The sequence below is a fragment of the Selaginella moellendorffii genome, unplaced genomic scaffold, assembly GCF_000143415.4.
Source record: "Selaginella moellendorffii unplaced genomic scaffold, v1.0 SELMOscaffold_11, whole genome shotgun sequence".
In the NCBI taxonomy this organism is placed as follows: Eukaryota; Viridiplantae; Streptophyta; class Lycopodiopsida; order Selaginellales; family Selaginellaceae; genus Selaginella; species Selaginella moellendorffii.
In genome coordinates, this window is record NW_003314272.1 from 2,537,668 (window position 1) to 2,669,006 (window position 131,339).

A 131,339-nucleotide genomic window follows, 5' to 3' on the forward strand; every position below is an offset into this window, starting at 1 on the left:
TAATCTATAACACTCTTCTATGGGCAAGGTGCTCCATTATCACAAGTGATTGCTTTGTCACCATTTCTAAGCAATTTCAAAATAGAGATCACTGCTGAAATGGGAGGTATCTAATTTTTATTTTACTTTTTTTTTTTGTTCTCATTGATATTTGCGGGTGAGGTTGTGATGCAGGCTCAAGTAAGAGCTTTTGGATATTGAAGAACCAATTAGCCACTGGTCAGGATACATCATTTTCCTCATACATGAAATTTTTTTTTTTTTTCCGTTACTCAGGTGCTTGAATACTGTCATGCCTTTCAGATTGAATCACTTGAAGATCTCAGCTACCTTGAAAACACTTCCAATCCAGTTGTACATCTCAACGAGTGTTTCTCTGGAACGCAATGATCATGACATATGCCATGTATAGCAAGCAAGTGCTAACTCTTCCAGGGTAAGCAAAGTAAGTCTTGACTTGTGAGATTTCTAACAACTGCAACCTATAGTTTCTTGCGGCAGAGAATATGATAAGAGTGGTCTCACGCAAGACGTGTTGGGAAAACTTTTATAAAAAGCCCGGCAGTGTGGATGACTTACGAGCAGTGACAGGTCACAGGATGAAATGGTAACCTGGAACATGAAAATCACTGGCTTGTTTTTGTCTAGAGAAATGACAAAGATCAAAGCAGCATGCAAAAGGTATGGTCCTTTTCTCTTTCTTTTATAAAACAACACCACAGAGAGAAATAGAGAGAAATAAACACAACACTCACACAAGGCCTCCACAATGCAATATTTTCAGAGCAAAGGCCTCTGCCATATGCTGAGATAGCAAGAGGCAAAGTCTTTCTGAGCAAGGATGAGTGTCCTAGATGGCCAAGGTTTTCTCTCATCCGATTTTAGGTATGGAAGGAACTTCATTTTAGGGCATTGTAAACGACATATGCAATAGGTGGTAGAGATTGTGAAATCTTCAGATCTTAGCATGCCAGGTTAGAGGCTTTCACAACCCAAGGTAGAATTGCTTCTGCCAACTATATTGCTCTTTATCTTGTTTAATCTGCCCTCTATATTTACTCTTCTTTAAGCATCGTATCCACATTGCTCCAGCCAGACGAAGATGGGCAAGGGAATGCTGGTGGTGCTGTTGCAGTAGCTATTACTTGTGGTTGCCATGGGATAATGTGCAGAGCTTGGATAGCATTATTTTATTTTCAATTTTAGTATAATTTTTAGATATGTTAATATTAATCATAAAATGCCAATCGATTATTATTTGACTTTTAGAAACATTTTCCAATAGTTTTAAAACTTTTTTGAACTAATTAATTGACATAAGTATGATATAAATAGTTATTCTTTAGTTAAATTATGGCCACCAATATATGATTGCATATGGGAGCATTATATATTTACATATGTGTGGATTTAATTTTTTCTTTTGAGTTGTATGCAAAAATATTATGCACATAATCACTTTTAGATTGCTATATAAACAATTTAAACTTCATTGTGTGTGTAATATTTTTGTCATGGGGTATGCCATGTATGCATAGGTCATGACATTTTATATTGTCACATAAGACTGATGCTGCATCATCTTAAAGAAAATGGCATCATCACAAATTTAATGTTAATCATGTGCTATGAAATTTTTAATATTGTAATGGTTATTTGTGCAAAGTGATTTTCATTACCCTCACCAAGCAAACATCCCTGAGCACACAGTGATTGAATTTAACTTATAGTATTTAAAATATGCTTAAAATCTAATTTGTGTATTGGAAAATATTACATCCACAAGCTTGAAATCTAAACTTTACTAATGTGTCAAACTATATATATATATATCAAACTTCCATAATTTTTTTTATGTCAAATTGCTTACCTTAAGTATACCTCAGGTACAAGGGAGATATACCCCAAATTTTATAATAAAATAGGTAAAATTAACTTTATTATCAATAATAAAGTACAAGCAAAGGTTTGGATTTTAAATTTTTATAAAAAATTAATAAATAAATGAAGAAATAAATTATACACTGTCATGGTATACTAATCCTTGATTTAAATTAAATTTAAAATCTACAATCTACTAGATAAAATTATGTTAAATACAAATTTTTAATGCAGCCCTAAGAACTGGGGAAGATGATCCTGATGCAGCCTCAGGCGCGGGCAGTGCTCCAGATTCTTGTCAATCGATCCCGAGTGTAAGATGATATGAGTCTCCCTTTTCTGTCCTTATCTTTTCGACATTTCTTTCAGGATTTCTAGCAAGCAGGAGAAGCCTCTGGAGATTGATTTCCATCTGGTGGAGTTCAACGATGTCCGCTACCACATCCTGGTGAGAAAGAAGCTGTAGAAGGACTTCTCAGTCTAGTTTGGTTTCTTTCTTCTTAGTCCGTTGCCAAGGAGCCACATTACATGACGCTCTCGCTCGGACTTCCACTTCCAGCTCCCGAGACTGTTTTCTCTGGTGATCTTCCACTAGGTGCCGTGGAAGCTGTGCGGGGTGCTTATGGATCTCTCGCACAAGTCAAGGAACCACCGGAGATGGGCTACAACTTAACTCTCCGGATCGATCTTTCGCAACTTCCAGCAGACGAGGGTATTGCTTGTCTTTCTCCAGCTTTTTGAAGAAACTCACTGTGATCAAGTGCTAGAGGATTGCTTGCAGGTTTTGACGAAGTTTGCTTCGGTTCGCTCGGTCGTGCTTGGAGCTCCACTTCGAGAGATTTTGAAGCACCTAGCGATGAACACCGTGTCGCCTGACGCCGACCGCTTGACTGCTCTAATGCACCGTCCCAGAGAATCCTTCTTCCTCGTTCCACAGGTTTTGCACTTCCTTCTTCTTTTGCTTTTCGGAGAATTACAAGCCCGAACTCCAGGCTGACAAAGTGACCGTGATTTTTCCTATGCGTTTCAAGGATGCCAATGACGCTGTTCTCGCCACGTCTTTTCTCCAGGTTTCTCCATTCTGACAATACTGGGTTAAGTCTAGTCTCGGTGTGTTACAGGAGTTTATGGAAGCTAGACGAACCGGGGGTTTAAACACAGCTCCTCCATGCCTGTGGTCTTCAAATCCTCCAGCAGAACTTCAGGGAGTTTCCGGTCTCGCCCTCGATGCGAACTGCGGCTTTGTTTCATTTGGTATGTAACTCGAGCTTTCCTGGTGATTAAATTCCACCCCGTGTGTAACCAGTTATCTTTGCGAGGCATGTCGAGGGCGACAAATTAGAACGAACAGTGTGGAACCTGTCGACGTTCCATGCCTACGTGAGCTACCATGTCAAGGTCCGTGTTTTGTTTTCCATTTTTTCTCCATTTCTCTCTCTCTCTCTCTCTCTCTCTCTCTCTCTCTCTCTCTCTCTCTCTCTCTCTCTCTCTCTCTCTCTCTCTCTCTCTCTCTCTCTCTCTCTCTCTCAATCTTTTGCTGTATACTCCTTGCAGTGTGCCAAGGCTTTCATGCACACGCGGATGAGAAGACGAGTGGAGAGCCTTATTCGGTGAGCTCTCTTTTTTCCTTTTCACCATTGCTCCTAACTTTGTGGAGTTCTCTCTTACGTCCACGCCAGGTTCTCAACAGAGCCAAACCCGACTTAGAGAAGGATAAGAAGACCGCTCAAGGCCGATCTTTCAAGAGATCAGTGTAAAAGTAGCACAAAATCGGAGTGTACTAGATCCTTACGTGCCAAGGAAACACGTTCGTCCCATTGTAATCATAGCTCTAGATAGAGCCAAGATCTCTGATAGATAGATCGCGAAGAAGAAAGTCCTCGCGGAGCTCTCGCTCGAGCGCCTCACATTTCCAAGTCATCGTCACGTCCCTTCTGGAGCCCATTAATCTCGTGCACAAGCGCTAAAGGTAAGAACGGCCCGGACCATCCCGTACAAGTCTCGTGCGCGTCACCGTGTTACTTTGAGCCGAATGGAAGGTAGAGCAAGAGGCTCCTCGAGGCAGCAGCAAGATCGCACTCTCTTGGCTGTGGCGTGAATTCTAAATCCTGGCTGGTTGAATCGGCCGGCGGTCTATTGCAGTGTGACGCATTTGTGGAATTCCCGCTCCAGTGAAGATCATTATGGTGTTCTTCCTAGCGAGGAGCTTGTAGTGATCCATCTGGCTGTGGTAACAGTGAATTGTCCCGGCCTGGGCTGCGATCTAACGAGGATTATCTTCGAATTCTCGTATGTGGAGGTGGGGAAGAAGACCATCAACTCTATTTTGAGCTTTTTGCATTCAGCAGCATCCTTAGGAGATTATTTGAAGAACTGGAAGCCAAAAGTTTTACCATGAATGAGAAGCGTATCACCGCAGCTATCATCCAAGGTTTGAAGCCAGTTTTCCAGCGGAAGGTGGCAAAGTGGAAATATGTTATTTGCTAACCTCTTTTTGAGTAGGTTGAGCGGGACATGTTACCAGAGCTTGGCATGACTAGTCCAACCATCATTCTGGATTGCCTATGAATAGAGTGTAAGCGCCAAAGACAGAGGATAAGTTTGCCTTTGGTGCTAGACAATGACGGAGTTAGTGTAGTATTGAGAGCTTGTCCAGCCGCAGATGCACCTCAAGGAGCTAAAAGCCTTACACTCACAAGATGCTAAGCCATCCTGTCACCACATATTTTGCACTCAATCAGATGAGGTGCTGGATTCTCCACCCTGAGCAGCAGCCAGCGCACCCGCAACAGCAAGTGTTACAGGAGCAAGTCCTACAGCAGCCTCTAGCCAACAACTTTAGCCAACAATATTTCCAGAAAGTTGGCTGGTCCCTTACAAGAAAAAAGTGACTTAAAAAGTCAGTGTGCAATGATTTTTCTCATGCAACAATTTTCTCCTCTAGAGGAGTTACTTGATTTTGGTTAACATTTAAAACTTTTTTCCACGTCTCAAGATAAATCCTCTTCCACAGAGCCAATCCGACATCTAATCTTCTCTAGATCCCAGTGCATTTACAGCAAAGGTGTTTCCTGACAGCAAGCTTGAGAGGCTCTTTTGGACTCAGGTTCTGGGAGCATCCACATAGAAAATCATTGATCATTTGGAGCTTTCTAGCACGCCATGACATTTGCCTAGTAACTAGTCCGCTAGAAGATGTTGTGGCAAGCAATTCTGAGAATGAAGTCTGCAACAACTAACTCACACCGTCCACGCATGCAGGTTTTAGGGCCTCATTCTGCCATTCAAGATGACCATCGAGACGATCTATAACGTTTGGTTCAAGGAACTCCGCATAGTCGATTGACCTCACTGCCCGCGTCCTGGAGGTAAAATCCGATTTGCAAACACAGATGAGACTCAACAACGCGCAGTGGCAGGATGGGGCCGTCCCTTGGGAGAAATAAGGGAGGTTAATTTTTTATCTTCAACCTCCAGTACACAGTTCCGGAGCATTAGTTTGACGGCGGCGCTAAACAACTGAGAGACAATGAATCGGTGGAGGATGCAAAAAGCTTTCTCAAACTCGTCAAGCAACTTTTGTGCAATCTGTACGAGCTGGAGCATGCCGAGAGATGGCCGAACATTCCTAAGATTTTGCCAGAAATTATATGGTGTCAATGTCCCGCTGGGTCCCATGATCGTGTACATTCTTTGGTTTTCTTCGTTCTCATTTTTTTCCCCCTTTTGTCTTTTGTGTTGTTTTGCACAGCTGATATTTGAGGATCTCTTGGCTCTAGAAATTGATAGACGACTTGAATTATCTTTGCTTGGTGTTTCTGTAGGCAAGATGGCTCTAAATAGTCACCCAAATCTTGATACAAATTGGAACGGACTACAAAGGCCAAGGCGAATACGCGATGTTATGGCCTAGGCGATTGCAGCAGGTGGTACACATTATGATGTGGAACTCAAAAAAATTGGTAAACTATTCAAAATGGCATATGCAATTTTCAAAAAGAATAAGACTTTTGACGCATACTCTGTTATCCAGTGCTCTTAATAAATTTGTGGGTTTCTCTCTTAAGTCCATGCCAGGTTCTTACTAGAGCCAAATCAAAGCTGATTTCTTAAAAATACTAGCTCAAAAGTGTACTAGGAGATCCTCCAGAAGGAGCTATTCCGCCAAGGAAACGCAGCAAGTGTAAATCAAAGCTCTAGATATAGAACACTTTGCACCAAGGAAATGCAATCTCTAAGTTGATAGATAGATTGCGAAGAAAAAAGTCCTCGCGGAGATTTTAACGAGCTCGCGCGCGCTTGAGCGCCTCACATTTCTAAAGTCCCTTTTGGAGCCCATCAATATCGTGCACAAGTTAAAAGTACGGACGGTCTCGATCATTTCCGTACAAGTCTCGTGCGCGGCATCCGACGGCCATCCTCGTGCCACGGCTCCTCTTTTTCTTACGAGCGCGCTAGGGCTTTAGCGCCTTTGCTGGTAATGGAAGGTAGAGCAGCATGGGCAGGGGAGGAACCAGCGGCAGCGCTGGCCAAGGCGCTGGTTAGATCCTCGAGGCAGCAGCAAGATCGTGCGCTCTGGTGGCTGCTGTGGCGTGAATTCCACATCCTGGCTGGTTGAATCGGCGATTCCCGCGAGGTAGGCCGGCGGAGTAGCTTGTTCTATCGCAATGTGACTCATTTCTGTGGAATTTCCGCTCCAGTGAAGATCTAGAGCGATATTATGGGTGTTCTTCCGAGCGAGGAACTTGTAGTGATCCATCCTGCAGATCCGACTGTGATAACAGTGAATTGCCCCGACAAGAGAGGCCTCGGCTGCGATCTAACGAGGATTATCTTTGAATTTGGCCTGAGTCTCGTCCGTGGAGGTGGGGAAGAGCGTCCTTCTTCTTTCAGTGTTCTTACTTCTTTTGTTGACATTCTACCTTGCACAGATGTCCAAACCGATGGACGGTGGTGCTTGCTGGTGTTCTGGGCGGTGCCAAGAATCACCACCGCGAAGCCCATCCAATGGGGACTGCTAAGAAAACGAATGATAGCAGCGTGCCCGCCCGAGAACCAGGTTTTCGTGCCGGTTGATCCGGATTTCGTGACGAGTCCTCTCAAGCTATTTCTTCTCCAAGTTTACTCGGCAGATCGAGCGGGACTTCTTCATGGTACGATTCAGTCGTAAAGCTGCCAGGATTGTCAATTTATTCTTTTTTTTTTGCTCCTACCCGCAGACATGTCCAGGATCTTGTGGGAACTGGAGCTCACTGTTCACAAGGTCAAGGCTTCTACGTGTCCAGATGGAAAGGTCATCGACTTCTTTATAATCTCTGACAATAAGTGAGTGAGCAATTATTTGAAACATGGTGACCCTCTTTTTCTTATACCTTTTTTGTTTGCCCAGGTTGCTACTTCCATCGAGGGAACGGACACTAGAAGTTTGTGAACGCATAAAGAACTTGATGGGAGGCTTGCAGTCGAAATGTGAACTGAAGGAAGCGGGGCCGGAATATGGAGGTTTGATGTGCACTCCCGCATTAAATCTGCCGCCTTCGGTGTCGGAGCTACTGTCCTCCGGTGTGAATTCCCAGCAAAACGGTGACACTCCCAGAGTCACTATCGACGACCTTCTAAGTCCGGCGCACACACTCCTGCAGATATCTTGCAGAGACAGAAAGGGCTTGCTTTACGACTGCTTAAGAGTTCTTAAGGACTTCAACTATCAGGCAAGGCAAAAACTTCGTCGGTTCTAAACTAGCAACTCTCTGTTCCACAGGTTGCTTACGGTCGTTTGTCGATGTCTACTATCGACAAAGGGAGAGGCGAGATCGATCTTTTCATAACTCAAGCTGATGGAAGAAAGCTCGTGGATCCGGAGAAGCAAAAAGCTTTGTGTGAGCGGGTTGTAAGAGACGTGGCTAATCCTCTCTGGGTGACGGTATTGCCTCGAGGACCAGACTCGGAGCTCTTCGTAGCCACACCGATCGAGCTCAGCGGAAAAGGCCGTCCTCGGGTTCTATACGACGTAACTCTGGCATTGAAAATGCTCGACGTCTGTATTTTCCAGGTAAATCTTCCAAAAGTTTCATGGTGTAAACTTGTTTTAAGTTCTGCGATTGATTCAGGCTGACATTGGTCGCCACACCATCGGTGACATGCAATGGGAGATCTACCGTGTCTTGCTCATTGACTCGGGTGACCTCTCCCAGCGAATGCACGAACTCATTGGCGAGCGAGTGAGAAATGTTTTAATGGGATAGAGACAAAAAGAGGCTGGGGAGTGTGTGGCAACCATAACTTCACGATTTAAATCAATCTGTACAGAAAAACACATGGAAAAACCACAATTATATAAGAAACCACCATTATATAAGAAATGTTTTAAATACCATGGTAATTTTTCTAAACATTGGAGTTATAGTTGAGAGAAGAAAAGTTGAAAGAAATAAATTTCCATTATAAAGCACATAGAGTTGTTAAAAAATTTCGACCACCCTACACTCTCTTGAGATTAATCACTTAACCCTAGAGCAATCTTATAACTTTGACTTGTAATGTTTAATCGAAACCCTTTAGCATCTTGACAGTGGCATATCATATTTCTTGTTTTACTATTAAATATCCTAGAATATACTTAGATATTTCTAGATATTCAAGGTATATATTTTACACCTATAAACCAAATCAAATTTTTCTATAACATTTATAAACTTAAATAAACTACTTGATATTTATAAAAACTTTAATATAATATTTACCTTTTTTATTTTAAAATTTATAAGCTGAAATTTACTTTGCAATTCATACTTTAAAACTAAAACATAATGATAAAATTTTAAATAGCTAGTAAAATTTTCAAATCATAATTTTCTGTAATAAATTCTATTTTAAAAGAATAAAATCAGAATATACTTACTATAATTTATTAATGTAATATTCAAGTACCCTTGTTATCTATAAAATAAACCTTTGAATGGAAGGAAGTAGTTTGTCATGGATGCGGGATGGACTCAGGCAGAGGAAATGACTCCGCGTGGGTCTGATCGTGGCCGATTGGTTCCAAAGCAGCATAGGTACCAGATTGCTGGGAGTGGTGGCAGGGGCATTCCAGCGCTTTGGGCTGGAGCTGGATTATTCACCAGGGGCATCGTGGTTCTACGCTGTGGATGAGTCAAGTGTGTCGGAGCTCAAGTGGAAGATCTGGACTGTGGCAGTCGCCCACGTCCTCCGGGTTCCCGTCCCGGAGGTTTTCTTGCACCTCTTCATCGCGGCCGACTATTTCACGCGCCAGCGAGGTTGCTCCAACCAGCAACGTTACGGTGGCCCCGGGAACTACTGTCCTTCGTGCTCCCTTGCCACTACGCTGTACAGAAGCTTGAAGAGGTGAGTTCTCGAGATTTCTTGTGGCAAATCGGTAAAAGAGCTTGTTTTTTTTTGTCTTTTTGTCGCAGCTCAAGGCGAGAGACATTCAGACGCCAGCCACGGAAGCGATGTCTTCAGCGGAAGGAATTACATGTATGGCTTGTCTCTTTTCCTTTTCACTTCTAACCAGTCGTCTGTGCAGATCTTGTGTCGCTCATGTCCAGGAACTTTGCGTGCTCTTCTTCGCGTGGCTGCAGCTCCAGATCCAAGCAAACAAGCAGCCGTTCGAATGGCTCGACGCCTTCGAAGCTCAAGCCAAAGCCGGCGGCGGGGGGCACCTGGGCAACCTCTTGCTCTTCTTCCTAGAGACAGTGCACGCATACAGGTTTAAGGATTTCTATCTGCCACCCAGGGAGAACATCGACAGGGTCTATAACGTTTGCTTCAAGGAACTCCCGATGGTAGAGTGGCAGTCGATCGATCTCACCGCCGGCGTCCGTCATGTGTTGGAGGTAACATCCTTAGCTCGACTTGCAAAACACAGATGAGACTCAACAGGCTTCTTATTCTTTTCTTTTTTCTGTTTTTCTGGCAGGAGGTGGTGGCAGGAGTGACTCCCACATTCGAGTGGGACAAAAGCCTTCTTGTAACGGGTTCAAAGGAGGTCGCTCGTTTACCAGCACAGGCCTCGCGAGGTTCCATACGTTATGGACTTTACGGATGCAAGCTTGCAGATTGGCCGTCTGATCTACACTTGGACACTGACGAAGAAGGGGCAGCGCGACCATGCCGAGCTCCAGACGCTGTGCTCGACGGGCAACTCGATCGTGGAGCACGCACAGTCGGTGCCAGTGGGAAGCAGCGACGAGCGCCAGCTCTACCGTGCCGCCGCTGCCGTTTTCGGCAAGGATTTTAGCGGCCATTTCGTGCAGCTGTGCAGGAACGCGCAGTGGTCCCTTGCTCGCAATCCGAGCTGGGGGAAATAAGGGAGCTGGCATGGTCTTCAACTTCGAGTACAGAGTTCCGGAGCATTACTTTGACGGCGGCCCTAAGCAACTGAGAAACGAGGTGCCGTTCGGTGCCATGATAGTCTACATTGTTCACGTACGCACACTCTCTTTGGTTTTTTCGTTGGAATGTGTTTCTGATTTGTTTCCTTTTCTCTTGTGTGTTGTTTTGCGCAGCTGATATTTGAGGATCACTTGACTCTAGACATTGATCGCAAAACGTGGACAGAAGAGTGTGAGTGACATGAATTATATTTGCTTGCTGGAAGTGTTTACTAAAGCTGTTTTTGCAGGCACCTTAGCTCTAAATAGTCACGGAAATCGTGATACATATCGGAACAAGAGAGGCATTTTTATTGCATCAGATGGGACGAGGAAGAGATGTCTAGCTCTTGAGAAGCTGATAAACTCTCCCAACGTACAGAGGGCCTTGGGAGCCAGCGCTGATGAAATAGGCGATGCTGTGGTCAAGGCGATTGCAGCAGGTGGTATATATTATGATCAGGAACACAGAGATTTATGGTTTAAAATGGGCAAAATATTCAGAGGGGATTATGAGAGACTCTCAGCATATAGTATAGCATATGCAATTTTCAAAGGATTAATTTAAACAAATATAGATATCTCATCTCAAATGTGAGGGAGCGTTCAAGAGTTGAGCTCAATGGAAGTCACACCAGTTTTTGTTTGAGCTTTGTTGACTTTGGATTGGTTACGTTGACTTTTCATTGACTTTCTTTGACTTTTGAGCTACGAGCATTACATGGATATTTCCAGTGATCAAACACTGGTTTTCATGGTTCTTCTGGCTTACAGCTTTGCATATTCCAGGTGTTGCTTCCCGTTGAGCGCATTGCCCATATACGCGGTGATAAACTCCCGGAAAGTAAGCTCCCTGAAGAGAGGCTTTTCGTCCGGCACCAAGGGCTTGAGAACCGCTTCAAAGCCGGGTGAAAAGAAGAAAGCCGCCGACATTCGTGCATTTCCGGAGCTTACAGTGGCTCGGTGTTCCACACTCTTATATATTCCATTGCTCATCACCTGCGACACCACGGCAACTTCAAAGATGGAAAGGCAAGGTACTCTCTAAGTTACCTCTAATATATCTCCAATGTTGACGACGAATGCATCCGGCATGGATTTCACAGGCTTCCACTCGCCATTCTTTCTTATCTGGAGGCCCTCTACCTCGTCCTGGAGCAGTATGGTGATTCCCACGCCATCGGAGTGAGGACTTAATCCCAGCACAAGATCCGGCTCCGGACAAGGTGGATAGTAATTCATCCTCAGCGATGAATGAGCGTCTGGCCCGAAGGCGTCACCGAAAAGCTCCGGGGGCTGGCCGAGGGCTCTCGACAGTGCAGCGAGGAGCTTCAATGCGAGAGAGCGGACTTGAGCTCCATAAGCTTGGATGGTTTCTCTGGAAACGAATTTTGAAGAACACACAGGTGATTTTTTTTTTCTAGAGAGAGTTTGTTTATCTTACTTGTACTCTGCTGGATGAACAGGCCATGGGAGTGCTACAGGCGGGAGAGCGTGGAAGAAAACATCGCCCCAGTCGAGCACGGTGTCTTTGGAAGGTAAGAAATACCGTCCATATCCTTCCCTCCGCAGCTTTGTGGATGAAGCCGTGTACGACTCCTTCTCCTCTTGTGGCAGCCTGAAAAACTCGCGAATTACGCCCCTGGCGCTTTGCATCAGCGCCGGTGGAATTCCATGGTCAGTGAGCTACAAGGGCGCGGCATCTCAGACTTTTAGTCTCAACTCTCAAGAGAAAAAGAGAGAGAGATCGATCCAAGAACGAAAGATTCGAGAAAAAAGCGGGAGGAATGCTTATCAAAGCTTACCTGGAAGAACCCCCATTCTCGGCAAGCTTTATCCAGCTTCTGGAGCTCGATCTTGTCACTCAGCTGCGAGGCGTTGATCACTGGGATGTCATCGAGATCTGGCGAGGAAAACTTGGATGGGCGATCGTGAATCGGCCGCACGAAACGCTGTGGCACATGAGCGGTGCCATTTTCGACGAGGGATTGGACTGCAGGAACTCCGGAATCCATACCTTTGAATTGGCTGGTTGTTGAGGTAATAACAAGAGAATCGTTCCAAGCGTTAAGAGGCCTTTAAACTATAGCGAAGGGTTAGGGTTTTGGCAGGGACTCTGTTTTGTCCTCTCCATGGCGGACGAGCGCGCGGCCATCGCCGCGGCGCTCAATCGATTGCTGGAGATATGCCGCGGCTCGCAAGAGGTACTTCGTCTATGAATGTTTTCCTTTGCTTATGCTGGATCATGGATCGTGGATCAGGGCGTGGGAGCGAATGTGATTGAGAGTAAAATGAGCGATGTATCGGTGGACATTCGCGTCAAAGCAATCAACATTCTTCTCCAAAAAGTGAGGATTCTTTTCTTGAAGCGATGATTTTTCTCGGATTTATTCGCCTTTCATCCGCAGGGCCAGTGGCAATTGTTGAATAAGGATGGGCAGCTTTTCTACAGGGAACAATCTCGCGAAGAGGCCACCAAGTATGATCTCTGTTCCTTTGAGGCGTCTAAACTTTTGAGTGTGATACAGGCTGAAAGGCTTACAAACGGAAGATTTGCTGGTGTATCAGGCGATCCAAGCTGCGAAGAACGACGGTATCGATGGAAAAATTGTGGATTCCTAAAGCTTGGTTGCTCTTGTGATGGCCAGGAATATGGACGAAAGAGATAAAGCTCTCGACGAACTTACAGCAGCCTCAAGTGACAAAAGCCATAAAAAATCTGGAAGTTCGAAAGCTCATCAAACCTGTGCCTACTACGCAAGTAAGTCGCGGGAGCTTCGTTTTCAAGAAATCTTGCTAGCTGAATTGAAGTTCTCCCTTGAGTAGAAAGGCAAGAAGGTTTACATTCTCGCCGAATTGGAGCCCTCGGCAAAGCTGACTGGTGGAAGCTTTTACAAAAACCAAGAGTTTGATGCGGAGTTCGTCAATCTTCTCAAGCAGCAGTGCCACCAGTTCATCGCCAAGCAAGTAAGCTATGAATTTCTTTCGATTTCTTTCTTCTTACACGAATGTTCTTTCAAGGCTGGCGGTGCCAATGTAGATCAAGTAGCAAACTTCACAAGGAAGTCGGGGCTTTCGAACGATCTGAGCCTTAAAGATATCAAACAGGTGAAACAAATTCCAAGCTTTCGTCGCTGTCGCTCATTGTGACTGGTAGATTTTGGATATGTTGGTGCTCGATGGAGAAGTCGATGAAGTTGGAGCTGGAGTAAGTCTTACAAAACGTAGTAAGATCTGGATTCATTTCTTGCTACTTTTTCTTTTCACGCAGGCCTACCGTGCCTCACAATCTAGAATTTCCGACTCGTCTGCGATGACAAATGTGCCTTGCGGTGTTTGTCCCGTAAGTTCTTGCGGAAACTCTTGTTTTTTTCTCTCTCTTTGTTTCCATTGTTTTCATTCTCTCAATGCTCGTGATTTTGTCACAGGTGATCCACGAGTGCTCGCCCAATGGAATCATTTCTCCAAAGACGTGCGCGTACTACCAAGAATGGCTCAAGTTCTAGTAACGAAGAAGAGTAAGTTCGTGTAAGACAATGCGAGGGTTTAGGGTTCTTATGATAGGTCTTGGCAGGGCGCCGCGAGGAGGAGCGAATGCTGCGACGCCGCCGGGCGCTGGAGCTCCTGCTGCTCCATCCGCGCGGCACGGTATCATGCTGGCAGCTCGCCCACAACAAGATGCCGCCGTGGGCGGCATTGGTCCCGCCGGGCGCCAAGATGTCGCGGCACCAGGGCCGCGTCGTCAATCAGCTCTTCCCGGTCGTCAATCTCCGCCTCGCGGTGAAGCGCTGCCCCGATGGAGCCCTGCCGGTGGAGGAAGGGTTCGTGGTCCAGCAGGGCACCAGGGCGGAGTCCTACTACATTACTCGTTCCAGGAATCAGGCCAAGGGCGTGGTGAGGAGGCTGCTCGAGGCGACGGAGGCGGCGTCGCCGGTGCTCACAGTCGCCGGGAAGAAGGTGAGCATCGTCAATCGCCAGGTTGATCCGGCGGCCGTGGTGAGGGAGCTGGATCGAGCCTGGAAGCCGCTGGAGCGGCCGCTCAAGCAGAAGATCGTGCTCGGGGTGTTGGGGGCTGTCCGGAACTGCTCGGCCGGGCTGCATTTCTTCCACTGGGCTCTCCAGCAGCCGGGGCTGGAGGTGGACACCGTGCTCTACAATGGTCTCGTGGAAATGCTTGTCAAGAGGGGCTACTTGGATCAAGCTCTGCGGCTCTACGAGAAGATGAAGAGGCCCGAGTTTGCGAGAGGGGGGTGTGCACCGGATGGAGAGACGCTGGCGCTGCTCGTCCGGCCCCTTTGCCGGTCGAACTTCGAGACGGCTCTCTCGCTCGTGAACGAGGCTCTGGACGGGAGGATGGAAGTTGGCGATGATCTCCTCCACGCGGTGATAGTTTGCCTTTGCAAGATGCAAGGAAGGCTGCCACTGTCGCTCAGGTACTTTCACAGAATGAAGAGCCCCGGTGATGAGACTTACCAGCTCTTGGTGAGGACCATGTCCAAGGAGCAATATGTCTACGAGGCCTACGATCTCATTGTCTCGATGGAGGTTGGCAAGGGGTTTCCCACGGACGACGTGACTTACCACTTGCTCATCGCCGAGTTTTGCCGGAGGAAGGAACTGAGCCACGCTCATGTCCTGCTGCACGACTTCATGGACCGGGGAAGGATCCCGTCGGTGCTGAGCTTCAACGCGGTGCTGGAGCTGCTGTGCAACAAAGGCGACCGGGACGCGGCCGAGAAATCGTGGAACCTGTTCCAGTCCATGAAGAGAATGAGCGTGGCTCCCAACACGGTGACGTACTCCATCCTCTTGCAGGCGCTCTCGAATGGCAACCGTGTGGACCAGGCCATGATCCTCCTCGACGAGATGCTGCGGAGCGGCTGTATGCCGGGCTCCATCACTGGCAGCGCGCTCGTCTCGGCTCTGGCCAGGGCCGACCGGGTGACCGACGCTCTCGACTTGGTACTGAGGATGCACAGGGAGTTTCACACTCGGGTGGAGTTCCAGGCCACCTCCAACACAGTCTACGGCTTCCTCCGGCTCAAGCCGATGAAGACGTGCGTCAGCGCCCTCAAGAAGCTCCAGGAAGTGAACTTCACCCCGGACTTGGCCATGTACGACGTGGTGATCGAGATGCTGTGCGAGCGAGACATGATCAAGGCGGCCATGCTCTACTTCAGCGACCTCAACCGGAGGAGCGTCCCGGACGTGAAGTCGTACGAGCCCCTGGTCCTGGCGTTTTGTCGAAACGGGAAGCTACCGGTGGCATACAAGCTCTTTCGGCACATGATCGTGAGGGGGTGCGATCCGAGCCTGACGATCTACAAGGCGCTCATCACGTCCTTCTGCCGCGGGGACAAGCTGGACGACGCGTGCAAGCTGCTCGAGTTTATGTTCAACAAGGACGTGTACCCGGACGAGGAGCTGTACAGGACGGTGCTGGAGGGGCTGGAGAGGACGGGCAATGGACAGGCTTTCGACGTGCTGAAGAACGCGCTCAAGGAGTCGGCGGATGGGAGCCCGGGCGAGGTGATGTTTAAGGCCGTGTTCAAGCTTCGAGGATGCGTGAGGCCGGCCAAGGACTCCAAGGTGAAGAAGGCTCGCTCGCCCGGCAAGAAGCAGCCAGTGGCGCCAGCGGGAGGAGGAGCAAGGATGGAGAACGAGACCGAGGCTGCCGAAGTGGTGGACGTGGTGTCCGGGCCTCCTCCGGACGATACACCGGTGAAGGTGGTGCGCTTCCCAATGAGGTTTAGCGACTCGGACCCGGAGAGCACGTCCGGGGACGAGAGCGACTGAGTTTTTTGCTCGTCTCGCCCGGCTGGAGCCCCATATGTTTTTCGGGTATCTGGATCACAGGGAGCAAGGACCGACTTATACTCCCTACACTCTTGGACTTGGGAGTTGGAAGTCGAGAGTGTTCATGGAGTTTAGAAATGAATCTTGGAAGCTCAGCAGTTGCGTTAAACCATCACAAACTCCGAAGACAAGAAAGATTTGTTTGACCGAGATATTAGCCGCCAACGACAAAGACGACACCTTGTACAAAGCAACAAACGTACTGAGAGATGCCCAACTTGGGCATATGCTCTAATGCAGTGGGTGAGGAGATTCCATCCTATCTCAAACCATTTGCTTTCATGGAATTGAATTTAGAAATGAAAGAAAAAGTCTGTGAGCTCAAGCCAGTAATGAGTTGGGATCTGTGTGGGGTAGAACCATTTTCAAATATTTATTTGCCCAGAAAGCATCCTCACTTGCATATTCATCTCCCAGGTCTTTGCTTGGAGAAAAAGTAAAAAATTTATTGCATAAAGTTCCATTTGTTTTCATGGAATTGAGCTTAGAAATGAATGAAGTAAAACTCTGTGAGCTTAAGCTAGTAATGAGTTGGCGTTAAACCATCATGGGAAGGCAAAGATTGAATTGCCCGAGACATGGCCAAAGACAAGGATGACACACAGAAAACAACAAACATCCAAGCAAAGGCCTGGGAGATGCCGATTTTGGGCAGGCGGTGAGGATATTCGCTGGATAAGTCCATCGCATCTCAAACAAATGTATATGAAAGTGGTTATTAAGCACCATGACACAATCCCATCGTTTTATGATGCTTCTTAGCTCCTTCTCAGTGCTCGTCTTTGCTAATATAATATTCTAGATCCAAATCTTGGCAAGGCTGATCTTATCATCTTTGTAGCGTCACTCTCTCTTTTGTTTTTCTTATGATAAAACAAAAACAAACTCTACGATTTCCACACCGAGCAGAAGGTAACCGGCCGGTGCTTCCACAGCAAAACCAAGCAATTATCCTCGTTCCGAAGCTCCCAGTTCACGTCGTTCTTCTTCACCAGCATCCGGGCGGTCTCGACGATCTCGTCGTGCGGAGCCTCGGCCTCGAATCCGGCACTCCTCATCCTCGCGTTCCAGCTCTCGCGGCTCTCGCTCAGCTCCATGCCGCTGGCCAGCCTCGCCACCACGGACGTGGAGAACAAGTGCTCCATGATCTGCCGCTCCTCGCACTCGTGTCCTTTGAAAGCCCCGCTCATCGAGTCGAGGAAGCTCCAAAAGTGGCCAATCACCTCGCCAGCAACAGTGGAGAAGTCGGCGGACGTGTTGTCCGAGTCGTTCTCGCCAACGATCACCAGGTCGGGCTCCAGCTCCACGCGGACAAAGTTTAGAAACTCTTGTCTCTGGCTGCTGTCGATGTGGTTGAGCCGGAAGTGAGCACAAACCGCCAGGGCGTCGGGCTTGGCGATCGCGAACGCGTCCCGAGTGAGAGAATGCAGCGGTGTAGCGAGCATCCGCAGCTCCATGTTGAGTCCCATCACCTTCGCGAACCTTTCCAGCCTGCTTTTCACCTCGGAGCCAGAGCCGAGCCCCGAGCAAGGATCTTCGACGACGGTGAGCTTGAAAACGCTCGGAGGCCCCGACGGTCTCGTCGCAAGACCTTCGATCAATGTAGGCCACTGAGTCCCCTGAGAGTGTCCGATGTCGATGACATGTATCGCGTCCTTCCCTTCGAATGCATCCAGTAGCACTCCACTTGTCGCCGTGTAGACCACCTGGTACCACGGACTTAGATCGTGGAACTTGAGCAGAGCGTTGTGGAAGTTCTTGGCAGTGGCACTTGCGTCCAAGTTGTGATGATATGCTTGAGCGGCGGTTGGAGTCCCTGCGATTTTCCCGAACAGAGCCTTGAGACCGTAAGCTGCCAGCCTCTGGTTCGCGTCACCAGTGAGACATCCCAGATCGTTGAGCACCCACATCAAATGCTGTGTCCGTTGTACGTTGTTGGTTGCAATTGCCTGAACACAATTGTTGAGCAGCTGCAAAGCCCATTTGGACTCTTTCGCGGGCGCTTTGTCCTTAGATGACAGCTTCCCTGGAACTTTGAGTTCTTGACTGCGGTCTCGCTTGCCCAACGAGCTCCAATTCGGAGAGCATACTGGAGTAAGATGTCTGCGTTCGTCCTTGATATTTGAGGTCTGTAAAAGAAAGAACTATTAGATCGATCAATGGAAAAGCCGAACAGCTTACATCGATGGTTTTAAGAGTGTTGTCCACTTGGGTACCAGACCAAAGTTTGCTGTCGGCGAATTCAGTGCTGCTGGATGAAGCTTCTTCCGAGAAATCTAGAAGACCATCATCATTAATGTCGGAGTCTTCCATTTCCTCCAACCGAAACTGAGGTCCCATATCACTTTCCTGCATCAGCGACCATAGCTCGTCCTGGAACAACTTTGGACTATCCATTGTACTTGCGCTCTGTATGCATCTACAATATATGTCGAGGTCGGCTCTACATATGCCACTGTCCCGGCTGCAAAAGTTGACTTCACACTGCTGTCACTTGATACATCCCCGGAATTTATAAAACTCGAGAATATCCTGTTGACAGCCTGCTAATGTCAAAATAATTCGGTACTTAACGTGGCTGAGAGGGAGTTGGCCCCGGCAGATTCTCCAGAAAACCAATAACAATCCCCGAGGCGCACGGGCAACAGTATCCTGATGGAGCCAGCAGCTGAAAAATACTCGCATTCTCTCCGCCGGGCATCTCGGGAGTTGTCCGTCCGTCCTCGGACACTGCCAGGGGAGATGCATCACGAGAGAATACCAAGCAGTCTCCCCTCAAAGGAGCGAGTCAATTGCTCAGTTCCAACGCGCAGACACACTCGACGTGTGGCGTATGGGGAAACATATCTATAGGCTGGACGCTTAGAAGCCGGTAGCCACCAGCTAAATCGGAGCCATCCTGCAGAAGCGGAACAATAAGCGGAGATAGTTCTCACGGCATCTTGTACCTTGGAGTGACATAGCACGTCAAGGTCCCGAGCACATGTTGCCGGATTGCAGGAAACATACACTACTCTTGCAGCGCCGGACTTCAGGATGAATTGTAGTAACTTCGGATGCATGCCAGGTCGATTCGGATCTGCGGAGAAATGTATCTCTTTTCATCAGGAACATTCCAAACAGCACTACAATGAGAAAAAACCCAACCAGCAATAATGATATCGGGCCGAGGAAAATTTGCTCCGAATCCGGAAGTAAGTTTGTTCAGGTCTCCCTGAATAAATGTCGCGTTTAAAATGTTGTTTCTGTTCGCATTGCGCCGGGCGTTCGCAACAGCCTCCTGCACAAGTTCGTAGCCATAAACATGGTTGACCCTACACATGGAGGTTGATTCAACAAAAAACAGCCACAGTTTATATCTTACTTATTTGCCATTGAGAGGCCAATAGTGCCCGTGCCGCAAAACAAGTCCAGCATATTCATTTCGCTAGAGGCCTCCGTCAAGTTGCATGCTTTTTCCACAACTTCATATAGAACTTCTGCCTACAGAAGAATATTGAGTTAGATTGCGCAACAAAATCTAAGACTAGATTTTACCTGTGATGTGTTCGTCTGAAAAAAAGAGTTGGCAGAAATCTCAAAAACGAGGCCACGCAAACGTTCCGTAATGGCTGGAGCTCCATACAGAAGATACTGTTTTTCACCAACCCCTGTGTTGGCCATTGAGGATGTCACATTATTAACAATGCTAGTCTGCAAGTTGGACATCAGGAACAAAATATAAAAGCATGTAAAAGAAATGTACCCACCACTTCAGAGTAAGTTACAAGCTTCTCTATCAATGGTTTTATCACACGGGGATGGTGCACCGAAGTTACGATATTAACCATCACTTGCAGCTTCCCTGTGTGTTCGTCACTAGGTGAAAACGTATTAGGCAAGACCGAGAGGTATCACTCACAGACTTACTGGCCGGATCTCAGTGTGAGATGACGAAGAAACCCGCTATGCGTCTTTGTATCATATGCTGAAAGATCATTCCGATGAGTTTCGCAAAACGTATGCACGTCTAAGAGTATCTTGAGAAGAAAAAAAAGGAAAAAGCGATAAGAAAGTAGAACAGCATCTTGGCAGTCCCGCTCACCTGGTTCGCAACGTCATGTTGCAGAAGGCATTCTCTAATGTCCAGGATTTTGTCGTAGCTCCCAGGTACGTGGAGCCCAAGCGCAAAGTCCTCCTTAATATCTGGTGACTGGTTCTTCACAAACTCGTTGGGTGGCAGCCATCGAGTTCCAAATGAGAACTCCATCTAAGGGAAGTGCACGTCAGAACTCTTGAATGGAAACAACCGGGACTGCGTACCTGTGTCAGGAAAACGTTCAGCGTTTTAAGCCTCTATGCTAGAGGAGAATTTCACCTTGTTCCTGTAGTGGTACTGATTTGCACAAGGCAAAATCGGTTTCAAGTAGCTGCCACTGCCCGACTCCTCACTCCTCCCAAACCTCCCGACTCGTGAAATGAGCTGATGGACTTGGTCTTCCTTTGCAGCAAGCTGGGCCTCATAAGATAAGTTTTGTGTTCTACAGCCACCGCAGCTTTCAGCGTACTTGCACGGTGGAGTTACTGCATTGTCGTGTGTGACGATCGTCCGCAATTTTAGAGCCTAGAAAACAAAACCATCCAGCGTAAGACGATCCCACATTGCCAGAGAATTTTTCTTCTTTCTCTTATACCTCTGCATAGCTTCCCTTTCGCTTGGTGATGCGCGCTATCAAGCGTTCTCCCGGCAATGCCCTATCACACATGACCACATACCCGGTTTCCAAAACTTTGCACACGCCCTGTCCCTTGAATGCCAGGCTCTCGCAGACGAGCTCCAGCTCCTGGCCTCGCTTGGGGAAGAACGGTACCTTCTTAGCCGGCTGTTCCTCAGATTCCGCTGCTACTGCTGCCCGATTTGCCTCGGATGAATCCTCTATCTGGAGCAGCGTCGCCGACGAGAAAGCACAAGAATGCGAGATTTCGCGCATTCGAGGGCGTGGCCAAGAGAATGGGAATGCGCGCCATGGCGCCGCGACGACCATCTCTCCCAAAACCCTTGGAAAATATTTCGAGCTTTGAATCTCAACGGTTGCGATGTGTACAAGAGACCTGGACGGCTGAGATTTGCTCCCGGTAGCCAAAGGCGAAGAAATGGCCTTTGCTCTGTGTGGAATTTCTAGGTTATGGCAGCGGCGTCACGAGCGCTATCTCCAGGTACGCGCTCGATCCGGGCACTCGCTTTTGTGTGGAATTTCCTCGCGCTGCGTGGATCTCCCAGCAATTGGGGCCGAAAGGCCGCCAATGCGAGTGATCTTGCCTCGCTTCGCGTTTTCTCGCTGGATCTGGCGAAGTCTCCTCTCTCACACACATTCTTGTGGGATGATCTCGTGCAGAAGAACAGAAGGTATTGGAACTGACGCAGCTCGCGGGCCTGGAAATTCGAGAGGACGTCTTTCTCACGGTACTGTCTCGAGCATTGCGATTTTTTTAGGGTATGGAAGCTTATAGATTGGAATGCAGCTGTGGGAGCTAATGCAGCTAGAAGCGTCACCTGTGTTGATACTCCAGCTTCTCAAGGAATTGGTTGGCACTGGTAGCGGGCTCGATGGATCCACAAACTCCGAGGCAAGTAGGAGCAGGAACTGATAGAGGAAAATCATAGGGACATAGTCGAGGAGGAAGAGAGCAAGAGATTAAACAGGAGGCGATGGCGGGTGCTGCCTCAGCACTCTTTCTTTTAGATATGAAGGGTCGGGTTTTAGTATGGAGAGACTATCGCGGAGATGTATCAGCAGCGCAGGCTGAACGCTTTTTTGCCAAGATACAAGAAGGAGAGGTACGTCCAGATTCTATTTTGTTGTTTGGTTGCTCTAGGATGTGCTCTTTTTTTTCTAGAGTGATTCAAGCTCCCAAGATCCTGTTGTTTTCGACGATGGAGTGACTTATCTTTTCGTCCAGCACAACAACGTGTACGTAATGACGGCATCCAGACAAAATTGCAATGCTGCGAGTCTCCTTTTGTTTCTGCATCGAGTTATCGATGTAAAGTATCCTCATACTCTTTGGAGCTCTTAAGTTACGAGTGCTGGTTGAAATCGATATTAACCTGTGTTCTTTGTTTCTGTTTCAGGTTTTTAAGCATTACTTTGAAGAGCTGGAGGAAGAGTCGTTGAGAGATAATTTTGTTGTAGTGGTAAATTTGTTTTTTCTCCGTGACTCTCCGGTGTTTGTTCTGTTTTCTCATATTTTTCTAATTGCATTTGCAGTACGAACTTTTGGACGAGATGATGGACTTCGGATATCCTCAGTTCACGGAAGCAAATATTTTGAGCGAGTTCATCAAAACAGATGCCTACAAGATTGAAATCACTCAACGTCCTCCCATGGCAGTGACAAATGCAGTATCCTGGCGTAGTGAAGGCATTCGCTACAAAAAGAACGAGGTACAAAAACTACGGTTTTAATTGTCTCGCTTTTATCGTGGATTGCAGGTTTTTCTCGATGTTGTCGAAAGCGTCAACATTCTTGTTAATAGCAACGGTCAGCTGGTTCGCTCAGATGTTGTCGGTGCTTTGAAAATGCGAACATACTTGACGTATGTTTTTTTTTTTTTTTTTTTTTTTTTGCCTTTGATTCTTGCAGTTCTAAGCGGATAATCTTTTGTTTTCAGGGGTATGCCGGAATGCAAGCTCGGTCTCAACGACAGGGTTCTTCTAGAGGCACAAGGGCGCTCGACCAAGGGCAAAGCCATCGACTTGGATGATATCAAATTTCACCAGTAAGTCATTACACCTATTGTGCTACATTGCAGTCACCACGTTTTTGAGAATAGGTGTGTTCGGCTGGCTCGCTTCGAGAACGACAGGACAATATCCTTCATTCCTCCGGATGGTGCTTTTGATCTCATGACATATAGGCTAAGTACACAGGTTGTTACACGCCCTCGATGTTTGAGTTGATTTTCTGACCATTCCTTTGATCAGGTGAGACCTTTGATATGGGTGGAAGCTCAGGTCGAGAGACATTCTCGGAGTCGCGTGGAGTACGCAGTGAAAGCCCGCAGCCAGTTCAAAGAACGCAGGTATTTGAATAGTTCGCATTTCCAGTCTCATATGTTTTCTCTACTCTTTGCAGCACGGCAACCAATGTCGAAATTGAGCTGCCGCTTCCTGCAGATGCCACCACACCCAACGTGAGAACATCCATGGGCTCATCAGTCTATGCTCCCGAGAAAGAAGCCTTGGTATGGAAGATCAAGTCATTCCCCGGCGGCAAGGTACTTCAATCGCTTCTTCTTTCAAACTCTCACGACTTTTTCGCTCAGGAGTACATGTTGAGAGCTCAATTTGGCCTGCCAAGCATTGTGAGTGAGGAGAGTGTGCCAGAGAAGCGTGCGCCAATTCGAGTAAAGTTTGAGATACCTTACTTCACTGTTTCAGGAATCCAGGTGAGTTCTTCGAGCTAAAAGCTCCAAGGTTTTCGTTTGAGTTTGCGTTTGTTTCGCTTGCTTCCAGGTTCGCTATTTGAAGATCATAGAGAAGAGTGGCTACCAAGCATTGCCATGGGTGCGTTACATCACAACAGCGGGCGAGTACGAGCTAAGAATGATCCAATACTAGACCTTCGTCTAGTTGTGGTCCTTTTTTCTGTCAAATAAGTTTTTGGGTTTTCCCGCCAAAATTTGAGTGCCTAGGTTTAGGGTTTTTGAGCTGGGGCATGGCGCGATAGCTACGCCATGGAGCAGTCGCAGGAGCTCTACCAAGCGCACAGGCGGGCGTTCGTCGATTTCCTTGACCACGATGTGAGTTCTTTTTGCTGCGAGGGAGAGAATGTGAGCTCCATTCTGTGATTTCCAGGCCGGGCATGGCGCTTATGTGGAGAAAATCCGGAGTATGATGTCCCAGGGAAGGCACAGGCTGCTCGTCGATCTTAGCGACCTCCGGAACTTTGACAATGATCTTGCTCGAAGGTCTGTTCTCCCGAAATTGGAATTTTGAGCTGTTTTAATCGGTGATTTTGGGAGTGGCAGGGTCATACGAGCTCCCAACGAGTACATACAGCCTTTTACTGACGCTGCTAACGAGCTAACAAAGAATGTGGATCCCAAGTACTTGCTGGAAGGAGAGGAGATTCATGTTGGATTCGAGGGCTACTTTGGCTTTCACAAAGTCACACCCCGCGAGCTTCTTTCGCCATTTCTCGGGAGCATGGTTCGGGTGGAAGGGATCATCACGAAGTGTAAGGCTTTGCTGTAGTGCTTTTTTTTTTTTTTTTTTTTTTTTTTGCTTCGTTTCGTTTTTTCTTTTCTTTTTTATAGCTTCGTTTCATTTTTTTTTTACCAGGCTCGCTTGTGAGGCCCAAGGTGGTCAAGAGCGTTCACTACTGCCCGACTACTGGAGATTTTACAACTCGAGAGTATCGGGACATCACTTCCTTTGTTGGTCTTCCCACAGGATCTGTGTATCCAACTAGAGTAAGTTATCATATTTTTTTACCAGATTTTCACTCGTTTATTTTGCTAGGATGACCATGGGAATCTTCTGGTGACTGAGTTTGGCCTGTGCAAGTATAGGGACCATCAAGTCTTGTCTATTCAAGAAATGCCCGAAAACTCAGCACCAGGACAGCTTCCCCGCTCTGTGGATGTTATAGTGGAGGATGATCTGGTCGATGTGTGCAAGCCTGGTGACCGTGTTTCTATCGTCGGCGTATACAAAGCGATTCCTGGCAAATCCAAAGGGAGCATCAACGGTGTTTTCAGGTGAATCTCTCCTATCAACTTTCGTGAAACCGCTCATGAGAAGTTTACTGTTGCAGAACCATCGTTATAGCAAATAACATTGCTCAGCTGAACAAAGATGCTTATGCTCCAATTTTCACAAATGAAGATCTCAAAAATATTCGGACCATTGGAAACAGGGAGGATTCGTTTAATTTACTTGCTGAGTCGCTTGCACCTTCAATATGTGGTCATTCCCTGATCAAGAAAGCCGTGCTTCTTTTGCTTATCGGTGGACTGGAGAAAAATCTAGCAAATGGCACGCACATACGTGGGTGAGCACCTCGTACAGAGCGCTATGTAGTTTCTTAACATTCTTTTGTTGCAGTGACATCAATGTCCTCCTGGTTGGGGACCCTTCCGTTGCAAAGTCGCAGTTGCTACGAGCGATTATGAGCATTGCACCGCTTGCAATATCTACTACTGGCCGAGGATCGTCTGGAGTAGGACTCACAGCTGCTGTAACATCTGATCAAGAGACTGGTAGGCCTTTTCAATGTATTTTCATAACTTCTGGATTGACTCTTTTCTTCCTCAGGTGAAAGACGTCTTGAAGCAGGGGCAATGGTGCTGGCAGACAGGGGCGTGGTCTGTATAGACGAGTTTGACAAAATGAGCGACATAGATCGTGTTGCCATTCACGAAGTTATGGAACAACAAACAGTCACGATAGCTAAGGCTGGCATACATGCGTCACTCAATGCCCGTTGCAGTGTCGTGGCTGCAGCAAATCCTATCTATGGAACTGTAAGTCTTGACGCAATGCTGGGTGACTAATCAATCATGGATGTTTGTTCCAGTATGATCGATCACTTACTCCTACAAAAAATATCGGGCTTCCGGACTCTCTACTGTCACGATTTGACCTGTTGTTTATTGTTCTTGATCAAATGGATGCAGATACCGACCGCAAAATTTCTGAGCATGTGCTGCGAATGCACCGTTTTCGAGCACCCGGCGAAGACGGAGGTAAATAGCGTGCCTAGTATTGTTTTGAATGATGACAATGGCCTTTCAGGTCTTCCCGCCGTAGGTGGGACTGCAAGAAATGTCGAGGACGATGAACATGAATTAGGAACTACGATATTTGTGAAGTATAATCGTTTCTTGCACGGGGAGAAAAGAAAACGTCAAACAAGAAATGCGCGCGAAAAATCTGCAAAGCGTGAAACATTAACGATCAAGTTTTTGAAGAAGTTCATAAATTATGCCAAGAGTAGGAATGAACCAAAGCTAACTGAAGAGGTAACTTTGTCCTTCTTGCATTTAGTGCGTTATTAGTGTTTTAACTCGCATCCTTTACAGGCATCAACCAAAATCATCAAGGCCTACGCAAATATGCGAATCCGTAGTTCTGACAATAAGGTACGTAAAGAACTGGGTTCATTTTCACATGTTTTCTCCCACAGACAGGAGGCACTTTGCCAATCACTGCTCGCACCCTCGAGACTATGATACGTCTTTCAACCGCGCACGCAAAGCTCAAGTTGCGAGGCCAAGTACGGAGTTTCTTCCCCAGGAATGACGATAACTTCATGTCTCTCATTTTGCAGGTGCTGAAGGAGGACGTGAAAGCAGCTCTAAGAGTAATGAGATTTGCTATATATCACGAAGAGCTAAACGAGATGGAAAAGCGAGAGAAGGAAAGACAACAAGATGCGGAACAGGAAACCCCGGATACAGAGAGGTATGTTCGATCAATCCTTTTCTTTGCGCAGCTCATGCTGATCTTTGTCTGCAGGCGAAAACGGCGTAGAAGTCGCGGTGAGACACCCGAGGAGCCTCCAATAACAAGGTGAATTTCATTCACATCTTGGAGTATTATCAATGCTAAACTTTCTTTTCTCAGTAATACTCAACAGGAGGGAGACGCTCCCGACGCTTCTCAAAGCGTTCCAGTTCCAGAAGATGCCGTGGATGAAACGGTTCTCGAAGATGGGGACCATGAAGTTCATGTTTCGTCCGAAAGGTTCTTGCTTATTTCTCCCTCTCCCATTCTTCGTGCTTGCCTCAAACTTCCATTTCCAGGACCGACGAGTTTAATCTAAAACTAGGACAACATCTCCAATCCAATCGACTGGAGTACATCTCAAAGGATGGGATTGCGGCAGCAGTGAATGCCGACAACCCGGCACCATTCTCACGCGAGGAGATCGATTCTTTGCTCAAGGTAAGCTAGGAAAAAATACCAATCCACTGGAACTAACGAAGCAATCAATGTGTGCTCTCCAGAAAATGCAAGATAACAACCGGGTAATGGTTGTGGACGATTTGGTTCATGTCATCTAAAACAATGTAACATATCAAAACGAAAAATGTAAAACTAGTTAACTTAAGATTCAAACTAAAACCTTTATAACTCTTTTGTAACTGAAACCATAGGGTTAGGGTTTTCCCTTTAGGGCTTCTTGTCAACTCGAGAATGTCGGCATTCAAGAACTTCTTGAACAGCCCAGTCGGTCCCAAGACGACGCATTTTTGGGGCCCCGTTGCCAATTGGGGATTCGTCGTTGCTGTGAGATCGATTCTTTTGCGAAATTTTAGCTCTAATCGATGTTTCTTGTGAATTTCTTGCTCGCAGGGGCTTGTGGATCTCAACAAGCCGCCGGACATGATGTCGAGCAACATGACGAGTGGTACATTCTCTTGGGAAATCATTTGAAACTAAGCGCATTTTTTCTAGTGTATGAATTCTTCTTCTTCTTCCTATCGATTTTCCTCTTTAAATCGTTTTATCTTTTTTCTTACAGTGATGTGTATCTACTCGATCTTGTTTATGAGATTTGCGTGGATGGTCCAGCCTCGGAACTATTTGCTCTTCTCGTGCCATGCCGCCAACGAGTCGGTCCAGCTCTATCACTTGGCGAGGATCTACAATCACCACCAGTTAAGTTTCTCGCTTAGTTTTCTCGCTGGTTCCAACGTACGATCTTCGTTCTTGGGCAGATCGAAAGGCTCTGCTGCGAAGAGCTGATGGAAGAGATGGAAGTTTTCATATACTATACTATACTCTCATCTTCGTGGGAAGTTTTGGATCTACTGCTATTGCAATCTCTTTTTCCTAACTATTACATCAACAAAATTATTAGAAGCATTCTTTCAAGTTTTCCTTCTGTACATGGAAGGCAATCCATTAGATGGATAAAATTCAGGTTAAACTTACTTGAAACATTCAGGCATTCAAGATCTCTTGAAACATACAGTAGTGAAGGCAGTAGCTTCTCAAACATCTAAGAAGTTTGTTCAAAGTAGTTAAAAGTACAAATTAAGCTAGCATTCAAGTGATTTCACCTTTTTATTTATGTGGATTTAATGTGATCTTTGGAATGTTCCCTTGGGACAGAGGCCCAAGATCTAACTAATTAGGTCTTATGTAAATCTGGTAGACCAACTCATTAAAGGAACATGTTTGTGAGAGGCAAAATGGGTGTTACACTGTTTCTGAGATACCATGCATGTGGAACTTCTGACAAAATTACCACTTGCTATAGAACATGAAATTGGGTATATAGAGGGAGTGAAGGTAGTGGCATATTGGTTGGACAAAAGGGAATTACAGGAATTCAAGTGGCAGTTTGATGAGTTAGTCAATAAGGGGTATATCATGAGGTTTTAGTGTTCGTAAAGAAGAAAGACAAGTAGATATGCATGTACATAAATTATCAATTGCTGAACAAATACACAAAAGAAGAACAAGTACATATTACCAACAATTAAGGACTTCTTGATAAGTTGGAAAAAGTAAAATAGTTTTCCCAACATGGTCAAGTTACCATGTTGGGATCATGGTAACTTGAAAAGATGTTGATTGTTAGAGACATGAAATACATTTAACTTGATCCATGCGATATAATTTGTGGACAATGGTGATGCCATTGCTCAACTTGGAGCCGATGTGCTCCACACCAGTAAGTTGCCAATGTCCTTCTGTTAGGAAGTCCCACCTGTTCCATTTCCACCACCCCATCCTAGTCATTTTGTCCGAGCCGCTACACTGTATTGGACAATGCATCTTTCGGCAGTCTCTGCCTCGTTTTCCATTCTTGCTCCTCTTCCGCGCCACTGGCTGCTTCTTGCCAGGCGAGCGAGCCTTCTTCACTTTCGAGTCCTTGGCTGGCCTAACATATCACCTCGCTGGGGCTCCCATCCGCTGATTCCTTGAGAGCGCTCTTCAGCGCATAAAGCTTTGAGGTTGCTGAAGTAGAGCATGGCCACCTTGACCATGCCTCACTCGTTGAACTTCCAAAAATTTTATGGCTTTTGTCATTTCAAGCTGCCAGAGTTTTATCTTGGCCATCAAAAAGGCAATTAAGTTATACCCTTTGATTACTATAGTTCAATTCTATTCCTTTATTACTTACTTTTGGCCTCACATGTTTTTTTCAGTTAAGAAATCTAAAACATTTCTATGAACACCATCATCTTTCGCAGCTTGGATTCTTGTAACAATTTCAAAATTTTATACTTGTTCTAAAGAGATCATACTTGGCCTCTCTATGAGATTGTTCTTCGGCATATTTTCCAGCAATCGATTCAGAACAAAGTCTTGCTATTCTCTTGTTGATCATAGTGGAATACAGCCTTAAGCTATGGATTCTTGAGTTCCTGCCGTCCTAACCCCTGTCCAAAATGACACCGCTCATGCTGGATTTGGAGATGCTCTTCCCATTGAACGCAATGATGAACTTTGAGCACTTACTGGACAAGGTATTTTGGAGGCCAGGCGGTGGCACTCATTCGTTGCAACTCAAGTCAAAAAGCTGTCTAGTAAGTGCATACTCTTGGCATGCTGGCACGACAAATCCATGTTATCACCTATAGTTGGGAAGAGCTCTAACCCATATATTCTTAAATTGTTCTTTTGAAAATTGCGTATGCTACAATATATGCAGTAAGCCTCTCATAAAAATATTTTGGCCATTTTAAACCATAACTCTTTGTGTTCCTGATCATAATATGTACCCATAGCATCGCCTATTTCATCAGCGCTGGCTCCCAGGGCCCTCTGTATTTTGGGAGATTTTATCAACTTCTCACGAGCTGGACATCTCTTCTTAGTCGCATCTGATGCAATAAAAATGCCTCTCTTGATCCAGATTGTATCAAGATTTGGGTGACTATTTAGAGACACCGTGCCTACAGAAACAGCTTTAGTAAATACTTCCACTAAGCAAAGATAATTCATGTCACTCACATTCTTGTGACGTTTTGCAATCAATGTCTAGAGCCAAGTGATCCTCAAATATCAGCTGCGCAAAACAACACACAAGAAAAAAGGAAACAAATAGAAACACATTCCAACGAAAAAAACAAAGAGAGTGTGCGTACGTGAACAATGTAGACGATCATGGCCGAACGGCACAATGTTTCTCATTTGTTTATGGCCGTCGTCAAAGTAATGCTCCGGAACTCTGCTAGACTAAGATCAGCCCTCTCCATGCCAGCTCCCTTATTTCTCCCAGCTTGGATTGCGAGCAAGGGACCCCATCCGGCTCCCACTGCGAGTTCCTGCACAGCTGCACGAAATGGCCGCTAAAATCCTTGCCGAAAACGGCAGCGGCGGCACGGTAGAGCTGGCGCTCGTCGCTGCTTCCCACTGGCACCGACTGTGCGTGCTCCACGATCGAGTTGCCCGTCGAGCACAGAATCTGGAGCTCGGCATGGTCCCGCTGCCCCTTCTTCGTCAGTGTCCAAGTGTACATCAGACGGCCAATTTGCAAGCTTGCATCCGTAAAGTCCATAAAGTATGAAACCTCGCGAGACCTGTACTGGTAAACAAGCGAGCTTCTTCGAACCCAGCGCTCCAGAGGCACAAGAAGGCTTTGGTCCCAGTCGAATGTGTGAGTCACTGCTGCCACCACCTCCTGCCCAAAAAAAAGAAAAAACAAACAAAACAAAAGAATAACGAGCTAAGGACTTTACCACCAACAGGTGAGGTCGATAGATTGCCACTCTACCATCGGGAGTTCCTTGAACCAAACGTTATAGACGTTGTCGATGTTCTCCCTGGTTGGCAGAAAGAATTTCTGAAACCTGTATGTGTGCACAGTGTCTAGGAAGCAGAGCAAGAGTTTGCCCAGGTCCCCCCCGCTGCCAGCTTTTGCTTGAGCTACGAAAGTGTCGAGCCATTCGCGCGGATGCTTGTTTGCCTGGACCTGGAGCTGCAGCCACGCGAAGAAGAGCACGCGGAGTTGCTCACTCACATCAAACAGGAGAAGGGCATCCAGAAGAGATGAGAAAGTACAAGGAACTCTAGACATGAGCTCTGCCGACGATCCTGGAAATGACTTTGATTGCAGCATGGCACTCGGAGCAGACATGTAAGTTCTTGACGATTTGAAGCGGGGTGCAAGGATCAGTTGTCAACAAACCAAAAGCTAAAGCAACTCTTTCGCTGTGATAGCCGAAATGCTCCACATTTCTTCCATCGTCTCGACATCCCTCAGCACCTCGTTCATATCAGGTACATAGCCAGCTTCTTGCATTTGCCGGTCCAGCCTTTCCAACTCGGCTTTAAGTTTATCAGTTTGTGGGTGCAGCTTGCCGGTCGTGCCAAACTCATGCAACCTATTCTTAATCTCGATATAACTTTGTCCTGGGAGCTTCTTCCAACCTCTCTCTTGCATCGCTCGTCAAATTCTCCGGACGTCATCCCACCTCCCAACTCGGCCATAGATACTGGAGAGGAGCACAAACGCAGCGGTATTCGCCGGATCCAATTCCAGAACTCGATCGGCAACGAGCTCGGCTCTCTCCACGCGGCCGTGCATCTTGTAACAACCGAGTAGCGTCACCCAGATAACACTCATCCGCTGGAAAGGCATCTCGTCCACCACCTCCTCGGCTTGAGTGACCCATCCAGCCCGGCCGAGGACGTCAATCAAGCGCACGAAGTGGTCGACCTCGTGGGAAATGCCGTGATCCATCGTCATTGACACGAAGTAACTCCTGGCCAGTTCCACAAGTCCGGTGTGGCTGCAAGCGTGCAAGATACTGTTAAAGGTAACTCGGTTCATTTCGCACGACTCCATGATCATCTCTTGGAATAATTGCAGGGCGTCGTTGCTATGCCCGTGCTGGGCATATCCGGTGAGCAGCGTGTTCCAGCATACGAGATCTTTCTTTTTGACTGTGTCGAATGCGATCCTGGCTTCGTGCATTCTCCCGCATCGTGAGTACATGGTGACGATCGCGGTGGCCACCACCAGGTGCTTTTCCAATCCAAGAGTGATGATCCGGCTGTGGAAGGCTATGCCCTCGGAGAGAGCTCCCAACCTCGAGCAAGCGTCCAGCACTCCAGAGTAAGCGTACATGTTTGCTTTGGTTCCTTCCAGCTCCATCTTTCGAAACATTTCCAGGGTGGTCTTTCCATCTCCGTGCTCCGAGTAGGCCGTGATGATAGCTCCCCAGGCAACGATATCTTTGCACTCCATCACGTCGAAGGCTTTACGAGCATCCTCAACGCTGCCACACTTCGCATACATGTCCAGCAAGCCAGTTGTGACGATGCTGCTCTTGCCGAAAGATGGTGGCTTTGCTTGTCCGCCGCTGGAAGACGCAACGATCAAGTGCGAGTGAATCGCCCGTCCCTCCTCGAGGGCGTCAGTTCCGAGCGCTCCACAGGCACCCAGGGCGATGGAGAAGATGAAGTCGTCCGGCTCCACTCCATCTCCTGATAGGCATCGAGAGCGTCCCGGAAGAGCCCCGTTCTGCAAGTAGGCGAGGATGAGGATTGTCCAAGAGAAGACGTTCCTGGTGACTATCCGGTCGAAGGCACTTCGCGCTTGATCCAGCTCGCCGCATTTACCATACATCTGGACGAGCAAATTCCCGAGAAACGTATCGCCGTCGTAGCCGCGGGACTTGAGGAGGAAGTGGAGCCTCTTGCCTTCCCAGAGGTTCTGGCTGCTCCCGCATCTTCGCAACGCCTCGGCGTAGCATTTGGTGGTGTCGCTGCTGCAGCGCAAACTTGGACTAGAACCCACTACTGCTACATCGCTGGTGGGCCGCGGAGAAGAGCTGGAACTCCAGACAGCGTTCATTCATTCCATCACAAAGCTCTCCGCAAGGGTAAGGTTATTTTGTGATTTATGTATTCTTTCTTTCTCTTGACACGATCGGAGACTTATATTTTGAAAGTAAGGAGTCCAGAGGAAAATCTGCAAGCTCTCAGCCAGGCAAGAAACCTTTCAAACTTTCATTTAAGAGAAACGCTTTGAAAGAGCTAACTTCGCAATTCTAGCGAATCTCACGACGAATACAGTCGCCAGGGATGAATAGAGTTTATCTCGCTAGCTCTCTCAGCCTGCTCTCGTCGCGGCCATGGCCACAACGAAGGGTTCGTGGACAGCAGGACGCTTACTTGCAGTAATCTGCGGCCAACTTGGTCATACAGGACGAGATGAGCGATGTGCGTGGTGGTGGTGATAAGAACTCCAAACTCGATCACGGCAGGAGGTCGCTCGTCTTGGAAACTGGATCGAACTTCAGATCCATCTTTCCTCGTAAGAGTTGCCAGTTCTCTGTCTGCGCAGAGACTGAAACAAGTAAAGTTGAACGCAAGTACAACCATTATAAGTTACGCTTGACTCGGTTATGCGGTTCACTTGTTGGTGGGTGAGATCAATGCAAGCTCACACTTTTGTCCTTTTTGTATTTGCTTGGAGATGTTTGAGGAGTACCATGTACACCTCGGCTCTTTTGGCAAACCGTTATTGAGGGAGGCTATGTCGCTGACGGCAATAGCGACGCGGAGGGAGCCCGTGGAGAATCATCGCAGCAAGTAGCCTGGCAAGTGGCGTTGTATAGTTGATCGATCGGTGAAGTCGGACTGGGGAAATAGCAAGTACGATTTGATTCAAACAACAACAGTAGCCTCCCAAAATCTGTTGATCCCGTGCATTGACGTTCAAACGGATGAAATGGCTTTTTCTCCAGTCAAGGCAGATCAGTTAGCACATAAAAAATATTTCGAGTATCTTTTAAGCAAGAAAGTATAAATATATTTCATTCTTCTACATATTTCTTGCAGAAAAAACAAGGAATTCATCCCACAAAATAAACAAGTTTGTTTATTTTACAACACTTCTATGATTTTCTTTATGAATTCCTTGGCTAAGAGCGTATACGTGTGTTCAGTTGGGTGTATTATATCCCAAAAGACGTAATCGCTTGGATTCTTGCACAGCCCACTCAATGTATTCTTTTGTGAAAGGCAATTGGGACAACAACCCCCGGCATTCTTAAATCCAAACCTCTTTGGGTTCTCCACGTATGATTTAATCGAAGAGTAGCCATCCACAAATGTTCCTTTCATCCCTGGAAATCTCTTTGCCACCCCTGAAACAATCTCCCGAGCTTGCACATTGAATTCTTCCACCAGATTGTTAATCTCGCTCACACATTTTCCTCCAGAGGTCACAATAGGTGAACACCCTAGTGCCCCGACACTTGAGTAGACGATCTTTCGAAATCCATACTTGTATAGCTGTTCCAATCCTTTCTCTAATGACATTAACATTGCTTTCAAGTCAACATCAGCAATGTTTTGAAGATTCGCCGCAATATCATTCCCAGCAGAAGATATCACAACCACAAAATCATTGAGATTGAGATTTTTCTTGGAGAGCTGCGCGAGCTGCTTTAGCTGCTCGTTAAACGACACAACGCCCCAGTCCGAGTGAGTGGAGTCAAGTAAGCCACTGCCGTCTGACGCAAAATTAATGCTTGGTGGAAGTTGACTCCCAGCTTTCAAGCTCAGGAATGGTCTTGAAAAGGGCAAACCTATCGCCTTGTTTATCAGATCTGGAATTATAAACCCATCGCTACACCTCCCGGATGGCTTGCTAAACCTCGTCTCCCCATATGGCACAAAATCGCAACGCGAAACTGAATCCTTCACATATTTGTTTGTGCCCACGTCGAAGATTGAATCTCCCATGTAGATAGTCCTGAGTTGAGGAATCGACCTCCCATACACGCACACGCAGAGAGCCAAGATTGCAAAGATCCTCGACCACTTCGTCATCTCGCCAAAACCTTAATATGGCAAAACCTAATGCACAAGCTAATTTATATAGAGTTAGGGAAAAGGAAAAGGTTACTTCATCTAATAAAAGTACCTTTAAATACTTAACGAAAACTAAAATTTTAGCAAACATTGTCTACACGATATCAGACAATAATAAACTGAGGCAAGATGGCAGCATTACACCACAAGCTCATCAAAGTTGAGGATCCCTCCCACTTCACCAGACTAGCCATCCGGTGGAACAACCAACTCGGCCTGTCCTTGGTCACCTTGAACACTATCCCGGCCAGAACCTTACACACGAGCATGGCATGGTGCTTGGAACCCGAGGAGCTGCTGTAGACCTTGACATAGTAGTTTTCCTTGCTGCTGGTTGCCATCGCCCCAAACCGGAGGAATCCATCCACCTTTGCTTTCTTCTTCCTGAATCCGGCCAGGATGATGTTGTCAATTGAGAAGGTTGACTCACTTTGCATTTTTCCCTTGTTTCCAGAGATTTGTGTGGTTTGGGAGTTGGAGGAAGTGCAAAAGGAAGTGAAGTAGCGTGCTAGAGCCCCAGAGGGGAGATGCAGCTGAAGTTGGTGAAGTACAAGTGGTTTTGGAGCCGAGAAGTTCTCAGCGATTATCTCGCATGCAGTGAGGATTTCAGAGATGAAGATTTCAGAAAGGTTCAAGAGCTCAGTGAGAGCTTTCCAAGGAGTCTGAGATCAAGAATATTGGACGTGTGGATCAGAAGATATTTTGAGTTAAAGTTGCAGGCAGCAAAACTCTCAAGTGTTAAAGCTGTAATATTCTGTATGGGAATATTCTGAGTGTATATACAGTAGCCTAGGAATATTCTGGGAGGTTCCAGAGGGGATATCCTGGAATCTTCCCGAAGTTATTTCAGGAGTGTGTGGAAATGGTACGACAACATGAAGTCCCTTGATGTGATTCGCATGCAGATCATGTCACTTGCAATCTGAGAGTGTGCTGGGCAGTAGAGAGACTGAGCATTCAGTCAGAGCAGACTGTGGTGACTCACTGCCCCACCTGCAGTCAAGTGTGGTATCGTCTAATGAGAGAAATCCTCGAAGAACTCCTGAACCTATCTGTTGCTGAGCCGATTGATGTCTAGATGTACCCCTGTTTCAATCAATGAAAGTTCTAGAGAGACGAACCTGTGTGTTTAAGTTGTGTGAGTGAGTGAAGTTGAACTACAAAAGTGGTGCGTTAGCCGGGAGCCAGATTTGGTTGAAGGGGTATCTCGAGCCTGGAGAGCCGAAGTGCCGCCTCGATCTGGCCAACCAGCGATCACCAAGTTAGTGAAAATTCAGTGAAGACGATTTAGACTTGCAGCGGAGACAGCGACAAGAGAGATATTAGAGAAGATTAGTAAACACTCCAGAGAGTTCCCCGGAGAGAAACACGGAGCCTTTACCTGTGGAAACACAGTGGGAAGAGTGGGGAGAGTTCCAGACCTCACCTCCGAATTTGCCAAGTGCAAACCCAAGATCTAGGGGGATGGCAACACCTGCGGCTTCAAGCTGAGAAAAATATTCGAAGTTTGTGAACCTGAATGATCTTAATGCTCACGCTACAGCTTTTGAGGTTGTGAGTGCTGCAAATCAAGAGCACACTGATGCCCTGAGACGACGCTGGTTTCCCATGACACTACTGGGGGCTGCCATTGAATGGTACGCCCAGGCAAATGCAACAGTGCCATTTGCTTCCTGGAATGACATGAAGACTTCTTTCCTAGAAGTCTTCTGCCATGTGGGATTCTGTCAGAAGATAACAGATGAACTCAATGCGATCCAGCTCTTACCAGGGGAGCCACTTCAAGACTATACTTGGAGGTTCAAGAGCCTTCTGCAGCAGAAAGAACCTACTCTGTCTGCTGAAGATCAAGTCCGCTACTATTTGAATGGCCTGCCATACAAGTTAAATTTTCACGTCAAAGTTCAGAGACCAGCAAACCTGAATGAAGCAATTACTCATGCTACAACATGGGAGTAAGCTCGACTTGGAGCTGCAGCCAGGCAACAGATTACCGTTCCTGTTGACTCTAGTGGCTATCTTCCTGGAATACCACCACAACCAACGTTAATCCCAGCTACAAGTCCCAGATTTCAGCCAACTATGATACCTGTAGGCTTTGAGAACCAGTTAGCAAAAGTCAAAGAGGACGTGGGGAAACACTTACAAAGAAGATGGCTGATTTGCAAGTGAATCTAGTTCGGGGTATGGGAGCTCTAGTGAAGCTGATCAATGAGAGAACAGGTGTTTGGTGTATTACATGTGGCAATCAGGGCCACTATCTGATTAAGTGCCAAGATAAGCTTCCACGACCTGCAAAGCTAAAGTGTCAGTATTGCGGGAAGAGTGGACATACACTGGAGAACTGTTATTCAAATCCTGCTCGAGTTTCAACACAGCAGCTCCAAGTTTCCCAATAGATCCCTGTGGTGCCAAGTTACATGGTTCAATCGCAGATGTCTCAAGGGGGGGATACTTACCCAGTGTATGCGGTTGCAGCTCAATCGTCTTCCACTGCGAATCCTCAATCAACACAGCAGCAGTAGGGTGAAGCCTCTGGTTCAAGAGGTAGATTCAGACGCCCAATGGTTTGCTACAATTGCTGGGAGCCAAGTCACATCTCCCCAGATTGTCCATACCTGAGGAGGGGTGAGGGTTACAAGCCTATTTGTGGAGTCTGCCAAACACAAGGGCTGCATGCCCAGGATCAATGCCCACATAAGTTGAAGAAGACAGAGCAAAATTCAAACCAAGGGCGAGGGAAGAAGGTGGTAGACTCCAAGGCAATCTTCATTCAGCCAGAGGATCTGATGGTAGCCACCCCGGAGCTGGAAGTACCAGTGTTAGCTGTGGAAACCAGAGGCCAACTGCAGCAAAGAGGCCGTGGCCTTTATGTGGGTGAGGGTTTTGAGCCGCTTACCTCAAATGATCCAGAGCTGATGGCGCACAAACTAAGGAAGGAGCTAAGAGGTCGCCAAGTTGATGGAAAAGGAGATGGAGCTGTTGAAGTTCCACAGAGATCGAAGCCGCAACGACGCTGCTATAAGTAGGTGCTCAACTTGGAGACTGGCCCCTACGATATTCTGGAGAATCAGCAACCAAGCATCATATTTGCTCGGTCTCCACAGCTGTAAAGGGTCATTGTAAGGCAGTTGTAAATGCAGCATGGCCAATGGTGGATATGGATGCTCCTTGCATCGACACAGAGATTAGTGGAGTGAAGCTGCGGGGCTGTGTGATTGATGGAGGCTCTGCAGTGAATGTGATGCCTGAACACATTGTGCAGAAGCTCAACCTTGAGGCACCTGTACCTGTGCATTTCCGGGTACGGATGGCAAATAATTCAAGCAAGCCACTTTGTGTGATCAAGGGAGTGAAGACAGAGATCGTAGGCTTCTAGTTCTTTATAGACTTTGTGGTGCTGTGGATGGAGGATTCAGAAGCAGACTACCCCGTGTTACTGGGCCGGCCTTGGCTAAAGCAGTCCCGAGCTGAACAGAACTGGCTGACAGGAATGCTGGTCATTGGAGATGGGAACAATACGCAGCAGGTACGAGTGGTGATGCAGAGGAAGCCAGCCTTGACTCCGGTGGCTCTTGAGCCAGTTGATGCTATGGACAACAGCAGTGATACAACTTCCAGTACAGGGTGCAAGAGGAAGTGATTCAGTTGGAAGTGAAGATGGAACCCAATTAGAGGCTGAGAGTTTTGTGGAGGTTGCGGAACTCAAATGCTCAAGCTACGATGATCTAATGCTGTCACCTTTTGAGGAGGGCACGGCGAGCGAATGCCTCCAGCATTGGCTGTGGGGTGGGGAAGTTACTTGTGGAATGGTGAAGGTCGAACAAATGCCCGACGAGGATAAGATGGAGCAATTTCCAGAGCATTTTCATCATGTGGAGCAGCTGGAGGAACCTGTGAGAGTGTTAGATGCTCTGGCTATTTGCTCTGATGGAACTGGAACCAGCAAATTCGTGGGACGACCTGAGCTGCGAGACTTGGAGCTGGAACCAGGAAAGTCAGTCCGGATTACAGTGGATACTGGGCCGGAGCTGCAAGAGCGACTCCTGCTCCTATTCCACGAGTTCATTGATGTGTTTGCCTGGAGTTACCAGGATATGAGAGGTGTCGACCCCAAGCTGGTACAACACCGCATTGTGTTGATGGAGGGAGCGAGACCAGTGAGGCAGCGACCTTATCGGATTTTCGAGCAGTGAGGGAAGAGATTGATAAGCTCTTGAAGGCTGGCTTCATCTACGAGGTGGAGATCAGTGAATGACTCTCCCCCATTGTTGTCGTTCCCAAGAAGAACAGGCAGCTCTGGGTGTGTGTAGACTATCGAAAGTTGAATGACATGACGAAGAAGGATGGATTCCTGCTGCCATTTACAGATACGGTGCTGGACACGGTTGCTGGCCACGAATTCTACTCGTTCCTGGATGGATATAGTTGCTACAATCAGATCCAAATCGCTTCAGAGGATCAGCTCAAGACGGCATTTGTTACTGAGTGCTTTGCTTATCGGGTGATGCCGTTGGGCTTTGCAACGCTCCAACTACCTTTCAGCGTGTTGTTACAGCAGCCTTTCAGCCGTACATGAGGGAATTTATGGAAGTTTTCTTGATGACTTCAGCGTATTTGGGAGCTCGGACCAGCACAAGGATCTGTTGAGGAGCTGTTTTCTGAAGTGTAGAAGCTTTGGCATTTCCTTGAACCCGCACAAGTGCCAGTTTGCTATAACGCATGGACTCCTACTGGGCCGGATTGTGAGCAGAGATGGCTTAGCTGCTTTTCCTTAACCCGCACAAGATCTGCAAAGACGGCTGGTTAGAAGTGAAAAGGAAAAGAGACAAGCCATACTTCCGCCGAATACATCGCTTCAGTGGCTGAAGCAATATTTGTGTAACCTTCCGACGAATCTTTTCCCCTGTCTAAGTGAAACACTACGTCATGGGAGAAAGATTGCTCCAGGTCGTGGTCGCGCTCTCTCCTTGAGCTGCAACCAAGAAATAAACGCTCTTTTACCGCTTAGCCACAAGAAATCTCGACAACTCACCTCTTCAAGCTTGTGTGTAACGTAGTAGCAAGGGAGCACGAAAGACAGTACTTTCGGGCCACCGTAACGTTGCTGGTTGGAGCGACCTCGCTGGCGCAGTCGGCAGCGATGAAGAGGTGCATGAAAACCTCCGGGACGGGAACCCGGAGGACGTGGGCGATTGCCACAGTCCAGATGTTCCACTTGAGCTCCGACACATTTGACTCATCCATATCGTAGAACCACGACGCTGGTGAATAATCCAGCTCCAGCCCAAAGCGCTGGAATGCGCCTGCCACCACTCTCAGCAATCTAGTTCCTATGCTGCTTTGGAACCGATTGGCCACGATCAGACCATATATATTTCACACTCAGAATGCAAACATATTATTTTGGTTAAATTGCTTAACTATTTGCATTCAAGAACTTCTTGAACAGCCCAGTCCGTCCCAAGTCGACGCATTTCTGGGGCCCCGTTGCGAACTGGGGATTCGTCGTTGTGAGAAATTCTTGTACGAAATTCTAATCGATGTTCTTGTGGATTTCTTGCTTGCAGGGGCTTGTGGATCTCAACAGATGTCGGGCAACATGACAAGTGGTAAATTCTCTTGCATTTGAAACTATGGTTGTAATGTTTGTTCTTGAAATGTGGTCCTTTTCTTTTATTCTCCTTACAGTACTCGCTCTTGTTTATGAGATTCGCGTGGATGGTCCAGCCTCGGATTTATCTGCTCTTCTTGTGCCATGCCGCAAACGAGCTCTATCACTTGGCGAGCCACCAGTTAAGTTTCTCGCTTGGTTTCTCGCTGGTTCATCTAAGGCTCTGGCTGAGATTAAAGTTTCATGTACTTTATCATTCTAAAGTTTGGTCTTGTAGATTCTTCGATCTTTCACTCTTGAATGCTAGAAATTTCTAGCCTCTCATCTTCATCGGAAGTTGGATCTACTTTGCAAACTCTTTTTTGTTTTCTGGATCTCTTGAAGGTCAAGTAAGGATGTTTATCCAACTAAGTTTGCTCGCGCCAGTAATGGAGATTCGCCTTATCACTGTCCACGTCACTCGTGTGTCTGATACTGGGGCAGGAGACACCCACGTCTTTCTTTCACGAGCACTCGTCTTTTAGATGGCCAAGCTAAGTACCAAAGATATGGTTTTGTGATTATATCTCCCAGAACAAAGGAGGAACTCATTCAGGGTTTGATGCAGTGAGCAAAGTATGGCTCTCGCAAGGGGAGCCCTTACGCGTTGTGTCGGTGACTCCAATTTGAGGTTGAGAGCGCCGACTGTGAGTCCAGCGATTAGATTGGTCGGTGGTGCTCTCCAAGTTCCAAAGTGTGGATTTCCATGTCTCCAAAGGTTTGGTTTTTTTCCTTTCTTTTCCTTGGTTTCTCCTTATACATTTCCTGTAGGCGCCAAGCTTCTCATGTAACGCATTTTACGCACGAGTTTGGACAGAACCATGTCCAAGTCGTGGAAGGCGAATCCCCGCAGCCGGATGAATCACTGTCAGATGGTTTGCTATCAGAGCTTCAGGTGAATTATACTATAGCTTGCGAGACAAATCTAATGCTTTGGAATGCAGGTACAAACACTAGAAGAACAGGCGCGAATCTCTGCAACACCTGCTCATCCAGAGAGCTTGTTTGGTAAGCAACTCCTCCAAAATTTTGGAGTTTCTTGTTCCTGGTTTGGCTCGTGGCTTTTCCTCTCGCTTTAACTCTGGACCTGGGTGCCTCCTCTTGTTGGCCCCCAGCCATGTATGCAACTTATGTTGCTGCGTGCTTCATGGAGCGAGTATGGCGATTTGGACTGCCTGCTGTGATTTCTCTCCTATCCGATACGTTGTTGCCTGTGGCAATGCTCAGCTTTGTTGGCCAGGTAATCCCAATGCTCATAGTGCTTTTTTTTGGCTCGTTGATTGTTTGCATACCAGCTCTGTATGGGATACACTTTCTTTCCTGCCTACTGGAGCACGCTTGGCACTTTGCTCTTCCTGCGGTTATCGCAATTCTGCACCGCAGCTTCCTCCCCGTGGCTGCGGAGAATTTCGTAAGCCAGGTAGTTTTTATAAGTTTGATCCCACCATGTGTTTTCTTTTCTTTTACGTACAAGCATTGTGTGTTTAAAGCCCGTAAGTTTTCGTCACTTCACTAACGCTACTTTGGACACTGCTTGCAGCTGGTCATCTTCGTCGGTGGCCCTTGCGTAGGAGCGTTCATGGATTCCATGCCAAGGCCTGCATCGTTTAACTTTCTAAGCATTGTTCAGGTATGCACGCGTATTGTGGATTTATTCGTATGAAACCTTCGTATTTGCAGACTTTCTCCATGGTCGTCTCTGCTGCCGTGGTAGTTTTCGCCCTTCGTGGTGGAGCAGCAACAGCGTCCACAACTGGACTTCTCCTGAAACCTTGGTTCATCATTTTGATGACCTTCGGTGCGTTGGAGCGGCTGGCTGGCCTCGCATGCGGCGTTGCTTTCGAAAGGGACTGGGTCGTTCAGGTAATTTCCAGTCTCATTCAAGAAAACTGCTCGATATCTCAATCACGATTTTGCTCGGTTTTGCAGCTCGCAGGATCAAATCGGTCTCTGGCTTTAGCAAATGCAAATGCGATACTGAGAAGAGTTGATCTAGTCTGCGAGGTATAATAATGTTCTCTTTCGTGACTTTTCAATGCTGAAGCTTTCTTGATTTTCAGATAGCTGGTCCGCTTCTGTTTGGAATATTGTTGTCGAGGTATACTCCTGTCAAATGCATTTGCATTGCCGCGGTAGCAATGGTTACATCTCTTCCTCTCCTGGTAAGGTAAAATCTTTGAACTTTTGGTTCTTATCAATGTTATTACAGATATATCTTGTTCATTGTACATATAAGCTTTCGAAAGGGGTACTAGATCGCCCCAAAACGCGTAACTGGACCGAGTCCAAAGGATATCAAGATCAATCATGTAAGGCTGCCTTGAATTTCTACTGCCGTCTAGATAACTAACTGTTGTCTTCTTTTTTTTTCATATTGTCCAGCCGAGGAAGGCTTTCGTGCCATCAAGCGTGGATGGATTCAATACTTGTCACAACCAATTCTTCCAGCAAGTGTCGCTTACGTTCTCTTATACTTCAATGCGGTCCTTGGGCCTGGAAGCCTCATGACGTCTTTCCTAACGCAGCAAGGTAAAGCTTTACACAAAGTCTCGCTCTCTTAAAAAATTGTTTTGCCTAGGACTGAACCCGTCGATCATTGGAAGCTTTCGCGGGATGTGTGCACTGATGGGTTTCGTCGCCACATTCGTCTCTTCTGCAGTGATAGGAAAGCTCGGGGTGCTCAAAGTAAGTAAGCTCGATTGAGTTTTGCAAACATTGCTTAGATGTTTCCACCTCGCAGGCGGGATTGACTGCTTTGGTATTCCAAGCCGGGCTGCTTGCTCTGGCTGTTGCTGTCTACTGGAGCACTCAAGTGAAACATCAGGCTGCCCTCATCACATTCTTGGTTTTGATAGTAAGCTCTCCTTTTTTCGTGTTTTTTTTTCGCTCTGCTAAAGATTTCTTCTCGGTGTCTGCAGGTAGTTTCAAGGCTGGGCTTCTGGGTCTACGATATGGTGGATGCGCAAGTCTTTCAGACAGCGGTGCCAATCTCGCAGGCCAACCTGGTAGGAACCACGGAGGTATCGCTAGCGAGCCTCGCAGAGCTGGTGATGATGGGAGTGGCCATCGTTGCGAGCGAGGTGAATCATTTTGGTGGCCTCTCGGCGCTGTCGATGGTGGCGGTCGTAGGGGCTGCTGCCATCTACTGGAGATGGCTCGCAAATCCAAGCCCAGAACAGGCTCGATTGTTTCCGGGTAGCAGGGACCAAAATCTAGTTGAAACTTCGCCACAAGTTTGCGACGAAGTGACCATTGAAGCTTATGAAGCTTAAATTCTTTTTTTGCTTTTCTTTTCTTTACTCTCATGTAAGCCGAAAAGAACGAGCTTTTGTTATTCCAGGAGGGATGTGCACCATCGACTGTAAGATTCTGGCAGGGAGGGAGAGAATGCTGGGGTGGAGCTTTCAAGCTTTGCTGCTCTTGAAGCTTGTTTGGATACACTTCTTCAGCCTAGATATATTAAATATGTTTTAAAAAAAAATCTCCAAATCCATGCGATGGAAAGGCTTAACTGCGCAAGTGGCGCAATTTGATTGGGATGTGGGGCTTGTGGTTGCCATCCTAGCGGTGGAGCCACAAGACAATAACCAACGTAAATCATTATCTATTTTCAAGGCTGATTCATGTTTACATTTTACTCGACATTCTACATGGTTATTATGTCCAAAAATTGATAGAACTTCCAGTGTTCTATAACTCCATGGTACACTGTTGTCTAATTTCGTACACAAAAACGCGTACGGAATTAGTCGCGCGCTCTGGCTATTTGTGTGTCCAACAATACAACCAAAATCTTCATAGAGTTATCACTAATCTACATCAAACCATGGATGGAGAGAACTTGTGTTCATGGTGTCCATCTCTGATTGAGCTCTCTCCTTTAGTTCCTTCTCTTGTGAGGTGGCTTTCGGTTTTGTCCCCAAGCCCAACTGTGACTATCCAAGGTTTGTACAGATGTTTGTATGCATGGAGACTTTTCAGATGTGGCATTCGTATCCGTTAGCTCCGCTCCATTCATCCAAGCACAATAACTCCCAGAGGTAGGTGGTGGATTTTGATTGAGCTGTTTCATGAATGCTGCGCATTTGTTGGGCATGGTCACATGCTCAAGGCCCAGATTTCTCAATGGCATGACCATTTGGGGGGGGGAATTAAATCTTTTCTCGTTTGCTTACCAGTATACGTGTGAGGCACGCGTATGGACTGCTCCCTATGTTCGCATATGTATGGACGGGAATCCAGCGGCCCTGAAAGCCATGGTGCGTATGTTTTAATGGGCGCGGCGCCTGCGTGGCCTCATGTCAAAGGCGGTCACGGTAGCCGGCTAGCGTAGTGAAACGAGAGCTCAAAGAACGAACATATCGAGTATAAGAAGAGAACCGCTTCCTTTGGTTTCTCTGGTTCTCGCTCTTTCGGTTTGTTCTGCTCGGTCATGCCTCGCTCCAATCCTGTTCGATCGTCCAGGGCAGCACGGGCACCTGGCATTGCGGCGCCACCGCAACCCAATCGCCGCCGCCCGCCGGCCCATATACTTCGTACCGAGTCCTCGTCGAATGAGTTACTCGCCGTGGAGGTACTTGCGAGGGGATTCCAGCTTTCTCCAGGAGATTTCGCGGCCCCGGATGAAGATCCCAACATCAAGGACACGCGGCGCAGGCGTTCAGCGCGCAAGGGTATGGCCGTCACCTCTATATTCTCTCCTGCTGCCCATGATCCAGCAGCTCCTTCCCTTGCGGCCGCATTCACATTGCCCCCGGTAGCTTCAGCAGGTTCGTTGGCGCCAAGAACAAAGCGACGTCGTCTAGCACCGCCATCACCAGCGATGGTGGGTGGTCAAGATCATCATCCGATGATCGCCGAGAAAAAGAAAGCCACCTCCATGGTCACTCGGGCCGCAACTTCTACGATCAAGACTTCGTCTTGCAGCTCGAGCTCAAAGATCAAAAGGTCTAGTTGTGCGAAGAGGGAGATCACCGCTCGACCATCCAAGAAAGAAGAAACGAGAAAGAAGAGGAAGACGCCGACGTGCGCGAGGAGATACGCTAAAAAGTCGTCCCGCTACGTTGGAGTCTCGTACTACAAGCGAATCGAGCGTTGGGAGACGCATATTTGGTGAGTATGTTCTTCCTTACAATTATTTTTTCAAATGAAAGATCTTCAACAATCATGCTGATTTTTAATTTATCGTGGTGATCAGGGGTACGAGTAAAGGCAAGCAAATATACGTTGGTTCATGCAGCAATGAGGAAGCCGGAGCCAGGTTAATTTGTTTTTCTCCTTCTTCTTAAAGATGTTCACTCACAGGATTTATGAATTATGACCGAGCTTACATCAAGTTCCGTGGCCAAAACTGCCCAAACTTTCCCTACTCGGATTACGTGCACGAGATCCCCCAGGTATGATCATATTAACGTTTCTACTTTGGCAAGATTTAAACACTTGGATTTTCTCTGCGGGGTTTGGGCCCTTCGTTCTTATTAGAACAATCTTTAATTTATAGTAATGAGGTGGCATGCAAATCCAAATAAGCAAATGATCTAGCATCTTTGTGATGTATATCTTGCAATCATCGCATTCCACGACATTACATCTCTGGACAAGCTTGAGTCGAGGACTTTCTAGGATCGCTTCGGCTGATGCATTTCCATACTATTTATGAGTTTGACTTGCGTATTTTCCAAAAGACAAAACCAAAGGTCACTTCACCAGAGAAGGGAGCAAAGGATTGAGCTCTCTCCTTTGTACATACAGCTCAAAAAGTTGTATATAGTCTTATAGATCATATCGTTGTCCAGGAAATCACATTCCTGTTCGAATCGAATAGATTTCACACCAATTCAAGATTGCCTAATTGTATGGTAGAATGCCCGTTGCGGGATACGCCCCCAGCAGCAGATTCCACGAGAATAGACGATCGAATTGAAGGCGGTGCTTTAATACGCCCTCCACACTGCCGTGCTTAAGAGATCCACGACAAAGGTCTCGTCCTTTGCTCTTTTCTCGCTGCTGCTCGAGGAAACTTTGGTGAATGCTCAAGAACTTCTTGAATAAACCAAGGAAACAAACATGTTTTTTTACTTGTCTTACCTTTTAAGTAGGCTTTAAAACAAATTGTATGTATGAGTTCTCTTGTTCTTCCTATTGATTTACATGTTTGAGTGGACTTTTCGATGGAATGCTACCAACGAGTCGGTCCAGCTCTATCACTTGGCCAAGTTTCTCGCTTAGTTTCTCGTTGGTTCCAATGTGCAATTTCATTTTGGAGAGATCTAAAGGCTCTGGCTCATGGAAGACACTGTCCTTTTCTGATGCGGCAAGGTAAGCTTTACGATTCCCTCGGCCCTCTCTCTTCGCTCAGCAGGACGTCGAGAAACTCGGGGTGCTCTTGAAAGTAAGCTCTCCATTGATTTTGCAAAACGCTTGTTTGAATCTTTCGTGCATTGTAGGCGGGATTGACTGCTTTGATGTTCCAAGCGGGGTTGCTTGCTCTGGCAGTCGTGGTCTAATTGATCAGTCAAGTGACGCCCTCATCGCTCTTGTCTCTTGTTTTTTGTTCTTGGCAGACAGCTAGCTAAAGGTAGCATTTTTTCTCTCTCCAGCGGCCAGGCTTCTGGGCATGGTGGACGCACATCCTTCCAGACGGCAGTTCCAATCTCACTGGCCCTCGCAGAGCTGGTGATGATGGGAGTGGCCATCGTTGGGCGCCACCTTCTTGGCTCTGTCTCGTGGAGGCCGGCGGCATCTATTGGCGATTCTTCTCAGGTGAAGTTGAACCTTCGCCACAATTTTTGTAAGGATATCCTACAGTTTTGGAATGTCAAAAACTTCCAATTTGAACGTTCATGAGGAGTGTTTCAAGTTGATAACTTCTGTGCCGGCAAGGGATGACGTTGCTTGGGTTCCATGCATCACTTATACCCCACAGCTCCGCTCGAAAGGCCAGAGCCAGCCTCTCGAATTCTAGAGCTCCCTCCCGCGCAAATGGGGGTTTACGTCTTGAGTACCATCGCCATTGCCATCGCGATCTTTCTCTGGAAGTTGAGCGTTCGCCCAAAGCTTCGGCTGCCCCCGTCTCCATTGGGGATTCCGCTCATCGGACACTTGGCTCATCTCGCTGGGAAGGACGCCCACATCACTCTCCAGAGGCTCTCCAACAAGCTGGGACCGATCCTCTTCTTGAGGCTGGGATGGACCCATGCGATCGTCGTGTCGAGCGCGGAGATGGCGAGGGAGGTTCTCCACACGCAAGACGTGGCGTTTGCTTCCAGGCCCTACATGGTTGCTGGAGAGCATCTGGGCTACAACTTCCGGATCGTGGGGATCGCCCCATACGGCGAGCACTGGAGGAACATGAGGAAGCTGTGCACGCTCCAGCTCTTCACAAGCAAGCGCATGGCTTCTTTTGCGAGCGTGAGGGCCGCCGAGGTCTCGCTTTTGCTGTCCGCAGTGGCTCGCGAGAGCTCGGAGAACGGCGTCGTGGACGTGAGGAAGCTCGTCTCCATCTTCATCTTCAACATCATCACACAGATCCTGATGAGCAAGAGGTTTCTCGGGACCGGCGATTGCGAAGAGTCGAGAGAGTTTAAAGAGATAGTTGCCGGCATCGTTGACGTTACTCTACAGTTCCACATCGCGGACTTTGTGCCCGAGAGACTGCGATGGATCGACTGGACAGTCCCACAGCTCAAGAGGCTGGCCGCGAAGATGGACAAGTTCTTCCAGAGAATAGTTGACGAGCACAAAGCCGCGCGTTTGCAGGCCAACGCGGTGGAAGACTTCACACACATCATGCTCACGAACTACGCAGACGACGAAGAGCTTGTCAAAGCAATGGTGCAAGTAAGCCATGGAAGTCCCCTCTTCTCTCTCTACTGGACTAATCGATTCCATTATCGCAATCGCAGGAAATGCTCAATGGTGGCACCCACACCACCTCCGCGACGATCGAGTGGGCTGTCACGGAGACGATCCGCCACCCAAGAATATTGGAGAAGGCCCAGCAAGAACTCGAGGCAGTCGTGGGTTTGCACCGGCGAGTGGAGGAATCCGATCTGGAGAAGCTCCCATACCTCCAGTGCATCGTCAAGGAGACGCTCCGGCGACACCCTCCAGCCCCGCTGCTCGTCCCTCACATGTCTACACAGGCATGCAAAGTTGGTGGCTATGACGTACCCAAAGGCACCACCGTCTTTGTCAACGCTTACGCAATCGGAATGGACCAAAGCTACTGGGAGAATCCACTCGAGTTTCTCCCGGAGAGATTCGCCGGGACGGCCGTGGACGTCCGGGGGCAGGATTTCGAGCTTCTTCCATTTGGATCTGGGCGGAGGTCGTGCCCCGCCATGACGATGGGTCTCAAGACGGCTCAGCTCGCGGTCTCGAGCTTGTTCCACGCGTTCGACTGGAGCGCAGAAATCCCGAGAGCTGTCAAGGATCTCACGACCGATGAAGGCTTTTGCTCTCCTCTCTGGCCAGAGACCCCACTGCTCAAGGCTGTTGCTACTCCAAAACTCTCCAAAGATGCATACTAGTCGCCTGTGACTTTGCGAGCCTTCGTATGTGCCATCTACAAGAAATAGAAAGTTACCACTTCGACTTGGAACGAGAAAGACAATAAAAATCAAAACTTGATTCACGATATACTCACTTCTTGAAGACCCAGGCTTCTCTCGCGTTCCTCGGTGCAGGCCCGCGAGAGCTCGTCGTGGACGTGAGGAAGCTCGTATCCATCTACATCTTCAACATCATCACACATATCTTGGTGTTTCTCGGGACTGGCGATTGCGAACAGTCGAGAGAGTTCAAAGAGATCGTTGCCGGCATCGTTGACGTTGCTCTCTTCCACATGGCAGACTTCTTGCCAGAGGCTGATCAGAGGCTGATCATGAAGACCACCTCCACGACAAAACAACGATCAACAACAATCGACTGGACAGTCAAGGCTGGCCGCAAAGAAGGACAATATCTTCCAAGCAATAGTTGATGAGCACAAAGCCACGAGTTTGCAAGCCAACTGGAAAACTTCACAGACATCATGCTCACGAACTACACAGACGACGAAGAGCTTGTCAAAGGGGCAAGTAAGCCTTCAGGCCCGATTCTATTCCTGCGATGGCAGGAGCTGCTCAAGAACAAAACTTACTTGTTTAGTCATCAGCTACGTATGGTCATTGACTTCGTTCCTAGCGATCCTGTCACAGACAAGAATGTACTGGATTACATTAGTGAATGGACAAGCAAGAGACACTTACATACTCTTCTTCTGCTCGTACCAGTCGATGAAACGCGCCATTCCAGACTGGAAAGAAGTGAACTTTCCAAGTGCGTAGAGGTGTGAAGGAGGTACATACTCTACCTCCCACGGCGGCGGATTTGCATCCTCAACCTCGACGAGTTTTGCTTTCTTCCCCGAGATTTTCGTCACCACTCGAACTACGTCCTTGAACGATAAAGCTGGCGTTGGAGTGCCGATGTCCACGACGGTAACAGCACCAACGACATGTGTGAAGTCGAGAATCATCTTGATCATAACCGCCACTGCATCGTCGATGTAAATGTAGTTCTGCCTTCCTTTGCGTTGCTGCCACAGCTGGACGTCTTGGCCACTGGTGATATCCTCCACGAATTTGTAGTACGGGTAATCGGTTCGTCCAAACTCTCCGTAGACTGTACTAAATCGCCACTCCACCACAGAAAACGGTAACAGGACAGACTTGGCTGCAGCAAGTAGCTCACCGGATCGAGAAGAAGGGATGTAGAACCGGTTCGGACTGGCGAAGAACGCTGACCTCACAGACCTGTCCGCAGTTGCGGCGTCAAGAATGGTCCCGAGAGTAAGCTGGTTGAGTGGAAGGCACCAAGGATGCTCCTGCTGAGTGAAGTCCACGATAGCATGGGGCCGTGCGAGCTTCACACCGCTGGTGGCGAGAGCCCACTTAGTCACATTCCCATACAGGATGTGCATTCCAGCCCTCTCCAGCAGCTGTGCTCGCTCGTTGCGCTCGGCATCGATTCCTACCACCTCTATCTTTGGCCGAGTGTTGGCCAACAAGCCGAGGGACAATCTGTAGCCCAAGAAACCGCTCGCCCCAATTACGAGCACTCTAAACGGCTTCTCTTCTTCTTTCCTCTCCTGGAGTGTGATCGAAAGCATGGCTATGAGCAGCGCAACCACAGCCAGGCAATAGAGGCTCGTCCTGATGAACTTGATACCTGGCTGCCTTGGGGTGTGTGGGTAGACCGCTGCCGGGCGAGAAAGAAGATTGATCGCCATCGCTCGCATCGCCGCTTCCAATCCGCGCATTGCCGTTGCCATCGCGCGGATTCCCGTGGCCATCGTTCTGCTCCTAAGCCCTAAACCGCGGAACTTTAGGGCTCTTCGATTCCCGCCAATAGCTTTCGAAATTGGTTTAAACACTTTGATTTCAGTTGTGGAGTTATGATCGCAAGAAGCGGTAAATCTCCCATTGCATGTCACCGACGGTGTGGTGACAGCCAGAATCAATCCGAGAACTGAAAAACCAACACAACAACAACAACTATTTCCAAGGACCCACGAAGACCATCCTGTGTGGAGTTAGGGCATAACAAAGAAAAATCTGTCCATGGTATGGTTTCCGGAACATCAAGCAGCGCATTCTATTTTTGTTTTTGCAGACTACCACATTTGTGAACTTAAAGAAATTTACACTACACTATGATAGCTTGGCAAGCTTCCTGGGAAATGCAGCTTCAATGTAAGAGTTATGTCGTATAAAACCCGGTGCCGGCCTTTTCCGGGAGCTCGTGTGGCTACTAAGAGCTTCGAGTCTGGTCCTCGTCGATTAGCTAGCCACGTTTCATAGAACCCGCTACACTAAACCTTTGTGCTTTCCGGATCCACCAATATGTGGAAAAGAAATCAGAACAGATCAAAGTCCAGCATTCTAATCGCACAAAATCAGTAACAATGAAGGTCTTTTATGTCTTCTATTCCTCTCCAACCGGGTGAATCGTTGTGCCCGGCTATCAATAGACAAAAGACTGCGGATTAATATTTCAGTGTGATCAGTTATAATCTAAGAATGTCCATTTTAGTAGCTATTTATATGCCATATTTAGTCCTTTTGTTTCATTAGGGTTTAAAATTATGTCTCCCAACACAGTGTTTCTTTGTGTCTTTGTCCTTGTTTTACTTGGTTGGCTGATCTTCCAGATGAGAAAGAAAAAAGAATATCGGGTTTTGATTGTGGGTGCAAGTGGGTTTCTTGGTAGCCAGCTTGCTTTGGGATTGGAGGCACACAAGCATCCCAATCTACGATTTCTGTTGACGGGCTTGGATGTGGAGCGTTCAGAGAGGACCCCTCTTCTTGAGAGCAAGGGTATTGAAGTGGTTTATGGAAGTGCTACAGATCCAGAGTTGGCCATGGCCGTGATAAGGAGTAAGAAGCCAAACATTGTGGTGGATTTTACACAGCAAGAGCATAGTTGGAATTTGGAGGACAATGAGAGAACTATGAAGTCACTGCTTGATGCGGCATGCAGTGTTCCATCCATGCAAGGTTTCTTTTTTGCAAGCCCCAATCGCTTTTACATCCCTTCAAGCCGTTCTGCGGAGAAGTTAGTTGAATCTTTGGCACCAAAGCTACCATTTCCAGTTGTGGAATGGAGGTTTAGTACAGTTTATGGGAGCTATGGTCGTCCAGATTTTCCCTATTACAAGTTTGTTGATCAGATATTGCATAAGACTGATGTTCCATTATGGGAGCAAAGAAAAGGGCGACAAAACTATATATACATTGATGATGCAGTAGCTGTGATGATCAATAGTATTCTATCAAGTCACAGCATGGGACAAGTGAATTTATATGATATTGGGACGCCATGGCCACCTATTCCATTTAAAGGAGTGATTAAGGTTGTAGAAACGCTTACAAATCTTAAAGCTTGGATTGTTGAAATTGAGGATGAGAATCCAGGCCCTTATGAGATTGCATATGAGCCTCCTACAAATCTATTGCTTCTTAAATCTTACATTTCATTTGAGAAAGGTATGCATTCATTTATAAAATGGTTTCAGGAGAATAAAATGGTTGAAAATGTATGAAAATTTTCTTTTCCACTGTTTGCAATCTAAATTAAACTTATATTATTCAATGGTCCTAGTCTAATTTTGTTGCCAAGGAGCCACACTCATTCAGACGTAATCTAAGAAGTTGGTTTTAACCAAAAATCCTTGGCTAGCTCCCCTTTAAGAGATTTGAGAACATTGTGTCATTTGACACAAACTACTTTACGGTCCCAAAGAATTGTCCTTTTGTAGCTCTTCCATGTGTGTCTTTTGTTGCTTTTCGGAAAAGAGCAAGCTCTAGACTGACAAAGTGACTATGATCTTTCCAATTTTTTCAATGTCAACAATGCTGTTCTTGCCTAGGTTTTTCCAGTCTCCGAGTCTCATTTTCTAGGAGCTTATAGAAGCTAGAAGCTTAGCTTATAGAGCCTTATTTAGGTGAACTATTCTCATGAAGCATTGGTGTTTCATTTTCTCTCCTTATTGCACACAGATGAGAAAAAAGCCTTATTCAGATGAACTATGCTCATGTGAGATCCTGGCCAACATCTTAGTCAACGTTCATCCCAGCAAATCTTCAAATACGAGAAGATTCTATAATTACCCTCCAAAATATATCACAAATTCAGAAGACTCAACCCCTCTGATACTAATGAAACTAACAATATAATTGGAGGCTAGATGTGAAGTAATATGAACCTTTGGTCCAAGAAGCCTACAGGTGATCGTGAGGGGCAATCTATAAATCACTCAACAAGGCTTGCAAGGTGCTCTAGTTTATGTTCAACAAGGGCGTGTACCCAGATAAGGAGATGTTGCAGAGGAATCTGAGGATTCAGTAAAATTCAGTTGAAATTACGCAATGGAAAAATATGTGCCACCTGGAGTGGAATATTTATGCCTATATATGGCAATGTTATATAATTTACAAAGTAAAATTATGTATCATCAAACTAGTGGATCGAGGGATTGCTAATCGGTAAGAATCTTTATTGCATTCTAGCAGCAGATTGGAGCAATCGCGTGGATTGGAGGGGGTTTCTTATCTATGCCGCAGCTCTGGTCTTCCATTCTCGTATCTACAAGAAATGTAGTAGGACTTTTCTTTCTTTTTCGTTTTCTTGGCTGAGATCCTTGAGTGTGTTCCCTGTGTAGTAAAATGGAGGGTTGCATGCTGTCGATTGCGATGTCTCACTTTTTTGTTTTTCTTGCTCGTTCTTTGATGGAATAACTTGAAATGTTTTCAAGGCTGTTCTGGGTGGAACCATTGAAATGCCAACGATCATTCGAGTTGAAGGTAGGCTATACTTTTCAAGGACATGTGGTTTTGCGAGGTCAAGCCTGGTACTCAACCTGGTCTGATACTTGTGACGATTTGAGAGTTTAGTTTCAATCCTCTGTCTTCCACAGGTATCAAAGTCATGCAACGACACGCTAATGGTGATCAATTCGTACACTTCCGTTTACTTGCGAGTGTTCTCTGCGATTCTGTGTTGATCTTTTTTCTCATGATTCTCCAGAATGAGTGATAGGCAGCGGCAGAGATACATTTTTGTCCTCTTGGATCTCTTTTTTTTCTCCAGCTTTTCGTCACGCTTGCTTTGCTTGAGCCAACTTCCACGTCCATTACAAAACTGATATTTACTACGCGCATCAAAAGGTTGCATCCGATAGGAACTTGGAGCTTGACAGTAACGCTAACACAAACTGGGGCATAGTCCACTTACAGACAACTCCATAGAAGTTGAGCCTTCTTCAAAGGTATCCAATCCTCGAGTTTCTTTGCAAGGAATTTTTTTCTTTCTCTTGGAAGTGTGCTAATTTTTTGCTTTTGTTTCAAAGCCTGAAAATCAAGGTAGAGCTTCCTAAGCATGCTGGAACAGTGTTCTGTTTGCAGCCGCTGAGGAGGCTCACGCAAAACCGAGAAGCAGCTTGCAAGTGCTGGCTAACGAGAAAGGTGTGTTTTCTATAGAAAAAATAATTGTCAGTGAGTTCTAAATCTTTGAAGTGGTGTCCAGGCGTATGTGCAGCAACTAGTGAAACCAACTTGATCGACAACAGGCACTCCTTTAAACTCATAGAATAATCTACTTTGGAGGCTCGTCCAGCGAGAGGAAACAACAACAAGACCAATGCTGCAAATTTTGGTCAGTCCAAACTTCTAAACTTCTGAAAGTTCATTTTGCTAGTTGCTTTGGCATTTGACATGGAGTACGCGTAGAGTAGCTCACTAATTTCCAGGGACACATTCAGTGAGCAGCCCATCCAGCAATGCAGCGGTGTAGTGATCTAGCTCGAGCAAGCAGCGTAGCAACTCAGCGGTGCAGCCACAAGCAAGCAGCGATCCAGCTCCATCCAGCAATGCAACAGTGCAGCCACGAGAACGCAGTGATCCAGCTCTAGCGGCCAATCCAGCTCCAGCTGAGATCAGCACTATCCCAGCACATTGCACAATTCCAACGCTTGTAATTGAGTGATAGTCTAGATTTCAACATGGTTATAAATAAAATAAAATAATAATTGAGTTTCTCACAAATATTTCATTTGAAATTCATTGATAATGAATTTCAGTTTTTCTCTAGTGCACTCAACGGCCAGAGTGAGGTGATGTTTAAGCTTGGGGGATGTGTGAGGCCGGCAAGGACTCCAAGTTGAAGAACCCTCGCTCACCCGCCAACGGGAGGAGAAAACGAGACTGCCGGGAGGCTTTGTCCGTGGCGTCTTGGGCATTGTCCAGACGATACACCGAAGGTGGTTTAGCGACTCTTTTTTATTGGAAGAGGTAGCTGTTAATGCTGTACAATCACACAGATTGTGTTTTCTCGACCATCTCTTTGTCTGCCGAGCGGAGATGGTTTCTTAAGGAGGATATAATTCTAGTCGCTTGTTGCAAATCAGAGCTCCACATTTCCAGTCGCTTGTAGCAGCTCTACATTTCTAGTCGGCTTTACATTTCTAGTCGCTTGTAGCAGCTCCACATTTCCAGTCTCTTGGAGCAGCTACATTTCCAGCCACTTGTAGCAAACCACAGCCCTACTGAAGAAAGCTCCATCGACGTGTTTGGAACCAGCCAGCTCTACATCCTGAATTACTGTTTCCTTGGTAAGCTCTTATGACTTCATCAATTCATATTTTTTGTTAGCTCTTGAACCTATACTGTTAGGCACACGATGGGTTTCTTACAGCATGCCTACAAGTCCAGTAAGTCTGGGTATTTTCTAGATGCTTCAATTCAATTGATCTAAAACATTGTCTTGCAGCCCTGTTTGCATCTATGTTGCTTGCCGCATTTGCTATCAACCTCGACTTTACTCTTGAGAGCGTACCCCGACTCTTCATAACATTCAGCAGTTACAAAGGTGATACTACGAAGCTCTTAGTAGTAGTGGATACGGGAAGTAGATTCACATGGGGCAAATCAGAGATGCTGGAGAAAGCATTGCTCTCTACATCATTCTCAGAAGAACAGTGTGACGATTTTGCAGCTGATTGGGAGGAATACAATTTAGACAAGGATAGGATTTGCAAGATTAATGTGACTTATGGAGCTGGCAATACAGGGATAATTGGTTCCATGGCTCAAGGATGGGACATAAGGATTGGGGATGGTGATGGAAATTTGTTATTGCCGTAAGGTTATCTTCTGAAAGCGACTCCATGGGGGAAATTACGTGTTATAGAAGGTGTTTTATCTCACGGATTACACAGATCATCGTTCTTTACTCAGATAACTAAGATGAGCTATATTAAAGCGATGGAAATCTGTAGTATATATAACAGGACAACTAATTCTTTGAACGGAACCATGCGATATAGATCAATGTTACTTGATCCTTCATTTCAAACACTTCCAATCACTAGATTTATCCGGGGAAATCATTGGGGCGTTAGAATGGTGAATATATTCATAGAAGGCCATAAAGTAGAGTGCAACATAGATACTATATTTGATACAGGGAGCTCTTTTTCCAGATTAGGTGGGGATTGTTATCGAGATGCCAAGAACATGTTTATTGCAAAAATTTCTTGGCCAATCTACAAAGCTCCAACAAATTATTTGATTTCCAACAACGATGAAGATTTGCAAAACAACCAACTATGCTATGATTTGCAACAAGAGAACTTTTATCATTGGGCACAAGTGGGAGTACCAATTACTTTGCTGGAGTTTGAAGACTCAGCAATTATGACATTATCACCAACAAGTATCTTCAAATTCTTGGTCCGTGCAGATAAAAGACTTGCATGTTATAGATTACTGAAAACCACACAAGACCAGCAATTTCAAGTATTGGGGAGCTATTCTATGCAACAACAAATAGTATCATACCATTATAAAAATGGTAAGCCCACTGTTGGGTTTAGATCAACAACGAGTTGTTGAAAAGAGTATAATAAATGTTACGCCATTGTAAAGTCTTAACCTTGATCACTGATTTCCACCCTCCCATCTTTCACAAGGAAAGACATGTTCTCGATTGTTTGCGCAAAGAAAACGAGGGCCTCGAACCGCACACGCTTGTCAGCCGGCAAAATCCTGAACATGGTTTCAATGTTTTTGTCTGTCTCAGTACTCATATATTCAACTGCTTCAGCCTGGAATGAAAAAATCAAAACTTGATTCACTGATATACTGGTAAAAGCCCAGGCTTCTCTCGTGTCCTTGGTGCAGGCTTCTTTCTCTGGTTTGGCACAATGTCCATAGGCTTGACCCTGAAAAATGTGACGTTTCGTAAGACAAGACTTAATGGTGCTGAGCCCAGGAGTGTCACAGATGAACTCGGAGGCCTGGGAGCCGAGCTTCATTGTTAGGTGCCAACTTTGACCACGTGGTCAACGTCAGTCAAAAGGAGGCTCAAGGATATATTAAGGCATGTTAGAGTGAGGGATTTAACTTACCCTAGAGCTCATAATGGAGTGGCAGCGCAGTGGAGCTTTTGAGGTAGTTTGGGGGTGGTTAGGTGGTAAGGAACTTCAAGAGGTGGCATAGCATAGTCTATGGTGATTAAATCTTTGTTTTTTTTTCGCCGGATCATACATTGGTATCAAAGGAGTTGGTTGCGATGGCCGACCAAGCTAAATGCTGGAATCCTATTGTCGATGGTGGTGCCGACAATGGTGCCGACGAAGCTACGGAGATTTGGACCATTCAAGATGTGGTTCATGAGCTGCAAGCCCTTAAACAAAATTAGCAAGAGATGCAAGACAAAATGCATGGCATGATAGATACCATGCATGGGTGTGTTGAGGCACTCGAGGCTGGACGGGGTAGCGCTCCAATGTCTTGTTTGGCTAGCCAATGTGAAGAAGTTCTTGGCTGCTAAGGGAACTCTAGATGCAGAAGCTTTAGTGGCTATTCCAATGGTTTTGCGTGATGTGGGTTTTCGATGGTGGAATTGGCTTGAGGAATCTCATGTTGCAGATAAGAAATCACCAATGTCTACCATGGATGAGTTTGAGGCTGCTTTCCATTTATGTTTTGCCCCTTATTACAATGTGGAGAATGCTCGTACAGAACTTTGACATTTCTAGCAAGGGAAAATGACACTTGTGGGCTATATTGAGAAGCTTACTCGCTTGATTAGTCGTGTTCCAACGAAGGATCCAGATCAGAACAAATCCTACTTCATTGACGGCTTACATAGTGAGAGCATGTGGCAACACTTACGTCACTCTTTGATGCGGCTTGTTGACTTGACAATGACAAGCAGAAGTTTTTTGTGAAGAATTGTAGACAGGGTTGTCATCATTGCGGCGAACTTGGATATTACAAGGCTGATTGTCCGCAGTTGAAGAACAAGCAGCAGGATAAAAAGAATGGCCAATCTTCTTCTCACGGTAAGTTAGATATTAAAAAGTTGCAAATTTTACAGCGTGAGGATGACGAGAACGACCATTTTGGTCAGAGGAAGAGACTTTCGATTGTTGCTCGTCAGCTCAACTGTGTGTGGAACAAGATGGAGCTCGAAGATACGCATGAATCAACTTTAATGCTGGAGGGCATGTTCCGTGGCGATCCAGTGTAGATTTTACTGGATAGTAGGAGCGATGACAACTTTGTTTTGGCAAAGTTTGTTGTGGAGTATGGCCTAGTCACACGCGGAATTCTTCCATACATAGTGGAAGGTGTAGCTACCTTTGCTCAGCATTTTGATGTTTGTGTCGAAAGGCTGGAAGTGTTGGTTGGCAAAACCACACTTGTGGAGACTTTTTATTTCATGGATATCCATCGTGTGGATTTCATTCTTGGGATGCCATAGTTGGTGAAGGTGGATCCAGAGATAAAGTGGAGTATTAAGCGTATCTCACTGGAATATGGTGGCGTTAAAGATGTGTGGTTTAGCGAGGGTGTTCAACCACCAATTGTTATGCTCTCTGCTACATCTTTGAAGCGTGCTTGTCGTAATGGAAAAACACTTTCAAGTTACTTGCTGTTTGTTCGTGACTTGGGGGCCCAAGGCATGTGTGGGGAAGAAGCAGCAGTACATGATATACTTGATGAGTTTTTTGATGTTTTTCCATCTGAACTTCCTCATGGGTTGCCTCCGTTACAAGGTGTGGAGCCTGGGATTACATTGGAGCCAGGGACGAGGCCAATTTACCAGCGTCCATTTCAGTTAAGTTATGCGGAGGAGCAAGAAGTTCAACGATAAGTCAAGGAGTTACTTGAGTTTGGATTTATTCAGCCAAGTAAGTCCTTGTTTGATGCTCCGGTCTTGCTTGTGAAAAAGAAGGACGGTTCAATGCGAATATGTATTGACTACTGCACTTTGAACAAGAAGATAGTGAAGCATAAGATGCCGATGCCATGTGTGGATGATATCCTAGACAAGCTTGGTGAAGCACAAGTGTTTTACCAAGATTGATCTGAGGAGTGGATATCATCAGATTGCAATGGATGATGCATCTATCTCCAAGACAGCATTCAACACAAGCTTTAGACATTTTGAGTTTACAGTTATGCTGTTTGGTTTGACAAATGCACCAGCCACATTTACTTAGTTGATGACGGAGGTATTTGGGCATTATCTTCATGAGTTTGTGGAGATCTTCTTGGACGATATTCTTGTTTTTAGCAAGAATATGGAGGAGCATAAGGTGCATTTGCGCAAGGTTCTTTTGTTACTTCGAGATAGCAAGCTTTATGTGAAGAAGAGCAAATGTGAATTTGCAAAGTCGGAGGTGGAATATTTAGGCCATATTGTGACATCTAAGGGTGTCAAGACAGATCCAAGGAAGGTGGCTGTGGTGGAAAACTGACCTACACCGACTATAGTGGCTGAGTTGCGTAATTTTCTTGGTATGGCTAGTTACTACCGATGTTTCTAGCATAAGTTTGCTGAAGTGGTTATTTCTTTGACGCAGTTGTTACGCAAGAATGTGCCATTCGAGTGGAAGCAACCACAAGAGGAGAGTTTTGTGGCGCTGAAACGATTGTTGAGCGAGACTCCAGTGCTTCGCATTGTTAATCCATTGAAACCTTACGAGATGACATGTGATGCAAGTGGTTATGCACTGAAAGGAGTTCTGATGCAAGAGGGACAACCTATTGCATATAAGAGTCGAACTTTGAATTTAACGGAGCAACGCTATTCCACATATGAGCAAGAGTTACTCTCTATTATTCATGCTTTGCAGACGTGGCAATAGTACCTTTATGGTGCAGTGTTTGTGGTGTTGACAAATCACAAACCACTTGTGTATCTTTTCACACAAAAGGATTTGAACATTAGGCAAGCTCGTTAGATGGTTAAACTCATGGAGTTTAGGGAGTTTTCTATTGAGCATCGTTTGGGAAAATCAAATGTGGTGGTAGATGCTTTATCTTGTGTTTGTCATGTGACGACATTACAAATACAATTTTGTCATCATTTGAGTAAAGTGGTCAGCAAGTTTGGGCAGTTGGTTGAGCATGCTCAAGCACAGGATGCTGAGATGGCCTCTTTGCAAGACCAGATGGAAGCCCCTTTCTCATTGGTGGATGAGATTCTTTACTACAATGGCTGTCTCTACTACAATGGCCGTGTATATTTGCCACGGGTGGATGTGTTAATTACTCAAGTTTTATTCCACTATCATGATCATCCAGAGACCGGTCATTTTGGGGGGAAGAAGACGTATGAGTTGATTAAGCGCAACTTTTATTGAAGGAATATGAAAGTTGATATCCTCAAGTATTGTAAATCATGTGAGCTTTGTCAATGGGTTAAAGTGCCACGGGAGAAGCCGGGGGGACTTTTGCAACCTTTACCTATTCCTCAGAGCCATTGGTGTAGTATCTCTATGGACTTCATCACTTGTTTGCTACAAACACAGAGGCAAAAGGAGCAAATATGGGTCATAATGGATCGGTTGACAAAGTATATGTGGTTGTTGGCTCTTCGGAAGACTGTCACTGCCTTAGACTTGGTTGTGATTTACTTGGAGAAGGTTTTTCCTGATTTTGGTTTGCTGGAGGACATCATTATGATTGAGATTCAAAGTTCACCAGTGGATTTTGGAAAAGCTTTGCAAAGGTTATACAAGTGACTTTGAAACTCTCGAGTGGAGATCATTCTTAGATGGATGGGCAAACCAAGCATGTGAATCAGGTGGTGGAGGATATGTTATGTTGTAGCATTGGTCAAAGGCAAGGATAGTGGGATCTATATCTTCTGTTAGTGCAATTTATTTACAACAATAGCCAACATAGTGGAACCAAGTTAAGTTTTTACTTTGCCATGTTTAGAAGACATCCTCAAACAACAGTGGAGTTGGGATTGCATTTGAGTAAGGATGTTCAAGATAAGTTTGATTCTGAGGCGACTGATCTAGCCACAAAACTTGATGAAATTCTGGTGGTGTGTAAATGGAATTTACAAGCAGCTCAGGATAGAGTGGAGAAGTTTGCCAATGAGCATCGCCAATTCTAGGAATATAAGGTGGGTAATCTCGTTTTTGTGCGAGTGATCTTTCTGTCAAGTGAGCAGCGGAACACCTTAGTGTTTTTACGGATAGGGAAGAGTGATCGGTATTTTATGTCAGCCAATTGAAAGGTGTATTATCTTGGAGTGACGGGCCCAATGCCTCTTTAATGTATACGGCTATAGAAGATGGATCAGGAGCTTGAGCAAGGTTCCCTAGAAAGGGTGATCACCAGTACAACTTGTCCTTGGGACAAGGACTTTGTTGAGGGGGAAGGTGCGAACTTTGACCACATGGTCAACATTGGTCAAAGGGAGGCTCAAGGATATATTAAAGCATGTTAGCTTAACCTACCTTGCGCAATGAAGTAGCTCGAGGGTGGTTGGGTGGTGAGGAATTTGAAGAGGTGGCATAGCATAGTCTAGGGTGACTAGATCTTTGTTTTTTTTTCGCCAGATCATAACATTCATCCAATCAATACCACCACCGTCTTTGAATTTATGGATGGCCACTGAGCAAAAGTCTGGACCACCGTTTTGCTGCATGTCCTTCAATGCAAGCCAAAAGATCATGTATAGCTTCTAACGTGAGGAAAGAGGGATGAATCACCAGAACAATGAAAGTTCTTACCTTTGTTATAAAGACTATCCACACGCCCAATGAGCACACTGATCATGGAAAGAGCCGTGGGGCCGCTTTGCAGATGCAGGCGTTGCTGAGGAGCGTTCTCCCTCCAGGAACTCCTGGCATCACCCATGCCCGTATATTCGGATTCTCTAGAATATTGTACTGATTCTTTGAGATATTCGGATTCTGATCCCCCAAATTCCCGCAGAAAAATAACTCCACAACGTCGCCATGCCATCTATTTGAGTATGCTTCCATAATTTCATTGAACGTAGCAGAATCTCCGTTTTCACTCAAAAAATCAAAAGTAATCTTAGTCTTACGCAGATGCCAAAACGGGGCATATTTCCTAGGCATAGAATCAAAAGCTCTCGAGCGCTACGAAAATTTCCATGGCTTATACAAACATCAAGCATCAGCCCCCATGAAACATGTTAACAAAGGTCTTGTCCTTTGCAGGAATTCTTTTAAGTACCAACTCCATTGCGTAAGGATTAAAGCAAATTTGGAGTTACATAATTTCTCTTTCTTTTTCTTTTGGACAAGAGAATTTTCACGACGCACTGCTTGACATCGCGATCCAATGGGGTGGAACAAGTAGTGAAATCTTCCTCAACGTATTTCTGCCGGTCCTGGAAGATGAGCTCGTCCCCCAAATCTGGTATGACGAAGACGAGCTTGTAACACCGCGGCGCCGGCAGGCCCCGCTCGCCGTGCCACCGATCAAACTCCTCGATCGCCTGAGCAACAGCGATGTGATGTACTGGACGCTTGGAGCTCACAGTAAACACGAAGATCGAATCCGGAAGCTATCACAAAAGAAGAACTTTTATCAAGAACAAAATAAAAAGAAAAGAAATAACGAACCTTGAGATGATACGTCCAGGGGAAGAACAGACACTCTTCGTCACAAAACCACCATCGCTTCTCGGCAAGACAAGCTTCTCTTCCAAACCTTCGATGGTCTCGAGAGACTTGCACTGGAAAGCTCCACCCCGGGAGAGAACCTTGAGCGCGAACTTCTCGAAAATCTGCGACGCCAGTCCGTCAAAGAGCGTTCCTCTGCAATTAAAGAAATGTCCAAGGTAGCTCTCCACTCTCCTTCGTCGCCGCAGCTTCTCAAACGCCAGGCTCTGTATGAACACCGATCCAAGGACGAGCTGGAAGTTCTCGCAGGGAAGCTTCAAGCGCCCAAAGCTCCACCGTGGGAGCTTGTAGTGCACATGAATGCCGTCCTCGGCGCTCACGGGGGCCATCTCCCAGTCCGGATCACCCACAGCGCTTGCGGCAGCATCCATCACTCGGCGTCTCAAGCCATCGGTCGACTCATTCTTGCAGAGCACCAGGCTGGGCAGTCCTCCAGCGATCCCAAACCGCGCAGCCAGCTCCTCGTCGCTAAATCCCAGCTCCAGCGCCCGGTTACACGCGAGGAGCTCGCGCAGAGACCACGCCTCGAGGTGGCAGATCTTGCCAAAGTCTTTGGCGAAGTTGTGGTATCCTGCCCGGTTTGGATTCGCGCACTGGAGCGTAGGACCTATGTGACCGACGTTCCTGGATGGTCCATCCACGATCAACCACGCAGTTTCTCCGTCCCAGCCCTGTGGAACGTAGTAGCACGGCCCGGTCCAGACGAGAGGATCCTCGAGAGAGAAGTCGTAGAGAAACCACTTATCGCGATCGTCATCGCCATCGCCACCATCGCGATCGAGGCGGTGGATAACTCGCGTCTTTCGCTGTGCGAGCTTGTAGAGCCAGTACAAGGCGAAGTAGCTCTTCCCAATCCCGGGAGTCCCAACGACATGGAAGCACCGCCAGCGGTCTTGTTCCAGCTCGCGCTCGATCAGCTCCTCCAAGAGGAGATAGTTTGGATGGATCCAAACGGGCGATGGCGCTCCTCGCAGCTCCAAGATCCCATTCTCCAGCTTTGCCGCCGCCAGATCCCTCGCAAACCTGCGCTGGGCGACGTCGTCTTCACGGTGCATGATCATGAGGTAGACGTGCCTCCCTCTTTCCAGGATCCGTGCGTCCGCCCGGGTGTCCTGGATTTCCATCCATCCCTTGCGCTCTAGGGTGCAAACCATGACACTCGGGCGATGGCCCATAATCCTGCCCAGAACGTCGCGCAAAAGCATTCCATCCCTCGCCCGGAACGCTGCCGCGGTGGGATGCGAGATGGTCGCTTCGGGGCTGGGGTAAACACCTAGGCTCGGCGAAACATTGGCATACCACACTAGACACTCGCCATCGTCCATAGCAAGAACTTCTTGAATAAACCCTAAACCCAAGTATTTTCTTCGCCAACTAAGTTTCTCGTAGTTTTCTCGCGATCTTCTGGACAGATTTGCCGCGAAGAGCTCATGAATGGAAGACACGTCTGTTCTAACGCAGCAAGGCTCGGCTCTCTCTCTCTCTCTCTCTCTCTCTCGCTCAGCAGATTGGAAACTTTCGAGGGATGTGTGTTTCGAAATGGATCGAATCGAGGGTCCATTGATTTTGCAAAACGCTTGGTTGAATCTTTCGGGGATGACTGCTTAGCGGGGTGCAGTCGTGGTCTATCTTCTTAGTTTTGAGAGTCTCAAGACGATGGGTAAGCTTGATCTACGCGTTTGGCTGGAAAGATGCATACTAGTCGCCTGTGACTTAGCTTTGCCAAAATGTGAAGTTGCCAAGTTACCAAGTAATCGTCAAAAAGAAATTCTCACAAGGATAAAGAGCGCCGCGATCGAGCCACGGGCACTTACTCTCTCGTGGTTAAGACTTTACAAAATGGCTGTACAGGGTTGACAACTTGGCGTCGTTGATCAGTTACTCTCCAAGCGGAGGCGGCGTGATTTCCTCGGCCGCCTCTGGCTCCCCTCTTCTTCTTCCTGCTCGTCAGCTTGAGATTGGCTGCCTGGGACTGTCTCCCTGGCTCGGTTCCGGGATGTCTTCCGGATCGGCGTCACAGTAGCAGCCGCCGCGGACTCGACTCGGTCCGGCATTAGCTCCTGATTCTCGTCGAGTGATTGATGCATAGTCTGGATGGAAAGGGAAAGCGTCAGCCAAACCAGAAAGAGGAGGGACATAAGTTGTCTGACCACCCAGTCCTGATAATCCAATCGCAGTACAAACTGCGTGTTGACAACGTTACCGCTAGCGCGGTCATCCTTACTGGGTGCGTTCTTGGGGACTGCAGAGAGAGATCATTCAGCAACCAGAAAGTCTGCTGAGAGACATGTACCTATGTGGATAACACCATTGTCACAGCTGATCTCCACCCTCCCGTCTTTCACAAGGAAAGACAACGCGAAGATGTTCTCAATTGTTTGCGCAAAGCTCTTCCTTTTTAAAACGAGCGCCTCGAACCGCACACGCTTATGAGTCCGCAAAATCCTGAACATGGTTTCAATGTTTTTGTCCGTCTCAGTACTCATATTTTCCACTGCTTCAACCTGGAACGGAGAAAGACAAAAGAAATTAAAAAAATTAAAAAAATCAAAACTTGATTCACGAATTCGCTGATATACTCACTTCTTGAGGACGGGTAGAAGGCCCAGGCTTCTCTCGGGTCCTCGGTGCAGGCCTTTTTCTCTGCTTCGGCACAATGTCCATAGGCCCGACCCTTAAAAACGCGACATTTCGTTAAGACGTGATGGTTCAAACAAGGACGAGACTTACATGGTGCTGAGCCCAGGAGCGTCACAGATGAACTCGGAGGCCTCGTAGCCGAGCTTCATCCAATCAATGCCACCGCCGTCTTTGCATTTATGGATGGCCACCGAGCAAAAGTCCGCTGACGTTGGGCCACCGTTTTGTTGCATGCCCTTTGCATATTGAACAACGCAAGCCGAAAGATCGCGTATAGCTTCCAGGTCGGCTATTTGCTCGCGAGGCCTCTCCACTACAAAAAAAGAAAAAAGAAAAAAAATAAAAGAAATAAAACGCGAGGGATAATTCACCAGAAAAGAGATCACAATGAAGGTTCATACCTTTGTTATAGAGACTATCCACGCGCCCAATGAGCACATTAAATTTCTGGGAGTCACGCACAATGTCATCCTTCTCGCCTACGAACAAATGCCCAAGAGGAATAAGTGATCGTAGCGTTTGAAAGAAAAAAAACAATAAAAAAGAAAAGGAAAGAAAGAGAGCGCGCACCTGATATTTCACTTTTGAGATCCCTGTAACACGACCTGATCGATCGTAGCTCCGACGCGGACATTTGGGGGCCAGACCCTCCCTCCTGAGAGGCTTGCGTCGGCGCTGGAGTGCCGAAATCGCCAGCGCTACTCCGCCGTCTGGAGCTCCCCATCCTGCTGGACTCACCTCTCGCCATGGCGCGCCCCGCCCACGAAAGCTTCAACTAGACTCCAGGGCGGCAAGAAATTTTCATGAAAAAAACGCTAGGCTATGGTTCGAATCCTGCCCTAAAAAAAAGCTTAGAAAACTCAGGGGGCTGGGGTTCGAATCTCCCGCGCTCCCAGAAAATTTAAGAAGCTGAAGCTTAGCGCACGGCTAGGATGCTGCCACGTGCCGGGCTAATCCTCTTCTCGCGTACTGCTTCTAAAAGCCGAGTCTCTGGGAATTCCACACTTCAGTCCGTGGTATAATCTCCACCCTGTCCAAGAACCTCTCTAAACTTTGAGCAATCTCTCAGCTTCCATAGCTATAGCAGCCGCTGGAGAGCCATCGACATGAAAACTTCTGTAACGTAGAGGTGCAAATACCATGAGCGAGAAAACCTTGGCTCACCTTTAAGACTTGGTGAATTGGCGGCGGAAAAATAGTAGAGTCTAGCATTTGTGAGTGGTCAAGGCCGGCGGCAAGGAGAAACCAGCCGCGGTTAATCAATCGCTGTCATTATTGTCCACAAGCTACAAGCTTGGCGGTGATTACGCTCCGTAAGGTGACATTTGTGCTCCTTGAAGTGAGACCCCCGCTCCATCTTGCAACTGTTGCATTGAACAGATTAGAGAAGAGTTTCTATGAAAATCAGAAAGAGCAAAAGAAAGAGCTACCTGTTGTTCTTGAGTCCACGTATAAGCTGGCATTTGGGACATTCTATAGTATGGTTCCTTGAGATCAAACTTTCCAGAAGAGCTCTGGATGGTTGCACCTTGGCCAGCCCCGGCTCCCCATGATGTGGCTATACAGGATTTCAGAGGATTCAAGACGTCTTCCAAGCAAACAACTTACTTGACATGCTGAGATTTATTGTATAGCTCTGAGCACTGTGCGCCGACAAATGCAACCGCGTTGTGATTGTCTGTCCGGCCATAACGTACAAAGGTTGAGAGAGCACAAGCCTCAGTTGATACCAATGCGTCGTTGGTGCTCCAGGGGCCGTTGTCAGCCATCTCGGGATAGTACTGCAAATAACGAGAAGATCAAGCATGTTTTAAGAAATTCCTAGAATGCATCCTTACCTTCCATTGAAGAGGACGTCAAACCAGCAGGCTATGCCGTGAACTCTTGCAGCCATTGTTGCTGTAAAGGTTAAAGGAATGACAATGTCGTACAAATCTTCTTCCTAACAAGCTGCAGTCAGATGCATTGCCACAATTTCCAGTACAAACCCGATATTCATACCTTCATGGAAGTCAGATCAAGAGAATGCATGGCTGGAGGCGCAACGAGAAGTCGTGGATCAAATGCATCAACTACGGGCTGCACATACTATTTAGACCACAGCAACAATGAAGAACTGAATGGTGGTACCTGAGAAAAATAGCCTTGAAATGCGGCATTATGCAAAGGGGTCAGGTCTACACCGTAGTAGCTCTGTTGTTGCCAAAACAGTGCCTGTCGATACACCAGGATGCAATTTAGAAGACTATCCTCAAGATAAGTGTACCTTATTAGCAATCTCGACGAAAAGGTATTCATCGCTGAAGGGAGCCATGTGGATTCTGAGAATACACGTATGCCACTGAGAGCAAGTATTGAGGGACAAAAAACTCACCTCCCAAGACCAGGAAACATTTTCCCGCCAGGGACCAAAAACCGGTCTCTAGCGATGATATACGACTCTAGCATTCGCTCGTTTACAAGCAAAGTTCCTGCAATAGCAAAAAAGGGCTGTAAAACACACAAGCACCTCCAAGAGCTCACCCATGGGCTCGGAAATAAGAACATCTGCTTTTTCCGGAAGTTCGACATCTTCCACTTTACCGTGAATTACCTGGCCACAGTGACATGAGTTTAAGGTTGATAAACCTGCAATGCTTACTGTTATGCGCTGAGATAACACATGGTTGCCAGCAATCAGTTTTCGTGCATAATCTGCCATGGATGAAGCCTCTACTGCGTAGACATGCTTCGCACCAGCCTTCCACCAAAAGACTTAGAAACACAAAAGGAGATTCTCGAGAAGTTAAAGTAACTTACCTGAGCAGCAAACAGAGATAATATGCCACTTCCAGCGCCGACATCAACCACAACTCGGCCCTGAAAGTCCGCACGATTCTCCACCACAGCGGCATAATAAGTGCCTGGTCATAATAAAAAGAGAACCCTGACTTGAAAACCGAATCGCATTGTTTCGCTGAGAAAAGGGAAAACCTGTTCTCACGTAGTCCTGTAACATATTTTGTTGATGGAGGAGTTGTCCATAGTAGTGGAAATACATCTTGGCAGACGACGCTTCGATCTTCTTATCAAACTTACTGGAATCCTTCGCGACTTCTGTAGAGCCATTAGGCAGTTTCATTGCTGCAACAGAGACATCGTCCTTAGTAATGACTTCTGTTTCAAAAGATAGAAAAAAACCTTTATTCGGGCTGTGGATCGCATCAAAAAATGTGTCGCTCGACTCTTCTGACTTGAATTCCGCGGTAAACGTTCTAGGATACACAGCCTACAAAATATCTAGCATCAAAGCACTAGAGGAACCTAATACTCTACCTTGTTTGCTTCATCCTCGACAGTATTCACAATCCAAAGCTGAGTCGATGGGCCTATTCTAAAAATCTACCAGCCAAAAGAAAAAAATCAATAACAAAATTAGATCATGCCGTGAAGGCTTACCTGACAGCGCTGCAAGTAAAATTGCTCCTGGAAAGGAGCTGGAGCTTCATCCCCCTCTGAAAAATGCCCCACAAACTCCACAAACGAGCCGCGCTGATCGCAGCACAGCCTGGCCGTGACATCGATTCCTGATGCTGCCGCCGCATCTCTCCCCGCTCCCGAGACAAATCGAATTCTTATGTCATTGAAGGCCCGCAGCTGCGGCGACGCGAGCATTTGAGCAGCAGCAAAGCGCCGAGCCGCAGCCGCTCCCTGCGCTGAGTGAAACCCTAAAATAGGGCGTAGGGTTTTAAGATAGAATCTCAATAACCTGGCAGAGCATATTCTATTGTAAAGCCTATTAGGATCAACTATATATAACAACATTTTTCTGATGGAGACCAATGGCTAGAGGTAGAGCATGTGGCGTGGAAGATCTTATTTATTTTGTTCTCCGACAAAGTTACAAAAGTTGTGAGTTTTTGCAGTATAATGATCATCTTGTTTTCAATCCAAAGATCTTTGGAGCCTTTAAAAAGTTTATGGATATTGTAATCCTTAAAAGTAACTTGTTCTAACTAATAAAATGTGTATCTAGATGAATTTTTAAGTCTTCTCAATGCACATTACCCCATGTTCTTTTAAGGAGTATAATAATTCTTGTCAATTGCATTAATATGTAAGGCAATACACCATAAAAGTATCTATCCATAAATTTCAATTTTATCATTGTGAAGATGGCTACAATGCCATATATTAATATTATTGTAGTGGGATTTTGATGGCCATCAAATTCGTTTCATATACACATTTTTATATTCCATTTTCATATTCTATACACTTAAATTGGTTGGTGGAGGAGAAGGATAGTTTTGATTGTTCTTAAGGAGTATTTAGATTTGGGATTTTGATTTAGATCTAGTTTTTGAATCATTTAAATCTCCATTTCCTTATAACTTTTTTAATTTCTTCTTTTTTATTTTTTTCCTTTACATTCATCTTCTTGGAAGAGCAATAACTTCCCCCTCTTTTGACTTTGGAATAGTAGTTGGTGCAATTGTTGGATGTTATGTGGTTACAGTCGAACAATTAAAGTTTGAATAGTTGCAAAACAAGTAGTAGGGCAAAAAAAAAAAATGTCAATCTTCTACTAATGGTAAGTTAGATACTAAAAATTTCTCAAAACACTTTATAGACCATATTGATAAAATACTATTAAAATATGATATAGATATTATAAAAAATTTAAGGTTTGTATTCCATTTAATCAGAAGGATGTTGCAGTGTTGATGATACCCCTACAAGAAGTTGCTAAAGAGCCACTTGAGCTTATATACATACAACTCTCTTGCCTAAAGATCCAGATTTTCAAGTGGCTATTGAGCAACTTCTTGTACACAAGCATTATCAACACTACAACATTCTTCTGACTATATAGAATACTATACAAACAAATTTTAAATTTAATGACTTGACATAGATCTACCATTGCTTTGGGTGGTAGACATAAATGTGATCTGTACAGCCTTCTTGTTAAGGTAAAAATCAATGAGGTTAATCTTCTTTTGATGCAATTGTTATGATCTTAAATGTAAAAATGTAAGAGAATTTTCAGATTAGTCTTACATACCCTGTTCAAAGTGAATTGTCACATGCTCTTGACATTGTCCTAGACATCGTCCTCTGAAATGTCGTACGGATTTATATTTCCTTGCTTGTAATCAACACTTTGTTCTACATTGTCACAAGATTTTGTGTCATGAGAATCTATGGTTACCTTGTATGTGTTCTTTGAGATAACTAAGTGGTAGAGTAAAACTCATACATGCTAAGACTATCAATCATCAAATCACATTTCCAATCTAACAATTATAAAAGAAGTTGATAACTATTTTCAAAATTAATGCTGTAGACTGGAGCCCGTTCCAACCCACTGGAGGCCATCAGGAGGATGATGAATAATGGAGTCCGGCAGTGGTCACATTGCTGCTGCTCCACCACGAAGGGCATAACGTTTGCAAATGCAGAATGTCATACAGATTAAGACACAATATGCATGCATAACCTGAACAATTAAACGACACAGGCAGCCTGGAACCTATGCAAGGACCACCAATAAAGATGACGAGCTTCCAGTGGTGTTAGAGATAAAACACTTAGTAAGAAATATGATCCAAAATTCTCTGCAGCCACTGGAATTGCAATAACCGCTGTGCAAAGTGCCATGGAACAATGCACAATAGATACAACATTTTTATCTAACATACAAAGACCTATTCTTCGCTAGAATATAGTACCATATTCATTTGCACCTATAAGGTTGATTTCTAGCACTCAACTGACGTTTTACCTCCAGAATTCAGACAATCAAGCTTGAGAACACCTTGTGGATCAAGCTTTACCAAAGAAGACACGACCCAAACTCTAAGAGCTGGCCTGAATTGCAAGAGCAAGGTCACCACGTCATAGATCCTCACGACCTTGATGACAACCTAACCACCCGGGCATCCATGCGACTCTCATTTGGAGATCGCTCTTGGACGAGAAAATCCGCGTGGTCCTTACATGCCATCCATGTAAGGATGGATGGCTAATCCCCCTGCGCGAACATCACCACGCCGAGCCCTTTTAATTAGTGCAATTTGTTTGACCAGTAGTTGCGTACTGCTTCGTGTCGCAGCAAGTGGTCATGCTGGAGATACAGACGTGATGTAGACCATGCTCAGCTTGTAAGCTCTAGTTTCCATGTAAAGACGCTAAAATTCATCGGCATTAATGCTTATTGGTACAAGAGGTTTTTTGTTCTTCTCAAACTCTTCTTGCATTGCACTTTGCATGGCACAAATTAAGAAGAGAATCAGCTAGCACACAAATAAAGTGCTGACTAACATTGACTATGTCAGCTTTGCCATCGAGTTTATTGTTTTGAGAGAAGAACATGGATGTAAATATCTATACAACATGTATGTAGTTGGACCAAGTGTGATTTACCCAACACTGTTCTCCAGTTTCAAGCTCATAAGCTGATTTACCTCGGCCGCAAACTCAAGAGGCAACTCGTTGAAAACTTCGCGGCAAAAGCCACCGATGATCGTCGCCACTGCCTTCTCCGGCTCGATCCCCCTCTGCTGGAAGTAAAACAGCTGGTCCTCGCCGATCTTGGACGTAGTGGCTTCGTGCTCCACTCGAGCACTCGGGTTCTTGTCCTGGAAGTGACAAGATCAGAAAGAAACCTCGATCAAAACCACGAGAAGCAGAAAGCTAATGGAGCTTTTGCATACCTGCGTGTAAGGATAAGTATTGGCGACGCAGTTGTTCCCGATGAGCATCGAGTCACACTGCGAGAAGCTCCTCGAGTTGTCGGCGGTGGGCTGGATCTGGACGAGGCCCCTGTAGCAGTTCCGGGACTCTCCAGCAGATATCCCCTTGCTCACAATCCGGCTCCTCGAGTTCTTCCCGACGTGGATCATCTTAGTGCCCGTGTCCGCCTGCTGCCTGTTGTTGGTGACGGCCACCGAGTAAAACTCCCCCACCGAATCGTCCCCTCGCAGTATAACGCTCGGGTACTTCCAAGTGATGGCCGACCCGGTCTCGACTTGCGTCCACGAGATCTTCGATTTCTTCCCGGCACACAGCCCCCGCTTCGTCACAAAGTTGTAGATTCCTCCTCGCCCCTGAGCGTCACCCGCGTACCAGTTCTGCACCGTCGAGTACTTTATCTCGGCTCCCTCGGCACAGTAGAGCTCCACAACCGCTGCGTGGAGCTGGTTCTTATCGTAGGACGGGGCAGTGCATCCCTCCAAGTAGCTCACGAAGCTCTTCTCGTCGGCGATGATCAAAGTCCGCTCAAACTGCCCGGTTTCCAGCGCGTTGATGCGGAAGTACGTCGAGATCTCCATCGGGGAGACGGTGTTCTTGGGGATGTAGCAGAAGGATCCATCGCTAAACACGGCAGAGTTTAGAGCGGCATAGTAGTTGTCCGCGACCGGAACCACGCTGCCCAAGTACTTCTTCACGAGCTCCGGGAACCTGTGGACGGCCTCGGAGATGGAGCAGAAGATCACCCCGGCGGCCTCGAGAGTTTTCCTGTGCGTGGTGGCGATGGAGACGGAGTCAAAGACGGCGTCCACGGCGACGTTGGCCAGCCTCTTTTGCTCCGTGAGAGGGATCCCGAGCTTCCGGAACGTCTCCAGGAGCTCCGGATCCACCTCGTCCAAGCTCTGCTTCACCTCCTTCTGCTTTGGGGCGGTGTAGTAGCAGAAGTCCTGGAAGTCGATCTTCGGATAGGTGTTGTCCGACCAGCTTGGCTCTTCCATCTTGAGCCACTGGCGATAGGCGTTGAGGCGGAACTGGAGGAGCCAGTCGGGCTCCTTCTTCTTGGAGGAGATCAAACGGACAGTGCTCTCGTCCAGGCCCTTGGGGATGGACTCGGACGCCACATTGGAGACGAATCCCCACTTGTAATCCCTGTCCAGGAACTGCCGGATCGTCTCATCGCTGCTGCTGCCAGTGCCGCTACTGCTAGGCTTGATTTCCAAAACCTCCGGCGGAGGGATTTCGGCGCGAATCGAGCTGAATCGCCTGCTCTTGCGAGGGATGTCTAGAGATTTTCTTACCTGGTACAGCCTCCCTCCCAGGAAGCCGATCGCCGGCTGCGGCATTCCAATCCATGGCTTGCTCGAGGCGCCCGCCTCGGAGAAGCAATTGAGCTGCGTCATCGTCGGCGCCATTGTTTAGCCCTAGAAATGGGACACGTCATCGTCTTTTAGGGTTCTTGGGCGGCACTATTAGGGTTTCGCTGTCGCGAAACGCGATCGCTAGCTGGGCAGGGTTTGGGAGCGGTCGTCGGAGATGGAGGACGAAGAGTGGAATGAGGAGGAGGAGGAGGAGGAGGGGAATGCGGACTTGACGCTGGGAATTCTGTCCAAGGCTCTGGGAGCTCTGTCCAAGGCGCACAGCCGGCGCGCGGCGGAGCTCTCCAGCTCTCCCTCGGATCCGGCGGAAGATGTGAGCAAAGTAGACGAGTCGAAAGAGATAACCGATCTAACTCCAGACAGGGATGGCGCTCTAGAGATTGTCAAGGAGAAGGGAGTGAAGAGGCGAGACGCCGGCGAAGAGGGGGACGAAGACGATGATCTAGAGAAGCATGGGAAGTCTTCCAAGAGGAACAAGTGTGTGGATTATGGGAAGGGAGAAGTGGAGGAGAAGAGCAATGCCGAGAAGAGATCGAGGAAGAGAAGCAAGGCCAGAAAGCCCAAGGTGAGCGCAAAAGTTTACGATTCACGGAAGATCATCGCCTTTTTCTTTCACGTTTTTTTTTCTTTGTTGAAGGACGATGAGCCAGCAGTTCTAGCAACTGAGACGAAAGAAGTAAATCCTCCGCCAGAGAATCTGGCATTCCGGAAGATCCTGGTAGAGCTTTGGTTTTTTCCGGTTCTTCGGTTTTCTTGCTCACTTAAGCATTCTTTTTCTTTTGTGTGTAGCGTCAACCTCGTTACTTTGATGATCCGGAAGATATCGAGGCGTCGCGAGCGACTTGCTACAACTGTGGCGATCCCGGGCACCTCGCTTTCGAGTGCACGGCTCCAAAGCCATGCTACGTTTGTGGCGACTTTTCTCACGATGGAAGGCACTGCAACCAGGTAAGCTCCTTGGAAGTCCATCGAAACCAAAGCAAAAATCTTCGGGCCGGTCGCAGCAATCGCAATGCTTCAAGTGTGGAAAAACCGGCCACCAAGCGAGAGCGTGCCCCGAGAAAGGCAAGCGAGGACGAGGAGGAGCCAGGCAGGAAGAAGGCGTTTGCTTGCTGTGTGGCAACTCGGGCCATGGATATGGCTCGTGCCGAGGAGATTACGAAGCGTCCGACTTGGAGGTACTCACAGACCTTTGCACTGCTCTTCCGATACGAAGAACAACACGACCTTGCTCGCTGCTGTGCAGGCAATCCAGTGCTACGTCTGTAAAAAATTTGGCCACCTTTGTTGCCTGGACGGCCTGGGAGACGCCCCGAGGCTCGCGTCGTGCTACAACTGCGGTGATACCGGTCACTCTGGCATGGTGAGAACTTTTCTCTTCTCTTCTCCTTGGTAGCTTTGATGCTCTCTATCCAGGCCTGTACGAGGACGAGAGGTAACTCCTTCCCTCCGACGCCCAAGACGCAATCAGCGAAGAGCCAAGCAGCGAAGAGCCAAGCCGCGAAGAACCACAGCACCCCAGGCGCGAAGAACCACGGCACTCCCACTCCGCAAGCGGCACTACCGCCGCCGCCGCCGCCGCGGCCCTCAAAGCAGTGCTTCAGCTGCGGTGAAGAAGGCCATTTCTCGCGCGAGTGCCCGAAAGTAAACGACGGCGCCGCCACCCCGGCTCCCGCCGCCACCCCGGCTCCCGCCGCCACCCCTCGCCGGGGCGAGAAGTGCTACAACTGTGGTGGCGAAGGCCACTTTGCCCGCGAGTGTAGCAATCCCCCCTCGACCCCGTCGTGCTACAAGTGTGGCGAGACCGGTCACGTTGCTCGACAGTGTAGTGCCCAGCCGCAGGTCTGTCGCTTGTATCAAAAGCACTGAGATGGAATTCGTTTTCTCGTTGCTGCTTGTGCAGGCCAAGCGTAACCCGGAGCCGGAGACCAAGCTCCCTCGCTGGATGGAGATCCAAACTAGAGACGATCGGCAGCAGCAGCAGCAACTTAATGGCCTGTTGACGCCGCAGAAGATGTATCACAGAGTCGCCGATCAGGACCAACGTAACAGCAAGAAGCAGAGGGCACTGGCGGAGTTTGCACAGGAGAAGTCGGCCATTCGGCTGCCAAAGTGGTGCGCAGTAGAAAGCGCCGAACAGAGGTGAGCTGCCGTTTTTGTTGATCTCTGCAAATGCAGATCCCCGATTGATTAATTGCACACCTGCTATGATACAAAACCACCAAAATTGCAGTTACCCCTGGTGGTAACTTCCCGCTTACAAATCGCCGCTTTCGATCCTTTCCAGCAAGTCCGTCCTTGTTTTACGCTTCCAGTTGTTCATGGACGCTACCAGGTTGATGAGGTTGATGATTTGTTGCTTGGAGTACTCCTGTAGGAAGAGAGAAACTGTGAGAACTGTATACTGATGGAGGAATGGACTCACCGGATGAGATTTAGCCCAGTACAAGAATTCTGTTTCGGGAAGATAGAATGCCTGACGAGAAAACAACTCGTAAGAATGTCCAAATTGCCAAAAATGAGCAGACCTTTATGTAAGCGTCCACAATCTGGAGGTTTGCTTTCAGTTTCGCGGGAGCAAGATGTTGCAAGCCGTTTATTAGAACCTGCAGCAAGCGTTGCTCAATACTCGCAAGAAACGAAGACAAAATGCCCATGCCTGAAGGTCCAGAGACATGACCGCACGTCCCTCGTTATTACACCTCCTTACTCTCGAAAGGCCTTCCACGAGTGTCTCCGCCAATATATCCACTCCGTATTGCAGGAGAAGTTCATGGACCTGAAACGCCGTCAGATAACATACAAAGTTTGTAATGGCTTTTACCTGTCTGGAGACGCCGGCGTTTGACAAGCGCACAGTATACTGCTTGAATTCGCCAAGAAGTGAATCTACATATCTGCATCCGGAGTTCAGATTAACAACACTTCCCTCGCTCTTTGAGACGTCTTACCCGTTGTGCTCCATGCCAAGCTCTTTAAGCTCCCATCTTGTATTGGATATACGATCGAAATATGATCCTATATTTAGCAAAAGACGAGCACCTGTCTTGTATACGTGCTCTCTCAAGTCTATGGATGCATCGACCTGACAAAAAAGAAACAAATCAGATCCAAAGCAGTTGTTTCAAGTCATTGTACCGTTCTGGCAAAAAACTGGTCTACAAATGGTAGAGCATTTTGATGCAGTAGCGATTGAAGATGCTGACGAGAATTTCTTATAAGCGTGGCAAGAAAAATGAGCGATTCCGCCGCAACCGTACGCTCCTGTCAAGTAAGTATGAATTAGCAACCACCTGTGGCTGCTAAATGAAAAACACCTTAATGGCGAAAAAATTGCTGGGAGAAACCATGCCTGCGCCGAATCCTTGTGACGACATCTCAAAAACTCCAGCATTCATGGGTTGAGGATGCCCAGCAGCATATTTCAACCTTTGCTCTTCCAGCTGCTGAGAGATTCTAACCAACGCTCCTCTGAGACGACCGGAAATTACTGAGAAACAAAAGTACTTTCAGAAACAGACTGAAATGAGTGTTCTTACCAGGAGAGTCAGAAGGCGCTCTCCCACTGAACAAATCACGTTGTCCGAATGTTTTGAAAACAATAAAAAAGTAGAGCTCAAACACTTGGCTAAGGCCCTATTAAGCAACCACAAGATATCAAACCACCCGCCGTATGTAAACTAGTACCTTGAAAACTTCCAGACTGATAGGCTCCAATATTTGCATGAGCCTTGCATATCTATCAATGGACCTATCCAGCAAAAGATAAAAAACAACGTAACAAGATTTTTCAATCAAACAAGCGCCAAACCTGAGCATGTTTATCGACGAGCTGGTTAATGTTATTCGCTCATCATCACCAGCATTGGATTTGGTTTCCAGCCGACCGGGACGTTGACTGTCCTCGTCAATAAAATCCGCCAGAAGATCCTCGTTTTCTTCTTCTTCTTCTTTAGGGGTCACATTGCTCGGCATTTTTCCGTGGGGAGAACCGTCTACTTTTCCCGAGCTCACGTCTGCAATTCTCGACTCAGTAAATGGATTCCCTTTCCTTAACCACTCGGTGAATCCCTGCTGCACCTCCAACTTTTCACCAGGCTTTAGCATCATGGACTCAGACGTGGTTGACGCAACTATCGGTGCACCATTTCCTGTAAGTCCGGCTAGATTTAGTGACTTGAGAAAACCGGAGGGAACCCTTTGCCATGGTTCCTTTTCTAGCATCATACGTAAGACCTGCCGTCGGAAAAACACCTCAGAGCGACGTCAAAACAGTTCGGAAAATTACCTCGAGGTTTTGTCGATGAAAAGCTCCAAAATATTTTTCGCTCTGCTTCACCAGTTTAGCTCGCAAAGGTATGGCTTCGGCACCACTGAAGGCTTCGCCAGCAAGAATAAACTTGTTGAGCAGATCAAGGTTCAGTAAGAAATGATGAGCACTAGCTGCACAGAACGCATCAGAAGACAGAAGTGCAGATACTCTTCGCGCAGCAAGCTCCCAGACAGTCTTCCTCCCCTTTTCTAGCCCTTTCCCAACCGCTCGTGCCACCTCCATCCGCAGCCTGTTTCTAGAATCCAGCATATTTTCAGTTAATGCTGGTCCATTTTGCATCCTTCCACTGACAGAATCGTCTTTTGTTCCTGACTCCAGGGACGAGCTATGACGGTGCGCTGCTTGAACAGGCTGACTCAAGCTTCCTTGGCTACGGCTCCGGTGAAGGGCACCGTTGGATACAGCTGATGTCTAAAAAGTAAAAAATTCTACGTTCAGAAGCATGTAAAATTCAATTCAAACCTGAAGTTTCCAATCGCACGCCATCATTCGGAAATAAGAGCATAGTATATCGTAGAGTAGTTCCAGAGTTTTGAAAAGGCAGGGACGGTAACTAGTGTCTGGCAATCTCAAGCATAGATCATTATATGGTAATCTGAAAAATATCCGAATGTTAAATGACATCTTAGTTCCTGTCTGCTCACCTTCCCCTTCTCTGAGCTGCTTGTAATTCGTCCGTCTGTACAAGGAACATCAAATAAGGCATACATAATGTCGTAGGCAAATAAACCTGAGGTAGATACTCCTTCAGGACCGAATGTGTCCTTGCTACAATGATCTGAGCATAAAAAGTTTGTGTCTTATCAGAGAGTCCTGGAACATCGTCTATCATGGCATATGCGTCAATAACCTGCAATCATAAGCATCAGCGGCGTGAAAAGAGACGAAAAGTTATACCGTCATATATTTTTCAACGTTGAACTGTCTACAAACATCAAGTAGAACTTCATCGACCTTTACAATAGTTTTTTGCAGCCATTCCTGTGAAAATGAAAAACACTTATGCATGAGTTACTACTTGTGCAAGAGCAGTTCTCACCTCGATACTATGATTCATGTCCTGCACAGCTGCAAGCCCCGACATTTCTTCAAGAAGTTGTAAGCACTCTGAGCACATTTGTAGCGCCTTCAAATTCAGAAATTAATCATCAAAGTGCAAATTTGAAGTGGAAACAGCTTACTTTGCCGTAATTGCCTTCCTCAATGGTGCTGTCTAGCCGGGACTTGATGTCTATTGCATGTTGTATTCTTTCTAGAATAGGAAGCATATCCTAGACATTCGGTGTTAATAACATTAGTATTGTGACAACAGAAAATACAGAGAAAACGTACCATTAGAACCTGTTTCTTCCGAACGTTTCCAGCGACTACAAGGTCTTGAGAGACTTCATGCATTGCAAGAGACAAACGCCTGCGACCATTCTAAAATAGATGTTTCTCGGTCAGAAAGATAGTTCAACTATTACGCAACGAGAAGTACCTTACATATGATTTTTGAGACTTGTAGATCTTTCTCCACTTCAGTGACCATTTGCATTCCTTTCACTGCATATAACAGTCAGTAAGAACAGCAACATGATCCTCACTGGCACAGACCCATTTCTTCGTGATGTTCCATAACCTGAATTGAAAGTTTCTCCGTTATATCATCAAGCTGCAACATCCTTTGAGATACCTGAAAGAGTTTCAAGGCAACTATATAGAACGAGCTGTCGAAAGAAAAAGCGGTATTCACTTAACCTTGTTTTCGAAAAACTCTTGAGTTGGTTGCTCGGGTAAGTGCTCCAGAAGATATCTCACCGGATCGAAGTCCTGGAAAATAGATCGAAACGTTCAGTAACACTGATTTGCCAGTGAAGATTTGCTCGCCTTTTCGAAATACTCTTCTTCGAGAGGTTCCGCAATTTCACCTCTCTTCTTCGCACTGTACACCGAGGGCGTCTCTCCAGAGGTTGATGCGATCGAAAGACGATCATGAGGAGGGGTAGCAGCGATGCTCTTGGCAATAGCCGCAGCAGCCGCAGCCCTGGCCGGGATCTGGCAAAGTAGAGTCCACACACGTCGTTCAAAAGATCTGGACGAATTTATCAAACCTCGGGCCTGTCCGAAGAGGAAGACAGTATAAAACTCCGAGCTCGTCCAGCTTTCACAGACTGGAGGAACTTCTCCCCGATATTCTTGAAATCCATGCTTCCCTGTGCGAGGACGATCACATTGTGCTCCCCAATTGTAATGCCAGCGCCTCAGCTGGATTTTCAGCCTAGATCCAGCTCCATGCATCCCTGCCCCTCAAAATATCCCAAAATTTGCTGCTAAAACTCATCTCTGATCGATTTCCCAGCTTCACCGAGGCAGATCCAGCTCCCTGGAATCCATGCGCCGAGATTTACGATCCTGGCGCCATCAATGCAGAACCTAGGGTAAAAGAAGGCATCGCTTCCCGGGGAGATCCACACGACACTGTAGCGCCTAGGGTTGGCAGCCGCCAAAATCCTCGTCCTTCCCGGCGAAAAACGAAAGGTCTCACCTATGCAAGAGGCACCACAGCAATGCCAGGGGAGACCCCGTCACTGGTTCGAATCCCATAAAGCAATAACTAACCGTTTCCCAATAAAATAAAGATTAGGAATATTAAGGAAGGAAAAATATGCTGCCATCTGTCGCAAATCCCATGGTCCACGTAAGCGCAAGAAATAAAAGATCTTTCCATTTATTCGTATTTTAGGGTTCTTGACGCGGAGGAGACGTGTTTGCGTCCCTTGCACAGATCTAGTCGCGACCAGCTGCGCCTTGCCATTGCTGCTGAATTATGGCTGCTGGACTCACAGGCGCCGCCATTCTGGGAAGAATTCCAGGCAGAATCATCCTCACCGATCCAGCGCCGGTGCCTCCTCAACAGTCCTTTCAATCCTGTGAGTTTTGCCATGGGCTCGGGAGGCTCCGATCGACGAGTTCTTTCCCAGGGATTAGCCCTCAGAGGTTCCAGAAAAGGAGAGGAGCTACAGTGACATCGGCAGCAATGGCAATGGCGGCCACGCAAGAGGCGTTCGTGCCCAGCAGGGACAGCCGCCGGGAGCACCTGGAGCAATCCTTTGTGGCGGCGCCGTCCCCAAGGAACCGCGCCGACGATGCCTCGCTCAACAATCCGCTACTCCGGCGCGAGCGCATGGGCTGTGGATGGCTGGGCGTGATCATGGAGTGGGAGGGCGTGGTCGTGGAGGAGGATCTCAGCCTCGATAGAAAGGCCTGGAGGGCCATCGCGGAGGAGGAAGGCAAGAGCCTCCCGCCGGCATTCCTTCTCAAGCGCGCGGCGGGGATGAAGAACGAGCAGGCCATCTCCGAGGTCCTGTGCTGGAGCCGCGATTTCCAGCACATCAAGAGGATGGCCAAGCGCAAGGAGGATCTCTACCAGTACATGCAACGAGGAACTTACCGGCTCCTCCCCGGATCGCGGGACTTCGTCCAGGCGCTCAAGCGATACAAGGTTCCAATCTCCGTGGCGTCGACGAGGCCGCGGAGGATCACCGAGCGGGCGATCGAGGCGGTGGGGATGGAGGGATTCTTCGACGAGGTGGTGGCGGCGGAGGACGTGTACCGCGGCAAGCCGGATCCGGAGATGTTCCTCTACGCGGCGGAGAGGCTGGGATTCATCCCCGAGCGGTGTATAGTGTTTGGGAGCTCCAACTCGAGCGTGGAGGCGGCGCATGACGCGCGGATGAAGTGCGTGGCGGTGGCGGGGACGCATCCGGTGTTTGAGCTCGGGGCGGCGGACTTGGTGGTGAAGAGATTAACGGAGCTGTCGGTGGTGGATTTGAAGAACCTGGCGGATCTGGATGCGCCGGAGTTCCAGGCTCCAGAGCCTCAGCTGGAAGAGAGCCGCGAGGAGGACCGAGATCTGGAAGAGCGACGCTTCATGGCATTGTAACATCACCAAAGATCATCGCTTGATTTGTAAATATACATAGTATAAATTCAATGTAAATATTCCTGACAAAAGGTTCTTCGGAGTTATTCTTCCATTCCATCGCTATGTTCTTCCGAGTTCTCTGGAGTTCTTCTTCCACCTTACTTTCTCTTCCCTTCGATCGCCCACTCACGCCAGGGAAGGAACGAGGAGCCGGAACAAACTCGTGTAGAGCACGGTGAGGAGAGCTCCAACCGGGATCGTCACCACCCACGAAGCGACGATCTCCCGGACTGTCTCGCCGCGGACACTGTTGAGTCCTCTAGCGAATCCAACACCCATGACAGCGCCGACCAGAGTGTGAGTCGCGGAGATTGGGAGTCCCAGCCTCGATGCTCCTACCACGACACTGGCAGCGGCAAACTCCGCCGCGAATCCTCTCGTAGGAGTCAGCTCCGTGATCTTGTTGCCGATGGTCGCGATAACTCTGTATCCCCACACCAGCAGGCCGGCCACGATCCCAAAGCCACCCCACGCAAGCACCTGTGTCGACACCGCCGCGGTCACTGCCTTGGAGCCGTGGAGAATTGCCAGAGCTCCAGAGATCGGGCCGATTGCGTTGGCGACGTCGTTGGCTCCGTGAGCGAACGACATGAAGCACGCTGACAGGACTTGGAGGTAGCCAAAGACGGTGTAGACGATCTGGAGCTGTGTTCCCGTGGGACCTTCAATCCTGTCCGTGAAGCTGATCTTCCGGAGTGACGCTGCCGCTGGTGCTCCACCTGCGGAGCTCTCTTTGACGGGGATATCGCAGAACTCGCCGATGAGACCACCGAGTTGCCGACGAATGATCAAGTTGATGATAACAGCTCCCAAAGCTCCGAGACCAATGGCTTCCGCTGCCATCACGAGAGAGCTGCCGTGGACGGGTAAAGCCGTGACAGAGAAGGCTAAAACTCCCACAAACACAGCGATGGGAGCTGCTCGTGCTGCTGCTACACCCGGATGTGGTGCGCTATACACGAACTAGAAAAAAAAAACAAAAAAAAAAAACAATTAGAACAACGCAAACAAACTAAGTCGAACTCACCGTTCTGATGCACTTGTAGACACCGTAAGAGACCAAGCCTCCCAAAAGCGGCGAGATAATCCACGAGGAGACGACGCGAGCCAGGGACTTCCAGTAAACCGCATTCACGCCACCATAGACGAGTCCAAACCCGACAAGCGAGCCGATGATGCAGTGCGTCGTCGACACCGGCCAGCCACAGTAGGAGGCAACCTGTTTCATATATTTTGGAGTGGAGTGCTCACTAACAGAGAAATGAGAGTAGAAAACGATGAGCAAAACGAGAGAGGAGAACTTACTTGGAGCCAGGAGCCAGCGGCGGCGAGAGATGAGAGCATCCCAGAAAAGAGCAAGCTATCGTTCCCAGCAAACGTCCCGGGCACCAAGATCTTCTGCATGGTTTCGCTTACGTGAGAGCCAACCATAAAAGCCCCGGCGAACTCGAGGATGGAGGCGGTGAGCACGGCCTGGCGGAGAGTGAGAGCGCCGGATCCAACCGAGGTGCCCATGGCGTTGGCGACGTCGTTGGCGCCAATGTTCCAGGCCATGTAGAAGCCACACAGCAGCGTGATGAGGGTGAGAGCTTTGGCCTTCGTCGTGGTGGCGAGGAGGAATGGACGCATGAAGGAGGGAGCGACGAGCGCAGCCACCGAGATGCCCAGAGTGATTGCCGTGGCCGTCCTTGGCGAGATCCCAAACGCCTCGGCCATGCCTTGAAATCCCCCATTCACCGGTTTCTTGAGCGAAATATCCCCCTCCGCGGCTTCGCTGCTGCCGTGGAGCTCCCCCTCCAGCGACGACGACGATCTGGCAACCAATTCTCGGATCCTCTGGCCATTCCAGCAGCTCCAGCGGCGGCTAGAGATCGAGACCACCACTGCTCCTCCATAATCCCTGCTGCTGCTGCTAGATTCTAGCACTAGGACCTTCCTACAGGTACCTGGCGAGAGATTTCGATGGCTCCTCGCTATCCGATCATGGGTGGGCGCTGGCCGAGCATAGAGCTGATTAGACGAGCGCAAACACGGCATGCCCTGGCTCATCTCAAGCAATGCCGCCTAAGCGAAGAACCCTAGCGATGCCCTACAAGTGAATCTCCAAGATTCCATCCCTGGAAGGAGAATCCATGTCGCGCGGCCCCTCCCCTTATCTCTTCTATCCACACTATTTCTTCCTTGGTTAACAGCCGTTAAATCAGATGCTTGTCATTAATGGGCATTTGGTCTAGTGGTATGATTCTCGCTTCGGGTGCGAGAGGTCCCGAGTTCAATTCTCGGAATGCCCCGTCAACGTTTTGACCAGGGTTGCCTTTTGCGATGCTTCATATTCGTAAAGGCGATATTGTCTATATATACGTATATATTTCTTTTAGGGTTCTTTAAAGGATGAATTGCCAGGACGTGTTGTTAGCAGGCGAGCTGTGCAACGATCATGCTTTCGACGTCTCGGGCTGCTGGACGACGGGCCTTTTCGATGACCAGAGCCTTGCGCCACTGCCTGCATCGGATCAAGATCAACTTGGCGATGGCGAGGTACTCTACGACTTTGGAGTGGGCACCGAGCAGGGCTGTGCCGCGGACCTCCTCCCGGGCGCCCTCGAGTTCCTCCAGACGCAGCAGCCGCAGCCCTACGTCGTCCAGCCTCTCCAGTGGCGTTCCAACTACGTCGACGACCTTCAGTATACGTACACCATGGTAGAACAAGACGGGATAAACCCATACGCGATGACGCAACAGGGGAGCCCAAATCCATGCGCTCCGCAGCCGAGGTGTCCAGCAGCGATGGTGGGAAAAGCCAAGAACTTGGGCCATGCAAAGGTGGCTAGCACTAGTAACGCCGCGGTCTCGGCCCCGGCTAGGAAGCGGGGGCGTCCGAGTGGAGTGGCCGGGTCGGGGTTCAAGCCGGTGCACCGGAACCCTCCCAGTGAGGCGGAGAAGGAGGTGGCGCGCTCCATCCAGCCACCCTGCCCGACGTGTGGCGAGGGTATGAAGTACAACGATTTCAACAACCAATGCATATCGCAGCCGCGGTACCGCTGCAATCCCTGCCAGGGCCCCAAGGTTAGACTCAACGACGAGAAGCTGCTGCGAGAGATGGGTTTCATTCGATGAATCTAGTTTTCCTTAGTTAATTGAAATCTTTTTTCCTAGTTGTAAAAAGTAGCTAATCGAATTTTATTTTTCCTTTTGCAAGTTTTATTTGTATATTTCCTTTCGTTACAGGATTATTCCACATATGCCCATTATAATATTGGCATGGGGGCATGCCACGCTGGATGCCATGTCATCGTGACGTGGGACTTTGTCCTCTTTGCGCTCGATTCGGCCATGGGCACGGTACTTGTTCTTGCGGGCGAGTATGCGAGGTCTTTCTTCTGGATCGGATTTCCCAGCACGGGGTCTCGTCGTGGACATCAATGATTCCAGCATTTGCCCAAAGTGCAAGCCAAGGATATCTTCAGTCATATGCCACGTACATTGTGTGGAATTTGTTAACGTTTTCTCTCACAAGAGAGGAAAATATATTTTGCTACAGAGGAATTTGAGCAAATACCTCAAACGGATCTGGTCTCCTGGACCGCAATTGTTGCTGCAAATGCCCAAAAAAGGGATCTTGGACGCCCGAAAGAGCTGCTTGATTGCATGCCCGAAGCACATTCTCGGCCTGTAAATACTGATCGGTTCATACGTGCAGCACGGAATATTTGCGGAGCAAAATATCTTTTCAGCGCAATGCAAGAAAGAGACACTGTGTCTTAGACCGCTTTGCCCACGTAGGGCATCACGCCACTGTCCAGCTGCTCGACAGGATCAAGCTGGACGAGCTCAAGTTCGTATGCCTGCTCTCGTCGGTGGCCTATACGGGCACCGTGGACGAGGTCCAAGAGTGGTTCATGGCAATGGTGGCGGACAATTTCGTGGAGCCGACGCTGCAGCAGTACTGCTGCCTCATCGCAGCTTTGGCAAGGCCCGGGAGGCTGCGTGACGCAGAGGACCTCATTGTGGATGACACTCTTGCCAGCCTCAAGGAACCTACTTTCTTTGAGAGGAGGTAGAGTGTGACTCTTTCTCTGTTTTATGCCAAGTGTGTCCGAGTAGCAAACAAACTCACGATTCGATCACACCTCCAAAGTTTAGGAACAACGATAAGAGCTTTCAACTTTACAAAGCGCAGACAAGCTTCTTTGTTTTCGAATGTCAAAATGTACTTTTGAGTGTTCAAAGGGAGGCATCAGTGTTTTCTCTTTTTTAAGTCAACTCCTCCTCAAACTCCTGATAATTTGCCTTCTCATCCGCTAGAACCATATTCTAATCGCGAGAATATAATCAAAGCCGATGGTAGCCTCGATTGAAGACTCCCAGTTGAGACTCTTTGACAAAGGAACTACACAAGATGACAAGGAATTCGCAGCATCAGAGGCACAGTAGCGCTACTGGTTGGTTTTGTCTGGTGGTTTGGATTCCACAGAATCGTGAATTGGTGGCCTCTGGTACGCAGATTCTCTTTTTCTTTTTAATTGTCTCTGGTGTTCCACTGGGCTCCTGCTGTGCTTGATCTTGCTTGCATCAGTGATATTTCCACCGTACAGCGAGAATCGGCACATGCATATGTGGTGCTTATATGGATTTTGCATGAAATATTTATATCATTCATATGTGGCATGCCCCGTGCCTTGAAAAGTTTTTTGTGTAGCACTAAAAAGTTCTATAGATCTCTTTTAACTCGGCCTCGCTTCTGATGTCACAAACAACTCAATTATTTTAACACTTGAAATTACATGTGTTATTTATTTATTTATTTATTGCAAATTAAGTAAGGTACATCTACCCTTTGGAGGTGTATCTATGGCAATCAAATGTGATGCGAATGTGATGCGAATGTGATGATACACACCTCTTAAAAAGGTGTGTATTTGAATTATTTAAATATATATGTGTGACTTACAAAATAATTTATAGACATAATTTTTTTTTCAAGACATTGGGCTTACACATAAGTATCATTATGTGCTCACACCCAAAAGCTTAGAAAAAGCTTGTGGAGGGGAACATTCACACCCTTAATCACTACAACTGCAGACTTACACTCTGGTCCAAACCCTAACTCAACCACTTATACTTAATCATAGGATTAAGTGTAGCCTACGAAAAGAAATCCTGGTGGAAAACCACAAGAATCTAATGCCTATGTCACACTTATATGACTGCTTGTAAATCACACACATAACCAAGTGGAGAAGAAACTTTGCAGAATAAGTCTTTGCATCACATCCATACCCACAAATTGCATGCAAAAGGAGTTACTAAAATCTCAATGGCAGTAACATCACATTGTCTAAGATATCTAGTTAACTTTGCTGCTCTCCGTGAGGTTCCACGCCAAGAGCTTCCTCTTGATGCTGGCGAGCTCACACTTGATCTCCGAGAAGGCGGCCTCACCAGCATCAAGAGGAAGCTCTTGGCATGGAACCTCATGGAGAGCAGCACCACCCCTGAGCTACGATTCTGGCTGCCCTCATCCACTCAGGCCCGCATGGCATGCCCCCTGTATATGTAGCATGTCTTACATTTTATTATAACAATCAAAATATAATTGTGTATTATAATATTATATGTAATAAAAAATAAAAAATACTATTCTCACATAACTAGATATTTATATGCCATTACATATTACTTGTCATAGGTACCTGCCTCTCAAATATGCAATAAAAAATTGATTTCTATACTCATAACTTCATAATTAATCTTTGAAAATCAAACGAAATAAAATAATCAAAAATATTTAAATAAACTTTATTTATTATTTTTCCTGTTGTAAATTTATTTGTAGAAATTATTTAATCTTTTTTTACTAACTATGAAACCCACATCTACGTCATCATTCTTCGCCAGGTGGCGCGCCTCACGCCCCAAATTTCCTGCCATTGGAATCTCAGCCGTTGCTTTGGCGGACGGCATCCACGACGCGGAATCGGCCACTCACATTTTATTTCGTTATATAATTTGGGGCAGGGCATCCAGCTGATTGAAAATACCCGAGCTCTTTCAGCTAGAGAGCTCCATCCATGGCGGCCTCCTCTCTTGCCTCGCGCGCTGTGGCGTCTCTCAGCCCATCCATCTCCACCGGCGCCAGCCGCGACGACGCCGGATCTTCCAGTGTGGTAGGCTTTCACAAAAGGAGCAGCGCGTTCACGGGCAGGAGGGTCAGGATTTCGAGCGGCCATGGATCCTCCGCCGCGCACGGCAGGAGAAGCTGCGTTGTCGCCGCCACAGCGGCCCCTGTCAAAGAATCTCCTCCAAAGATCGCTGATGCGGTGAGTCCCTCCCTCTATTTTCACCTTATTCTCGACATAGATCTGGCCATGCAGCAATGCATGGCGATCGGCTATGGATTCCTGACGAAATTCTCGCCTGTCTCCCCAGCTCGTGACGAGGGAGGAGGGATTGGAGCTCTACGAGGACATGATCCTCGGGCGCTGCTTCGAGGATATGTGCGCCCAGATGTACTACCGCTCCAAGATGTTTGGATTCGTCCATCTCTACAACGGGCAGGAGGCCGTGTCCACGGGATTCGTCAAGGCGCTCAAGAAGGACGACTACATTTGCAGCACTTACCGGGATCACGTCCACGCGCTGAGCAAAGGCGTCCCCGCCAGGCAAGTGATGAGCGAGCTCTTCGGCAAAGCCACTGGCTGCTGCCGCGGACAAGGTGGATCCATGCATATGTTCTCCAAGGAGCACAGGCTGCTGGGAGGATTTGCCTTCATCGGAGAGGGAATCCCCGTGGCGACTGGAGCAGCCTTCAACACCAAGTACTCGCGCGAAGTTCTCAAGGATCTCAGCGTGGACGCGGTGACGCTGGCGTTTTTCGGGGATGGAACTTGCAACAATGGCCAGTTCTTCGAGTGCTTGAACATGGCGGCGCTGTGGAAGCTCCCGATTGTCTACGTGGTGGAGAACAACCTCTGGGCGATCGGCATGGATCACTTTAGAGCTACGTCGGTGCCGGAGATCTGGAAGAAAGGAGAGGCTTTTGGCATGCCCGGAGTTCACGTCGACGGAATGGACGTGCTCAAAGTTCGCGAGGTGGCCAAGGAAGCCATTGCGAGGGCCCGGAGAGGTGACGGCCCGACGCTTGTCGAGTGTGAGACTTACCGGTATAGAGGCCATTCTCTCGCCGACCCGGACGAGCTCCGGAAGCCTGGTAAGTTTTGTTATTCTCTTCGTTTTTTGTGGAGTTTCTTCTTTGGTTCTTTCGAGGCTAAGCTTTTGCTCTTTTTTCTTTCTTTCCAGAGCAAAAGAACAAGTATGCTGTTCGCGATCCCATTGCTGCTTTCAAGAAGTACTTGCTGGAGAACGGACTGGCCAGTGAGGCGGACTTGAAAGCCATCGAGAAGAAGATCGACGAGATTGTGGAGGATGCCGTGGAGTTTGCGGACGCGTCGCCTCTTCCGCCTCGCAGCCAGCTCCTCGAGAACGTCTTTGCGGACCCCAGGGGCTTTGGTATCGGGCCAGATGGGAAATACAGGTGCGAGGATCCGGCCTTCACTGCTGGGACAGCGGAAGTATAAAACAAGGCGAGAAAATTTGGGACAACAGAGACAAAAACAACGGGGGGTTTTTTTATTAGCTTACAGTCCATTCCATTCCACGACAGCACAAAGGTATCAAACTACCATTTTAAAACTGTTCGGGAGTTTTGAATCGTCCCATCAAAACTGTCAAATAGAAGAGATATAGCCGATACTTTGCTCCTTTGGTTTGCAATAAAGAACACTTTGATTTTTCTATTCTTCTTTCGTGTCGAGACTGTATGGTCGGTGGGGCAATTCTCTTTGCATGAATTCTCTTCCAAAGTCATGACGGTCGTGGACGACATTTGTCAACTTCGTAGCTCAACCAACTGATTCTGCGTGCCTGACTTTGCTTTCTGTAAAAGTGAAACCAAAATCGTGAAAAGTAGCTGGAACAGCGAAGCTGCACGGCATACGTGACTGCTGCCTCCAAAGATCCAGCCGGCAGCGTTGCGTCGTTCGCGAGAGAGAGAGAGAACACAAGTATAATCTTTACATTCTCAATGAACTTCTCAAAAGGAATGAAATGTAAGGAAAAGCCGACAGTATCACTCCCATAAAAGTAAAGTGCAAAAGAGAAATGCCCTCTGTGAGCTGACGACCCGTCTTAAAGGTTTGATCAGTGAATTCAATCGAAATCACTCCGATACAAAGTTCGTAAAAGCGCAAGATTTAAAGACGCAAACTCGGTTGCACTGTGAAACTCCGCTCCACATAGAAGTCCGCCAGTTCCCAGAGACACTCTCTCCACTGGTTCAACCACCAGCTCAGATTTTTTTTCTTGATTTTCTAACAGACGCCAACAAGGACATCTGGGACGCACTTCGATGAGGGAGGTGGCAGGCCAGGGTCGTGGAGAGGGAGCTCCGTGACATGAAAATCCTAGCTAAGCAGGTACCATTCTTTCGCCTTGGCTCCGACTCGTTCAAGCGGGTGAGCACCTCGTGATCTAGCAGCCAAAGCCTCCGAGTTCATCATCCAGATGGCGATCAAGCCGGCGCCTTTGAATTACCGTCCGGACGCTGCCCGGGGTCTGCCGACTTGTCGAGAGACACCGAAGTCACCCCGATACTGCATTCATCAACGAGATGTGCATGAAGGCTTCCATGGCCTACAGGGATGGCGCGGCGTCGAGGCGTGCAGCGCTCAAGTACTTACTCCAGGACTATCTTCGGATGGAGTTTCTGGTTGATGCCAAGGACATCGTGAGCGAAAGCTGCTGGCTATGGTTGGAGTTTGAAATAAAGAAGGCTTTGGCGGAAGTGCCTACTTGCGGCAGCCACTGCACGTCGGCCTGGTTCATGTACAAAGGATATCTGCGCCAAAAACACCACCAAATGGATCAGTTCCACTGATGCAACCACGGACATATACCGGTCCACTCCTTCAATCCCTCTTTCGAAGTCGACAGCCACGACATGCGTCAAGCCTCTGTCCACGAGCAGATTCTCCAGCCTCAGGTCCCCGTGCACGGCACCGGGGAAATGACCGGATGCTGCAAGCACTTGCGAGCGAGGAGACAGACAGGCTGGAGTTCGGGTGATAGATCGCACAGCGTCCTGGAGATCTTGAACTCCATGAGCTCCATGAGCCACCGCCCGCTCAAAATCTCCGGAGCACAGCCATGCGAGGACCACTCAGCATGAACATTACTCCCGACTAGGCCAGAGCTTGCTTGTGTCCTCGGGCTTTGATCCTCTGGCAGCGAAGCTTTGCCAGCTTTGCTCGATTGCAAGTAGAGCTTTCCAGAGCTAAGCACCTCCACACCAACACCAGCGCAGTGAAGCTCCTGTAACGGATACGGGAGCCTCGCTGCTGCCAAGTCCAGCTCCACCGGTCCATGCCGCCTACGTCCTCCTGCAGAGATGCGAGCCTGTCCAGCGATATGCGAAAGGCCACCACCATCCGGCATAGAGCATCCATCTCCTCGAAGTTGCTTCTACGCACCATCAGGCCCATCTTGAGCGGCTCGATCACTGGACTGGAAGCATACGGCCGCGCCTGAGATCTTCAAGAGCGAACCTGAAACCTCCAGCAGGAAGACGGGGCAGCGCTCGCAGCGAACCATGACGTCTTCGCGCGGTTCGTTCACCTCCTTCACGTAGTACCTGGATCCGCCAACCGCCCTGGCCACTGGAAGTGAGAGCAGGAAACCAATGGACGCTTTCGTTACGCCTCAGCAAGCTTTAGTTCATGCCTTCACTTGCCCAGTCATAGCTCGGTCTTAACAAGTTTGCAAGTTGGCTGTGTAGTTTCATAATACGTCGGCAGGCCGCTTTTTAGGGTTTACAGAAACTCTTTTCCTTTATTGAGCATGAGCAAGGGGACATTGATCGCGTCGCAGGGCGAGTAACTGCTGCCAGTACTTTTTGGCTTAAAAAAATGGAGGGGAGTTTTTTATTCAGTCATGCAAAGCTCAAGCAGGCAACGACTTTCGAGGTACTTCTTTTCTTTGCTTGCTTTGCTCTGCCTTTAGCTTCTTGTCGTCGTTGTTGTTAACTTACGTTGGTCGTGGATTCCTTGTAATGCTACAGCTGTTTTCCAGATTTATTGCTTGCACAGAAGTTTCTCCCTTTAATTTTCTGTTTCTAGTTCCTCGGTGCCGATCATGCTTCTTGTTGAAATGCTTTTCCAATAGTCATTTGTGAAAACTCGGAAGATCCGAGTTTGAGACGATGAGCTGCAAGTTTTCTGTGCCAATGTTGCCTCCTGCTGCTGCGTTGCTCCTTTGGGTCCTCGCGACTAATGTCGTGCTTGCAGCTCCACTTTCTCCAGTTCGCTGCGATGTTGCAACCGGGGCGTGCATGGTTTTCAACGCATATGGAACTTGGCCGGACAGGAGCCTTTGCAAGGTAGGGGAAGTAGCGTTTCCTTCCACGGAGCAGGAGCTGGTTGATATAGTCGCACACGGTGTGAAGAACAGGATGAAGATGAAGGTTGTGAGCAATTCAGCTCACAGCATTCCCAAGTTCGCGTGTCCTGGAGGGACTTCTGGCCTTGTCATCAGCACGGCAAAATACTCCAGCAGAATAGTGGTGAGCGCGAGCTCCATGACTGTCACGGCGGACAGTGGTGTAGAGCTCTCGAGGCTTTTGCAGGAGATTGGAAGCCACGGCCTGGCTCTTCCTTCGTCGCCTTATTGGAACGGGATTTCGCTTGGAGGGCTGTTAAGCACAGGGTCTCATGGAAGCTCCTTGTTCGGGAAAGGAAGTGCCGTTCACGAGTATGTGAAAGCGATGACGATGGTCATTCCAGCGCCAGAGAAGGAAGGTTTTGCGAAAGTTGTCAAGATCACTGAGCAGGACGAAGATTTTATGAATGCTGCCAAGGTCTCACTCGGAGTTCTGGGAGTGATATCGCAGGTGACTTTGGCACTGCAGCCGATATTCAAGAGATCGGTGACGAAGTTTGAGGCCTCCGACGTGAATCTGGAGAAAGAGATTCTAGAGTTTGGGAAGAACCACGAGTTTGGAGACGTCTCTTGGATTCCATCGAAGTACAAACTCATCTACAGAGCAGACGACCGTGTTCCTGCGAGTACCAGCGGAGACGGCGTGAATGATTTCATTGGATTTCAACCGACGCTAGCCACTATAGTTGAAGCTCAAAGAGCTCTCGGTACGTACTGTTTCTGTTTGATAAAACAATAGCGACTCAGTACTCTTTTTCTTACAGAGGAAGCTTTCGAGATATCAGGTGACTCTCCTGGGAAGTGTGCCACTGGATTGGTGCAAACTCAAGCTCTTTTCACTACTGGGGAAGGCTTCAAGAAAAGCTCAGGTGGAGTTTTCACAGGCTACCCGGTCGTTGGTTTCCACCACAAGATCCAATCCTCCGGTGCCTGCCAGGCTTCAACCTCTAGACAACTCGTCTGTCCCTGGGATCCCACCGTGAGAGGCCTGTTCTACCATCAGACCACCGTCTCCATCTCGGTGGACAAGATCCAGGACTTCATCACCGACGTCAAGAAACTCAGAGCTCTAAATCCCGCCGCCCTGTGTGGAGTGGACCTCTACAATGGCTTCCTCATGCGCTACGTCCGAGCCTCGTCCGCATACCTGGGAAAGCAATCCGACGCAGTCGATGTGGACATAACTTACTACCGAGCTCGCAGCGGGAACACTCCCAGGCTGGACGAGGACGTGCTGGAAGAGGTGGAACAGATGGCCTTGTTCAAGTATGGAGGCCTCCCGCACTGGGGGAAGAACAGGAACATCGCGTTTGGGCCTCACACCGCTGCCAAGTATCCCAAGCTGCAAGAGTTCCTGGCGGTGAAGAGCAAGCTTGATCCGGATGGTTTCTTCTCGAGCGAGTGGTCCGACTTTGCGCTTGGAATCTCTGGTGGAAGTAGTAGTAATCTTCCACACTGTGCTCTAGAGGGAGTGTGTGTTTGCTCGCTCGACTCTCACTGCGCTCCCGAGAACTATTACTTTTGCAGGCCGGGGAGAGTTTACACGGATGCTCGCGTCTGCCGGTTTGTACCCCCGGGTCTCAAGAATGGGACCGCATAGAGAATGTTCCTGGAGAATCTTTTCCCCGAATAATCAAGTACGTAAGAATATTCTTGCATTGAAATATATTTCTCGCGCCAAACTAAACCCTAGAACAAAGGTTTGCGAGCAGCGCGTGCCCTCCGCCGCTCGCATCATCCAAGCTCGCCAGCGCCGCCACCGCATCGCCGCTACCCCCGCCGCCCCCAACCCTAGACGCGCCGGCAAGCAAGCTCCTCCACTCGAGCGCGTCCGGCGCGAAGGGCATATGGGCAAGCAGCTCCTCCGCGCACCACAGATGCCCCGATCTCGCGAAGAGATCCACCATACACGACCAATGCTGCTGGACAGGGGCGATCCCAAAATCCGCCGCCATGGACGCGAAGAGCGCGACGCCCAGGCCAACCCTACCCGCGTGGCTGGCGGCGGCGAGCGCCGAGACGAAGCTCGACGCATCGGGGCCGTCGGCCGCGGCGGCGCTGGCGGAGTAGAACACGTGGAGCGCATCGGCGGCGTGGCCGGTGGTGGCGAAGGCGGCCATCATCGCGTTGGCGGTCACGGTGTCGCGGTACGGCATCCTCTCGTACAGGTGGCGCGCTTGGGCCAGGTGGCCATTCCCCGTGTAGGCGGAGAGGATGCCATTCCAGGAGATTAGGTCGCGGTGGGGCGTTTGATCGAAGGCGCGCTTGGCGTGGGCGAGATGCCCGGCCGCGGCAAATGCGGCCACCATCATCGCCCAGGAGATGGGGTTTCGATCGGGGATGCGATCGAAGATGTGCTTGGCGTGCTCGATCCGGCCCAGCCGCGCGTGGGCGAGCAGAATCGCGTTCCAGGGATTAGGGTCGGGGTCGCCGGGGGGAATCGCGCAGGGGAGATCGTCGATGGTGTCGTCCAGGCGCCCGGCGAGCGAGAAGGAGATGAGGTCCCGCTGGGGCATCGCTTCGAACAGGGATTTTGAGCCCAGCGCCGCGAGGATCGTGTTCCAGGAGACGATGTCGCGCTGGGGCATCGCATCGAAGAATCGCTTTGCGTGGAGGAGATCGCCATGGCGGGCGTAGGCGAGGAGCATAGCATTGCAGCAGGCGAGATCGTGGACAGGGATTCGATCGAAGAGCTGCCTGGGCCGATCGAGGTCGCTGCCGTGCTGGGCGAGCGAGAAGAGGAGAAGTGTCCAGCTGATGAGGTCCCGGTGGGGCATTGCATCGAAGATGTGCCCCGCCTCCTCCAGCGGCGCCGCCAGGCTCTTGTTCTTCACTACCGCCGCCAGGAGCGTGTTCCAGCAGTAGAGATTGTGCTCCGGCATCGCCTCGTTCACGATTCTCCTTGCCTCCCACGGATCTCCATACTGCGCGATCGCTCCCACCATTGCTGCGCACGACACCAGATCGATCTCGGGCATCTCATCGAAGACTTGCCTCGCGCGGTGGAGATCGCCTTCCTGACCATACGCCGCCAGCATCGAGGTCCAAGAGATCAAGCTCCTCTCCGGCATCCAGCGGAAAACCTTCTCGCATTCCTCCACGCTCGCGATCCGTGCGAGCATTGCCAGCATGGAGTTCATTGACACCAGGTCGTGGGCTCCCATCGATTGAAAGATTCTCCTAGCAACGTCTGGATCCCCCTTCTGGGCATATGCGTTGAGCATCGCGTTGCATGAATGGAGCGTGTATAGAGGGATCTCGCCAAAGAATCTCAGCGCATCCTCTGGATTCACCTCTCGTGTATAGCCGCACAGCATCGTGTTCCACGACACTAGATCTCGGTGTGGCAAGAGCTCATCGAAGATTCGTTTCGCATCTGGGATATGCCCATTTCGAGCATATACCAGGAGCATGGCGTTTAGAGACACAAGAGTGTGTTGTGGGATCTCTTCATACAAGGCTCTAGCATCGCTCACGCTTCCATCTTGGGAATATGCTTCTAGCATTGCGGTTGACGATACCAAGTCTTTGAAGGGCATCTTATAAAAGACTGACTTGGCGTCGACAAGATACCCGCATTGGGCATATGCTTTGAGCATTGCTGTGCATGAAACGATATCCTTTTGGGGCATTTGATCGAAAAGAGCCTTTGCTCTGTCTATATGCCCGAGCTGGGCATAGCAGTGGAGCATGGAGGTCCACGAGATCAAAGTTCTCTGTGGCATGGCGTGGAAGATCTCTTCGGCCGCCTGGAGATTGATGTTCCCCCTGCGAATGTAGGCTGCGAGCATGAAATCCCAGGTGTGTGCGTTCTTGAGGGCCATGCCATCGAAGAGCTCTCGAGCTCCCTCGGCGCTCCCGCATCTCGCGAGCGTTTCAATGAGCCGGTTTGAGACGAGGAGATCGTTGCAGAGATTTAGATGCTGGCATTTGAGCTGGAGTCTTTTGGCGTCCGAGAGACTGCGGCAGGATTTGAGGAGCTGGAGGAGCTCGCTGCGCTCCATCAACTTTGACGCCTGCCATGAATGATCTTCATGGGATTTTGCAATGCAAGCCATAAAGGCATGCAGGACACTTGAGGAAGTCCGACAAGTTCATCGTCAACTTCATAGCGATGAACACAGCGTTTATGTTGCGAACTTGCTGATCAAGATGTACGGCCGGTATGGGAGCACCCAACTTGCTCGCGAGGTCTTCGACTCGATTCCTGACAAGGATGGCTTCTCCTGGAACCTCATGCTTGTGGCTTATGCCCAAAACCGGCAGCTTGACAAAGCGAGGAAAATCTTCTGTGAGATGCCAAGCCGGGATCAATTTTCCTGGACCACCATGCTGGTTGCTTACTCCAAGGACGAGAATATTGTAGAGGCACGAAGAATCTTTGAAAGCATGCCAAGCAAGGACGTGGTATCGTGGAATGCCATGTTGGTGGCTTATACCCAAGCTCGGCATCTTGACATGGCACAGGCCTTGTTTGACGCAATGCCTGAGTGGGATGCAACAACTTGGAACACCATGCTGACTGGATATTCCCTGCAAGGGAATCTGGTCAGAGCGGAGACAATATTCCAAGAGATGCCGGAGAAGGTCCTGGTATCGTGGACTGCTATGCTGACTGCATATGCCCAACACGGGCAGATTGGAAAATCAAAGGCATTGTTTGAAGAAATGCCTGCACGAAATCTTGTGACATGTAATGCCATGCTTGCATCGCTTTCAGAGGTGGTGGAAGCCAAGAAGCTTTTCGATAGCATGCAGGAGAGAGATCTTATGACATGGAACACATTACTTTCGGCATATGCCATGTCTGGGCATCTAGTTGATGCTCTAGAAATTTTTGATGCTATGCCTGGTCATAGCGTTGTTTCATATAATGCTTTAGTGAGTGCCTACGCAGAAAACAACCGCACGAAAGAAGCATATTCGATGTTCAGTACGATGCCCGCTTGGGACATGCTAACTTGGACGGCGATCCTCGTCGCAAATGCACAGAAAGGGGAAGTGGCAATAGCCGAGTGGCTGTTCACCTTTGCGCCATCAAGAGATCTCGTGATATGGAATGCCCTTCTAGCAGTATACTGCCAGCGTGGGCTGCTAGAAAAGGCGAAATCCAGTTTCGACAAGATGCCACAGCAAGACATCTACTCATGGAACTCTATGATCTCGGCATATGCCCAGAATGGACAAATGTTCGAAGCAATGCTTCTTTTCAAATCGATTCCAAGAGCCAATGTGGTAACCTCAAACACAATTCTCTCCATTCACGCACAAATCGGGAGCGTTGAAGAATCGAAGGCCGTGTTTGAGGCAATGCCGGAGTGGAATCTTGTGTCTCTAAACTCGATGATGTCCGGTTACGCCAGGAATGGCTCTTGGATCACCGAGGCCAAGGGACTGTTCGACTCAATGCAAGAGCACAGCCTCGTTACCTGGAACTCGATGCTAATGGTCTATGCCGTGAATGGTCTGGCCAGCGAAGCCAAGTTTCTGTTTGAGAAAATGATGCCGGACAGAGACATGATTTCCTGGACCTCGATGCTCACTGCGTTTTCCAACAGCGGTAAGATCGATCACGCCTTATGGTTTTTCGAAAACATGCCCAGGAGAGATCTTGTCGCGTGGAACGCAATGGTAGCGACCTATGCCCAACACGGTCATATCGACCAGGCCAAGAGCTTGTTCTTCGCAATGCCTGAGCACGACACGGAGTCCTGGGCGGCGCTTCTAACCGGGCTCGCGCAGCACGGCATCCTCGAGGAAGCCCAGAAGCTCTTCCACGACATGCCCGCTCGAACGCCTGGCTCATGGACGGCGCTCCTCGTTGCAAATGCCCGTGCCAATGACGAAAACGGTGGCTCTTGCCCAGAGAGAACCAAAGCGTTCTTCGATTGCATGCCTGACTGGAGCTTGGTGTCGTGGACGGCCATGCTTGGGATGTATGCTCTCAAGGGAGACATGGAGCTGATGGCGGAGATGTTTGGGGCTCTAAACCTGCAAGGCGCGATCGCCCACGGGACCTCCGACAGCGTCGCCTTTGTGAGCCTCCTGGTGGGATTCAGCCATCGTGGGGACGTGTACCGGAGCTGGAAGTGCTTCCGCTCGATGGTGTCCGACTTTGGATTGAGCCCCGGGAAGCAGCACTTTAGTTGCATGGTGGATGCACTGGGACGAGCTGGGTATCTGTGGGAGGCGCAAGAGCTCATAGCTTGCATGCCCGTGTTGCCGGATCCCCAGGACTGGACGAGCTTGCTGGCCGCTTGCAAGACTCATGGCGACTGCGAGGTTGGGACCTGGGCCGCCGAGGAAGCGCTCAAGGCAGAGTCTGGAAGCCATGGTGCTTCCTACGTGCTGCTCGCAAACTTGTTTAAGAGATCCATCAACAGACAGTGATAGAATGATTTCATTCCAAGATCTTATAGTTCCTGGAGATCCTTGTCAAGGATGTACTCCCACACTGTCCACCGCCTCGGCTCGAGACATCGTCGTTCTATCAGTGCCGAGGAAGGATTGGAAAGCCTCGGAGATTGGATCTGGAGTGAGGAAATTGGAAAGCCTTGGACGATCATCAGATCGATCGAGTTTCTTCTTCTTGGGCATGTCAATGTCCTCGTAGCCTACAAGCAAGCACACGCTAAGATCGAAGAAACAAAACAATCAAGAGAAACTCACCTCTTCTAGCGGTAGCAAGTGATCTTGGAGAACTTTGTTAATGGTAAACATGTTGATCGAATCCACCTTGAAAACGTCGAAGATCTTGTTTCCGGTGCAGAGGATCATCTTCGATCTTGGAGATTGTTGTCTCGGATGTAGCGCCACAAGCATTGCACAGCCTAATCCTCGAAAAGAAGAACAAGGAAAAGAATTTCTAGCTTAACATTCAACTAGAGCTTACTTCGTGTCTCCTGAGAATGTGATGCCCAGTGACCGCTCGAAGCTCCGGAGAGAGGCGAAAGGCCTTCAGGAAGCTATTGTTTCCAGGCGCCCCAGCTCTATCCGTCCCAGCAAGAGATCAATCGCAGATTCAGTGATCCGCCTACATATTGACCTGTCGCCAAAGGCACAGATATCACCCTTGACGAGCTACACAATCTTGGCAGGGCAGGGTTTGTGTTACAAGTTTTGAACGGACGACAACCTCAGGAGGATCTCAATCTCGATAACAAAGGAAGTCTTTACAAGGTAACAATTGGAATAGAACTTATATGTGTGAGTGGATTGGCAAACATCCCATCTACTTGTACTCAATTGATACAAAATGGACACCACATACATCAAGATTGTGCTGGTAATATTGTCAAACAAACAAGCACAAGACATCATCAATCTGCAAAATGAATGATATTTAGTGTTCAAAAGTTGAGTCAAAATCTTTATATAAACCTCAAACCAGAGTAACCAAAGTAGTATTTTAATATACACTTGATCAAACCAATGTATTTTTCCTCCAAATATAATTTATAGCTGATTCATAGGAGTAGTGCCTCTGATATATCTTTGTTGCGTGCATTATATAAACTTGTTTTTTTTTTATATCCCTACCCAACTAACCAGCTGACATATTTCATCTTTGAAAAATTATTGTTCACTAAACCTTGAAGACAAGATTACCCTATCTAACCATTCTTGCATGCAATCCACAATAAAAGGTATTTTTTGTCATCTTTGATCATTTCATGCCACCATTCTTTTGAAGCATGTCTTCACTTCTTTCTCTAATTTGGATTGTTGTTGTTCTTATCATCTAAATTATACTTGGCAGATAATGTTAAATCTTGGTGAAGAATAACAAAGGCCAACAAAGGACCAGTGGCCATTTAGCACAATAAACATTATTAGTCATAGGTTTGAGTAAGAGGACAAAATGTTATTTATTTCTACTTATACCAACTTTTAATCATAACTCTATAGAAAGCATGGTGGATGTGATCATTAAGAGAGAATGAAATGCTTATCTTGAGAACTCATCACAGATCGAGGAACACATTTTATTAATGAAACCATCAAAATTTTGACTTGAGAATTCATGATTAAGCACAAGGCTTCAACATTATATTACTCTCAAAGCAATAGTCAAATAGAGTTCACAAATAAGACAACCAAGAACATCCTTAAGAAAATCTTAAAAACAAATTAAAAAGATTGGGATGATTGCATCCATGATCCTTTATGGGCATATTGAATTACATACAAGATTTCAACAAATTTGACACCATTCAAACTTATTTATTGATTAAAAGCCTTAACACCACTTAAGTACAATATTCCTTCACTGTAAATGGCAGTACATTATGAGATCAACCAAGAAGAATCAATCAAAAGAAGACTAACAACAGTAAAAACACTTGACAAAGAAATACTACAAACAATTTAAACACTTAAAGCTATTTAAGCTCAAAGAAAAGCTAATGACAGAAAGAGAAGACTAAAGAAAAGTGAAGAATTCAAGATCAATGATCAAATACTTTAATTTCGAGGAAATATTGAGAAAATTGACTTCAAAGTGAAGTCAAGATGAGAAGGACCATTCTTCATCCAAGAATTGAAAAACTTCGAGAATGGCAACAATCGCAACACTGGATGGCAAACATTTCTAAACCATCAACCTCAACAAGCTCAAGAAATACTAATTGTACAACTCAAATGTCATTAACAACAACTTTGAAAGGAATGAAGATTTCAACTTTGAAGTTCATGAATGAAACATCAAGAGCATGAAGATCAAAAAATCAAAACTATGAAAACTTAAACTCAAGAATTCAACACATTCAAGGTTTACAAAGTTTAAGCTCAAGAACTCAACACAATCAAGAAACATAAAACTTAAGTTCAAAAATTAAACAAAAAAAGATTTTAAAAAATCAAGCTCAAGAAAGTAACATGAAGAAAAACAATAATTTAAAAAACTTCAACCAAAAACAAGACTTAGAGATCAATAAATCTCTCAAGACTTATCAACAAACATGCCAAAGACCAACATGAAGGATTTGAACTCAATGCTCTAATCTCCAAGCACTGAGATCAAGCAATGGGGAAGCAACGTAAAATTACAATATACCCTCTCACAAAGGAGCTCATCTTCAAACCAACAATGGTGAGTCCAAAGAGCATAAATCTTCTCTTCACCTATAATCCAACATGGAAGAGGACAAGGGCACTTGATGATTGGCTACTTGAGGTCAGACTCTACAAGTTCTTTTGCATCATGGAAAAAGAGTACAAGATTGACATCATGAAGAAAATGCTCCTAGCTTTTCAAGAAGAAATGGTGTGTGCCCAAGAACACAAATATATCTTTACCAAGGACTACATTACATGGGTATTCAAGCTTTCAATTGGCAAAAAGTAAGGCACAAATAAAAAGGATGCCGCCAAGATGTATCAAGATCTTCAAGAATTACAATTTCGGAAGCTCACTTCAAATGAATAATATCACTGACTAAGTGAAGCCAAGGCTCAAGTTCTCATCTCAACTCTTGAAATGCACAAGTTGAGTAGCTCCATCAACAACTCAATAAGTTCAAGGTTAAACTTGTAGGAAATCCAGCATTAACAAAGCTAATTGACACAATGGAGCAATAGAAGCCTCGATATAAAGTTCCATTTAGTCATGGGAGAGTAAAACACAATAAATTAACCATGCATTTAAGCATTTTCTTAATAGTTAGGATTATAACCTTGACACTCAAAATTACCATTTTGATAGTCAAGACTCAGGAAGAAGTCCATGTAAGAGTAGTTAAGGGGGAAAGTTAACACTCAACCTCTATCCCTATCTCTATTATACTCCAACTTATTACCAATGCACATCCATTTACTCAAGATTTAGAATATTTTAGTGATGTCAAGTTTATCTTTACTCATAACCACTTGCATGAACCTTTTTTGGGGCACAAATTAGTTTCTAATTAATTAATGTGTTTGTTAGCATATTCCAAGGTGAGAAATATAATGCCAACACAAGATCAATGACATCAAAAGCCCTCTTGTTTTCTGTAACCACAACAACAAACTATCATAACTAGTTTTTTACCAAATTCTCTCTCACAAATTCCACCAAAAGGTCTTCTAATTTTCAACATAGCGTTCCTGGTAAGAACTTGTACTTTCTGACTAGTTTAAATGACTGCAGGTGCCTTTGTATGAGAGGCCCAATAAGAATACCCAGCTGGCTGGTAGTGATGACTTTGAACTGGATCCAACAAGGTGCAGAGGCCATAAAAGATTTCTATCAAGAGCACGTTAAGGAACCTACTCGTGATTAATATCAGACACTCCTAATTAGTAATGTTTTCAGCTCTTGTCTATCAGGGATGACCTCTTCAAGACATTTCGAAAGCGTCTCAAAGGATCAGCAGAAGTAGGAGACGTTCGATTAACTGCAAAATCTTTGAGCAGGTTCCTTGAAGTTCCTTTTCCACTATTTGTGTTTTTCTTTATCTGTTCTCATATCTCTTCAGGATGTTGAAGGCATTTCCTGAGCAAACAAGTGGCAGTTGTCTTCCTAGCGATGGAACAGAGCACAAATGATGGAGATAATGATGAGCAGGTTTGGTTTAAAGTTGTGGCTGCTTCTTCACTATTCTCTGTTTGCAGATGCGAGGAGTTGACACATCCACTTTAAAGTCTTCTTGTTGGAGAACTTGCGAGGGCTGAAGCTAAAACTTGACATTGAAACATGCGTAAGCTTTTGCAGTTGATAAAGAAGATTACTTTTGCCTTTTGTGTTCCGCATGCTGGAATTAAATCAATTACTGCGAGCCAACTAGCTTAACTTTGCCATTTTGCCACGCCGAAGAGATATCGAGCTTGCGATGCTCACTTGACTACACGTCCCGGCACGTAAAGGCTGTTCCAGCTCCGAAAGTTACAACACCAGTGATTTACTTCACCGACTTGACTGACTAGGTACCACGGAGAGAAAGATTGGCTTCCGTGGAAGATGGACAAGTTCCTCTCGTGGCCGAGGACAGTGCCAGTCCCAAGTCGCAGTAGCAGATCAGGCTCCAGAGCACCTTCTCCAAAGCCAACCAAAAGGCTTGAAAGTGCAGCTTGCGTGCTTCACAGAAACATATTCCGTTAGAAAAGCTACCAAAACTAGACGACCTCATAGTGCCGGGGTAAAACTTGAGGTACTCGAGCCCGGATCCTGAAAATAAGAGTCCACATACGAGAGTTAGATCCGGGCCTGGAAACACTGATCGATGGCTGGCACCCAGGAGGGACAAGTATCTCACCACTCGGTTGGATCCCTTGGGCTGGAGATGCCGGCTGAAGGCCGTGGCGTATTCGACCACGATGACCCGGCCGAGCGCTTGCATTACCTGCCTGGGCGCTGCCTTCTCATTCTTACGTAAACCCTAGTAGCACGAAACAAGAAAGGCTCGGCCTTTCCTCTTCCTAGAGCATTTGCTCGTGAAACGCGCGTTGAACAAGGTAGAGGTCGATGTGATACACGGCTTGAGCTTGGGGAGGGACAGGTTGATTGCCAAAGATCCAATTTGCGGGAATACGTACTTGATACGGTGGCATTCCTTGAGCTGTGCAGGGCTGATCTCCAGCATCAAAGCCCACGATCCTCTGCGTATCAAATTGGTGCTCCCACATCGAATCCAGGGAAGAACGGAGCAGCAAGTAGTAGTCTGGTCCAAAGGAATAGCAGGCCCGGCGCACGATAGCAGCATTGGGGTGAGCGCATGAGTACACGCAACACACCATGCGATCCGGGCCATTACCCCAGAACTTCAGCGCGATCACAAACCGGCATGATGGCAACGCGAAATACTCCTCGCATTTGCAGAAAACAAGCGCGATCACAAATGGCACAACGGCAACTTGAAATCTTCTGCACCTGCGGAGAACGCCCTGAAGCGACTGACTTGTGGCAACTTCCACAAAGCCAGATGGTGCATCAACAGTACCATCTGGCTGCTGCGTGCGGATCGTGACGTCGGGCTCCCTCCTCACGTTTGGTGCAATGTTGATGGTATCCCCTCCATGAGCTCGTATGCGTGCTGCTCCGTGAGTCAGGCATCCTATCACTGCTTGCGCTATCAGCTGGTGGTCTAGATAAGGCATCAGAAAGAGAAAGGGCAAGGAGAATGCAGAGATACGCGACGATCAAGAAGACACACTAGCTTCCATAGCTGGAGCGTGAAGGAAGCGAGCCCCAATTACATTCTGCCATCTGTAAAGTACCGTGAAAGACCAAGTCAAGAAGGGTCAAAACTTTTTCCCGCCACGATCGCTAGGGCTAAGAGATTGTAGATTCGCTGCTGCTGCATTTTTTGTCCAACGCAGTAAGTAAAGATCTCTGTTAGAACTGGAGAAAGTGAGCGATACTTAGTTTCTTCGCGATTGCTGAGAGAACATCTGAGAATTCGATTCATGGTCTTCGCCTTTGAAGGATCTGCAATGATTAAGCTCAGTGATTTCACAATTCCGACTACACTTCGAGGTTCTTGAAAGGTGCGGCACTTCATCACAACAGTTACCAGGGCTGGGGTCGTTCTTCCATCAAACAGAGCAAGCAAGGAGCGATTCGCAATGGCAAGGAGCGAGCAAATGGAAGCGTACAGTCAGTTCTGGAGCCTCACACTGGGATTTGCAGCGCACAGTGAAGCTCGACATCGTCAACAGATATCCTGTCCAAGTTCTTCTCCAGAAGCCCAAGGTCTCCTCCCCCGACAGTGGCAAGCTTAATCTGATAACTCGGGATGCCAATTCTGTCACACATCTCTCCACCAAGTGCCACACCAGTCACTGGGATCTCCCGCTCCGCCAAGAAAGCCAGAGTCTCCGGCACCTCCTCTCCAAAAGACACAGCGTTAGCACTCGTAGCCACGGCACCACCATCACCGCCACCACCGCCGACGATCTCGTACACCACGGCCGCAGATGTATGAGCTCGGGACAAACGAGATAATGTCGGCTGCGAGATTGCCGAGAACGATATATATCCATTCAAGAAAACATTCAAGATATCTACTGTGTGATTTAGATATCTCAATTTCATTTCAAGGAAAGCTAGCAAGCCAAACCAAAACTAGACGAAGAACCAGTTTCACAGACAACGGCATCCGTATGCAGCCTGGATAATGTAGAGATCCAATATCAGGTTGTCTCCCTTGTCCCGGATCTCTGGAAGCCCAAGGTCTCCTCCCTCAAGAACTTTCGCAGCGGCAAGTTTAATCTGGTAACTCGGGATGCCAATTCTGTCACACCTCTCTCCACCGAGTCCCACACCAGTCACTGGGATCTCCCGCTCCGCCAGGAAAGCCAGAGTCTCCGGGAACAGCGCCTCATCTCCAAAGGACACAGCGCTAGCACTTGTAACCATGGCACCACCCTCGCCGCCACCACTGCCGACGATCTCGTAGACCACGGCCACCATCCGGTTGCCCGGCCCGGGGTAGAACTTCAGCACCAAGAGGTACTGGAGCTTTGAGCCCGGCTCCTGAATGTAAGAGTCCACATACGAGAGAAGCTCCGGCAAGGTCTGGTACTCTCCGACGCTCACAAAGATCCGGGGCGGCCATGGAATCACAGATCGATGGCTGGCACCCAGGGACAAGTATCTCACCACTCGGTTGGATCCCTTGGGCTGGAATGGCCAGGGGATGCCAACGGCCGGCTGGAGCGCAATGCTAACCTGTGACATGACTATGGCGTACCTCAGATTGGTGTACCCAGCGTCCACCACGATGACCCGGCCGTGGCGGAAGATACACTTGGAGAAGAGCTTGCATACTTGCATCCGAACATTCGAACGCAACCGGATTCGAACGGGTATCGAACGTTTAATACCCGTTTAGCTTTTTTTTGAACGGGTATAATGGTTTTCAGTTTTTTTCGAACCCTGATTTTACGGTTTTTTTCGAACATGAACCCTAATCCTAAGTAAAAGAAAGCATATTCTTTAGGGTTTTTAAAAATATTCTTGGTGTTTAAACGCCGTTTTAAACGCCGTATTATACGCGCGTTTTAAACGGCGTTTTTTATTAATCGTACCCGTTCGAATGCAAGTATGAGAGCTTGTAGCGCTCGCAATACCTGTCAAATTTGTCCATGCTCCAGTTGGTGCCGAGTGTAAGCTCTGGGCGCTTGTTGAAGGCCTCCCAGTCGAGATCGTCGCGGTACTGCGCCTTGTACTCGAGTGCCGCCACTGCCCGCATTAGCTTGTCCATGAAAGTCATCTTTGCTATAAACCCTAAACACGGACTAGGGTTTATAACGCATTCTTGAGAGCGGCAACGCGATCCAGGCCAGATGCGGGCTGTCGCCGGGCGCTGATCAGAGGATGAGAATTCGATTCATGGTTTCGAGAGAGGTCCTCACGCTGAGATTTCGTGAACCAAGAGACTATGCTACAAATGTTTGAGGTTCTTGGAAGGTGCGACCGCAGCTCCGCGACAAGTTCCTGCTGTTCAAAAGAAGAGATCATGTCGACACTGCATCACCTATAAGAAACGAGGGTGGGGTCGTTCTTCCATCAGACAGAGCAACCAAGCAGCGATTCGCAATGGCGAGGAGCGAGCAAATGGAAGCATATAGTCAGTTCTGGAGCCTCACACTGGGATTTGCAGCGCCCTTCGCTCGCAAGGCCGCAGTCAAGCTCGACATCTTCAACATCGTGTCCAAGTTCTCGTCGGAGCAAGGAGCCACTCTGGACGAGACCATCCAGGAGCTACGGATCAAGCACGATGCAGATAGCATCCAGGCCGAGAGGCTGTTCCGACTCCTCAGGTTTCTCGCTCAAGTTTCACCTCGGCACTACGAGGTCGTCTAGTTTTGGTAGCTTTTCTAACAGAATATGTTTCTGTGAAGCACGCAAGCTGCACTCTCAAGCCTTTTGGTTGGCTTTGGAGAAGGTGCTCTGGAGCCTGATCTGCTACTGCGACTTGGGACTGGCACTGTCCTCGGCCACGAGAGGAACTTGTCCATCTTCCACTGAAGCCAATCTTGCTCTCCGTGGTACCTAGTCAGTCACGTCGGTGAAGTAAATTACTGGTGTTGTAACTTTCGGAGCTGGAACGGCCTTGACGTGCCGGGACGTGTAGTCAAGTGAGCATCGCAAGCTCGATATCTCTTCGGTAGTGAACCTCGTGGCAAAATGGCAAAGTTAATCTCGTTGGCTCGCAGTAATTGATTTAATTCCAGCGTTGCACTGCGGAACACAAAAGGCAAACGTAATCTTCTTTATCAACTGCAAAAGCTTACGCACGTTTCAATGTCAAGTTTTAGCTTCAGCCCTCGCAAGTTCTCCAACAACAAGACTTTAAAGTGGATGTGTCAACTCCTCGTATCTGCAAACAGAGAACAGTGAAGAAGCAGCCACAACTTTAAACCAGACCTGCTCATCATTATCTCCATCATTTGCGCTCTGTTCCATCGCTAGGAAGAGGACTACCACTTGTTTGCTCAGGAAATGCCTTCAACATCCTGAAGAGACGTGAGAACAGATAAAGAAAAACACAAATAGTGGAAAAAGTAACTTCAAGGAACCTGCTCAAAGATTCTGCAGTTAATCGAACGTCTCCTACTTCAGCTGATCCTTGGAGATGCTTTTGAAATGTCTTGACGAGGTCATCCCTGATAGACAAGAGCTGAAAACGTTAGTGTCTGATATTAATCACGAGCAAAATTTACCACTTCCTCAACGTGCTCTTGGTAGAAATCTTTTATGGCCTCTGCACCTTGTTGGATCCAGTTCAAAGTCGTCACTACCAGCTAGCTGGGTATTCTTATTGGGCCTCTCATACAAAGGCAACTGCAATCACTTAAGCTAGTCAGGAAGTACAAGTTCTTACATGCACTCATTTGATGTTGCTGAGATTTGCACCTAAGCACCAAACGACCCATCTCAATTTCTTCGTCCATCCAATCTCGTTTGGACATGATTTCTTTCGGTACTTAAGCGACATACAGCCGGGCCTTCACGTCATAGTAAACATTCTATACACGAAAAACTAATTAAACCATGGATTGATTAGCACGACTCTACTTACAGGAGGTAAAGCGTAATTTCTTTCGAGTTGCATCGTAGACACTTGTCGAAGCAGCACACAGAACTTGCCTTCCTACTCCTAGGTACACCTGATCAGAAATGCAGGAAACATGAAAGAGAACTTTTCTTGACAGAGTGCAATACCTGAGTCAGCAGTACTGCAAGCTGCTCCTGAATGATTCTAAGCATCGTTATGCTCTCGGTAATTCGACACGACGCATCATACACCAGCTTTTGAGTCGCAGAGCTTTCGGAGATTAAGGCACGAATCATGCAGGCCAAGCCTTCCACAAAGGCGTGAGGACCTCTCTCCAGACCATGAATCGAATTCTCATCATGTCAGCTCCCTGTGACAAAATTCCTATTGACCGCAGGAACATAAAGAAGAAAAACAAGGAGCAAACCTGACATTTCGATCAATGATCGATGCTCACGAAGCCCCAAACGTCTCAAGAAAGATGGAAGAGAGCTCCATGGCCAGATTGCCATGGCAGGAGATTGTAGATGCCACAGCTACGGGGATTGTGGCAATTTGGCAACGGCAAATTGCTTGCGGGCTCTCTTGAATGCCAATGCCCGCTAGACTGCCGCATATTCTTGGAATCAAGAGCCATTTACATTCTTCGAGTCTTTTGGAGAAGCCATCTACCAGGTAGAAATAAAAGCCTTTCTCTTGACTGATTTTACTTCCATCGCAAAATGCCGCTTTCTTACAATCAATTACATTACGGCTATGTTTCAATTGTTGTCTCGCCATCTTAGCTCGGGCCAGCCTATTCCATTCGCAACATAGAAAGGATTCTATCGCTATAACATTAGATTTGGGCCAGATTTTGATGTTAAGTTCCTATACACTTTGAGATCATTGTTTCATCAATACTTCGACAATGTTATGAATGTGATTTTCAAAGTTTTAATTTCGACAAGGATAATACTTGTTAATCAATGTTTAATTGCCTCAGTGAAAGGATCTGCTTCACCTGGAACATAGCTCTGGGGGCATATTCCAGCACTGGGAATCTTGCCTGGGCCGGAATCTCACGCTTCCGAATCCACATGATTCCAGCAATTTTTTCCATCCAGCTTTCGTTCTCTGGTACCGCTGGCTCCCCGACAGGAACATCATATCAAGCTGCAAGTGTAACTCCTTGCCTTCGTCCATGACCATTGGATGTGCTGCCACATAGTCCTGAGGTTCCATTCCATGAGCTTCCACAAATGCACTAGAGTCGCCCGGCCGCTTGATGGCAGCATCTACATGTTGCCACAAGAGCTGAGTGACTTCAGACATGCAGAAGGAGAGAATGCCAGAAGTCAACGGCCTACGGTCAACAGAAGCTAGTTGTTTTATAAACTCAAACTCTTTTAACAATGTATATTAAAATAATATTAGATTTTTTTTGCTTCCATTTTGAATATTGATTTTGGCATTGGGATCCTAGATGCTCTAAGATTATTCTTATTTCATTTTGTACTCCTGCCCCTTCGCTCCTTAGGCTGTACATTTAAAAATTGTTCCATACTCTTGTCTTTTGTTCCTTGAGTTGTATGTTTGAGAATATTTTATGCTTTAGTTCCTTTAGTTCTTCACTCTTTGCTTGTATATTCAAAAAGTTTATAGTTCAGTACTTTTATTCAGTGGCCCAAGATTTTGAAACTTGAGTTCCATTATATTACATATATCCAAAGGTTTAAGTTTTGCTCTATGGTTATCCTAGGTGAAAACCATATATGCTACATTTGATATTAAAGGATAAATCTTAACAAATACTATTAAATGAGATGTGGTAACTAATTTCATTACATACACAAAGATGAAGATGATGATCTAAATGGGTATATATTTGATTACTATGGCTTTGCATATGTCCTTTAGGTATGAATTTTAGTAATTTTTTTCTTACTATATTGTGTGAGCTTTCACTTGGGCTCATAAGATGGATTTGAGATATATTATTTGCACAAGTTTACATTTGGACATGTGAGTGCACATTAGCAACTTAAGGTTACACTTCAGTTAATAGGATTATTATTGGCCTATTGGTGGTTACCATAAACGATTCTATGTTACTATGGATAAAAAGTAAGCCTTGCTATAAGTGGCAAATATGTTGGTATATAGTTGTTTAGCATGACATTAGTGGATCCTTCTTAGACATGATTATGAGTGGATCAATTAAGATTATAAGGATTAGTCTATTAGTTCAAGTAATCATTGCCGTACTCTCTCATAAACTTAAGCAAGCTTGAAGTCTAATCAAGTTGAAACTGGAAAAAGAGTTATTAAGGACGAAGGAACAAATATGTAAATCATTTTTTTTTATTCAAAAGATGATTAGCAACAAGAAGTGATCTCATTGCTTCATGGCAAACTTCAAGGATATATTTCTGTTGTGCTACTCTAATTTTGTACATTTCCATAAACCATTTACACTTATCTTTTTAAATACCAACTTATCCATAACTAGCTCTGGGAACATTAAAAGGACTCTACTACTTAGTTTGCCATGGCTTCCTTTTCTATAAACTTTCTAACTGTTATATAGTCTAACATAGGCAATTCTATATTTTAGACTCTTTATGGCACTATAGTTAATAATAGTAACACTTTTGAGCACCCACTTGATTCTCCATTTTTGACTTACATAACCACTCTTGGCTATACTCACATGATTTTCACCTTTTATTATATAGTGATTTATAATAGAATAATTATGAAGTGGAACCTAAACCCTTTATATGCTACAAACGACATGTCCAAGGATAATGGAGTGGAACCCAAGTTTAATGGCTTTAAGCCACTAAATGAAAGTAAGGAGCTAAACTCCCAAATTTGTAACTGAGGAGCAAAAGAACCAAAGTATGGAGTGATTCATGAGGGTTTAGCCAAAAGTGAATGGACAGGAGCATGGAGTAATGTAGGAATAGTTTTAAAGCATTTAACATCCCAATGTTAAGATTAACACATAAAATAGAGCAAAATAGAGTGTAAATAATGAGTTCCATTCAATTTTTTCCCACTCTTAAAAGTACATAGTAGCAAAGATCAATTATGATGCCTTTAACAAGGAGTTGTTTAGAATTATAAACCCTTTTGAATTTTAGTATCATTTTTCTTGAAGTTTCTCTTTATATAATCATTATCTACAGTGATCATAAAACCTTCCAATATTTCTATTTGATATATATCCTTAATAGTGTCCTAAATCACTATCCATTTTCAGTTTGTAATTATGTATTACTTAAGGAAAATAAATGGTGCTTTTACTTAATATAAATTAAGAAATTTCACTTAAGATTTTGACTCAGGCTTTTGAAGTTAAGAAAATTGCATGAGTGCACAAAATAATCAATGACATATTTTTATTATGCATTCAAGATGAGATTTAGCATATTCTTCCTATTATACTTTGTATTTTGACTTTACACAAAATTGCATTTCCACTTATTATAGTATTGTGCAAAGCCAAATCCTTTTCTATAATCTTCTCTTGGGATTAAAAGTTTTATTGTCTTTCATTTATTTTATATTTACATAAATTTGCAATTGAGATTCAAGATTTGTATAGTAATATTGACAAATAGAATAGAAGAAAGGTGAGAAAGAGTAAGTTATATATTTCCTTAAGATATCTTTATGAAATTTAAGATAATTTATCATATTTTTGCAAAGCCTAATATTGAAGATGAAGAATATCCCAAAAAATTTCAAATAAAAACTATATTTTTCCATGTAAAGATAAGAATTAGTTATGATATCTTATGATATCAAGATTACTTAATATGCAGATTTCAAAATTATGCAAAACGATACATATATTATTATCAAACCAAGAGGTATGACTATTGTATTAAAAAAAAAAAACAATCTTGAAGATTAAAGAAAAAAAGTAAACATGTAAAGACACGAGTTTTTTTTGTATATACCACTTAACTTTATCAATACACTATATTTATTATATGCTTGTTTATGAAATTGAAGAAATTTTGAATTAGGAAATTGATGAAATTATGACATAAATATATAATTATAATAATAAAGCTAACCCACAACTACTATAACAATGAGACCATAAATATATAAATTGATTAATTAGAAAGGATAGACTGATAAGAGAATAAGAATAAAAATAACAAAAAGAAATCCTATAAACATTTTATAGAAATTCAAGAAATATAATACACAATAATCATTAAAAAATATTTTATAGTATCCTTTGAGTATGTGATGTTCCATTGTGTCAGAAGAGCATATATAACATCATATTTATCATTGTCATTGTTTCCACCAAAAACAAAAAAATATATAGGGCATTTATTAAAAGTCAAAGAATTACAATTTTTTTTAAACAAGTAAGAGGACATTCTTTTTCATAAAAGTCATTGCATTTATCTCCAACTCATGATCATTATTTTTATTATACTCTCTTTTCTTTCTTTTATTTAGTTTGGTTAGACTATGCAATGGGATAATTATTCCAAACTCTAGCACATAAATTCTGGGAATAAAGATTGAAAGAGTTAAAATTACTAACACTAAAAAATATAGATATTTGTATGTATTTCTCTCTTTTTAACTAAAAGTGCAAGTAAAAATCTATAAATTTTAAATATTTTGTTATGACAAACCATTCAAAAATGTTAATCTAAAAAAGAACTAAATTTCTATTTATGAGGGCCAAGTGTACAGTTACGATGCCGTATACTAATATTAGCGTAGTGGGATTTTAGTAGCTGTTAGATTGGTTTCAATCCAGACCACTCACTCCTGTATATAAACTAGGGTTTTTGGCTAATTGATATGCACATTTTCTATATTCCCTTTCCATATTCCAAGCACTCACATTTGTGGAGGTGAGGGGCACCTTTGATTGTCCCTGAGGAGTGCTTGAATTTGGGATTTTGGTTTAGATTTAGCTTTTGCATCGTTTAGATCTAGCTTTTTCCATTTCCTTTCTTTTGTTCTTCCCTTTTAGGATTTTGGTTTAGATCTAACTTTTTGCATTGTCTAGATTTCCCATTTCCTTCTCGCTTTTTGTCATTTATCTTCTTTTACTCTTTCTTCGTCCATCTTCATGGCAGATCAACAATCTCCTCTTTTGACTCTGGAGCAGTAGTTGGTACAATTGCTTGATGCTATGCGCTTGCAATTGAACAACCAAACTCAGTTGATGGCGGCATTCATGGCACGTGGTACAACTCTTCCTGCTCTTGGTGCTAATCCTCGTGTTCGGCTGGAGTTCTTTCGCGGGAATCCTGGGGATGATGTGTATCATTGGTTCGATCACTTCACGGTGATTGCCACATATCATTCTTGGGATGATGCTTGACATTTGGGTGAGTTTCCCACGTGTCTCCAAGGGATGGCGTTGCAATAGTACAATGGTCTGAGCACAACCACTCGTGGAGATTGGAGTGTTCTCCCGAACGTCTTCAAACGTGCCTTCGGACATGCCGACGACTGTGATGATGCCTTCCAACAATTGCATCATCTTCGCCAAGGGCCATCTGAGTCGGTGATGTAATTTGATGTTCGTTTCTGAAGTCTTTTGCTTTGTGCGGAGCCTAATATGTCAGAGCGGATCAAGTTAAGAATGTTGTGGCCAGCACTTCGTAAAGATCTTGTCGGACTTGTGCATGCACTTGCTCCTGCCACCCTTGACGATGCTCTTCGCTTGGCACAACCTTATAAGATGTTGCCTCTTCCACTTCTCACTGCACGTCCTTCACCATGTCCTCACGTTAGCCCATCGATATGCTAAAATAGTGCTAAACTCTATTTAACTTTGTTTTGTGTGCTAATGCCCTTTCTCGAGCTTCTCTTCCTTTTCCACTCTCTTCTCTATAAGCGACTAAATTTTCCATTCTACTTTAGTCACTAACCACACCTCCGACCACTTGGAGGAGTCTCATTCACAACCTCCATCAGTCCAATTCAGGACTTGGGACTTGCTAGCCCCAAGAATGGCATCCATGCCACTCAACACTTGCACTTGGTCCAAGTGCTCCACGTGTCCGGTCCCAAGATCGACACCCAAAGGTACCACTGACATCTCGGCCCGTTACGCTAAGGCCATGCCCATTCACCTTTGCTGCACTAGTGGTCCAATACCACTTGCATCACCATCCCGTCTCTCCAAGACTGGGCCATCTGTCCACGAGTGGTCATCCTAGATCCACTCCTTAGCATCCTTAGGATGCCCACAGACCTGGGGAATCACCTTCCCCAAAGTCCCTTTGTCAGTTCCTACCAAGTCCCTTTCTGCCCCTGGCCGTGTTTGCCAACACTGCCACTGGATCGAGGCCCGCAGGCCCGACCACTAAGTCCCATGGTCCTCTGGGACTTCCTCACCACATGACTGTGTCCTTGGTCACTACCCCAGAGGACTGCTCCTCTTCCTTTCCACAGGCTAGGCCTTTGGGACAACATTTCGGAACACCGTAGCCTTACGCGAGCCACCTGGGTACTCTCCCCGCCTTTCGCCTTTAGGTGCTCTAGCCATGGGCGTAGAGCGAGGTTCCATTGATCCACGCCTGGTATCCAAGTAGGTAGTGCCACCCACACTTGGACTGGGAGCATCGGCCAGTCGATCTCCCGGGGGAACTAGAGCCGGCTCTTGAACACTTCACCAAGCTACCCCGCTTGTCGGTCCGTATTCACTCTAGTCTTGGACTTCCCAGTGGTCAGTTCATCACCCAACACTGGGTCTGGCCTTCCTGGGCCAAACTGGCCTTTCCTGGCCAAACTGGCTCCACTGCAGTCCTCCCCCTTACTATACTTTTGGAGCTCACCAAACCCCCCAGGGTCTGGGAGACGAACGCTTTGGGCTTTCACCCTCTCAGACTCGAACTCGGACTCGGACTCGGACTCGGACTCGGACTCGGACTCGGACTCGGGCTCGGGCTCGGGCTCGGTCTCAGCCTTGGCCTCAGTCTCGGTCTCGGTCCCGGTCTCGGTCCCGGTCTCGGTCTCGGTCCCGGTCTCGGTCCCGGTCTCGGTCTCGACCTCGGACTCTGTCTCGGTCCATCTCGGACTCCATCTCGGACTCCATCTCGGACTCCGTCTCGGTCCATCTCGGACTCCATCTCGGGTCCATCTCGGACTCCGTCTCGGTCCACCTCGGACTCCATCTCAGACTCCATCTCGGGTCCATCTCGGACTCCATCTCGGACTCCATCTCGGTCCAGCTCGGACTCCATCTTGGGTCCATCTCGGACTCCATCTCAGACTCCACTTCGGAGTCCATATCGGACACCACTTCAGGTCCATCTCGGACTCCAACTAGGGTCCGTCTCGGACTCCATCTCGGACACTTCCACGTGTTATGTGTTGGTCCTTTTTGGGTCCCGTTTTGGAGCCTCGCTTATTGCTCGCTTCGTGCTCGCTCCTTGAGCACTTTGTTGGGAGTTCCACTCCCGCTCTTGACCTTCCAAGTCAGAGCTTTTAGCCCAAACGTGTTACACTCGTTTGGGCTTTCGCTTCGGCCACTACCACGTGGCACCCTTTCCAGCTCCACTTTGGGGCCTAGGGATTTTGTGTCTCACAACTCCACCACCCATAGACGAAGTTCAATGTCCTCATCGAACGGTAAACCATTTTATAAAGTAACACCCGCATGTGTTACCATTCCCATCCTTGGCACCTAGCCAATATTTGTGAATGGTTTGACATTGAAGGCTCACCATGCCTTCTCCATATTCATCAATGGTTTGACACCAAAGGCTCACCATGCCTTGCCCATCCTCTAAAGAGGATAGTCTCTCCAACTTAGAGACTCACTTGACCACCTAGGGTGGTTTGCTCCTTTTTATTGGTTCAGTTCTCGCCAAACCCGTTAGAGACACCCTCTCTAACTCAATTCCACTACTCATTCTTGAGTAGTCACAGATTCCATCGATCTACCTTTGCACTTTGGAACATTTACTCTTGACTTTTTGGAGTCAATTTCCTAGGTGTCTCTGACACTTTGCCTTGCACATTTTGTGCAACTCCACTTCCCCTCCTAGGAAGTTCTCTACTCAAGGGCACCCTCATCCTCTTTTCTATTTTTGTGCCACCATTGGCATTACGTTCCATTTATCATTATTTGTGCTAGGGCTGTCCACGGCCCTATCTTTTGGCTACTTTGCCACTCCTCACTTGGAGCTTTTACTTCGCCAAATCGGAGCACTTGGGAATCTATCCTTGGAAGTCCACTTCCCTTCCCACAATCCGTTAGCACCTAACATGTTAGTGTTCTTGGCCTAACTTTGCCATTTGGTTTCTTTCCCATGATTCCCATGGCTCTTTTCTTAGCCATTAGTCTTTTGCTCCTATCCTTGATTGTTGTACTTAACAACATCAGATCATTACCTCCATTCTCGAGGTATCCTCTTGATTCCATAGCAAAGACTTTACTTTGCCAAGTCCAAAGGGTGCTCACCCCTAGTACGTCACTTTAGCACTTCCTGCTGTGGGCTCTATCCATGGCCCAACTTTTGAGACCCTCCCTTGGATCTTTCATAGAGGCCACTTTCCTCGGACTTACTATGCCATAGCCGTGACATAGCTCATTTCCCATAGGTGCTCTTCCCACTTGGTCACCTTGACCAAGCCACACCATTATCAGTAGTTCAAATCAACACTTTGAATTAGGAATCATATCCTTTAACCCAAACAAAGACCTTGTCCTTGTTTAGCCACAAGATCACCTAGTGATCTCATCTTGACCCCTTAATAGGTCTACCAATAAGGACTAGGTCTTCTAGACCTTACTAAGTTGTTGACTATGACCCCGGGGGCATCCCCCACACTTGGCGGTGCGCCCAAGCCAGCCCTTCCAGCCAAGGATCCATAGCAACTGAGACTGGGTGTCCCCATCTCATTCACCACGTCCTTGGTGCCCTTTGCACCAAAGTGTTCAAGTTAGATATGCCGAGCTTTCACTCTAAGCAATCTAACTGTGTATCATGACTCCGAGGCATCCCTCGCTTGGCGGTGTGCCCAAACCAGTCTCCACACTGAGAGTCCATGACCACCGAAAAATGAGTGTCCTCATATTCCAAACCATCACCACGCCCTAGTGAGTTGGGACTCGAACCCAAGCACTAGAGGGTCGGGACTCGAACCCAACCTCCGTATATGCATCTACGGACGGCATCACCCAGGATGCCTGGCGTGACTCCCCACGCCGGTGCACCAATTTATACTCAAAGCGCGCTATAGATCACAACTTAGGAACCTAGTTCCTCCACATTGCCAAGTCCTCTCACTTGACAAGTCTGTGATCATGCATGGACTCCTCCATGCTTGGCCCCATGGCCCACCCCTTTTGAAGTTATCACCTTCAACTAGGGTATTTGTTCCCCTGACTTGCCAATCTCGCTTTGGCAAGCCCTCCGACCACTGTAACATGGTTCCTGCACAAGCGTGAAAGCCCTTGATCATCGACTTTCATTCAAAGCCCTCTCTTTAAACACTCGGGAACTACTTCCCTAACCTTGATAGCCTTGCCTCATGGCAAGCTTCAAGACCACGCTTCTGCTGCGCCACTCTGATTTTGCGCGTGCTTTGAACCATTTACACTTGGCCTTTCTAGGTATTAGGCTACCTAGAATCATCTTTGGGAACCTTGAAGGAACCCTGTCCTTTAGCTTGCTAAGGCCTCCCTTTTTGCAAGCTTTCCAATTACTATATAGTCTAACATGGACAATTCCATATTTTAGACTCTCCATGGCATCATGGTGGCTAGTGGCAACACCCTCGAGCCCCCACTTGATTCTCCACTCCCAGCTGGCATAACTACCCTTGGTTATGCCCTTCGATTCCTATGGTTTGGTTCTATCCCCTTACTACTTGCTTTTGGCTTCACACCTTTCCTTCGGTCATTCTCCTCCCGACTAAGAGGATAGCTTTGCACTTTCTATCATGCCTTAGCAAGTATTCTTAGGAACGAACCTACCCAATAGCCTAGGGAGTGGTTCCTCAATCTAGGTATGCTCACCCTATAATCCCACACACCGGGATTACGTTGTTGGTTATGGGCCCTTACATGCCCATCACTAGCCTTGCCAAAATTCCATTTTTGACTTTGTCCAATTCGAGTAGACAGTCTTCTCCTGTCTCTGCCACCTTGGACATTTGGATAGCACTTTCTATCCATCATTCGCTAGAGACTTAGTCCCTTGGGCCTCATCTATTGCCCTCGTGACATCAAACACCACCTCCTGGTGTTCTAGAGTGTTCAGGTGTCCCAATGATGGCTTCCTTGACAATGAGTATTTCCTTTTATGACATTGACTTACTATATCGCAACATAAGCAACTTATCCCCCGTAAGGGTATATCCAACTTCCCTATACCATTAAGAAGGCTTGGGTAGTTACCTTTTACCCGCTTAACTAATTATTTTGCATCTCTCGCTTAGTTGCTTCATAGTTGTGAAGTCCTACAACTCATTGTTGGTGCTTCCACACCTCCACCATTATCTGGGTCACCACACTCCAACTGCATGCTCTGCAACTTAGGTTATGCCATTCCCATTTCCATTGGGATTCCCTTGGCAAGGGGTTCTCATGAACCCACCAACATAGCCTCAAGGTATCACACCTTGGCACCTTTGGTGTCTCCACACCATCGGCTCCACGAGCCTACCTCTATGACACTTATTCTTTGTGTCTAAGTCTTTGCTAAGACCAATACCGCTCTTTCTTATGCCAACCATCCGTTAGCACTGCACCATAGAGGTCACACACAACTTTGTATCAAAGTTGTTTTCTTTTTGGGAACACCCTTCCCACGACTTTAGCATGGCACATTTTGCCATCGATGAGATACCCTCTGTTCTTATCCTTGGATCCTATGATCCCCCCCATCCTTTGTGGGGTACCACACACTTCAGTCCAAATGCTTCCATTAGTCTTTTAGGACCATTCCTTGACTCTACTTGAGTCATCCAGCAGTTTTGGACTTGGTTAATCCATAGACCCGTAAAGTCCTACTTGTCGGGCACTAGCTCACTGGAATACACTTCTTGCATTCATGTCCTCACTCACAAGGACTATTTTCACAAGTGTTACTCTGACACTTGATTTTGTTCTCTAGGGCAACCTTTGCCCCTTAGGACTACTTGTTCATGTGATGAGAGTTCCAACTCATCTCTAAGTACACCCCCCAACTCCTTGGGTTGTTCCAGCATTTATTAAAGGTAGCTCTGGCTACCATTTCAAGGACTAGAGTCCTCTTCCGTATTTGACCTCCCACGGTCATTACTTCTGGTCTCACATTCATGAGCACCAACCTCAACTATATGAGGATAATCTTGTGACTCCTTTATTGCTTTGGAGTCTTTATCTTTCCCGTGATCCCAACTATAGTTGTTTACCACAACTACATTAGCCAGTTTGCTAAGTCAAATGCTCATCTGGATCACATCCTCAACTCTCTAAGGAAAACCATATACTGTTCCCAAGATCCCAAAGTCGTTCCCTTACTGGCCCCTTTTATATCCACCACATCGTGCCCAAGTTCATGCATGAACTCGAGTGGAGAGCCATGTCCTCTGGACGTGCTACTCCTCAAGGATAGGCCCACTCCTAGGACCTTCCGATGCCAATATCAATGGTGATATACTTGAGCACCAATAAAAGTCAGACTAAGGAACAGCTCCGATACCAAGTTGTAAGCGACTAAATTTTCCATTCTACTTTAGTCACTTAACCACACCTCCGACCACTTGGAGGAGTCTCATTCACAACCTCCATCAGTCCAATTCAGGACTTGGGACTTGCTAGCGCCAAGAATGGCATCCATGCCACTCAACACTTGCACTTGGCACTGGATCGAGGCCCGCAGGCCCGACCACTAAGTCCTATGGTCCTCTGGGACTTCCTCACCACATGACTGTGTCCTTGGTCACTACCCCAGAGGACTGCTCCTCTTCCTTTCCACAGGCTAGGCCTTTGGGACAACATTTCGGAACACCGTGGCCTTACGCGAGCCACCTGGGTACTCTCCCCGCCTTTCGCCTTTAGGTGCTCTAGCCATGGGCTTAGAGTGAGGTTCCATTGAGCCACGCCTGGTATCCAAGTAGGTAGTGCCACCCACACTTGGACTGGGAGCATCGGCCAGTCGATCTCCCGGGGGAACTAGAGCCGGCTCTTGAACACTTCACCAAGCTACCCCGCTTGTCGGTCCGTATTCACTCTAGTCTTGGACTTCCCAGTGGTCAGTTCATCACCCAACACTGGGTCTGGCCTTCCTGGGCCAAACTGGCCTTTCCTGGCCAAATTGGCTCCACTGCAGTCCTCCCCCTTACTATACTTTTGGAGCTCACCAAACCCCCCAGGGTCTGGGAGACGAACGCTTTGGGCTTTCACCCTCTCAGACTCGAACTCGGACTCGGACTCGGACTCGGACTCGGACTCGGACTCGGACTCGGGCTTGGGCTCGGGCTCGGTCTCAGCCTTGGCCTCAGTCTCGGTCTCGGTCCTGGTCTCGGTCTCGGTCCCGGTCTCGGTCCCGGTCTCGGTCTCGACCTCGGACTCCATCTCGGGTCCTTCTTGGACTCCATCTCGGACTCCATCTCGGACTCCGTCTCGGTCCATCTCGGACTCCATCTCGGGTCCATCTCGGACTCCGTCTCGGTCCACCTCGGACTCCATCTCAGACTCCATCTCGGGTCCATCTCGGACTCCATCTCGGACTCCATCTCGGACTCCATCTCGGTCCAGCTCGGACTCCATCTCGGGTCCATCTCGGACTCCATCTCAGACTCCACTTCGGAGTCCATATCGGACTCCACTTCAGGTCCATCTCGGACTCCAACTAGGGTCCGTCTTGGACTCCATCTCGGACACTTCCACGTGTTATGTGTTGGTCCTTTTTGGGTCCCGTTTTGGAGCCTCGCTTATTGCTCGCTTCGTGCTCGCTCCTTGAGCACTTTGTTGGGAGTTCCACTCCCGCTCTTGACCTTCCAAGTCAGAGCTTTTAGTCCAAACGTGTTACACTCGTTTGGGCTTTCGCTTCGGCCACTACCATGTGGCACCCTTTCCAGCTCCACTTTGGGGCCTAGGGATTTTGTGTCTCACATTCTCATGTTTCTGATGAGCCTGTTATTCTAGCATCTGTGGATTTTCTAGACGAGGATTCTGTGCCATCGGCGGTTGATGTACTTGACGTTTAGTGTCCACAAAGTGCAGAGCAAGATCTGCCTTTTCTTGATGAGGTTCGCGAGGCTCAAAAGATTGAGCCATGGATTCGAAGGTTTCGAGATGCATTTGAGAATCCTACATCACTTGCTAATGACTTGCTTTTCCAGCATTTACATTCTCAATATCACTTTGAAGATGGCTTTCTTTATTTTGTGGGGATGGATCCTGATGATCATTTACGGCTGGTGGTGCCTTCTGTCTTTATTTCTGCGGTTTCTCCATGCCTACCATAATTCTCCTATTCTAGGTTGGCATATAAGGCATCGTTGTGTGACTAAGAAGCTGCACAAGTCTTTCTATTAGCCGGAGATGTGACGTGATGTTATCCGGTATGTGCGTAACTGCATTTGGTGCCAAGCTCTTAATATTCCCCCTTGTGCTGTGGAAGGATGGTTGGAGTTAATTGTAGTTTCCCATTTGTTTGAGTTGGTGGCATTTGATCTTATTGGACCTTTTCCACGGTCGATTGTTGGCAATGAGTATGTTATTATTGTTTTTGACTATTTGACTCGTTGGGTGGAAGTTGGTGCTCTTGCTAGCACCTTTGCAACTGCTATTAGATACTTCCTTCTCAATCGAGTGGTGTTCCAACATTTTTGTCCAGAGCGGATTCTTTTGGATAATGGTCTTGCATTTATGGTTGAGGCATTTCATGTTTTGACATCTCGGTTGGGGATATGCCATATTTTCACGAGTGCTTATCATCCACAATTAGACAATCTGGTGGAACGGCTCATTTGGACATTCAAAGGGATGATTGCGAAGTATGTGAACTTTCAGCATTCGGATTGGGATGGTTATTTGCCGTCTCTTCAGTATGCCTATGTCACAAGGGTGCAGAGTTTTGTTGGTGCTTCACTATATAAACTTCTATATGGTCATGATCCAATATTACTAACAGAGCTGGGTTTACCTTTGCGATTGCCATGAGCTCCCGATGCTAGGTCGTGGGATCAATATTTGACGAGCATTCTTCCACTTGTCTGAGTAGAGTCTGCCGAACACTTAGGCCATGTACAAGTGGGACAACAACAACGCTACAACTCCCATCATCGTCCACTTGCGGAGTACAAAGTGGATGATTTGGTATTAGTTCGTTTTCCCCATCTTATGGTATGTGGTTTATTTAAGGGGCTCCTTGTGCAGTGGGAAGGACCGTATCGGGTGTTATGGCAAGTTGGACTGCAAGTTTATGAGGTTCGGCATGATGTCCAGCAGGCTGATCCTCTGGAGATTGTGCATGTGTAGCAGTTGAAATGTTTCATACAAAAGGATCAGGAGCAGTTAATACCATCTATAGATCCACCGATGCCTCCTCCTGATGTTCCTCCAGATCCTGGCCCGTCTATAAGAGAACCCTAACGACCTTCCATTATGTAGCGCATGTGATCATGGGATGAGATTTGGATATATTGTCACCGTGGATCCTTGGAACCTTGGGGGATAAATGGGGATAGATTAGCAATTAAGGGCTCTCTCACTAAGCAATTGCCCCTTTTCTAGTTGGCTTAAGGGGAGAGAGATAGGGTGTGCTATATATTATTCTGAAAGGAAGGGATGATGTGAAGGCCAAGTGTACGGCTACGATGCCATATACTAATATCAGTGTAGTGGGATTTTGGTAGCTGTCGGATTGGTTTCAATCCGGACCTCTCGCTTCTGTATATAAGCTAGGATTTTTTGGGTTAATTGACATGCACATTTTCTATATTCCCTTTCCATATTCCAAGCACTCACATATTTTATATATAATAAATTTACATTAAATTTTTTTTTCCTTCCAAATGGTTATATGGCCTTATATAGAATTTTATTTCAAATTTTTAAAATTTAGACAAATCTGACATTTACTAGCTAAAAAGTACAAATTACAAATTTCAAAAAGTGATAAGGATACTTTTTCTGCAAACATTTTATTTTTTGTTTTAACCAACATCCTTATTATGGCATCCCAAATAATGAATATTTAAATTATTAGAACAAAATGTATTATATAATGTCTAGAGAGTTATTAAATTATTAAGTTTGAGATAAACATAATATTTTAAATTTTATAATGGTTGTATTAAACTACAATTGAAACTTGAGCTCAACTCATGAACTCAACTCTTCAATTTAGGTAAAGTTGAGGGGGAGTATTATCCTCTTTGATAGGATGGCACTAAACAAATATGGACTATTTTTGAAATAATCTAGTGAATTCATTAAATTACTTATGTTATTGCTTTTATTAAGAACAAAAATTAAAAATCTTAATCACAATATTTTAATATATTTATTTTTAATTTGTTAGAATATACAATTACCATTTTTAAATTTTCATAGAATTTCTATAGAAATGTATATAGATTATCTTTTATTAATTTTATCATATTTTCTTGCAAATATATTTTTTTAATTAATCAATTTATATATTTATGTTCTCATTGTTATAGTAGTTATGGGTTAAAATTTTTACTGTACTTAAATATTTATATGAAAATTTCATTAATTTCTTGATTCAAAATTTCTTCAATTTTGTAAACAAGCATATAGTAAATGTAGGGCATTCATGAAGTTGAGTGATATATATATGAAAAAAACTTGTGTCTTTACAGATTTCCTTTCTGCCTTTAGTTTTCAAAATTGTTTTATTTTTAATATAATAGTCACACCTTTTGGTTTGATACCATTATGTGTATTATTTTGCATAAGAAGTAATTTTGATATTATGAGATATCATAAGTAATTCTTATCTTTACATGGAAAAATATATTTTTGTATATTTGGAAGTTTTTAAGTTGGAGCTTAAAATCTTGAGTTTTTAGTTGAAATTTTTTGGAATATTCTTCATCTTCAATATTAGGTTTTGCAACAATATGACACATTATCTTGAATTTCATAAGGAATTCTTAAGAAAATATATAACTTACTTTTTCTGACATTTCTTTTACTCTGCCTATCAATATTACTATATAAATCATAAATCTCAATTACAAATTTATGTAAACATAAAATAAATGAAAAAAAATATAACTTTTAATCCCAGCAGAAGATTATAGGAAAGGATTTGGCTTTGCACAATACTAACATAAGTGAAGATGCAATTTTGTGTAAAGTCAAAAGACAAAGTATGATAAAAGGAATATGCTAAATCTCATCTTGAATGCATAATAAAAATATGCCATTGATTATTTTGTGCACTCATGCAATTTTCTTAACTTCAAAAGTCTGAGTCAAAATCTTAAATGAAATTTCTTGATTTGTATCAAAAAAAGTATTAACTTTCCCATTTATTTTACCCAAGTAATACATTTTAAGGAACCAACTCCCTGACTCGTCAAAGGTTAAAGGATCCCCGAAGGCACGACCGAAATGATAAAAAATTCATCGGATGGGACCGAGTCTGAGATCGAGTCCAAGACCAACTTTGAGACCAAGTTCGAGACAGAGTCTGGGATTGAGTCTGAGGCCAACTCCAAAACCTAGTTCGAGACCGAGTTCGAGATTGAGTCTGAGATCTGAAATTGGGTTTGAGACCAAGTTCAAGGTCAAGTCCAAGACAGAGTCCGAGATTGAGTCCAAGGCCGAATCCGAGGTCAGGTCTAAGACCGAGTCTAAGGTGGTGTCCGAGATCGAGTTTGAGACCGAATCCAAATATTAATACAGATAGAGGGGGTGAAAGCCCAAAGCATGTGTCTCCCATAGGGGAGGGGGGCTGCAGGGGGTTCCAAAAGTATAATAGCGATAATGAGGTTTAGGAATTAGTTTTAAAAGAAACCTTCAATGGTGCTTCTAAACTAACTCAAGGTTGAGATTAGGGTTGAGGGGCTTTGGATGAGAGTGAGCATGGACTTAGGTGGTGCCGGAAGGGCCACCCAAGGAAGTGTTCAAAAGCAACTCTCACTCCCGGAAGGGAAACCGGCTGCAATTCTTCTGGCTTATATAGAGTGGTGACCCACTTGAATATTTTGCAGCTCATTGGTCCTTGCCCCTTTTTAGGGGCTTGGGCCTTCCCTTTGGGATGGTAATGGGGGAGTAGAGGTACTTATACTAGGTTGTTAGGCCACAGTGTTTCCCCTCGATGTCCCGAAGCAAGTGTTGCACCCAAGGCTTGGTATTTAGAAGGTCCTATGATCAAGTCTTGTTATACTAAGGGATGTAGAGGTTTGGTGTGTTTGGCTACTTATGCTTGCAAGGACTGTAGCCAAACCTTAAGTCCAGTCTCACTTGGGGAAGGGGATTGAGAATGATATGGGAATCTGTGAATGGATGGCTAACATTTCGTTGTTTGTGTAGTGAGTTGTTGAAACTAAGTAGAACCAAGTAAAAGCTAGTAGAATAAGTGGGAACCTTGGCAAGGGAATTTATCTAAGGCCAATGTCGTGGTGGTTGGATAAATGAGGTAAGCTAGCAAATTCGAAAGGAAAAATTTATGGCTTATATACATAATTATAAACTGAAAATAGATAGTGATTTAGGACACTATTGAGGATGTGTGTCAAATAGAAATATTGGAAGTTTTTATAATCACTAATTATATGGAGAGAAACTTTAAGAAAAATGATACCAAAATTAAAAAGGGTTTATAATTATAAACAACTCTTTGTTAAAGGAATCATAATTGATCTTTGCTACTATATACTTTTGAGAGTGGCAAGAAACTAGGTGAAATGCATTATTTTGTTTATTCTATAATAAAAGAAAGTAAAATCTAAAGCAACTAACTCAACAGAACATAATTTTGTATTCCTTGAATATATGAGAATTGAAGCAAAAGTGAATATAAACTTTAGAAGATCAAAAGAAGTCTAGGTGAAAAACTATTTCTATACAATAAGAGTGGATTTAAGTGCTTAACACATTGTGACCAATTTATTTGTAACATCAAAAGTTGTAAATGATGATTGTGGTGGTCTCTGCTAGGAAATTCTTCCTCTCAAACATTTTTATAGTGATTCACATAAAGTCCCAAATAGAGTGTTAACATAAGTTTGTAAAGCTAAGAAAATATTGGATATCATGAACAAATGTAAGGGTTTCTAAATTTAAGAATGGTGGAAACCTTAGTAGAATCCATAATGATGTTGTGTAAGGAAATGATATATAACAAAAATTCTATTAAATCTTGATCAAAAGAACATTTGTCCAACTTGCAAAAATATTGTGTTGTTAAAAGCACTAGATAACAAAGTGAATATGATGGTCATGTTCTAATTGTGTCTTAAAGAACATAAAAATGTCATCAAAATATATAATAATAAAGAGATCAAGAAAACTATGAAAATTGTCATTTATCATATATGAAAAAACAATAAAGGTGTTAGTCAAACAAAAAAACATCACCATATACTTGAAGTGGCATTCACTACCTTCTTGAATGTGGATGAGGCTGTAAGCACCATACAAGTTAAAATTTGTGAAAAATTGAGCTTTAGATAATTATTAAAATATTTCAGGGATTACTAGAAGTAAATATCAACTAAAAATGATAACTTGGTTTAAGCCACAATTAGTCAATTGCCAAATAAAGAAACTTGTCTTTCCTCTTGGACACAAAAGAAAAAAACAGGTTCATCAATTAGAGGCTAAAAATACTAAATCAAACCTTTAGAAAAAAATTTCTTTATATGTCCATATAACATTTCAAACTCTACTAATAAAATGATTATAAATAAGATCAAATGGTAGTGATTTCCCTTCCACAAAATCAATAGAACAATCATAAAGTTATTGTGGCAGTAAAAAGTTAGTTATCTTTTTGTTAAAACTTTTTCTCAAGATCAACATACTTGGAGGGAAAAATGGATTTAACCTCAGTAAATGAAGGTGACACTCAATGAATGATAATTGCAAAAACAGAATCAGAATCTTATAGCTAGCATTTTAGAATTTATCTAAATAAATGTAAGAAATTTAAATTAAAGAAGTATAAGAAAATGATTTAATGAAGGGAAGAATTATTTAATCAACATCATGTTGATTCCAATCCACTATTAAGTTTAGTAGCTCAAACCAAGGAAGGCCAAAAATGATAAAAGTATTTTAAATGAAAACAATATTGAAAGAGACGTTATAACAATTCTTAAATATTGTCATCTCTATCAACTAAATCTTATGTGTGATGAGCCTAAAGGAGATTTATCAATTTTTCATAACTTTAATGTAAATAATTTTATATTATTGAAAGAAAATACCATAAAAAAGTGTAAATTTTTTATTGATAATGTTTGTATTAGCACCCTTATTGCCTAAATCTTAAAAGGAAAAGCTAAATTTAGTGAAAGTAAGCAATAATATGGAAAGGTTTAGAGATCTTAAAGAGAGCTAAGATGAAGATGAAGAGATGAGTCGTATAATCGAACAACTCATAATTGAATTATATATTTTTATTTTTCATAACCACAAGTTTTATATTCAGTCTATGAGCCATAGAGCAAATGTGAAGGAAAAAATATTTGGTCTATATCTCCACAATTTATGTAGAGGTGGTAGTATTGTAGTTCAGCACTAAAAAGACATTATCGATGTATGACTCAAATCTCTATTAGAATTATATTTTCCTCATATGCTAATTATGTATTGGTTGTTCCGAAACTAGGGTTTGAGAATAAGGAATAAAGGATATAAAAATACTTTAATCAATGCTTTTGCAGTTAATTGTTATAGTGAATAACAAAATCAATTGTAATCATAAAAGAAGTTAGATTTGGATTAGAAAGCATGAAATATTTGACATCCTAATGAAAATTAAGGTAGAAATGTTCCTTGAGATTTATGTCATCCAAGTGTGGACCATTCTTAAGCTCATGAGTTGAAGAGTTGAGTTAGCAAGTTGAGCTTGCTAGTTGAGTGCAAGTTTCAATCGTAGTTTAATATAAATATTATAAACTTTAAAATATTAAAGTTATAACAAACTTAATAATTTTTAATCTCTCTGCACATTATATAAATCAAAATGTTCTAAAGGACACTTCTTATTCTAACAATTTAAATATTTATTATATGCTATAATAGAGATGTTTGTTAAAACATAAAATAAGATGTTTGCAGAGAAAGTATCCTTATCACTTCTTTAAATCCTTGTTATCTATATGTAAAATGTTGATAAAGATGTAATACATATATATGCAAAGAGCATATGCCTTCCTATATTCCTCATGCTTAGTAAAGTCTTCACATGTGCAAGAAAGAAAGTTTTAATTGGCAATTATGTATTTTCTACCTTTTATTTTAACTATATACTCTTTTCCAAGTGTAATGATATACTTCATGGAGAGAATCTTACACTCAAGTGTTTAAGCCAAGTTGATTTTACTCTATTTCTACTTAGAGATGGTACTAATAAATTTAACTACATTATTTTTTCTTGTTGGCCTCCTATGCATCTCTATGGGAAGAGTCTTAGTTTTGTCATTCATGTCTCCAACTATCCTCTCAAGATTGAAACTAGATTTCTCAAGGTCATTAGGTTTAGTCACTATAGTGTCTTCAAGCTATTTCATATGGTTGGCATTGGTGTTGCAACAAAACAACTAACACCATCTTGAAAATTTTATTTGCTTTCATTTTGTAAGCGATTAATTTTTCCATTCTACTTTAGTCACTTAACCACACCTCCGACCACTTGGAGGAGTCTCATTCACAACCTCCATAAGTCCAATTCAGGACTTGGGACTTGCTAGCCCCAAGAATGGCATCCATGCCACTCAACCCTTGCACCTGGTCCAAGTGCTCCACGTGTCCGATCCCATGACTGACACTCAAAGGTACCACCGACATAGCAGCCTGTTACGCTAAGGCCATGCCCAATCACCTTTGCCGCATTGGCAGTCCAATACCACTTGCAACACAGTCTTGTCTCTCCAAGACTGGGCCAACCATCCATGAGGGGTCATCCCAGATCCACTCCTTAGCATCCTTAGGATGCCCACCGACAAGGGGAATAGCCTTCCCCAATATCCCTTTTCTGGTCCCCACCAAGTCCCTTTTTGCCCACGGCCGTGTTCACCAACACTACCACTGAATCGAAGCCCACCGGCCCGACCACTAAGTCCCACGGTCCTCTGGGACTTCCTCACCACACGACTGTGTCCTTGGTCACTACCCCAGAGGATTGCTCCTCTTCCTTTCCACAGTCTGGGCCTTTGGGACAACATTTCGGAACACCGTGGCCTTACGCGAGCCACCTGGGTACTCTCCCCGCCTTTCGCCTTTAGGTGCTCTAGCCATGGGCTTAGAGTGAGGTTCCGTTGAGCCACGCCTGGTATCCAAGTAGGTAGTGCCACCCACACTTGGACTGGGAGCATCGGCCAGTCGATCTCCCGGGGGAACTAGAGCCGGCTCTTGAACACTTCACCAAGCTACCTTGCTTGTCGGTCCGTATTCACTCTAGTCTTGGACTTCCCAATGGTCAGTTCATCACCCAACACTGGGTCTGGCCTTCCTGGGCCAAACTGGCATTTCCTGGCCAAACTGGCTCCACTACAGTCCTCCCCCTTACTATACTTTTGGAGCTCACCAAACCCCCCAGGGTCTGGGAGACGAACGCTTTGGGCTTTCACCCTCTCAGACTCAAACTCAGACTCGGACTTGGACTCGGACTCGGACTCGGGCTCGGGCTCGGGCTCAGCCTTGGCCTCGGTCTCGGTCTCGGTCTCGGTCTCGGTCCCGGTCTCGGTCCCGGTCTCGGTCTCGACCTCGGACTCCATCTCGGGTCCTTCTCGGACTACATCTCGGGCTCCGTCTCAGTCCATCTCAGACTCCATCTCGGACTCCACCTTGGACTCCGTCTCGGTCCATCTCAGACTCCATCTCGGGTCCATCTCGGACTCCGTCTCGGTCCACCTCAGACTCCATCTCGGACTCCATCTCGGGTCCATCTCGGACTCCATCTCAGGTCCATCTTGGACTCCGTCTCGGTCCACCTTGGACTCCATCTTGGACTCCATCTCGGGTCCATCTCGGACTCCATCTCGGACTCCATCTCGGGTCCATCTCGGACTCCGTCTCGGTCCACCTCGGACTCCACTTCGGGTCCATCTCGGACTCCATCTCGGACTCCACTTCGGGCTCTATATCGGACTCCACTTCGGGTCCATCTCGGATTCCATCTCGGACACTTCCATGTGTCATGTGTTGGTCCTTTTTGGGTCCCTTTTTGGAGCCTTGCTTATTGCTCGCTTCGTGCTCGCTCCTTGAGCACTTTGTTGGGAGTTCCACTCTCGCTCTCGACCTTCCAAGTCAGAGCTTTTAGTCCAAACGTGTTACACTCGTTTGGTTTTCACTTCGGCCACTACCACGTGGCACCCTTTCCAGCTCCACTTTGGGGCCTAGGGATTTTGTGTTTCACAACTCCACCACCCATAGACGAAGTTCGATATCCTCATTGAACGGTAAACCATTTTATAAAGTAACACCCGCATGTGTTACCATTTCCATCCTTGGCACCTAGCCAATGTTTGTCAATGGTTTAACATTGAAGGCTCACCATGCCTTC

At 46.5% G+C, this 131,339-nt stretch overlaps 24 protein-coding genes, 2 long non-coding RNA genes and 1 other non-coding gene across 33 annotated transcripts; 16 read left to right on the forward strand and 11 right to left on the reverse strand.

Annotated features, from left to right (window-relative positions):
* Window positions 1–2,118: 2,118 nt before the first annotated feature.
* LOC9651437 (actin-related protein 2/3 complex subunit 2A) lies at window positions 2,119–3,707 on the forward strand. Its single transcript, XM_024673819.1, has 9 exons — window positions 2,119–2,195; window positions 2,251–2,329; window positions 2,386–2,593; window positions 2,649–2,818; window positions 2,874–2,951; window positions 3,003–3,135; window positions 3,188–3,279; window positions 3,436–3,491; window positions 3,539–3,707. Exons 1-9 carry the CDS (start codon window positions 2,134–2,136, stop codon window positions 3,636–3,638), a joined length of 978 nt encoding a protein of 325 aa, XP_024529587.1. The 5' UTR covers window positions 2,119–2,133; the 3' UTR covers window positions 3,639–3,707.
* Window positions 3,708–6,335: 2,628 nt separating this feature from the next.
* On the forward strand, window positions 6,336–8,273 carry LOC9651438 (ACT domain-containing protein ACR9). Of its 2 annotated transcripts, none has more exons than XM_024674004.1 (7): window positions 6,336–6,517; window positions 6,587–6,746; window positions 6,813–7,034; window positions 7,101–7,206; window positions 7,271–7,592; window positions 7,643–7,933; window positions 7,992–8,273. In XM_024674004.1, the coding sequence occupies exons 2-7, from the start codon at window positions 6,602–6,604 to the stop codon at window positions 8,124–8,126; spliced, it is 1,221 nt and encodes a 406-aa protein (XP_024529772.1). In that variant the 5' UTR covers window positions 6,336–6,517; window positions 6,587–6,601; the 3' UTR covers window positions 8,127–8,273. The 2 variants fall into 2 exon arrangements, with proteins under 2 accessions (XP_024529772.1, XP_024529771.1); XM_024674003.1 differs by having other exon boundaries at window positions 6,337–6,517; window positions 6,582–6,746.
* Window positions 8,274–10,277: 2,004 nt separating this feature from the next.
* Window positions 10,278–10,865, forward strand: LOC112346053. The gene is made up of 3 exons (XM_024674075.1): window positions 10,278–10,332; window positions 10,413–10,470; window positions 10,529–10,865. The coding sequence occupies exons 1-3, from the start codon at window positions 10,312–10,314 to the stop codon at window positions 10,843–10,845; spliced, it is 396 nt and encodes a 131-aa protein (XP_024529843.1). The 5' UTR covers window positions 10,278–10,311; the 3' UTR covers window positions 10,846–10,865.
* A 78-nt stretch (window positions 10,866–10,943) lies between these two features.
* Window positions 10,944–12,338, reverse strand: LOC9651439 (protein SRG1). The gene is made up of 4 exons (XM_002969112.2): window positions 12,083–12,338; window positions 11,722–11,963; window positions 11,331–11,655; window positions 10,944–11,276 (listed from the first exon to the last, which is right to left on the reverse strand). The coding sequence occupies exons 1-4, from the start codon at window positions 12,290–12,292 to the stop codon at window positions 11,046–11,048; spliced, it is 1,008 nt and encodes a 335-aa protein (XP_002969158.1). The 5' UTR covers window positions 12,293–12,338; the 3' UTR covers window positions 10,944–11,045.
* A 1,210-nt stretch (window positions 12,339–13,548) lies between these two features.
* Window positions 13,549–16,458, forward strand: LOC9658924 (pentatricopeptide repeat-containing protein At1g62680, mitochondrial). Its single transcript, XM_024673940.1, has 3 exons — window positions 13,549–13,620; window positions 13,706–13,795; window positions 13,852–16,458. The coding sequence occupies exons 2-3, from the start codon at window positions 13,768–13,770 to the stop codon at window positions 16,071–16,073; spliced, it is 2,250 nt and encodes a 749-aa protein (XP_024529708.1). The 5' UTR covers window positions 13,549–13,620; window positions 13,706–13,767; the 3' UTR covers window positions 16,074–16,458.
* Window positions 16,459–16,748: 290 nt separating this feature from the next.
* LOC9651440 (nodulation-signaling pathway 1 protein) lies at window positions 16,749–18,541 on the reverse strand. Its single transcript, XM_002969113.2, has 2 exons — window positions 18,315–18,541; window positions 16,749–18,262 (listed from the first exon to the last, which is right to left on the reverse strand). Exons 1-2 carry the CDS (start codon window positions 18,528–18,530, stop codon window positions 17,021–17,023), a joined length of 1,458 nt encoding a protein of 485 aa, XP_002969159.2. The 5' UTR covers window positions 18,531–18,541; the 3' UTR covers window positions 16,749–17,020.
* An 82-nt stretch (window positions 18,542–18,623) lies between these two features.
* LOC9658925 (uncharacterized RNA methyltransferase CT0009) lies at window positions 18,624–21,158 on the reverse strand. Its single transcript, XM_002969114.2, has 10 exons — window positions 20,807–21,158; window positions 20,491–20,736; window positions 20,218–20,382; window positions 20,043–20,152; window positions 19,883–19,991; window positions 19,671–19,826; window positions 19,498–19,616; window positions 19,281–19,447; window positions 19,082–19,212; window positions 18,624–19,032 (listed from the first exon to the last, which is right to left on the reverse strand). Exons 1-10 carry the CDS (start codon window positions 21,155–21,157, stop codon window positions 18,922–18,924), a joined length of 1,665 nt encoding a protein of 554 aa, XP_002969160.2. The 5' UTR covers window position 21,158; the 3' UTR covers window positions 18,624–18,921.
* Window positions 21,159–21,227: 69 nt separating this feature from the next.
* On the forward strand, window positions 21,228–23,795 carry LOC9659159 (AP-1 complex subunit mu-2). The gene is made up of 13 exons (XM_024673831.1): window positions 21,228–21,329; window positions 21,509–21,576; window positions 21,636–21,951; window positions 22,011–22,157; window positions 22,246–22,308; window positions 22,382–22,558; window positions 22,607–22,710; window positions 22,786–22,893; window positions 22,948–23,044; window positions 23,099–23,196; window positions 23,250–23,391; window positions 23,440–23,562; window positions 23,630–23,795. The coding sequence occupies exons 3-13, from the start codon at window positions 21,823–21,825 to the stop codon at window positions 23,732–23,734; spliced, it is 1,293 nt and encodes a 430-aa protein (XP_024529599.1). The 5' UTR covers window positions 21,228–21,329; window positions 21,509–21,576; window positions 21,636–21,822; the 3' UTR covers window positions 23,735–23,795.
* Window positions 23,796–23,802: 7 nt separating this feature from the next.
* On the forward strand, window positions 23,803–27,253 carry LOC9651441 (DNA replication licensing factor MCM3 homolog 2). The gene is made up of 17 exons (XM_024673830.1): window positions 23,803–23,916; window positions 23,972–24,084; window positions 24,145–24,353; window positions 24,458–24,588; window positions 24,638–24,876; window positions 24,933–25,169; window positions 25,223–25,377; window positions 25,433–25,641; window positions 25,695–25,863; window positions 25,913–26,139; window positions 26,200–26,259; window positions 26,304–26,393; window positions 26,448–26,581; window positions 26,636–26,689; window positions 26,744–26,863; window positions 26,923–27,064; window positions 27,127–27,253. Exons 1-17 carry the CDS (start codon window positions 23,851–23,853, stop codon window positions 27,181–27,183), a joined length of 2,412 nt encoding a protein of 803 aa, XP_024529598.1. The 5' UTR covers window positions 23,803–23,850; the 3' UTR covers window positions 27,184–27,253.
* A 12,043-nt stretch (window positions 27,254–39,296) lies between these two features.
* On the forward strand, window positions 39,297–39,741 carry LOC112345922. The gene is made up of 2 exons (XM_024673638.1): window positions 39,297–39,475; window positions 39,576–39,741. Exons 1-2 carry the CDS (start codon window positions 39,297–39,299, stop codon window positions 39,739–39,741), a joined length of 345 nt encoding a protein of 114 aa, XP_024529406.1.
* Window positions 39,742–40,441: 700 nt separating this feature from the next.
* On the forward strand, window positions 40,442–40,784 carry LOC9659161. The gene is made up of 3 exons (XR_002992261.1): window positions 40,442–40,476; window positions 40,534–40,575; window positions 40,655–40,784. It is a non-coding gene; the product is annotated as an uncharacterized LOC9659161 (long non-coding RNA).
* Window positions 40,785–40,925: 141 nt separating this feature from the next.
* Window positions 40,926–43,950, forward strand: LOC9651444 (solute carrier family 40 member 3, chloroplastic). 5 transcript variants are annotated; one of them, XM_024674008.1, is made up of 14 exons: window positions 40,926–41,128; window positions 41,185–41,334; window positions 41,388–41,511; window positions 41,561–41,624; window positions 41,732–42,036; window positions 42,157–42,246; window positions 42,297–42,479; window positions 42,546–42,620; window positions 42,677–42,778; window positions 42,826–42,925; window positions 42,999–43,145; window positions 43,195–43,301; window positions 43,357–43,470; window positions 43,535–43,907. In XM_024674008.1, exons 2-14 carry the CDS (start codon window positions 41,195–41,197, stop codon window positions 43,886–43,888), a joined length of 1,905 nt encoding a protein of 634 aa, XP_024529776.1. In that variant the 5' UTR covers window positions 40,926–41,128; window positions 41,185–41,194; the 3' UTR covers window positions 43,889–43,907. The 5 variants fall into 5 exon arrangements, with proteins under 5 accessions (XP_024529776.1, XP_024529775.1, XP_024529777.1 ...); XM_024674007.1 differs by having other exon boundaries at window positions 40,926–41,334; window positions 43,535–43,950; XM_024674009.1 differs by having other exon boundaries at window positions 40,929–41,334; window positions 41,732–41,856.
* A 5,592-nt stretch (window positions 43,951–49,542) lies between these two features.
* On the reverse strand, window positions 49,543–50,952 carry LOC9651447. Its single transcript, XM_002969117.2, has 2 exons — window positions 49,868–50,952; window positions 49,543–49,807 (listed from the first exon to the last, which is right to left on the reverse strand). Exons 1-2 carry the CDS (start codon window positions 50,950–50,952, stop codon window positions 49,774–49,776), a joined length of 1,119 nt encoding a protein of 372 aa, XP_002969163.2. The 3' UTR covers window positions 49,543–49,773.
* Window positions 50,953–51,810: 858 nt separating this feature from the next.
* Window positions 51,811–55,068, forward strand: LOC9659162 (UDP-glucuronate 5'-epimerase). Its single transcript, XM_024673639.1, has 3 exons — window positions 51,811–52,645; window positions 54,563–54,622; window positions 54,926–55,068. Exons 1-3 carry the CDS (start codon window positions 51,811–51,813, stop codon window positions 55,066–55,068), a joined length of 1,038 nt encoding a protein of 345 aa, XP_024529407.1.
* A 9,754-nt stretch (window positions 55,069–64,822) lies between these two features.
* On the reverse strand, window positions 64,823–66,790 carry LOC9651449 (non-structural maintenance of chromosomes element 4 homolog A). The gene is made up of 7 exons (XM_024673889.1): window positions 66,334–66,790; window positions 66,165–66,242; window positions 65,854–66,076; window positions 65,707–65,797; window positions 65,417–65,627; window positions 65,274–65,365; window positions 64,823–65,213 (listed from the first exon to the last, which is right to left on the reverse strand). The coding sequence occupies exons 1-7, from the start codon at window positions 66,509–66,511 to the stop codon at window positions 64,998–65,000; spliced, it is 1,089 nt and encodes a 362-aa protein (XP_024529657.1). The 5' UTR covers window positions 66,512–66,790; the 3' UTR covers window positions 64,823–64,997.
* A 163-nt stretch (window positions 66,791–66,953) lies between these two features.
* Window positions 66,954–69,815, reverse strand: LOC9659163 (probable histone-arginine methyltransferase CARM1). The gene is made up of 16 exons (XM_024673640.1): window positions 69,811–69,815; window positions 69,202–69,511; window positions 69,079–69,144; window positions 68,944–69,031; window positions 68,737–68,886; window positions 68,563–68,666; window positions 68,405–68,503; window positions 68,287–68,356; window positions 68,138–68,234; window positions 68,030–68,084; window positions 67,894–67,977; window positions 67,765–67,842; window positions 67,602–67,705; window positions 67,372–67,544; window positions 67,194–67,321; window positions 66,954–67,127 (listed from the first exon to the last, which is right to left on the reverse strand). Exons 1-16 carry the CDS (start codon window positions 69,813–69,815, stop codon window positions 67,068–67,070), a joined length of 1,671 nt encoding a protein of 556 aa, XP_024529408.1. The 3' UTR covers window positions 66,954–67,067.
* Window positions 69,816–72,053: 2,238 nt separating this feature from the next.
* On the reverse strand, window positions 72,054–73,928 carry LOC9659164 (UPF0051 protein slr0074). Its single transcript, XM_002969120.2, has 2 exons — window positions 72,462–73,928; window positions 72,054–72,386 (listed from the first exon to the last, which is right to left on the reverse strand). The coding sequence occupies exons 1-2, from the start codon at window positions 73,908–73,910 to the stop codon at window positions 72,168–72,170; spliced, it is 1,668 nt and encodes a 555-aa protein (XP_002969166.2). The 5' UTR covers window positions 73,911–73,928; the 3' UTR covers window positions 72,054–72,167.
* A 32-nt stretch (window positions 73,929–73,960) lies between these two features.
* LOC112345956 lies at window positions 73,961–76,138 on the forward strand. The gene is made up of 7 exons (XM_024673749.1): window positions 73,961–74,439; window positions 74,512–74,592; window positions 74,664–74,822; window positions 74,879–75,052; window positions 75,121–75,237; window positions 75,291–75,716; window positions 75,778–76,138. The coding sequence occupies exons 1-7, from the start codon at window positions 74,032–74,034 to the stop codon at window positions 76,018–76,020; spliced, it is 1,608 nt and encodes a 535-aa protein (XP_024529517.1). The 5' UTR covers window positions 73,961–74,031; the 3' UTR covers window positions 76,021–76,138.
* LOC9659165 (syndetin) lies at window positions 76,028–80,773 on the reverse strand. Of its 2 annotated transcripts, XM_024673747.1 has the most exons (24): window positions 80,301–80,773; window positions 80,077–80,244; window positions 79,948–80,019; window positions 79,804–79,882; window positions 79,688–79,752; window positions 79,540–79,629; window positions 79,389–79,478; window positions 79,247–79,333; window positions 79,105–79,188; window positions 78,938–79,057; window positions 78,852–78,886; window positions 78,670–78,802; window positions 78,163–78,618; window positions 77,686–78,110; window positions 77,562–77,625; window positions 77,414–77,510; window positions 77,192–77,364; window positions 77,013–77,138; window positions 76,826–76,959; window positions 76,699–76,771; window positions 76,534–76,653; window positions 76,403–76,480; window positions 76,300–76,350; window positions 76,028–76,245 (listed from the first exon to the last, which is right to left on the reverse strand). In XM_024673747.1, exons 1-24 carry the CDS (start codon window positions 80,394–80,396, stop codon window positions 76,132–76,134), a joined length of 3,030 nt encoding a protein of 1,009 aa, XP_024529515.1. In that variant the 5' UTR covers window positions 80,397–80,773; the 3' UTR covers window positions 76,028–76,131. The 2 variants fall into 2 exon arrangements, with proteins under 2 accessions (XP_024529515.1, XP_024529516.1); XM_024673748.1 differs by lacking the exons at window positions 79,948–80,019; window positions 80,077–80,244; window positions 80,301–80,773 and having other exon boundaries at window positions 79,693–79,752; window positions 79,804–79,822.
* A 175-nt stretch (window positions 80,774–80,948) lies between these two features.
* Window positions 80,949–82,203, forward strand: LOC9659166 (5-amino-6-(5-phospho-D-ribitylamino)uracil phosphatase, chloroplastic). Its single transcript, XM_002968827.2, has one exon. The coding sequence runs from the start codon at window positions 81,017–81,019 to the stop codon at window positions 82,130–82,132; it is 1,116 nt and encodes a 371-aa protein (XP_002968873.2). The 5' UTR covers window positions 80,949–81,016; the 3' UTR covers window positions 82,133–82,203.
* On the reverse strand, window positions 82,135–84,344 carry LOC9651450 (inorganic phosphate transporter 2-1, chloroplastic). Its single transcript, XM_002969122.2, has 3 exons — window positions 83,480–84,344; window positions 83,202–83,393; window positions 82,135–83,137 (listed from the first exon to the last, which is right to left on the reverse strand). The coding sequence occupies exons 1-3, from the start codon at window positions 84,221–84,223 to the stop codon at window positions 82,301–82,303; spliced, it is 1,773 nt and encodes a 590-aa protein (XP_002969168.2). The 5' UTR covers window positions 84,224–84,344; the 3' UTR covers window positions 82,135–82,300.
* Window positions 84,345–84,393: 49 nt separating this feature from the next.
* Window positions 84,394–84,465, forward strand: TRNAP-CGG. The gene has a single exon. It is a non-coding gene; the product is annotated as a tRNA-Pro (tRNA).
* A 3,744-nt stretch (window positions 84,466–88,209) lies between these two features.
* Window positions 88,210–89,975, forward strand: LOC9651451 (pyruvate dehydrogenase E1 component subunit alpha-3, chloroplastic). The gene is made up of 3 exons (XM_024674012.1): window positions 88,210–88,497; window positions 88,607–89,387; window positions 89,477–89,975. Exons 1-3 carry the CDS (start codon window positions 88,249–88,251, stop codon window positions 89,752–89,754), a joined length of 1,308 nt encoding a protein of 435 aa, XP_024529780.1. The 5' UTR covers window positions 88,210–88,248; the 3' UTR covers window positions 89,755–89,975.
* Window positions 89,976–92,376: 2,401 nt separating this feature from the next.
* Window positions 92,377–94,332, forward strand: LOC9659168 (L-gulonolactone oxidase 3). The gene is made up of 2 exons (XM_002968830.2): window positions 92,377–93,375; window positions 93,433–94,332. The coding sequence occupies exons 1-2, from the start codon at window positions 92,433–92,435 to the stop codon at window positions 94,266–94,268; spliced, it is 1,779 nt and encodes a 592-aa protein (XP_002968876.2). The 5' UTR covers window positions 92,377–92,432; the 3' UTR covers window positions 94,269–94,332.
* An 18-nt stretch (window positions 94,333–94,350) lies between these two features.
* LOC9651453 (pentatricopeptide repeat-containing protein At4g02750) lies at window positions 94,351–96,672 on the reverse strand. Its single transcript, XM_024673641.1, has one exon. The coding sequence runs from the start codon at window positions 96,670–96,672 to the stop codon at window positions 94,351–94,353; it is 2,322 nt and encodes a 773-aa protein (XP_024529409.1).
* Window positions 96,673–96,715: 43 nt separating this feature from the next.
* LOC9659169 (pentatricopeptide repeat-containing protein At4g02750) lies at window positions 96,716–99,058 on the forward strand. Its single transcript, XM_024673642.1, has one exon. The coding sequence runs from the start codon at window positions 96,716–96,718 to the stop codon at window positions 99,056–99,058; it is 2,343 nt and encodes a 780-aa protein (XP_024529410.1).
* Window positions 99,059–103,344: 4,286 nt separating this feature from the next.
* Window positions 103,345–103,956, reverse strand: LOC112346025. The gene is made up of 2 exons (XR_002992250.1): window positions 103,903–103,956; window positions 103,345–103,814 (listed from the first exon to the last, which is right to left on the reverse strand). It is a non-coding gene; the product is annotated as an uncharacterized LOC112346025 (long non-coding RNA).
* Window positions 103,957–131,339: the final 27,383 nt, after the last annotated feature.

Bases quoted from the DNA above. Each gene is read 5' to 3' on its own strand.
- LOC9651437 (XM_024673819.1), top strand. From the start codon at position 2,134: ATGATCCTGATGCAGCCTCAGGCGCGGGCAGTGCTCCAGATTCTTGTC. The intron at 2,594-2,648 runs GTATTGCTTGTC...ATCAAGTGCTAG, and splicing joins GCAACTTCCAGCAGACGAGG to AGGATTGCTTGCAGGTTTTG. The intron at 2,952-3,002 runs GTTTCTCCATTC...GGTGTGTTACAG, and splicing joins TCGCCACGTCTTTTCTCCAG to GAGTTTATGGAAGCTAGACG.
- LOC9651438 (XM_024674004.1), top strand. From the start codon at position 6,602: ATGGGTGTTCTTCCGAGCGAGGAACTTGTAGTGATCCATCCTGCAGAT. The intron at 6,747-6,812 runs GTGGGGAAGAGC...TACCTTGCACAG, and splicing joins CCTGAGTCTCGTCCGTGGAG to ATGTCCAAACCGATGGACGG. The intron at 7,593-7,642 runs GCAAGGCAAAAA...TCTGTTCCACAG, and splicing joins TTAAGGACTTCAACTATCAG to GTTGCTTACGGTCGTTTGTC.
- LOC112346053 (XM_024674075.1), top strand. From the start codon at position 10,312: ATGATAGTCTACATTGTTCAC. The intron at 10,333-10,412 runs GTACGCACACTC...TGTTTTGCGCAG, and splicing joins TGATAGTCTACATTGTTCAC to CTGATATTTGAGGATCACTT. The intron at 10,471-10,528 runs GTGAGTGACATG...CTGTTTTTGCAG, and splicing joins CAAAACGTGGACAGAAGAGT to GCACCTTAGCTCTAAATAGT.
- LOC9651439 (XM_002969112.2), bottom strand. From the start codon at position 12,292: ATGGATTCCGGAGTTCCTGCAGTCCAATCCCTCGTCGAAAATGGCACC. The intron at 11,964-12,082 runs GTAAGCTTTGAT...GCGCCCTTGTAG, and splicing joins GAGAATGGGGGTTCTTCCAG to CTCACTGACCATGGAATTCC. The intron at 11,656-11,721 runs GTAAGATAAACA...ATTCGTTTCCAG, and splicing joins GTTCATCCAGCAGAGTACAA to AGAAACCATCCAAGCTTATG.
- LOC9658924 (XM_024673940.1), top strand. From the start codon at position 13,768: ATGGCTCAAGTTCTAGTAACGAAGAAGA. The intron at 13,796-13,851 runs GTAAGTTCGTGT...AGGTCTTGGCAG, and splicing joins AGTTCTAGTAACGAAGAAGA to GGCGCCGCGAGGAGGAGCGA.
- LOC9651440 (XM_002969113.2), bottom strand. From the start codon at position 18,530: ATGGATAGTCCAAAGTTGTTCCAGGACGAGCTATGGTCGCTGATGCAG. The intron at 18,263-18,314 runs GTAAGCTGTTCG...TTTCTTTTACAG, and splicing joins ACACTCTTAAAACCATCGAT to ACCTCAAATATCAAGGACGA.
- LOC9658925 (XM_002969114.2), bottom strand. From the start codon at position 21,157: ATGGTCGTCGCGGCGCCATGGCGCGCATTCCCATTCTCTTGGCCACGC. The intron at 20,153-20,217 runs GTGAGCGGGACT...TTTCTTCTCAAG, and splicing joins AACATGACGTTGCGAACCAG to ATACTCTTAGACGTGCATAC. The intron at 19,213-19,280 runs GTTGGGTTTTTT...ATTTCTCCGCAG, and splicing joins GCCCGATATCATTATTGCTG to ATCCGAATCGACCTGGCATG.
- LOC9659159 (XM_024673831.1), top strand. From the start codon at position 21,823: ATGGCGGGTGCTGCCTCAGCACTCTTTCTTTTAGATATGAAGGGTCGG. The intron at 22,559-22,606 runs GTACAAAAACTA...CGTGGATTGCAG, and splicing joins TTCGCTACAAAAAGAACGAG to GTTTTTCTCGATGTTGTCGA. The intron at 22,894-22,947 runs GTAAGTCATTAC...TTTTGAGAATAG, and splicing joins GATGATATCAAATTTCACCA to GTGTGTTCGGCTGGCTCGCT.
- LOC9651441 (XM_024673830.1), top strand. From the start codon at position 23,851: ATGGAGCAGTCGCAGGAGCTCTACCAAGCGCACAGGCGGGCGTTCGTC. The intron at 24,877-24,932 runs GTGAATCTCTCC...TTACTGTTGCAG, and splicing joins AGCATCAACGGTGTTTTCAG to AACCATCGTTATAGCAAATA. The intron at 26,394-26,447 runs GTACGGAGTTTC...CTCATTTTGCAG, and splicing joins AGCTCAAGTTGCGAGGCCAA to GTGCTGAAGGAGGACGTGAA.
- LOC112345922 (XM_024673638.1), top strand. From the start codon at position 39,297: ATGACGAAGAAGGATGGATTCCTGCTGCCATTTACAGATACGGTGCTG. The intron at 39,476-39,575 runs GTTGGGCTTTGC...TGATGACTTCAG, and splicing joins TTTGCTTATCGGGTGATGCC to CGTATTTGGGAGCTCGGACC.
- LOC9651444 (XM_024674007.1), top strand. From the start codon at position 41,195: ATGGCTCTCGCAAGGGGAGCCCTTACGCGTTGTGTCGGTGACTCCAAT. The intron at 42,037-42,156 runs GTAGTTTTTATA...CACTGCTTGCAG, and splicing joins CGGAGAATTTCGTAAGCCAG to CTGGTCATCTTCGTCGGTGG. The intron at 42,926-42,998 runs GTAAGGCTGCCT...CATATTGTCCAG, and splicing joins AGGATATCAAGATCAATCAT to CCGAGGAAGGCTTTCGTGCC.
- LOC9651447 (XM_002969117.2), bottom strand. From the start codon at position 50,952: ATGGCCACGGGAATCCGCGCGATGGCAACGGCAATGCGCGGATTGGAA. The intron at 49,808-49,867 runs GTAAGTGTCTCT...TGTCTGTGACAG, and splicing joins TACGAGCAGAAGAAGAGTAT to GATCGCTAGGAACGAAGTCA.
- LOC9659162 (XM_024673639.1), top strand. From the start codon at position 51,811: ATGAGAAAGAAAAAAGAATATCGGGTTTTGATTGTGGGTGCAAGTGGG. The intron at 52,646-54,562 runs GTATGCATTCAT...TTCTGTTTGCAG, and splicing joins TTACATTTCATTTGAGAAAG to CCGCTGAGGAGGCTCACGCA. The intron at 54,623-54,925 runs GTGTGTTTTCTA...TTCAGTGAGCAG, and splicing joins AGTGCTGGCTAACGAGAAAG to CCCATCCAGCAATGCAGCGG.
- LOC9651449 (XM_024673889.1), bottom strand. From the start codon at position 66,511: ATGGCGAGAGGTGAGTCCAGCAGGATGGGGAGCTCCAGACGGCGGAGT. The intron at 65,798-65,853 runs GTAAGTCTCGTC...CGCGTTTTTAAG, and splicing joins GCTCCTGGGCTCAGCACCAT to GGTCGGGCCTATGGACATTG. The intron at 65,366-65,416 runs GTACATGTCTCT...CTCTCTCTGCAG, and splicing joins CAATGGTGTTATCCACATAG to TCCCCAAGAACGCACCCAGT.
- LOC9659163 (XM_024673640.1), bottom strand. The intron at 67,843-67,893 runs GTACCACCATTC...TAGTATGTGCAG, and splicing joins TTCAAGGCTATTTTTCTCAG to CCCGTAGTTGATGCATTTGA. The intron at 67,706-67,764 runs GTATGAATATCG...GCAGCTTGTTAG, and splicing joins TTGATCTGACTTCCATGAAG to GAAGAAGATTTGTACGACAT.
- LOC9659164 (XM_002969120.2), bottom strand. From the start codon at position 73,910: ATGGCGCCGACGATGACGCAGCTCAATTGCTTCTCCGAGGCGGGCGCC. The intron at 72,387-72,461 runs GTATGCAAAAGC...TGTCACTTCCAG, and splicing joins ATACTTATCCTTACACGCAG to GACAAGAACCCGAGTGCTCG.
- LOC112345956 (XM_024673749.1), top strand. From the start codon at position 74,032: ATGGAGGACGAAGAGTGGAATGAGGAGGAGGAGGAGGAGGAGGGGAAT. The intron at 74,593-74,663 runs GTAGAGCTTTGG...TTTTGTGTGTAG, and splicing joins TGGCATTCCGGAAGATCCTG to CGTCAACCTCGTTACTTTGA. The intron at 75,238-75,290 runs GTGAGAACTTTT...CTCTCTATCCAG, and splicing joins ATACCGGTCACTCTGGCATG to GCCTGTACGAGGACGAGAGG.
- LOC9659165 (XM_024673747.1), bottom strand. From the start codon at position 80,396: ATGGATTTCAAGAATATCGGGGAGAAGTTCCTCCAGTCTGTGAAAGCT. The intron at 76,772-76,825 runs GTAAGACGTCTC...CTCCGGATGCAG, and splicing joins CTTGGCATGGAGCACAACGG to ATATGTAGATTCACTTCTTG. The intron at 76,351-76,402 runs GTCTGCTCATTT...TTTTCTCGTCAG, and splicing joins TTGTGGACGCTTACATAAAG to GCATTCTATCTTCCCGAAAC.
- LOC9659166 (XM_002968827.2), top strand. From the start codon at position 81,017: ATGGCTGCTGGACTCACAGGCGCCGCCATTCTGGGAAGAATTCCAGGC.
- LOC9651450 (XM_002969122.2), bottom strand. From the start codon at position 84,223: ATGAGCCAGGGCATGCCGTGTTTGCGCTCGTCTAATCAGCTCTATGCT. The intron at 83,394-83,479 runs GTAAGTTCTCCT...TATATGAAACAG, and splicing joins CCGCTGGCTCCTGGCTCCAA to GTTGCCTCCTACTGTGGCTG. The intron at 83,138-83,201 runs GTGAGTTCGACT...TTTTTTTTCTAG, and splicing joins TCTACAAGTGCATCAGAACG to TTCGTGTATAGCGCACCACA.
- LOC9651451 (XM_024674012.1), top strand. From the start codon at position 88,249: ATGGCGGCCTCCTCTCTTGCCTCGCGCGCTGTGGCGTCTCTCAGCCCA. The intron at 88,498-88,606 runs GTGAGTCCCTCC...CTGTCTCCCCAG, and splicing joins CTCCAAAGATCGCTGATGCG to CTCGTGACGAGGGAGGAGGG. The intron at 89,388-89,476 runs GTAAGTTTTGTT...CTTTCTTTCCAG, and splicing joins GGACGAGCTCCGGAAGCCTG to AGCAAAAGAACAAGTATGCT.
- LOC9659168 (XM_002968830.2), top strand. From the start codon at position 92,433: ATGAGCTGCAAGTTTTCTGTGCCAATGTTGCCTCCTGCTGCTGCGTTG. The intron at 93,376-93,432 runs GTACGTACTGTT...TTTTTCTTACAG, and splicing joins TGAAGCTCAAAGAGCTCTCG to AGGAAGCTTTCGAGATATCA.
- LOC9651453 (XM_024673641.1), bottom strand. From the start codon at position 96,672: ATGGAGCGCAGCGAGCTCCTCCAGCTCCTCAAATCCTGCCGCAGTCTC.
- LOC9659169 (XM_024673642.1), top strand. From the start codon at position 96,716: ATGCAAGCCATAAAGGCATGCAGGACACTTGAGGAAGTCCGACAAGTT.